At 36.5% G+C, this 144,179-nt stretch overlaps 6 protein-coding genes and 2 long non-coding RNA genes across 19 annotated transcripts in view; 4 read left to right on the top strand and 4 right to left on the bottom strand.

Annotated features, from left to right (window-relative positions):
- Nucleotides 1-9,579, bottom strand: part of glra2 (glycine receptor, alpha 2) — an 18,494-nt gene extending 8,915 nt beyond the window's left edge. The window contains exons 1-4 of the mRNA XM_051906128.1: nucleotides 9,001-9,579; nucleotides 7,819-7,952; nucleotides 4,494-4,561; nucleotides 1,544-1,767 (exon numbers count right to left, since the gene is read on the bottom strand). Of these exons, the coding sequence (XP_051762088.1) occupies nucleotides 1,544-1,767; nucleotides 4,494-4,561; nucleotides 7,819-7,952; nucleotides 9,001-9,068 (494 nt within the window). The 5' untranslated portion in view covers nucleotides 9,069-9,579. The remainder of the gene's footprint in view (nucleotides 1-1,543; nucleotides 1,768-4,493; nucleotides 4,562-7,818; nucleotides 7,953-9,000) is intronic.
- Nucleotides 9,580-28,477: 18,898 nt separating this feature from the next.
- On the top strand, nucleotides 28,478-29,075 carry LOC127518907 (uncharacterized). Its single transcript, XR_007931682.1, has 2 exons — nucleotides 28,478-28,624; nucleotides 28,996-29,075. It is a non-coding gene; the product is annotated as an uncharacterized LOC127518907 (long non-coding RNA).
- Nucleotides 29,076-39,988: 10,913 nt separating this feature from the next.
- On the top strand, nucleotides 39,989-79,475 carry gpm6bb (glycoprotein M6Bb). Of its 3 annotated transcripts, none has more exons than XM_051906131.1 (7): nucleotides 39,989-40,156; nucleotides 65,799-65,985; nucleotides 66,470-66,626; nucleotides 68,809-68,977; nucleotides 69,275-69,348; nucleotides 69,435-69,500; nucleotides 77,120-79,475. In XM_051906131.1, the coding sequence occupies exons 1-7, from the start codon at nucleotides 40,153-40,155 to the stop codon at nucleotides 77,267-77,269; spliced, it is 807 nt and encodes a 268-aa protein (XP_051762091.1). In that variant the 5' UTR covers nucleotides 39,989-40,152; the 3' UTR covers nucleotides 77,270-79,475. The 3 variants fall into 3 exon arrangements, with proteins under 3 accessions (XP_051762091.1, XP_051762090.1, XP_051762092.1); XM_051906130.1 differs by lacking the exon at nucleotides 39,989-40,156 and adding an exon at nucleotides 58,291-58,456; XM_051906132.1 differs by lacking the exons at nucleotides 39,989-40,156; nucleotides 77,120-79,475 and adding exons at nucleotides 58,294-58,456; nucleotides 71,627-74,115.
- Nucleotides 79,476-80,487: 1,012 nt separating this feature from the next.
- On the bottom strand, nucleotides 80,488-96,171 carry ofd1 (OFD1 centriole and centriolar satellite protein). 4 transcript variants are annotated; one of them, XM_051906119.1, is made up of 22 exons: nucleotides 95,930-96,171; nucleotides 94,771-94,971; nucleotides 93,250-93,318; nucleotides 93,143-93,170; nucleotides 92,853-92,960; nucleotides 92,644-92,780; nucleotides 92,381-92,554; nucleotides 92,182-92,288; nucleotides 89,027-89,146; nucleotides 88,370-88,443; nucleotides 88,200-88,291; nucleotides 87,798-87,987; nucleotides 86,297-86,427; nucleotides 85,888-85,999; nucleotides 83,952-84,533; nucleotides 82,367-82,523; nucleotides 81,968-82,065; nucleotides 81,723-81,797; nucleotides 81,473-81,642; nucleotides 81,026-81,187; nucleotides 80,745-80,815; nucleotides 80,488-80,662 (listed from the first exon to the last, which is right to left on the bottom strand). In XM_051906119.1, the coding sequence occupies exons 1-22, from the start codon at nucleotides 96,023-96,025 to the stop codon at nucleotides 80,617-80,619; spliced, it is 3,000 nt and encodes a 999-aa protein (XP_051762079.1). In that variant the 5' UTR covers nucleotides 96,026-96,171; the 3' UTR covers nucleotides 80,488-80,616. The 4 variants fall into 4 exon arrangements, with proteins under 4 accessions (XP_051762079.1, XP_051762081.1, XP_051762082.1 ...); XM_051906121.1 differs by having other exon boundaries at nucleotides 83,952-84,431; XM_051906122.1 differs by having other exon boundaries at nucleotides 83,952-84,374.
- Nucleotides 96,172-96,226: 55 nt separating this feature from the next.
- On the top strand, nucleotides 96,227-99,938 carry trappc2 (trafficking protein particle complex subunit 2). The gene is made up of 5 exons (XM_051906138.1): nucleotides 96,227-96,395; nucleotides 96,478-96,592; nucleotides 99,134-99,282; nucleotides 99,386-99,467; nucleotides 99,552-99,938. Exons 2-5 carry the CDS (start codon nucleotides 96,500-96,502, stop codon nucleotides 99,648-99,650), a joined length of 423 nt encoding a protein of 140 aa, XP_051762098.1. The 5' UTR covers nucleotides 96,227-96,395; nucleotides 96,478-96,499; the 3' UTR covers nucleotides 99,651-99,938.
- On the bottom strand, nucleotides 99,937-104,811 carry rab9a (RAB9A, member RAS oncogene family). 5 transcript variants are annotated; one of them, XM_051906137.1, is made up of 5 exons: nucleotides 104,646-104,793; nucleotides 103,605-103,690; nucleotides 102,843-102,891; nucleotides 102,423-102,455; nucleotides 99,937-101,660 (listed from the first exon to the last, which is right to left on the bottom strand). In XM_051906137.1, exon 5 carries the CDS (start codon nucleotides 101,642-101,644, stop codon nucleotides 101,039-101,041), a length of 606 nt encoding a protein of 201 aa, XP_051762097.1. In that variant the 5' UTR covers nucleotides 101,645-101,660; nucleotides 102,423-102,455; nucleotides 102,843-102,891; nucleotides 103,605-103,690; nucleotides 104,646-104,793; the 3' UTR covers nucleotides 99,937-101,038. The 5 variants fall into 5 exon arrangements, with proteins under 5 accessions (XP_051762097.1, XP_051762095.1, XP_051762093.1 ...); XM_051906135.1 differs by having other exon boundaries at nucleotides 99,937-101,667; nucleotides 104,646-104,790; XM_051906133.1 differs by lacking the exon at nucleotides 103,605-103,690 and having other exon boundaries at nucleotides 99,937-101,709; nucleotides 104,646-104,811.
- A 322-nt stretch (nucleotides 104,812-105,133) lies between these two features.
- Nucleotides 105,134-122,664, bottom strand: egfl6 (EGF-like-domain, multiple 6). Of its 3 annotated transcripts, none has more exons than XM_051906124.1 (13): nucleotides 122,322-122,664; nucleotides 118,559-118,665; nucleotides 118,188-118,280; nucleotides 116,696-116,815; nucleotides 115,600-115,719; nucleotides 115,166-115,300; nucleotides 113,736-113,858; nucleotides 113,479-113,541; nucleotides 111,920-112,138; nucleotides 108,313-108,387; nucleotides 108,126-108,221; nucleotides 107,492-107,757; nucleotides 105,134-105,471 (listed from the first exon to the last, which is right to left on the bottom strand). In XM_051906124.1, exons 1-13 carry the CDS (start codon nucleotides 122,390-122,392, stop codon nucleotides 105,364-105,366), a joined length of 1,596 nt encoding a protein of 531 aa, XP_051762084.1. In that variant the 5' UTR covers nucleotides 122,393-122,664; the 3' UTR covers nucleotides 105,134-105,363. The 3 variants fall into 3 exon arrangements, with proteins under 3 accessions (XP_051762084.1, XP_051762083.1, XP_051762085.1); XM_051906123.1 differs by having other exon boundaries at nucleotides 111,887-112,138; nucleotides 122,322-122,663; XM_051906125.1 differs by lacking the exon at nucleotides 113,479-113,541 and having other exon boundaries at nucleotides 111,887-112,138; nucleotides 122,322-122,662.
- A 7,664-nt stretch (nucleotides 122,665-130,328) lies between these two features.
- On the top strand, nucleotides 130,329-133,864 carry LOC127518910 (uncharacterized). The gene is made up of 2 exons (XR_007931685.1): nucleotides 130,329-131,336; nucleotides 133,334-133,864. It is a non-coding gene; the product is annotated as an uncharacterized LOC127518910 (long non-coding RNA).
- Nucleotides 133,865-144,179: the final 10,315 nt, after the last annotated feature.

The following is a 144,179-nucleotide window of genomic DNA, read 5'->3' as shown; positions in this document are numbered from 1 at the left end:
CGTGACATAAATGCTGCATCGGTTTATTATTTACATATGGGTCTTGCGGGGCTTCACGTACAAAAACTCACTCAAGTTTAGTCAAAGCCCAAAACAATTATACTAGTTGTATTCTACTCTGTGAGACCTTTCAAATGACATACAACACATGATTATCTGAGCTGTATGATGCTTTTGACACATTGGAGTACATAGCACAAAAAAAAATTCAGAAATTATGAATTTTTTTTATTATTTTTCAGCAAATAACTCAGCAGTACTTAGGAGTTAATTAAAGTGGCTACATTCATTGTAAAGTTCAGACTCTAAGATTTCAAATGACACTATTTTGTGATGATGAGGCAGGAGTTTTGAAAAATATGATTATTAATTTCTTTGCAGCTAGGTGGCGCCCGCAGGCGGTACACTCCATTTTAGGGTGATGACTCAGCACTCGTTAAGAGTTGAACAAAATGGTTGGATGAATTAAAAAGCTGAGTTTCTAAGCTTTAAAATAATACCTATTTTGTGTTATTCCTGTCAGTGGTTGCTTAGTAATTTGATTATGAATTTTTTCGTGGGGGGCTTAAGGGGTTAAAATATATATATATATATCAGTTTTAGTTTTAGTAATTATAGTATTTAACTTCAACTTAAAAAAATGTAAAAATCTTTGCCCCCCAGTGGTGAACCATTGAAATTTCGAAACACTTATGACGTAGCGAAGCCTCGTTTACTGAAATCACGTGACTTTGGCAGTTTGATACACGCTCCGAACCACTGATTCGAAGCAAAAGATTTGTAAAGCTTTGAAGCTTCATGAAGCAGTGTTTTAAAATCGCTCATCACTAGATATTGTTGAATAAAGTCGTTATTTGTTTTTTTGGTGCACAAAAAGTATTCTCGTCTCTTAATAACATTAAGGTTGAACCACTGTAGTCACATGAACTGTTTTAAATATGTTTTTAGTAGCTTTCTGGGCATTGAAAGTGTTAATTATCTTGCTGTCAATGGAGGCCTCACTGAGCCATCAGATTTCATCAAAAATATCTTAATTTGTGTTTTGAAGAAGAACGAAGGTCTTACGGGTGTGGAACGGCATGAGGGTGAGTAATTAATGACAGAAATTTCATTTTTGGGTGAACTAACCCTTTAAAATGAATCCTGCGCCTCACACATCAGCATCACCTGAGATCACTGTGAACTGTGAAGATTTCATCAGGTGCTTCTTCTAACACTGTCATTTGCTTCAGGCGAGGCGTTGAAGTCAGCTTTAATTGATAATGACTTCACTCTTTTCTTTTGCTGCTGGCGAAACAGGGGAATCGCTGAACTTCGTTAGAACTGCTAGACGTCTTTAACAACGTGACAAGATCCACTGGAGAAATGAATAATGTCTTTATGTCTGATCGGTGGAAGAATAAGCAGTATCATCACTATATTTGACGAATTCTGATGTTATTTGGTTTCTGTTACTATAAAACATCCACCTTGTTTAATCAAATGACAAACTTTTGCCTTTCAAATATGCTCCAGTAGGTTTAAAGGGTGAAGATCCTCGTACCTGATACTGTACAGAACGGTTCCGTCCTTAAAGATCCTCAGGAGCTTGTTGTCCGTGGTGACGTCGTGGAAGTTGGCCCCTTTTTCATTGGCGAAGAACAGGTCGGGTTTCCAGATGGAGTCCAGCATGGACGGGTCCAGATCCAGCGAGGAGTCCGGATACTCGCTGTACGCCAGTCGAGGGTCGTTCCACTTCTGCCTCAGGAAGATGTTGACCCGGTAGTCCTGCCAGACATGAACGTTTGCTCTCAACTTCAAACACTCTTGAAAATAAAACTTCTTTATTGGCAGCGATGGTACGTTGGAGTTCTAACTGCGAAAACCCTTTATTTTAAGAGCGTGTGAAGCAAAACGAAGGTGCTTATAGTAGAGAATGATATTCAGCCTTCAGTCCAACTAGAATGAAAGTAAATCAGCTCGTTTTTAATTTAATGTTGACTTTTTGATACAGAAAACACCCAAGAGAGAAGATCAGTGGACCTTCTGGTAAAATGAAAGCGTTTGACGGCATTTGTGGAAGAACAACTTCTTTACTTGTGCTCTCATGCACTGGATTTTTAGCGGCTTCATAAAAGAAAGACATCAATAACAAAACATACAATTTTCCTTTTCTCTGTAAGAACGCCGTGACTTTAACGTGCATCGCAAAGCCATTCAGTGACATTTCTGTGTGTTTTTGTTAAAAGTTTAGCTTATAAAGTGACTATAGAAATCCCATGTCATTCAAGGTTTTCATGAGATGAAGCTCTTTGAAAACTGTTGAATTAATGAATTAGCAAGACTTTTTGTTCCACAAGCAAATTGTGACATTAAAAAAAAGATTCACCCTATAGAAACCAAGTTAATTAGCTGCGTACATAATGACCAAGATAAATAACATTCTCACCAAAACATTAAACGTGTGTGTGTGTGTGTTAAATTAGTAGAAAAACAATTTTCGCTCAGAAATTGCTAGTAGAAAATGGCAACACATCGAATTAAACATGAAATTTTGAAGTAAACAGATAATCTAGGGTCCAATTCTCACTATTAACTATGACTTTTGCCTCAATAATCTCCTAATTACTGCTTATTAGTTAAAGGGGACCTATAATGTCCTTTTCACAGGATGTAATATAAGTCTCTGGTGTCTCCAGAATGTGTCTGTGAAGTTTCAGCTCAAAATACCCCACAGATCATTTATTATAGCTTGTCAAATTTGGGTGTGAGTAAAAACATGCCGTTTTTGTGTGTCCCTTTAAATGCAAATGAGCTGCTGCTCCCGGCCCCCTTTCCAGAAGAGGGCGGAGCTTTAACAGCTCAACAACAACAAAGCTGGAGAATCTCACGCAGCCAAAATGAGGATTGTCAGTAACGGTGTTCATCCTTACATTGTTCAAACCGGAGTCGACACTGATGGAGAGACTCAGGAAGAAGTTACAACTTTTAGACGTTTCTGAATGGTTAGTGGATAAATTTATGTAGTTGCTGTGGAGTTGATTCAACTCATCCACTAGCATGTGCCGTCATGTTAATCTTTTGTGTTGAATTGACCCTCGTTTGTGAAGCAGTCCGGTGTAAAATGACGGCATGACAACAACACTCTACTACAACAACTCTTCCTCTTCTCTAAAGCAGCCCAACATGGCCCCGCCCCCTTTGTTGTGTGTTCTCGGGGGCGGGGTTTATGTAAATTTTAGGGTTAGTGATGTCACCAACCCAGGAAGAAGCTCGTTGTAGTTCCTACCAGCCGTTTGTTGTAGTCCTTGCATTGAACTTCGAGCGTCGTAACTCTGCAGATGTTGTTTATGATCAAACAGCAACAGCATAAATGCTAAAACACTTTTTCAAAGATGTCGTTTTGTCCGAATTCATTTTAATTCCTCTGTACTGTTCATTAATGATTGGTTGCTCAAAAACATGTAAACAGAATTAGCATTTGATCAAAGCAGCTTCTGTCTCGTTTGTGCTTTTAATATCCACTTGAGATGCGTTCGGATTTTGGCAGTAATATTCCCTGGAAAAGAAGAATGAGACTTGACTCCAGATTTGGGAATTGTTTACCCCTGAAGCGTCTGAATATCTCCAAACATTAGACTAATCAATCTGAATCGTGGGCCTGCTGGCGAATCCAGAGGATCGTTTGCTCGTCGTCGCCGTTTGATTTATTAAAACAAAACTAATTGAACGGGAAACGTCAAGGGAATGTTGAGGAACAAAGTAGAGTCTCGTCTTCAGAGCAAACGATTAACTGTTTCCATAATTTCCAAATGTAGGTGGGACTTTATTGGATTAAAAACTACATTCTGATTAAAGATTATAAAGACAAACACTGTTCCCATCCACCTGTTTTTATGTGCATTTTGGGATATCGCATAAAAAACACTGGATGAAAATGCCAAGATGTGCATAAACTATGATAGAAACACATTTACCGAATAAATCCCTCAATAAACTCACATGACTTTTCCTCAGCAGAGGCTGTGATTGGATAACTGGACTAACCAGCGGACCAATCACATCGCAGCATCTCAAATGTTGGTTTGGTGGTTCTGAAACGCCTGAGACAAAGACTGACATCAGAATGATTTGGTTTATTTCCTCCAGAAGCGTCTCACATGATTGTGTCCCTAAACACCAGCATCCGAACGCAAGATCACATGACAGCGTTTATTGTGTTTCTGAGAGGCAACTCATCTATGATGGAGGGAAAAAGAGCCACAGTCTCCATTTTTATTACAGATTTTTTGCACCAATTTCTACGGAAGTGCCGACTTTGTTCTCTTGAACACATGGGATGGAAACGCTGCTTTAATCGCAAATGTTTTATGCCATATTTTAATTTTGCACAAAATAAAATCACACGTTTGGATGGAAACACAGCTAATGCCATGTGACTTCAAGGCTGAGGCAATAATTCTTGTCAAATTATCTTTTAATCAAAGCAAAGGCGTAAATGACAGATCACTTACCATAGTCGTCTCTGTCACTGAGCCAAAGCTGTTGATGAATATATTGCATGTGACGTTCACAGGTGGACCTGCAGAAACACGATGAGAAACACATGATGGAATGACTTGAACATATTAAGCCAAAATTCACTATTCAAGCCTATAGCTGACATATACAACCATTCGAAATTAGTCTCTTCTGCTCACCAAAGCTGCATTTATTTGATCAAAAATACAGTAAAACAGTGAAATATTATTCCAATGTAAATCAGCTGTTTTCTATGTGAATATATAGTAAAGTGTAATTTATTCCTGTGATCAAAGCTGAATTTTCAGCATCATTACTCCAGTCTTCAGTGTCACATGATCCTTCAGAAATCATTCTAATATGATGATTTGATGCTCAAGAAACATTTCTACTAGCAATTTTTGAGTGATTATTGTTTCTACACCAAACTTTTTTTCAGTGAACATCTCTCTCGGTGAATATTTGCGAGTAGTTTGTAGCCTGTCATGCTTGTTGGAAATCATGAAAGGAATTTATTAAAGTACTCTAGGTGCAGGTTTCTAAAAATAATCCATTAGATGCGCCTCTGAGGTATTATGAACCTCATGGATGTTTTCTAACAAGATTGCATTTTAATCACTCCTGGGCTCAAACATCCTTCCATGCCAAACAACACTGGAATAGATCAGCTGAAGAAAAGCTGGCGCTTGTCTAATATAGAGGGGAGGAGGTGTGGACGTGTGACAGACGTATTCAGCTTCAACTTTAATAGCCGTCCTTTACCTGCTGCTCAAGAAAATAATCAAGCCAGATTGCATGTACAGTATCTCACAGAAGTGAGTACACCCCTCACATTTTTGTAAATATTTTATTATATCTTTTCATGTGACAACACTGAAGAAATGACACTTTGCTACAATGTAAAGTAGTGAGTGTACAGCTTGTATAACAGTGTAAATTTGCTGTCCACTCAAAATAACTCAACACACAGCCATTAATGTCTAATCCACTGGCCACAAAAGTGAGTACACCCCTAAATGAAAATGTCCAAATTGGGCCCAATTAGCCATTTTCTCTCCCCGGTGTCATGTGACTCGTTAGTGTTACAAGATCTCAGGTGTGAATGGGGAGCAGGTGTGTTAAATTTGGTGTTATCGCTCTCACACTCTCATACTGGTCACTGGAAGTTCAACATGGCACCTCATGGCAAAGAACTCTCTGAGGATCTGAAAAAAAGAATTGTTGCTTTACATAAAGATGGCGTAGGCTATAAGAAGATTGCCAAGACCCTGAAACTGAGCTGCAGCACGGTGGCCAAGACCATACAGCGGTTTAACAGGACAAGTTCCACTCAGAACAGGCCTCGCCATGGTCGACCAAAGAAGTTGAGTGCACGTGCTCAGCGTCATATCCAGAGGTTGTGTTTGGAAATAGACTTATGAGTGCTGCCAGCATTGCTGCAGAGGTTGAAGGGGTGGGGGGTCAGCCTGTCAGTGCTCAGACCATACGCCAAACACTGCATCAAACTGGTCTGCATGGCTGTCGTCCCAGAAGGAAGCCTCTTCTAAAGATGATGCACAAGAAAGCCCACAAACAGTTTGCTGAAGACAAGCAGACTAAGGAACCATGTCCTGTGGTCTGATGAGACCAAGATACACTTATTTGGTTCAGATGATGTCAAGCGTGTGTGGCGGCAACCAGGTGAGGAGTACAAAGACAAGTGTGTCTTGTCTACAGTCAAGCATGGTGGTGGGAGTGTCATGGTCTGGGGCTGCATGAGTGCTGCCGGCACTGGGGAGCTACAGTTCATTGAGGGAACCATGAATGAGCAGAGCATGAACCCCTCCCTTCAGAGACTGGGCCGCAGGGCAGTATTCCAACATGATAACGACCCCAAACACACCTCCAAGACGACCACTGCCTTGCTAAAGAATGTCTCCAGACCTAAACCCTATTGGGCATCTGTGGGGCATCCTCAAACAGAAGGTAGAGGAGCGCAAGGTCTCTAACATCCACCAGCTCCGTGATGTCCTCATGGAGGAGTGGAAGAGGACTCCAGTGGAAACCTGTGAAGCTCTGGTGAACTCCATGCCCAAGAGGGTTAAGGCAGTGCTGGAAAACAATGGTGGCCACACAAAATATTGACACTTTGGGCCCAATTTGGACATTTTCACTTAGGGGTGTACTCACTTTTGTGGCCAGCGGTTTAGACATTAATGGCTGTGTGTTGAGTTATTTTGAGGGGACAGCAAATTTACACTGTTATACAAGCTGTACACTCACTACTTTACATTGTAGCAAAGTGTCATTTCTTCAGTGTTGTCACATGAAAAGATATAATAAAATATTTACAAAAATGTGAGGGGTGTACTCACTTCTGTGAGATACTGTATGTAAGGAAGAGTTATGCTTTTTCACATGTTCATCTTTCTTTAGTGTGTAATGTTGCCGTTTGAGCATGAAAAATCATATTATTCTCTATATCAGTGTCAGTGTTTCTGAAACGCCTCCATCTTGAGTTTTCTTCACAATATTCCTCATGTAAATAATTCATACACAGAATAAAGGGGCGGGGCCTGGTTGAGTTAGTTAGTAGTGTGTTGAAACTGGCGATTATGGTAAGGGGCGGGACATTTCCCAAACACCAATCACAACACACTGATCCAGCTGACCAATCAGAGCACATTGTGCTTTTCAGAAGGAGGGGCTTCATAGAGACAGGAACTAAACAGAGCGTTACTGACAGCCTGGGAAAGAGAGGAGCTGAACAATGGAGGATATGAGGAAAATAATCAACATTCAAGCAGGAAAACCTGTTCTAGTAGGTTATTCATCTTTTCTTTTGCCATAAATGTTGTTCTTTTGAACTTTCTATTCATCAAAAAATCCTGAAAAATAAAATGTATGAAGGTTTCCACAAAAATATGAACTGTTTTCAACATTGATAATAATCATAAATGTTTCTTGAGCATCAAATCATCATATTAGAATGATTTCTGAAGGATCATGTGACACTGAAGACTGGAGTAATGATGCTGAAAATTCAGCTTTGATCACAGGAATAAATTACACTTTACTATATATTCACATAGAAAACAGCTGATTTACATTGGAATAATATTTCACTGTTTTACTGTATTTTTGATCAAATAAATGCAGCTTTGGTGAGCAGAAGAGACTTTTTTAGAAACATTAAAAAAAAATCACAAGGCATTACATATTGAGAATATTGTTGGCTCTTTGAATGCTAAATGTATACGTGTAGAAATCGATTCTAAATCAGTCTGAGTGTGTGTAGGAACATCAGTGTAACGAACTGAACATGCAGCAGTTTCATGCCTTTGAAGTTGGGTCGTATCCGCGCATCATATCCTGACGTTCGGCCCATCAGTTTGTCCAGGAAATCGGAGGGCGACATCGCAGATGAAGGTTCACGTCCGGACAGTCTCTCGTACTCTTGTCCTGCCGTTATCCTGAGACACGGAGCAGCGAGTGAGTCAATAATCATTCACTGTTGTTCTGCTGCAAACACTGAAAGAACCTTTTCTCAACCAGGACTGTTAGCTGATGTTACAAAAACAAGTCCATTTGTTCATCAGCATGTATGCTTAGCAAATGAACATCACTAGAATAGATTAAAGTAGAATTTGTTTATTTATCTTCAAGAAAATATTGATCTTTTTTTTCAATGTCATATCAAGGCACACAAGCTGCACAGTAGAATTAAATAAGGCTATACAGCGGGGCAAGTTGTCACACTTTTACTCCACTGAATATTTTTCAGGATGGGTTTATTTCTGAAAGTCAGTTTCTGTTTAGACACAAATACAAAAAATGTCAAACATTGTTGTCCAGGAAATAAGAAACAGTCATTTAACACACACTGACCCTCGCAGTGGGGCATGTTGTCACACTATTTATAAAAAAAAAGGAACATAATTGATAAAAAATGTGACAAACTTGACATTTATGAGAAATACCTTCATTATAATGTATGTCAGTGTGGTTTTATTTGACTTATTAACCAACATATAGTACAAAAATATGATACAGAATTCACAAAAATTATTGAAATTAAAATTTGTTTTGAAGTAGATGTTTGAAACAAAAGCAGTGCTAGAAAAAACAAGCATTGGTTTGATTGGACTTTTGATATTATCTAATTTTCCACCTTATGCTTTTTAAAATAAAGGTTCTTTACTGGCATGGATGGATCCGTGTGCTGCTAGAGAAAATTAGGACCCTGTGACAACTAGCCCCTGTCTCCTTTAACATTACAAAAATAGAATGGAATTATTATTCATCTGCGCGGATCCTGATTGTAACTATAAACTTCCGCTTCTTGTTTGATGTTTTCTTTGACATTCTGATTTTTATTCGAGCATTCTCTAATTGCCATGGCAACGCACATCAGGATCTGCGTACAAGAGAACGAGCCGCATTTATATCTTAGTACAAACGTACTTATATATTACGAATACTGAGCTGCAGTTGCTTTACCAGTCGAGCTGAAGTACATACCTGAAGTTGAGCATTTCTATCAGACACGCGAGTAAAGTTGTGAGGAGTTTCACAGAAGGGCGAGTCATTCCTCTGGCTTCGCTCGTTTTCCCTCATGGGCTCATGAACGCGCCCCAAACACCCGTCGCGTCTTCTTCCGAGCTAAAGCGCAGGCAGCCGGAGGTTTTCGCAGGTGAACCAAGAACCACTTCAGCCCAGATTCTCATGGTTCCTCCGTGTTAAAGAAACGACACCGAGACGCCGCGCATCCGCTGTTGCGCGTCCAGAAAAAGCCCCACAAAGCTCCTAAAATCATTCTGCGCGTGAATAAAACACAGCGGGGGAAGAAAACACAATTAGAGATGACAGGTGAAATCCTGGTTGTGATGAAATGATGTCTGTTCAGAGTGTGGCGGCGTGTCTGTCAGTCAGTGGTGGAGCATCTCTTCAAATGACTTGAGCGCCGGGTTCAGCGCTTGGGCAGCTCCGCGCCTCTCTGTGCGCATGCGCAACAATTCTAAAGCGGTGGATCGTGAGTGGATTTTGATTAGGGAGACATCGGAATTATTAAGCTACGAATTTCGGTGAGTTTCAACACGATCTCCTAGTACTGCATATATATAGCACAAGTTTATGTTTGTATTTGGCGTTCTATTTATACGCTGAAATTATGCATGCAAAAAGTGCGTATTATATGTGCGTGAAAAGTGCTTTTTATATGCACGCGAAAAGTGTGAATTATATGCATGCGAAAAGTGCGAATTATATGTGTGTGAAAAGTGTGAATTATATGCACACGAAAGTGCGTATTATATGTGCGTGAAAAGTGCGAATTATATGCATGCGAAAAGTGTGAATTATATGCACGTGAAAAGTGCGAATTATATGCATGCGAAAAGTGTGAATTATATGCACGTGAAAAGTGCGAATTATATGCACGCGAAAAGTGTGAATTATATGCACGCGAAAAGTGTGATTTATATGCACGTGAAAAGTGCGAATTATATGCATGCGAAAAGTGCGAATTATATGCACGCGAAAAGTGTGAATTATATGCATGCGAAAAGTGTGAATTATATGCACGTGAAAAGTGTGAATTATATGCATGCGAAAAGTGTGAATTATATGCACGCGAAAAGTGTGATTTATATGCACGTGAAAAGTGCGAATTATATGCATGCGAAAAGTGCGAATTATATGCACGCGAAAAGTGTGAATTATATGCATGCGAAAAGTGTGAATTATATGCACGTGAAAAGTGTGAATTATATGCACGTGAAAAGTGTGAATTATATGCAAGTGAAAAGTGTGAATTATATGCACGTGAAAAGTGTGAATTATATGCACGCGAAAAGTGTGAATTATATGCACGCGAAAAGTGTGAATTATATGCAAGTGAAAAGTGCGAATTATATGCAAGTGAAAAGTGTGAATCATATGCAAGTGAAAAGTGCGAATTATATGCAAGTGAAAAGTGCGAATTATATGCCTGTGAAAAGTGCGTATTATATGCGCGTGAAAAGTGTGAATCATATGCATGTGAAAAGTGCGAATCATGCATGTGAAAAGTGCAAATTATATGCATGTGAAAAGTGTGAATTATATGCGCGTGAAAAGTGTGAATTATATGCAAGTGAAAAGTGTGAATTATATGCATGTGAAAAGTGTGAATTATATGCATGCGAAAAGTGTGAATTATATGCAAGTGAAAAGTGCGAATTATATGCATGTGAAAAGTGTGAATTATATGCAAGTGAAAAGTGTGAATTATATGCAAGTGAAAAGTGTGAATCATATGCAAGTGAAAAGTGCGAATTATATGCAAGTGAAAAGTGCGAATTATATGCAAGTGAAAAGTGCGAATCATGCATGTGAAAAGTGCGAATTATATGCGCGTGAAAAGTGTGAATTATATGCAAGTGAAAAGTGTGAATTATATGCAAGTGAAAAGTGTGAATTATATGTGCGTGAAAAGTGTGAATCATATGCAAGTGAAAAGTGTGAATCATATGCATGTGAAAAGTGTGAATTATATGCATGTGAAAAGTGCGAATTATATGTGCGTGAAAAGTGTGAATCATATGCGCGTGAAAAGTGTGAATCATATGCATGTGAAAAGTGTGAATTATATGCAAGTGAAAAGTGTGAATCATATGCAAGTGAAAAGTGTGAATCATATGCATGCGAAAAGTGCGAATTATATGCATGCGAAAAGTGTGAATTATATGCAAGTGAAAAGTGTGAATTATATGCAAGTGAAAAAGTGTGAATTATATGCATGCGAAAAGTGCGAATTATATGCATGTGAAAAGTGTGAATTATATGCATGTGAAAAGTGTGAATTATATGCAAGTGAAAAAGTGTGAATTATATGCATGCGAAAAGTGCGAATTATATGCATGCGAAAAGTGCGAATTATATGCATGTGAAAAGTGTGAATTATATGCAAGTGAAAAGTGTGAATCATATGCATGTGAAAAGTGTGAATTATATGCAAGTGAAAAGTGTGAATTATATTTGCAATTGAAAAGTGCGAATTATATGCATGTGAAAAGTGTGAATTTTATGCAAGTGAAAAAGTGTGAATTATATGCATGTGAAAAGTGCGAATTATATGCATGTGAAAAGTGTGAATTATATGCAAGTGAAAAAGTGTGAATTATATGCATGTGAAAAGTGTGAATTATATGCAAGTGAAAAAGTGTGAATTATATGCATGTGAAAAGTGCGTATTATATGCGTGTGAAAAGTGTGAATTATATGCATGTGAAAAGTGTGAATTATATGCATGCGAAAAGTGCTAATTATATGCATGCGAAAAATGTGAATTATATGGATGTGGAAAGTGCGAATTATATACACATATACATATACACGTATTATTTACACGTCAAACACGTGCGTATTGTATGCACACCAATGGTAATTTCTGTGTATAAATCGCTCTTCAAATAGAAAATCGTGCTATTGATATGTACTTTCATGAGATCGGGCTCATATATCCAAATGAAACGGCTTCGCAAACAAGAACAAATGTGGTTTGCTATTGGTGGATCTCATGTGAGTGACAGGTTGCCCCGCCCTCGTCATCAGAGAAGAGAAGAGATGCTGCAAGAGGGAGGAGAAGATATTCTGATTCAAGATTACCGGGAACATGAATTTAAAACAATAATGATGATGTGCACCGATAAATCATTGAGAATAAAGTCTATGCCTTTAAAAGTTATTCAGTAATTCGCACACTGATTGGAATAACAGAAACATACTCGTGTTTTTGTACATAAAATAAATAAACACATTATATATTCTCTGTATGTTTGATGTGCAGGTAAAATCATTAGTCATCTTTTATCTTTTACCTGCTTTTACAAATTTTTCCTATTTTTTAATAACCATCAAATTAAAAAGGAAATAAACAATAGGCTCACCAGCACACACCTCTGGGGAATTTAGCGGGAACCCAGGTTGCCTTGGAAACAGATTCACTTAGCACATGATTGCAAATGCTAAAAGGTTGAGCTTGTTGCTTAGCGCAGGGGTGAGTGACAGACAGGGTCACGCCTGTGTGACTGACAGCAGGAATCACATTATCTAGACGAGGCTCAGACGGCTTAGGAAAGTGTTTTCTTGTGTTTTGTCTCAATTCTTTTTAGGGGTGTGCAGACACCTATTCTATCTGTTAGTCTATCTGGGAGTCTATGGCAGCATGAAAAACCATGTGGGGAAAAGTTGTGAAATCTGACTCACGACTAGAGATGGATTTGCTGCATTTTTATTTCATTTTATTTGTACGAATTCTGATTGGATGAGTTGCGTAACCTTAAACAATCTACTGTAGCGCATGAAAGCAGTGATCTCGTCATTGCAACTCAATTTCTGCACACTAACGAATGCTTTCATCATAACTAACAGTGCAAACGCGACGTAACTAAGAGATTCGTTGAATAAAACGGGAGTTTTGGTGCGAGTCCAGAACTCAGTCACTGATAAACTCGCTCTGTTTGATTGACAGCTCCAGCGATTGTAAAGGGAGCGTTCTTTGATCGCTTTCTATATATAATTTAATCACCGTTTAAATAACAGATTACATTGTTTCTCTTAGTAGAATGAAAATAAAGTCGGAAGCTCCTCATCTCACTAACACACCAGTGGGCGGGGCTAACGTTGCAATGATGAAGTAGGCGTTGATTTCTTCTGCGGAGGCGGAGTTTCATCTATCTATAGACACATTCCAGGATCAGTCGTTCTCTGGGTCTGGTGTCAATAAAAGCTTTTATTGGACTAACAAAGAAGTTTTCAGTTCTGAAATTCACAGGATATTCTTATAGTATGATGACCTCCTATATATCAAAAGCTCAAGGAAAAGTTGATTTCTCAAAGTTCCATGAACGATGTATAAGTAATGTTTTTGTGCTAACATTCTGAGAGCATTATTAAATAACAAACATTCTAATAACGTTACTGGAAGAATGTTTGTTCATAACATTGAGAGAACCTTGCCAGAACATTCTGAGGATACTGATGTGTTATTAAATGGCTGGTGTCTATGAGATCATTTTATTGAGCAGCAATATACGGGTAATCAAACATAAAAACTGTGACTTTCTGACTCAAATTAACACCAGATTGTGCTAATTTGATACAAATTAACAATGTGATAAAATACAAGACACTGAAATCTGAGACCATGAAGCGTTTAGTGTAAGGTGATTTTATTCTGTTATTCTATAGCCTCAAGTGGTCCACCTAATGTTGTTCGATATGATTTTTTTTCTCGCTTCAGGCAATGAATAATATCTGTTTGCTCCAGACAGTCGCTGTCACTGACGTCCAAACTCATTTCCTTCAACACCTTCAAATCAAACACCGTCTGACCTGCAAAACAGACTGACAATGAGAGGCAACAAAATAGAGCACATTATTTGTATTATCTTGTACCCTGTAATTTGTGTCTGTCAGTGTCAAAACAGTGAACAGATCATGTGCTCTGCGTGAAAGGATTTGTCCATGCGAAAACTGAAATTCATCATTTCAAATCCGTATGCTGTTATTTGATCAGTGGAACATGAAAGGAGGAGTTTTTCTGAATCTTCACACAGGTCTTTGTCATACAGTAGAAGATCATTTGTGGGTGAACTCTAACAAAAATATGTTTTGCTAATGTCCCATTAAACGTTATTTCTGAATACTCTCTGAACTGTTCATCTTGTCAGAATCTACTGTCCATTCAACATATTTTACTGTAATACTTCTAGCCCTTTGAGGAATTTGTTTTATTCGGATGATACATTTGAAAAGGTTTTTAACATGTAAATCAAATTTTGGTCTTAGAAAAAATTAATCTTAAACCTTTTATTTCGTTTTTGAATAATGGCTCTCACCATAAATATTGCCATTGAATTTTGCATAACCTGAAAGAAAGAAAGAAAGAAAGAAAGAAAGAAAGAAAGAAAATATTCTTTGAACATTCAAAACGTAATGTAACATTCCATTCTACAATGTTTTAAGGGAACATTCTATTGTATCATTTTGCAAACATTACGGGAACGTTACTTTCGAATGTTCTCTGAACGTTCTGGAACATGTAGTAACATTTTCAAAAGCATTAGACCAACTAAAACTCTTCATGAAAAAAGTTACATGAACGACGTATAAATAACATTTTTGTGGTGTTTTGAGAACATTATTAAAGACCAGATAACGTTCTATTAACATTACTGGAAGAATGTTTTTTTAAGAGAACCTTGCCAGAACCTTCCCTGTTAGCTGTGGTCACATTGGCGAAATTTCAGCGAAATTTTGTGAGAAAAAAGGTCCGTTGTGTATCATCAACAGTGTTGGGGGTAATGCATTACAAGTAACTTGAGTTAAGTAATCAGATTACTTTTTCAAGTAACTAGTAAAGTAATGCATTACTTTTTCAATTAACAACAATATATTAAAGTTACATTTTCAAATAAGTAACACAAGTTACTTTTTCACATATTATTGACTGACACCTCTCTCCTGTCTCTTATTTAACTTTCTTTCCCTGTATCCTATTCTTCTTTAATCCAGAATGGCAGCACATCTGAAAAGTTTGTTTGAGTTGCGCCCTCTACTGTACAGGCGTAAATATGCATTTCCTTTAGCCTGAGGCTTATTCATTTCACTTTTGGTGTGAAAGGGCCTTAACATTTGGCAAAAATAAAACTTGTTCTTATTAAAAAACAAAGCAAGCCCAGCCCAGGTGAGAAAAAGTAACTCAAAAGTAATGTAATGCATTACTTTTCATAAAAAGTAACTAAGTAATGCAATTAGTTACTTTTTAAAGGAGTAACACAATATTGTAATGCATTACTTTTCATAAAAAGTAATTAAGTAACTCAATTAGTTACTTTTTAGGGTGTAACGCAATATTGTAATGCATTACTTTTCAAAAAAAGTAACTGAGTAATGCAATTAGTTACTTTTTTAAGGAGTAACGCAATATTGTAGTGCATTACTTTTCATAAAAAGTAACTAAGTAATGCAATGAATTACTTTTGAAAGGACTAACACAATATTGTAATGCATTACTTTTCATAAAACGTAACTAACTCAATTAGTTACTTTTTTAAGGATTAATGCAATATTGTAATGCATTGCTTTTCAAAAAAAGTAACTAAGTAACGCAATTAGTTACTTTTTTAAAGAGTAACGCAATATTGTAGTGCATTACTTTTCATAAAAAGTAACTAAGTAATGCAATGAATTACTTTTGAAAGGACTAACACAATATTGTAATGCATTACTTTTCATAAAACGTAACTAACTCAATTAGTTACTTTTTTAAGGATTAATGCAATATTGTAATGCATTGCTTTTCAAAAAAAGTAACTAAGTAACGCAATTAGTTACTTTTTTAAAGAGTAACGCAATATTGTAATGCATTACTTTTCATAAAACGTAACTAACTCAATTAGTTACTTTTTTAAGGATTAATGCAATATTGTAATGCATTGCTTTTCAAAAAAAGTAACTAAGTAACGCAATTAGTTACTTTTTTAAAGAGTAACACAATATTGTAATGCATTGCTTTTCAAAAAAGTAACTAAGTAACTCAATTAGTTACTTTTAGGGTGTAACGCAATATTGTAATGCATAACTTTTCATAAAAAGTAACTAACTCAATTAGTTACTTTTTTAAGGAGTAACGCAATATTGTAATGCATTACTTTTCATAAAACGTAACTCAATTAGTTACTTTTTTAGGGCATAACACAATATTGTAATGCATTACTTTTCATAAAACGTAACTCAATTATTTACTTTTTTAGGGCATAACACAATATTGTAATGCATTACTTTTTATAAAAAGTAACTAAGTAACGCAATTAATTACTTTTTAAAGGACTAACACAATATTGTAATGCATTACTTTTCATAAAACGTAACTCAATTAGTTACTTTTTTAAGGATTAACGCAATATTGTAATGCATTACTTTTCAAAAAAGTAATGCAATTAGTTTTTTAAGGAGTAACAATATTGTAGTGTATTACTTTTCATAAAAAGTAACTAAGTAACGCAATTAGTTACTTTTTAAAGGAGTAACAATATTGTAATGCATTACTTTTCATAAAAAGTAACTAACTCAATTAGTTAATTTTTTAAGGAGTAACGCAATATTGTAATGTATTACTTTTCATAAAACGTAACTCAATTAGTTACTTTTTTAAGGATTAACACAATATTGTAATGCATTACTTTTCAAAAAAGTAACTGAGTAATGCAATTAGTTTTTTAAGGAGTAACAATATTGTAGTGTATTACTTTTCATAAAAAGTAACTAAGTAACGCAATTAGTTACTTTTTAAAGGCAAAATTTCAGCGAAATTTTGTGAGAAAAAAGGTCCGTTGTGTATCATCAACAGTGTTGGGGGTAACGCATTAAGCTTTAAGTAACTTGAGTTAAGTAATCAGATTACTTTTTCAAGTAACTAGTAAAGTAATGCATTACTTTTTCAATTAACAACAAAATATCTAAGTTACGTTTTCAAATAAGTAACGCAAGTTACTTTTTCACATATTATTGACTGACACCTCTCTCCTGTCTCTTATTTAACTTTCTTTCCCTGTATCCTATTCTTCTTTAAACCAGAATGACAGCACATCTGAAAGGTTTGTTTGAGTTGCGCCCTCTACTGTACAGGCGTAAATATGCATTTCCTTTAGCCTGAGGCTTATTCATTTCACTTTTGGTGTGAAAGGGCCTTAACATTTGGCAAAAATAAAACTTGTTCTTATTAAAAAACAAAGCAAGCCCAGCCCAGGTAAGAAAAAGTAACTCAAAAGTAATGTAACGCATTACTTTTAATAAAAAGTAACTGAGTAATGCAATTAGTTACTTTTTTAAGGAGTAATGCAATATTGTAGTGCATTACTTTTCATAAAAAGTAACTAAGTAATGCAATTAGTTACTTTTTAAAGGAGTAACACAATATTGTAATGCGTTACTTTTCATAAAAAGTAATTAAGTAACTCAATTAGTTACTTTTTAGGGCGTAACGCAATATTGTAATGCATTACTTTTCAAAAAAAGTAACTGAGTAATGCAATTAGTTACTTTTTTAAGGAGTAACGCAATATTGTAGTGCATTACTTTTCATAAAAAGTAACTAAGTAACACAATTAATTACTTTTGAAAGGACTAACACAATATTGTAATGCATTACTTTTCATAAAACGTAACTAACTCAATTAGTTACTTTTTTAAGGATTAATGCAATATTGTAATGCATTGCTTTTCAAAAAAAGTAACTAAGTAACGCAATTAGTTACTTTTTTAAAGAGTAACACAATATTGTAGTGCATTACTTTTCATAAAAAGTAACTAAGTTACTCAATTAGTTACTTTTAGGGCGTAACGCAATATTGTAATGCATAACTTTTCATAAAAAGTAACTCAATTAGTTACTTTTTTAAGGAGTAACGCAATATTGTAATGCATTACTTTTCAAAAAAAGTAACTGAGTAATGCAATTAGTTACTTTTTTAAGGAGTAACGCAATATTGTAGTTCATTACTTTTCATAAAAAGTAACTAAGTAACGCAATTAGTTACTTTTTAAAGGACTAACACAATATTGTAATGCATTACTTTTCATAAAACGTAACTAACTCAATTAGTTACTTTTTTAAGGATTAACGCAATATTGTAATGCATTGCTTTTCAAAAAAAGTAACTAAGTAACGCAATTAGTTACTTTTTTAAGGATTAACGCAATACTGTAATGCATAACTTTTCAAAAAAAGTAACTAAGTAACTCAATTAGTTACTTTTTTAGGGTGTAACAATATTGTAATGCATTACTTTTTATAAAAAGTAACTAAGTAACGCAATTAATTACTTTTTAAAGGACTAACACAATATTGTAATGCATTACTTTTCATAAAACGTAACTCAATTAGTTACTTTTTTAAGGATTAACGCAATATTGTAATGCATTACTTTTCAAAAAAGTAACTGAGTAATGCAATTAGTTACTTTTTTAAGGAGTAACAATATTGTAGTGCATTACTTTTCATAAAAAGTAACTAAGTAATGGAATTAGTTACTTTTTAAAGGAGTAACACAATATTGTGATGCGTTACTTTTAAAAGTAACGTCAATAGCATAGCAATATATATGTAGCGCAGTCACTTTCAAACCAAGCAGCATTGCGGCGAATTTATGTGACAGGCTTGACCAAGAGCAAAATCTGTGTGGCGAACTCTTACACCTCATGCGAAATCCCCAATCACATGGATTCCGGTTGAAATACCTGGATTTCGCTGAATGACAGCACATTTAGACATTATTGCTGTGGTTTGACTAAAACTCAGAGTGACGAAAGCCCTCAAAGGTAACTATTGCTGTAGTTCAAGTTTATGAAATATAAAAAACCAGTGCATGAGAGGGCGACGGGTCTCGTCATGAGACAGGCGGAATTGGCCCGGACGAAGATGCATCATCAAGCCTGCTTCTGACTGGTCATTAAATCCTGCGAGCGATGACCTTTGGTCTGGTGAGAAGGGTAATTATATAGGAGACGCCTGATATAATAAAGCTGTGGTCTGAGATCGGCCTTTTTATATATTCTTATATAATATGGTCATTAAATCTGAACTGGATGCTGTCATAATATCAGAGTTTGAAGCTGTAACGAGTGAAAAATCACTGAAGGTCTCTGTATGTGTCAGGTTCACATTTCTTATGTGACACATTATCCCTCCATCAGACGGCTGCGGTTATGCTAAAAAACCCTTTAAGAAAAAACATTTGTGATTTAAAATTGGTGTGAAAAAGAAGTTGCGCTCGTCTTTTCTCTCCTATTGTGATGTATATCCGCTTCGCAAACAAGAACAAATGTAGGGCGGGGCTTGATTTAGTCCGTGGGGAATTTATTGGATGGTTGTGGTTTGCTATTGGTGGATCTCATGTGAGTGACAGGTTGCCCCGCCCCTTGCAATTTACAATTGTTTGTTTTTTTGCTGTGGTTTGTATTGATTGTCAGTTCATTAGCAGTGTGTATGCTGGGTTTTTTTTCGTAGTGTGCTTTAGTATCATGGTTAAAACTCCAAACATTAAATATGGGATTAAATTTTGCATTTTGTGTATATTATTTATTATTAGGATATATATGTGATCGTCCTCTTTTAATTTTGTTTCAGGCTGATCAAGCGGCAGCTCTGACATGCAGCAGAAACGCTGTTGTGTGAAAACACATATCTGATAATGTGCGAAACAGGCCTTAAGCTACAGCAGTCAGAACACGTTATTTTACAATATAGGTGTCAAAAAACAGGTTTTAGCATTTGCACAGCTGACAGACACAGACGCATGCTGAAATGTAAAATATGCATATAGATTAGACACTTGTGCATATGCTAATGACTTTTCATTGGGAACATTCATGATTATGATGGCCCAGATTGACCACCATTATCATACTACTAATAGATATCACAATATTTTCCCCAGTTGATTAATCACAGTACATTTGTTTCTGAAATGTTATAATAAAGCCAGGTTCATTTAAAGGGGTGGTTATGATTATTTCACTTTCTTAACTTTAGTTAGTGTGTAATGTTGCTGTTTGATCATAAGCAACATCTGCAAAGTTACGACGTTCAAAGTTCAATGCAAAGGGAGATATTTTCTTTTAAAGAATTCTCTGTTTAAGGACTACAACAAATGGCTGGTAGGGACTACAACGAGCTTCTTCCTGGGTTGGTGACATCACAAACCCTAAAATTTACATAAACCCCGCCCCCGAGAACACACAACAAAGGGGGCGGGGCCATGTTGGGCTGCTTTAGAGAAGAGGAAGAGTTGTTGTAGTAGAGTGTTGTTGACATGCCGTCATTTTACACCGGACTGCTTCACAAACGAGGGTCAATTCAACACAAAAGATTAACATGACGGCACATGCTAGTGGATGAGTTGAATCAACTCCACAGCAACTACATAAATTTATCCACTAACCATTCAGAAACGTCTAAAAGTTGTAACTTCTTCCTGAGTCTCTCCATCAGTGTCGACTCCGGTTTGAACAATGTAAGGCTGAACACCGTTACTGACAATCCTCATTTTGGCTGCGTGAGATTCTCCAGCTTTGTTGTTGTTGAGCTGTTAAAGCTCCGCCCTCTTCTGGAAAGGGGGCTGGGAGCAGCAGCTCATTTGCATTTAAAGGGACACACACAAAAACGGCGTGTTTTTGCTCACACCCAAATAGAGGCAAATTTGACAAGCTATAATAAATGATCTGTGGGGTATTTTGAGCTGAAACTTCACAGACACATTCTGGGGACAATATTACATCTTGTAAAAGGGGCATTATAGGTCCCCTTTAAAGCCTTTAGAATAAACAGAGCATTATCGTGTGCTGCTGATGTGGACGCTAATAGTTGTTGTTATAGTTATCGTTCTTGGTGTGAACGGGCTTTAACACTTTGTCAGGTCGGTGTAGGCAGCTATATCGATTACCACCTACGATAAGCGTCCGAGCGCGAGAGGTGGTCGTGAGCTCAGCTCACCTGGAAATGTTGTGATTCCCTGAGCGGAACAAGCCGGGGCTGTTAAGCGGAGCGGAGAAGATCAAGCGTGGCGCTGCATCCGTGACACCATCGATCTGCCCTCCTAATGGCTCACAGTCCTGTGCTATTATTGCTGCTATGGTTAAAGACAGTCAGGGGTGATTTAAGGATTTCTGCTTCTATTAGAGCACTGTTTCTCAGTCATATTTGTTCTGGTTTGAGAATCATAGACTCATAACTGCACACAGTTTGATATTATTTTGACTGAGACATTTGTTGGGACTAAAATAGAACAGTTATTGTTGGGAAAAGTGAATGAGATGAGCACTGCTACAGAGTCTATCTATCTATCTATCTATATCTATCTGTCTATCATAATTTAACATATATTATAGCTACTGAATGTCTTAAGCCTAAAATGTGCATGTAAACGACAGATGTTCAATTTCATTGTTCTTTTGGGAGTTTGAAGGCTGAATTTGACCAATTACAGAGCCTGAGTGCACTTAAAGTCAACATGAAATTATATTTACCCATTTTACTGCAGTATTTCCAATGAAACAGAACGTTCAGCTCCTAGAAGAAGAAGAAGAAGTGACGGTCACAGAAGCTCTGGTGTTCAGCATGAGAAGGTGTTCAACTCCATCACATTCAAAACTAAATCAACAATCATTGCAATGTTTATGCCAGCTTTTGTTATTTCATGTGACAAATCTTCATCTTGACTGGGGCACGGCAATAAAAACGGTGAAGCTATTAGAATGATGGCCCATCTAAAGACGGCACCTGTATCAAGCTGACAGCGACTCGACTCCTGTAACCGAACTGATGGAGACGCGAGTGACAGCTCAAGGAAGGCGACCGCTGGCCGAAGGCTGAAGGACTGCAAAATATCTCGCAGAAACAGTTTACTGTGGACACGACGTGAAGTAAAGCATCAGTGAAGTTAATCTGTGCAGACAAAGTACCAGCACAGAAGATCTATCTGCACCCGGACGCTTCTTTGGCTTGTCATTCGGGGTTAGAGATGGTTTATCTACAGTATTTTATGTGATTCATACAGTGATCTGAATGCACAATGCAACAAAACTATCAAATCAAATAACAGCTAAATCCACAGTCAAACCACAACAACAGATTGAACAGTAAAGAAATGTTTATATATATATATATATATATATATATAATTTGATGTTATAAATTACAAAGATGTAAAACTAAGATGAAGTCTTCCACTGTTAGGTGTTGCTGTTGTTTAGTGGCTCAAACCTGTAAATAAAATATTTTAAAAGAAAAGTCTTTAAAATAAAATGTATTATGTCTGACAAAAGATTCAATTAATTAAAAACAGCTAAACTTGAATACTTAGGTTTAATAAATTCAAAATAATGTTTTAATGAGTTTTGTCAATTGTGTGTGGATGATACTTGTAGTCGAATAAATACCTAAATAAATTATTATTGATTAATTTTAGCTAGTTTCCATATGAAACCAACATTTCTGCCAACATTTTTCATTTTCACTTAAAGTTGAAGTACCTAAAAGTAAATAAACAAACAAAAAAAAAATAAAATAAATAAAAATGACAAAAACAATAAAATTACTAAAACTTTAACTAAAATTATTTGATCAAAAGTAAAAAGTTCACAGTAAAAATAGTGAAATATTATTCCAATGTAAATCAGCTGTTTTCTATGTGAATATATAGTAAAGTGTAATTTATTCCTGTGATCAAAGCTGAATTTTCAGCATCATTACTCCAGTCTTCAGTGTCACATGATCCTTCAGAAATCATTCTGATATGATGATTTGATGATCAAGAAACATTTATGATTATTATCAATGTTGAAAACAGTTGTGCTGCTCGATTAGTAACTGCTTAAGGGATGCAAATGAATAATTAAATCAGAATATTCACAGAAATGAATCACTAAATCCTAAAGTGAGTCTTTAGGAAAGTTTAAGGTCAGATATGTCATGCCATCACTGAGACGGAGCTGAACGGCTTGATGAAGGTCCAGCGGCGGCAGTGTACGGCAAACACAGTGTCCTGAATTCATTCTCTCAGATGTTGTAAGAGCTGAAATACTGTCATCATGTGCGCTGGAGTTTTGATGGCATAGAGTGCCGTTTTATCTCCCTATAAATAAAGGATGTGACTTCACTTATAGCGCTTCCTGTAGCGACCGAAGCTCGAGCAGCATATATTTGTGAAAGTGCAACCGTTCGGACTGAAACCATGTGTTCAATTATTAAGCGAAGCACATCACTATAAACTTTCAATAACTCAAACCCATCCACCGAAGCTCGGAGATGTTGCTTTCACATTCAAATGTGTGGAATGAAGATTAAGATTTCAGAGTTTATTAGTGAACAATGAAATAGGTTAATATTTATACTTAAAAAAGGTAAAAAATCTGCCAATGCAGTAAAACAAAATACACTCGTATTCAAGTCTTCATATGTAATGCTTCTCAAGTAAATCTTGTTTCAAGAATTTTTAGATTTTTAACTGGCAAATAAGACTTAAACTCATTAAGAACCGGGTTTTTTCGCTGTGTAGTTTGTTGTTTTTGTCATAAATCAAATGCTTTTACTGTCACCATGTTTACTTTTGCTTCATTTTCTGCTTATGCAACAGTCATAATATTACAGAATGAAATTAATATTGCAATTAAGCGACTGAAGCCTGTAATTAGAAGCATGATAAAGTACTGTCAGGGCTTGCTGTGTTGTATTTTTTGCTATGGATAAATGATCTATTATCTTCATTGCTCCTCATTGCTGAGAGTGAAATCTGGGTAATGAGTGGAAGGATCCCTGGAGTGAATGTAATGAGAAAAATGACACAGAACAGACAAGGAAAAAAAGCTAAATGGAAGTGATCGAGAACATCAGTGGAAAACAATGCTGCAATTACATTTAGTGGCCACTTTATCAGGTGCGTCTGTCTAATAACGGTTAGTAGTTGTGGGTGGTGTGATAAAAATCACAGTATGAGTAGTCACATTAAAATTACAATATATATGTAATAATTTACAATAAGGTTCCATTAGTTAACATAAGTTCTTAAAATATTATATTTTGTGTCCACAGAACAAAGAAAGTCATAGATTTGGAATGACATGTTCCTTGAGGTTCACTTATAATTTTAACATTTTCTTAAGGCACGCTATTGCATCAGTAAGTGTTTTGAAAACATCCATATAAAACTGTCAACCACAGAAAAACATTATGAAATCATTTACTTGTGGCTTGATGCAGCTGCTGTCAGATCCAATACAGTCGACTGCTTCATCTGTCAACTAAAGTTTCTTTGCGAACTCTCCATTACACTGTGCCTCAGTCAAATGCTCCGAACAAACATAACGTGATCCGGGACGCCATTCAAATAAACCATCCGCTTGTTTTCGACACTGGGATCCTTCTGAAGTCTGTACAGTCTTTTTCTTTTTACTTCATACATGAATTAATGTTTACGGATTAACTTAAATTCTCTAAACTTTTTTTAATTACTCCACACAACCACTGGTTTACATTATAATTCCTTTATTTTATAGTATAGCAAATTTAATATTGTTTTAATACATATTCCCTACATTTAAGCTCTTTAACAAATATCAGAAGTAAAAATTAAACATTTAGAAGTAATTCAAGTGTAATCGATCAGTCTCTGTTGTGCTGTTTCCACCGTAACAGCGTTCGTACCGGAGATGGCTCTCGTTTGGCGGGGGAACAGCTAACTTCAGACCGCCGCCTGCGTTTCACTCGTAGCTGAAATATGCTGTGACTGACTCCATAACCTGTCCATAAATAATCAGTGTACAATTCTGAGAACATATTTTAACATCCTAAGTACTTATATTCTGTATCTTTTTGAATAAGATCATAAAATTTTATGCAAGGCATCAGGCGTTTCCATCATGTGATAAGACAGACGCAACACTCGTTTAGGTGACTCACATCACACCCATGTGTGTTGCTTTGCATAAAGTTAAACGATATACAGAACAATAACGAAATTTTAGATAAAATAAAACGTAAACAAACCTGTATTTTACCGAAGACATGCACCAATTTGACGGAGCTGCACTGCTCTCTCCTGAAGAGAGCACAAAAAGCCTGTGATAAATAACTCAACCCCTGGGTTGTTACATCTCACCCAGGATCTGGGTAACACAAAAACTACCCAAACACTGGGTTGTTACATCTGATCCAGGATCTGGGTAACACAAAAACTACCCAAACAATGGGATGTTACATCTGACCCAGGATCTGCGTAACACAAAAACTACCCAAATAATGGGATGTTACATCTGACCCAGGATCTGGGTAACACAAAAACTACCCAAACACTGGGTTGTTACGTCTGACCAGGAGCTGGGTAACACAAAAACTACCCAAACACTGGGTTGTTACGTCTGACCCAGGATCTGGGTAACACAAAAACTACCCAAATACTGGGTTGTTACGTCTGACCCAGGATCTGGGTAACACAGAAACTACCCAAACACTGGGTTGTTACGTCTGACCCAGGATCTGGGTAACACAAAAACTACCCAAACGCTGGGTTGTTACGTCTGACCCAGGATCTGGGTAACACAAAAACTACCCAAATACTGGGTTGTTACGTCTGACCCAGGATCTGGGTAACACAGAAACTACCCAAACACTGGGTTGTTACGTCTGACCCAGGATCTGGGTAACACAAAAACTACCCAAACGCTGGGTTGTTATGTCTGACCCAGGATCTGGGTAACACAAAAACTACCCAAACGCTGGGTTGTTACGTCTGACCCAGGATCTGGGTAACACAAAAACTACCCAAACACTGGGTTGTTACATCTGATCCAGGATCTGGGTAACACAAAAACTACCCAAACAATGGGATGTTACATCTGACCCAGGATCTGGGTAACACAAAAACTACCCAAACACTGGGTTGTTACATCTGACCAGGAGCTGGGTAACACAAAAACTACCCAAACACTGGGTTGTTACGTCTGACCCAGGATCTGGGTAACACAAAAACTACCCAAATACTGGGTTGTTACGTCTGACCCAGGATCTGGGTAACACAGAAACTACCCAAACACTGGGTTGTTACGTCTGACCCAGGATCTGGGTAACACAAAAACTACCCAAACGCTGGGTTGTTATGTCTGACCCAGGATCTGGGTAACACAAAAACTACCCAAACGCTGGGTTGTTACGTCTGACCCAGGATCTGGGTAACACAAAAACTACCCAAACACTGGGTTGTTATGTCTGACCCAGGATCTGGGTAACACAGAAACTACCCAAACACTGGGTTGTTACATCTGACCAGGAGCTGGGTAACACAAAAACTACCCAAACACTGGGTTGTTATGTCTGACCCAGGATCTGGGTAACACAAAAACTACCCAAACGCTGGGTTGTTACGTCTGACCCAGGATCAGGGTAACAAAAAAACTACCCAAACGCTGGGTTGTTACGTCTGACCTAGGAGCTGGGTAACGCAAAAACTACCCAAACGCTGGGTTGTTACGTCTGACCCAGGATCTGGGTAACACAAATCTACCCAAACACTGGGTTGTTACGTCTGACCCAGGATCTGGGTAACACAAAAACTACCCAAACACTGGGTTGTTACGTCTGACCCAGGATCTGGGTAACACAAATCTACCCAAACACTGGGTTGTTACGTCTGACCCAGGATCTGGGTAACACAAAAACTACCCAAACACTGGGTTGTTACGTCTGACCCAGGATCTGGGTAACACAAAAACTACCCAAACGCTGGGTTGTTACGTTTGACCAGGAGCTGGGTAACACAAAAACTACCCAAACACTGGGTTGTTACGTCTGACCCAGGATCTGGGTAACACAAAAACTACCCAAACACTGGGTTGTTACGTCTGACCCAGGATCAGGGTAACACAAAAACTACCCAAACACTGGGTTGTTACATCTGACCCAGGATCTGGGTAACACAAAAACTACCCAAACGCTGGGTTGTTACATCTGACCCAGGATCTGGGTAACACAAAAACTACCCAAACGCTGGGTTGTTACGTCTGACCCAGGAGCTGGGTAACACAAAAACTACCCAAACGCTGGGTTCTTACGTTTGACCCAGGATCTGTGTAACACAAAATCTACCCAAACGCTGGGTTGTTACGTCTGACCCAGGAGCTGGGTAACACAAAAACTACCCAAACACTGGGTTGTTATGTCTGACCCAGGATCAGGGTAAAACAAAAACTACCCAAATGCTGGGTTGTTACGTTTGACCAGGAGCTGGGTAACACAAAAACTACCCAAATGCTGGGTTGTTACGTCTGACCCAGGATCAGGGTAACACAAAAACTACCCAAACGCTGGGTTGTTACGTCTGACCCAGGATCTGGGTAACACAAAAACTACCCAAACACTGGGTTGTTACGTCTGACCAGGAGCTGGGTAACACAAAAACTACCCAAACACTGGGTTGTTACGTTTGACCAGGATCTGGGTAACACAAAAACTACCCAAACACTGGGTTGTTACGTCTGACCCAGGATCAGGGTAACACAAAAACTACCCAAACACTGGGTTGTTACGCCTGACCCAGGATCTGGGTAACACAAAAACTACCCAAACAATGGGTTGTTACGTCTGACCCAGGAGCTGGGTAACACAAAAACTACCCAAACACTGGGTTGTTACGTCTGACCCAGGATCTGGGTAACACAAAAACTACCCAAACACTGGGTTGTTATGTCTGACCCAGGATCAGGGTAAAACAAAAACTACCCAAATGCTGGGTTGTTACGTTTGACCAGGAGCTGGGTAACACAAAAACTACCCAAACACTGGGTTGTTACGTCTGACCCAGGATCAGGGTAAAACAAAAACTACCCAAACGCTGGGTTGTTACGTCTGACCCAGGATCAGGGTAACACAAAAACTACCCAAACGCTGGGTTGTTACGCCTGACCCAGGATCTGGGTAACACAAAAACTACCCAAACGCTGGGTTGTTACGTCTGACCCAGGAGCTGGGTAACACAAAAACTACCCAAACGCTGGGTTGTTACATCTGACCCAGGATCTGGGTAACACAAAAACTACCCAAACGCTGGGTTGTTACATCTGACCCAGGAGCTGGGTAACACAAAAACTACCCAAACGCTGGGTTGTTACATCTGACCCAGGATCTAGGTAACACAAAAACTACCCAAACACTGGGTTATTACGTCTGACCCAAGATCTGGGTAACACAAAAACTACCCAAACACTGGGTTGTTACGTCTGACCCAGGATCTGGGTAACACAAAAACTACCCAAACACTGGGTTATTACGTCTGACCCAGGATCTAGGTAACACAAAAACTACCCAAACATTGGGTTGTTACGTCTGACCCAGGATCTGGGTAACACAAAAACTACCCAAACACTGGGTTATTACGTCTGACCCAGGATCTAGGTAACACAAAAACTACCCAAACATTGGGTTGTTACGTCTGACCCAGGATCAGGGTAACACAAAAACTACCCAAACACTGGGTTGTTACGTCTGACCCAGGAGCTGGGTAACACAAAAACTACCCAAACGCTGGGTTGTTACGTCTGACCCAGGAGCTGGGTAACACAAAAACTACCCAAACGCTGGGTTGTTACATCTGACCCAGGATCTGGGTAACACAAAAACTACCCAAACGCTGGGTTATTACGTCTGACCCAGGATCTGGGTAACACAAAAACTACCCAAACGCTGGGTTGTTACATCTAACCCAGGATCTGGGTAACACAAAAACTACCCAAACACTGGGTTGTTACGTCTGACCCAGGATCTAGGTAACACAAAAACTACCCAAACGCTGGGATGTTACGTCTGACCCAGGATCTGGGTAACACAAAAACTACCCAAACACTGGGTTGTTACGTCTGACCCAGGATCTGGGTAACACAAAAACTACCCAAACACTGGGTTATTACGTCTGACCCAGGATCTAGGTAACACAAAAACTACCCAAACACTGGGTTGTTACGTCTGACCCAGGATCTAGGTAACACAAAAACTACCCAAACACTGGGTTGTTACGTCTGACCCAGGAGCTGGGTAACACAAAAACTACCCAAACGCTGGGTTGTTACGTCTGATCAGGAGCTGGGTAACACAAATCTACCCAAACACTGGGTTATTACGTCTGACCCAGGATCTAGGTAACACAAATCTACCCAAACACTGGGTTATTACGTCTGACCCAGGATCTAGGTAACACAAATCTACCCAAATACTAGGTCGTTACGCCTGACCCAGGAGCTGGGTAACACAAAAACTACCCAAACACTGGGATGTTACATCTGACCACTACTATTTGTTTACTGTTTATATTCCTCGAGTGGGACGCTCCTCATAATCCTTGGTTCCTGTTTAATTTCCTCTTCCCGCTGGTTGCCTTGGCAACATACGGAGCTTATAAAAGCTTGAAGTGTTGATGGCATTAGACAAGCGGCCCTGTGTGCATCTTTCATACGCTCGCATTGAGTGTAAGCAAACAGATCCACCGTATCACAGTCACTTTTCTCTAACAACCGCATTCTGTCGTTCATTCACACAGCGATTAGATCGGAGCTTCCTCAGCTCGGGACTGAATATTCACTGAGGTTGTTTGAGCTCTTCAGCAATTAATATAACAAAGGCTCCTTTACGCTGCCGGTTCGAGAGCTCAGCGCCGGCGATTTGAATGGAAATAGAAAACAGGAGAAAATAAGGGAAGTGGAGGACTATTGAAGTCCTTGTCTTTCCTGCAGTTGGACAAACATAATGCTTTAAGACTTTAACCCTCTGCTGCTCTTCGGTCATTTTTGACCGAAAAATTTAACATTTTTTAGAATTTTTTACTTCATCGGAATGGTATGAAACTTGGTAAAAGTTTTGGCACTTGCTATGTGAACACAAAAAATCATGGACATGATTCGAAAAGGTTAAATGGTCCTGAATAAAATGGTCCCCCTCGCCGTCAAAAATGAGTGCACTGGAAGCGAATTTCATCTAGTGGAAGCGTTTGGTACTGCACCCAAACAAAATCTGACTGAAAGCTCATTTTTTGAGATATCAACCTCAAATTTGGAACACAACTTGCTTTGAATTTCTTGCAGTTTTAGAGTAAAGCATGTTTTTGAAAATATATGTTTCATATAGAAATTTAAAATAGTATTTTTATGCATTTTTTTCATAATAATAAACTTAAACTTCTATGACTTTTTTTTGTTTCATTTTTTTCACTTCAGCAATAATGTTCTTTAAAAGAGACCAAACTTCAGTCTGTGATCCAAAGCATTCAAGATTTATGACAGTTTAAATTGGAAATTTTTCATTTTCAGGTCTATGCTCAAAGAGTGGAACCCCTTGACCTCTTACATATCAAAAGCTCAAGGAAAAGTTGATTTCTCAATTCATGACCCCGTAATAAATGGACCAGCTATTCCATATATATAATTTAGTACCATGAAATCCCCTAAAAATACAAAATATTAAATAAAAAACATTATCGAACCAAAATATATTACATTCATTTCATTGTTTAATTTTGGTCATCTTTGACAGCCACGTGAGGAGCACCAGAGGGTGCTTTCATTGTATAAATCAGGTGTTTATAAAAAGATAGATGGCTTTTAAATTTTATGATGGGGTCCAATGTTGATTATGAAGAGGACATGACATTTCTTCATCTTTCACATTACCCTACATCGGTCTGCCTCTGCCATCATCGCTGGGCCATTTTTAGAACACCAGCAGGCTGTAAACAGTGTTACCATGGCAACGTCACCGAGACACACACTGATAAGCGAACTGTACGATCTGATGACAAATAGATCTTTAAAGCCGCAGCACGGTGAGAATCTGAGCAAACTCCTCGAGTCTTATTGCTTTTCACACCTGAGCTTTTCATGCAGATCTGAGTCCATCTGAGTGTGTTTGATCAGTGTGAAAGTGGCTGTCTGAACTCAGATACGCTGAACTGTGTGTGTCCGGCCTGAGTATTTTAAATACAATACCAAAAAAAAAAAAAAAAAATCTAAGGGAAAATGGTTATTTTTTTGACCACATTGGCAGATATCTTTGTTTTAAGCAGAAACTCTCTTAATTTTGAAGTATCTTCAGTCATTTCTCTTCTCCAGTAAATGTATCTTGATTTAAGAATGTTTATATTTGTACTGGAAAACAAGACGAAAACAATATTCCTAATCATTTCAGTCTGATCTGAATAATTTTAACTTTTCAGATTGTTTTATGAGCGTCACGTGATGCAGCTTTCCAAGTTATTGAGGAATGAAGCAGATCAAAACCTGATTACCTGATAAAAATCTGATGAAGGCTCATAGAATATTATTTTTTTTAAATATATTTATTATAGCCTATTTATTTGTATGTAAGCCTATATATAATCTGCGCATGGAAATCTTTTGCATTCACGCAAAATTCACGATCGCGTTGATATTGAAATGACTGGATTTTGCCCGCGAAAATTCGCCGAACAAATAAATGTATAACCACACCTTAAAATGATTTAAAAAAACCACACATATCACAAAAAAATAAACTTTACATTATAAGTGGACCTCAGGGAAGAAAATTTAAATAAATGTATGATGTGTCCCCGTAAATAATCTGTACTAAAATCAGCGGCTATTTCGTATGAAGTATATTTATTTATTTTAGAAAAAGCCGTCACTGTTATGTGAGCATTATAAGAAAACAAATGAATATAATACGATAGGCCAAATAGCTACGAACTTCCATGAGATTGTGTTGTATGTGATGTTTGACTAAACCTGTCAATCGATTTTATGTGCATCCAGAAATGTAGATAGACGGAGATGTCTGTCAGTAATGTTGTTCTTGCCTCACACTAATGGTGTTTTACTGCTCTCAAACAGCGCTGCACAGATCCCCTCCGAGGCATTAATATTTCAGATCCAGACAGAGGTAAGTCACGTTATGTTTTAGAGCAGGGGCTTTCAATCTTTTTGATGCCACGGATCATCTTATGAGAGAATCCCGAATCCGTTGTGAAGTTTGCGCGGGGAAATCTTCCGCCCTCACGCGAAATTCCCGATCACATTGAAATGAAATTACCGAACGGTAGAAAATGTGACCACACCTTTAAAGTGAAATCAGAACAAAACATTTCTCTTGAAAAAAACACTGTCTTGTGACAGTTCGTAACTATTTTTCTACGAATCATAAAATCGCTATTTCGTAATCGCTATTTCGATGAGTTAACCTACATTTTCGCGTGAGATAGGGACTAGGGACGAGTTGTTAAGTTGCCTATAAAAAGTCATAAAAAGTTTGCTTTTTACAGTTACATTTAGAGCCTTAAGATGACATAAAATTATTTAATGGAAATATGAAATCAAATCGCACCCAGGTAACGTTCGCGCAACCACAACTAAGGCAACTAGCCTAATGTTTTGTAAAGGACGGTTATATAAATGTTAAAATAAAACATTATTTAAATAATATTTATAATGTTCTTTTAACATTATTAGGCAATGATATGCAGTCTCATGATGTTCATGAGAATGCATATCATTGCCTTTTTAGGGCACATTTACACGCATACTACTTAAAAACGGAAAAGTTTTTCCTTTGTGTTTTTCGAGAAGTTTCCCGTTCACGCGGCTAAATGACTAAAACGCTGTATTTACTGTATGTACAGTAGATGGCGATGTCACTTCGTAAAGAAACACTACTGAACATGCCATAGTCATAGACTGAACATGTAATAATGCGCATGACGTCACAGTTGTCAAAAAAATCGCGTTTTTGTAGTTTTTACACAGAGACGATAACGGTATCGTTTTCAAAAACTTGCACTTTGAAACCGATTTTCAAAAGTTTGCATTTTCAGGCCCCCAAAACGCCGTTGTTGTGTAATTGAACGGACAAAAAAAAAAAAAAAATTTTTTTAATGTTTTGCGTTTTTAGTTGAAAACAGTCTTGTGTAAAGTGACTCTTAGAACAACTTTTTTGGAACGTCTTCATGATGTTTTAATTCTTCTGAGAACAAGATTTTAGGAAGTTTGGTATTGATATTTGCCGAATGTTAACATGAACCGTTTTCAAATATTACAAATAAATGTTAGAATGTTAGCCTATATTGTGAGTAAAAATAAGGTTACGAGAACGTTGTACTAACACTATTGGAACCTTTTAAATAACATTCTAATCACAATAAGAAAACTGGACATTTTAATGCTTTTTAAAACATTGCAAATCACTGTTCCCTGTTAGAACATAATTTTGTTAGCTGGGTATGCAGATTAAAATGCATTTATTTTTAGAGCGGTATAAAACAAACCATGCTGTAAAATAACTTGGATTTTTTTATTTATTTTTTTTTAAATAAGGTCAAATTCTAGTGTAGTTGGAACAGTTACTCTGTGTAAATGAAAACATGGTGCATCTTTTATGACTGTGTTCATAAATAATTGTTTTCAGAATAACCTGATGACATCTATGGCTAATGCTATCATTTCTGTTTACACATCCACACTAAAAATGACAACTGTTTTTTTATGAATTTCACTTATAAAGCTACACATTTTTGAACAGGCTAAATTTTCAGATACATTGAAATATTTGTATATATGGCTATACATATAGAAACGTTATTTAGGTATTTTCATCCGAGGCTACAAACACATGCAAACAACAAATGATTTTTCAATCTTTAATCTATTTCAGGATTCAGGATGGATTCGTCTCTTGGGACGTCGCTTGGATCGAGTCAGTCTAAACACAGGAGACACAAGCGACGTCCCAAGAGACGTTCCATCGGATGATGCCTTCATGATCTCTAAATAATCACATACTGCCAGCTGCCAATAGACAGGTATGAAGAACCACATATTCTGACAGCGTCCTGAAAGTTTTAAATAGTTTAAAAGCTTGTAAGTGGAAAGGTTATAGTTTGAAGGTTAGAAGAAGATTTGTAGGCAGTTACTTGGATTTTATAGCTGGTAAAATGGCTGAAAGAATAAAGATTTTCATTGATTATTCGCCTGCACTTTAATTACTCTGGAAACACAATCCTAATGAAGGACCTGAATCATGCATTTATTTTTATGCTCTGAAAATACAGACAGATAGATAGACAGACTATATGCTGATAGTCAAATGTCTGGATACATGAGATGATAACTGAGGTGACAGAGACATCTAGTGGTGTGATGTGGAAATTAGACGAATGTCCAACTAAAATGTTTCAGAAAAAAACGTTTAATGAATGATGTATAAATAATATTGTTGTGCTAATATTTTAAACATTATTAAAGACCAGATAACTTTGAACAAACATTCTATTAATGTTACCTGTTCAGAACATTGAGAGAACCTTGTTCTGAGAACGTTCCCTGTTATCTGGAGCTTCTAAACTAGTTTTGCCAGCAAGCCTCCCTTGGTTAAGTAGTTTCATCACGCAGGTTTACCAGCACAGAAACCTTCTAATGTCCTGTAACTTCTGAACAAGCAGGGTTTGATGTAAGTTCAGCTCGTTCCTTCAGATCCACTGAACGCCGTGTCATTGTTTTTCAGTGTATCAGCGGCTCTGAGGAGATTCACACAGATATTCCTTGCATTTCCACTCCCAGACCCCCGCTGTGAGGCCGGCCGGAGCGCTTTCTCTCTCCCCGCGGATCTCTGTGTGTGTGTTTGATAGATTATAAGGTCTTCAGTGTTACACACTCCCATGGTGCCTCTCTGCCCCTCTGTGTCTGTTTCTGTCGTTATTGGAAAGTTGGTTGCGCTGCGTTCCAAAAAAAAGGCCGCACGCTTTTCCACTCGATCCGCTCTGTAGAATTCATTAAAAATGCTCTGTCTGAAAAATGTGAGGAATTTTGTTTTGTTCCTCTCACATCCTGATCTCTCAGCTCATTGTGAACGCCGACATGTTCAACTCAACGAGAATCAGTGTGAATATATTGATGTGGATTTTACAGTGTCTCTCGTTTCTTCTCTTCATGTCAAGCATAATATGCACTCTCAAAAAAGAAAAAGAAAAAAATGTATTTAGCTTTAATGATTAAATGATTGACAGAATTTTCATTTTTGGGTGAATGTGAGGCCTGGTTATTGTGTATTAAAGCACATTCAGTTACACATTAGTATATTACAGAAATCTGACCTGCTTCATTTATGCATGACTGACAAATATGAAACACATTGAGTTTATTAGTTTGTTTATTTTAAAACTGTGTAATCCAAATATGAAATACATATATTTTAGATTAAGGTCTATTTCAGAGACTATATTTCATCAAATTTAAAATGCCAAAGGAAGGACACACAGCTGTTGAATCGCTTATACTGTATGTCACTGTCTGTCAACACTGAACCGGTGCATCTCTTCTGCACACAGAATTTCTGCTGCAAAAACAGCTATTTTAAATTCTAATAATATTTTACAGTTTTTTACTGTATTTTTGATAAAAAAAATGCAGCCTTGGTGAGCAGAAGAGACTCTTATATCGTCGTTTGCTTTTATAAGCCAATATGATTTTTTTTTATCATTTTGTCGAAATATTTTGAACATTTCAGGTGGATAGATATGTTCACATTAAACATCTTTCCAACCAAATTTATATAACGTAAGTACTTAAGTACAAGCCCTGATAGTCACAATGTCTCGGTGCCTGAGAGTTATGTTCATGTCATAAAGCATTATAAGTGAAACCCTTATGGCCTTATTCTGACTATTTTTTCTCTTTGCTATTGAATGATTTAGATGAAAAAGTTCATCAAGACAAACTTTGATGTTGGCTTGAGAAAGCCTGACCAGAAAGTTTGAAGAAGTTTTAAAAGCTTGAAGTTTGAAGGTTTTTGGTTAGAAGTAGCTTTAAAGCTTAAAGTTTTTTGAAGGCCATACAGTCTATCAGAAAAACAGAATGATATTCTGGATGGTTGCTAGGGTGTTGCTAAGGTATTCTGGGAGGTTGCTGGGATGTTGCTGTGCAGTTGCTAGGGTACTCTGGGTATTGCTATGTGAAGGCCATACAGTCTATCAGAAAAACAGATATTCTTGGGTGGTTGCTAGGAGGTTGCTAGGGTATTCCGAGTGGTTGCTAGGAGGGTGTTGCTATGTGGTTGCTAGGGCATTCTAGGTGGTTGCTATGCAGTTGCTGGGGTGTTGCTAGGGTATTTGGGAGGTTGCTAGGATGTTGCTGTGCAGTTGCTAGGGTACTCTGGGTGGTTGCCAGGGTATTGCTATGTGAAGGCCATACAGTCTATCTGAAAAACAGATTTATATTGTGGGTGGTTGCTAGGAGGTTGCTAGGGAATTGGTAGGGTATTCTGAGTGGTTGCTAGAAGGGTGCTAGGGCATTCTGGGTGGTTGCTATGCAGTTGCTAAGGTGTTCTTGGTGGTTGGTAGGGTGTTGCTAGGGTATTCTGCGAGGTTGCTAAAATGTTGCTGTGCAGTTGCTAGGGTACTCAGAAAAACAGATATTCTGAATGGTTGCTAGGGTGATGCTATGTGGTTGCTAGGGTATTCTGGGTGGTTGCTATGGTGTTGCTATGCAGTTACTAGTCTGTTCTTGGTGGTTGCTAGGGTATTCTGGGTTGTTGCCACGGTATTGTATGTGAAGGCCATAGAGTCTATCAGATTGGAGGTTGCTAGGGTGTTGCTATGCGCTTGCTAGGGTGTTCTGGGTGGTTGCTATGCAGTTGCTAAGGTGTTCTTGGTGGTTGGTAGGGTGTTGCTAGGGTATTCTGCGAGGTTGCTAAAATGTTGCTGTGCAGTTGCTAAGGTTCTCAGAAAAACAGATATTCTGAATGGTTGCTAGGGTGATGCTATGTGGTTGCTAGGGTATTCTGGGTGGTTGCTATGGTGTTGCTATGCAGTTACTAGTCTGTTCTTGGTGGTTGCTAGGGTATTCTGGGTTGTTGCCACGGTATTGGTATGTGAAGGCCATAGAGTCTATCAGATTGGAGGTTGCTAGGGTGTTGCTATGCGCTTGCTAGGGTGTTCTGGGTGGTTGCTATGCAGTTGCTAGGGTATTCTGGGAGGTTGCTTTTCAATTGCTAGGGTACTCTGAGTGGTTGCCAGGGTATTGCTATGTGGTTGTTCTGGATTGTTGCTATGCACTTCAGAAGACCTGTTTGTGCCTAACTTCTGGATGTTTATCTTGCTCTTCTTCATGGCAGAAAAAGATAAAGATGTCTGACTGAATGCAAGGCTTATTTAAACTTCAGATTATAACATTTGAACTTTTAAAAGCGTATCACATCAAGTCAGCATTCAAAGTTTGACTAATTCTCTTTTCTACAGGCTGCTGTTTGTCAGATTCTACAGCAATAAATGAGAAAATCCTTGTCAAAGAGGGACGCAAGACAAACTTTCCAGGTCTCCATGGCGATGTTTTAAACTCATGATGTAATCATTCCAGTCACGTAGTTCAGACTCTCCCGAGGGTTTTCTCTCATCTGTTGCCTCACAATTCCTTTGGATTAGAAGTTTGCAGCCATCAATGGAGCGTCTTTACCTATTTCCACCGAACATGTATTTGTAAAGCTTCTGTTGTGGCACTAAAGGAAGGACTTCAGCTCAATGAGGTTCAGCGAGTCCTTTGAAAACAGAGAGTATTTTCTTCAGCGGAGGTGCTTCAGATGAGGACGGAAGCTTTAGGCCTCTTGAGGGAAATAATTAAAGGGATACCATGCTATTTTAGTATCATTAATACAGTTTTATGATATTTAAAAAAAAAAAAAAAAAAATCCATTTTAATTTTAGTTTTGTCTGCTCTTTGTCCATTTTATTAGTTTTTTTAACACTTTACTTAAAGCCTTTATATATAATGCATTAAAAGTATTTTTAATGCATTAATTATGCACCTTATAATGCATTGTATGATCTCATTAGAAAGTATAATGCATTGAAACTAGTGCTGTCAAATCGATTAATCGTGATTAATCGCATCTAACGTAAAAGTTTGTAAATATAACAGTGCTGTCAAATCGATTAATCAAAATTAATCGCATCTAACTTGAACGTTTGTAAATATAACTGCTGTCAAATCGATTAATCTCAATTAATTGCATCTAACAAAAATTTGTAAATACGTGTGTGTATATTCACATACACAAATCAATTACTCGCGATTAATCGCATCTAACAAAAATTTGTAAGTGTGTGTGTGTTCAATTACACAAATCAGTTAATCGCATCTAACATAAAAATTTGTAAATACGTGTGTGTGTGTTCACTTACACAAATCGATTAATTGCAATTAATCGCATCTAACATAAAAGTTTGTAAATATGTGTGTGTATATTTTTTACTTACACAAATCGATTAATTGCGATTAATCGCATCTCACATAAAAGTTTATTTGTATTTATTTAAAATTTATATGTGTGCATATATACACACACATATATATTTACAAACTTTTATGTGAGATGCGATTAATCGCGATTAATCGATTTGTGTAAGTAAAAAAATATATACACACATATATTTACAAACTTTTATGTTAGATCCGATAAAAGTTTGTAAATATATATGTGTAAGTGTGTATACATACTATATATATATACACAAACTTTTATGTTTAGATGCGATTAATCGCGATTAATCAATTTGACAGCACTAATTAAAACACATGACAAACAACCAATTTCAGATGTAACAAGGAATCTGCAAAAATGATAATGCATTTTAACTTATTCATGAAAATATTTAATGTGTTATAATGTAAATTATTAATACCTTTATAATGCGTTATTCATAAAGGCTTTAAGTGTTACCTTTTTTAATATGTCAATTTAGCTTGTATTATTTTTGTGTTGTTGTTTAATTATTTTTTAGTTTTAGTAATTTTACTTCAACTTAAGCTAAATTCTACATGTTGCCCTGGCAGCTAACTGAAATATTTAATGAAATTTTATTTCAGTTAAAGTAATTTTTTATTAGTTTTATTTACTAATAATAACACTGATACATTTGATTTAGTACAAATGAATACTGCAGTTTTTGCTTTCAGAGACTGTAGATTGAGGGGGTGTGGAAGGGTTTAAAAGGTCTCGATCACATCAGCACAACCTAGTCAAGCCAATGATTACATCTTTATCATCATAATGACCTTTGGCACAATTAAAGCTTCTCAGTCATGGCCAAAATAACAAAACAAGTTCACTTACGTTCAGTTATTTTAAGCCTCGATCCAAAACAAACGTCTGTTTTTGCATGCTTGAAGTCTCAGAGGACATCAGATGCTTTTGTAATAGCGAATAACCAATAAAAGACTGAAATACACAAGCAGCGTTAGGACCAAAGCTCTTGACAGAGTTTCTGATGTCTTTGTCACGTGCCTACACCACTGGGAACAATCTGAAAAACTCTCATAGGTATAAAAATCGAGACCCTGAAAAAACTGTTCCTGAGAATCCTGCCCTCGATTCTTTCTCCGATTTTCCATTCACTAAAGCCATTTGGCCTCTTCTGAAAGGGCTTGTGATTCGGGTGCTTCAGGCTCCTTGGATACGAAATGCTGGATCATTCAGCTCTTGAAGGCCTTGAAGCTCAATCTGCCAGTGATGCTCCATGAATACTGATTAGATTAGAGCAAAACTTCACTCGCATTTAGTTTGAACTGCTGCGATTCTCATGATCTATCTGACTATATTTATAATAATAATAATTATTATTATTGTTGGTATTAACATTAATAATAATGCAATAACAATAATTGAACTTTGAATATTACTTGAACTTATATTATTTGCATAATAATAAAATGTATTATTGCTACTATTATTATTATTACTCAGCTTGTAAATTAGTCAACTAATGGTTGATATCTTTTACACGAAATGAACTGGTCATGTTATGGTTTGCATGTATTAGAAACAATATATCTGATAAAATATATATAAAATATCTGATATTCTTCTTCTTCAGCAGGAGGTCGTGCCTCTGGGTAGTGGGAGGGGGAGGGTAATCCCTGCTGCTGACGTCACGCGCCCGTGCACCTACTGCACTCAGAGTTGGCGCGTGAGTGTGTCAGTCAGTCTGCGCTCGCTCGCGGAGTCAGTGTTCCCGTTACCCGTGAAACACTCAACAGTTGATGCGACTGCTGCAGAAGTGCTGGGACGCTTGAAAAATGGGTATGTAAACTTGAAAAGTAGTTTATTAAACGCGCTCACGCGGTAGTTTGAAAGTTTGAGCGTTTTTCCCTCAGACGGTGACAGTTTACCTCAGAACGGACGCGCGCGACTGCTTTGGAAATATACGTCTTTCGCTCTTTGTTTCTCTGCAAAGTCTTTGTATTTCTTTGTATCTGACACAGTTCGAGTGGTCAGCATTAGTCTAGGTAACTGAGCAGCTCTGAGAAGTGAGATTATGGATTACACTAAAGAGATTTCCAACCGCAACCACATCTCATGTCAGCTGTAAACGAGAGTAGACTGAAGTAAACGGTTTAACAGCCTGTAGTTTGACAGCAGTTTGCTATTATTGTTTTTCTGTACCCAACTAACACAAATATGTTATTTAGAGCGTTTTGCTAACGTTCACATTAAGTAATCGTTCAGTTTTTAAAAAAAAATGTTTTAAAACGTTTTTTCTTGGTTATTCGAACGTTAAGGAAACATTCGAATTTATAATTTTGCGATATAATGAAAACGTTATTTTTGAACGTTCCCTGAACGTTCAAAAAGTCGATTTTTAAAAACGCTTTTTTTTTGTGGTATTTGAACATTAAGGAAATTATTTTATAATTTTGCAATATTATGGAAACGTTACTTTTCAATGTTCTCTGAACATTGTGAAACAAGTAGTAACATTTAAGACGAACATCTAAAACGTTTCAATAAAAAAAAATACAGTAAATGAACGATGTATAAATAATGTTTTGTGCTAACGTTTTGAGAACATTAAAGACCAGATAACTTTGAACAAACGTTCTATTAACGTTACTGGAAGAACGTTTGTTCATAACTTTGAGAGAACCTTGCCAGAACGTTCCCTGTTAGCTGGTGGTTCACTTGCGATTAAAAAAATTGAATTTTCCATTCATTTGAGTGTAATCCACCTCGTTAGGATTGTTTGTTTTAAATAAGCAAATCGCTTTCTGATAACGCAAACCCAGTTTGGCAAAGAAAATACTAGACCTGCATGTCCTGTTTCTGTACATATATAACTCAGATCAGCGGTTCTTTTAAAACTGGTTTTGCTATAGTTCACAGGTTTTACATTGAACTTCCAGCAACTGCATTGTTAACCATACAAAAAGTATTAAAAATGTACTTTAATTTATAAAATGCGATTTTGTGGATGGTTTTTGAGGTTGAGGGCCTCATACAACCTGTCCATGTTAACACCTGTCTATCTCACGACCAATTTGTACATATTTTACGAGGTGGCTAATTCGTACAAATTCGAAATTCATACGATTTGTCTAAACCCCAGTGACGGGGTAGGTTTAGGGGTGGGGTTAGGGGTAGGTCATTCGTATGAATTCATACGAATTTGGCAACTCGTAAAATACTTATGATTTAGCAAAAAAACGTATGAAATCATACGAGTCAGGTCGTACGAATTAGCCACCTCGTAAAATACGTACAAATTGCCATGAGTTGGTCTAATCTGACAAGCTTCTATCAAGTGACAGATGAATTTGCAGCAAAATACCGAAGAGTTTAGTAGGATGCAAAAACTTTGGCATCAACAGAAAAAGAAATATGAGGTGTTTTATCTTCCCTTTCAAATGTTGACAAATCTGATTATATGATTAGTTGCATTTAGTTTGCATTGTTTTTGCCAGCTGTCTCTGACCCATCAGTTGTGCTTTAGTCTCGATATAAAGTCTTGTATAATATGTCCTGCACATGTTTGAATAGATGTGGAGGATTTGAGCGAGTAGAATAGTCTGTATTGTGTCGGCTCTCTGGGTTTCCACTTTCAAACAGGCAGATGAGGAGAGAGAGGCGCCACTTCCACGGATGTTTACCACTATTTAAAAGCTCCCGACTGAATTATGAGCTTTGGGACACTAAGAAGGGCTGTAGGCCAGATGGGCTGTAGCACTGAGACTCTGTCTGTCTCGTTCAGGCCTCAGGAATCTGTCTCAGCACTTGGTTATCCGATTAACCTGTTTTTAGTTTCAGCACAATAACTACAGCATTTACTAGTAGTCATTATGATATATTTTGCAGTGTTTATTATAATAACTTCCCCTCCCTCTTGCAGCGACATCTCTTCTCTGATGATGAGGGCGGGGCAACCTGTCACTCACATGAGATCCACCAATAGCAAACCACAACCATCCAATCAATTCCCCGCGGACTAAATCAAGACCAGTCCTACATTTGTTCTTGTTTGCGAAGCAGTTTCACTTGGATATATGGCACAATATGGAAGAAAAGAGGAGCACAACTTCCATTTCATGCTGAATTTAAATGATAAGTTCAGTTCTGAATGAAAATTTCCTGATAATTTACTCACCCCCATGTCATCCAAGATGTTCATGTCTTTCTTTCTTCAGTCGAAAAGAAATGAAGGTTTCTGAGGAAAACATTCCAGGATTTTTCTCCATATAGTGGACTTCACTGGGGTTCAACGGGTTGAAGGTCCAAATGTCAGTTTCAGTGCAGCTTCAAAGAGCTCTACATGATCCCAGACGAGGAATAAGAGTCTTATCTAGAGAAACCATCGGACATTTTCTAAAATAAATAAAAATGATATACTTTTTAACCACAAATACTCATCTTGCACTGCTCTGCGATCCGCCACACATTACGGCGGAAGTACCGATCCAGTGTCTACAAAGCGAACATGCAAAGACTAAGTCAAACGCCATAGAGTTTTTCACCCTACCGTGGTACTTCCACTTACATCACGCGTGACCTTTCCAACATGATTACGTAATGCGTGGCGCATTGCAGAGCAGTGCAAGACGAGCATTTGTGGTTAAAAAGTATATAATTTTTATTATTTTCAGAAAATGGCCGATGGTTTCCCTAGATAAGACTCTTATTCCTCGTCTGGGATCATGTAGAGCTCTTTGAAGCTGCACTGAAACTGACATTTGGACCTTCAACCCGTTGAACCCCAGTGAAGTCCACTATATGGAGAAAAATCCTGGAATGTTTTCCTCAAAAACCTTCATTTCTTTTCCACTGAAGAAAGAAAGACATGAACATCTTGGATGACATGGGGGTGAGTAAATTATCAGGAAATTTTCATTGAGAAGTCAACTAATCCTTTAAAGCGATAGTTTAGCCAAAAACAAAACTTCTATCATTATTTACTCACCTCAGAGTTGTTTCCAAACCTGTATGCTGTTATTTTTTTCTTTGGAAAACAAAGGTAGATGTTTTGAAGAAGCTCTTGAAGATTCTTCAATAACATCTTTTTTATGTTCTATTGAGAAAATAACTTACAGGTTTGGAATGAGTAAATTTGCTGAATTATTGCTTTGAATGCTCGTTGGTGATAACTTACAAGCCAACATCTTGTTTTTATTTACTCTTTGAAGTACAAAAGCATTTCCTCGTTAAGTCGACGTCGTTTCATCCTTTGTTTTTTATGGCATGAACTGAGTTTCGAGTTCTCCAGAAATGTGGCAGGAACGGAAAAGCAGACGAACAGAACCGGCTTGATTCGGCCCGCTGCAGCTGACAGTGTGAGAATGCGTGAGAGAGAGCATTGGTTTGTTCTCGCTCACAGCACTGGCTTTGTGCATCTAGTTCATTGGCCGCATCTTTGTTTAACTCCAGAGACTGTTAACATGAAGTAGGTCCAGTGCGTTAGGACGTCCTGAAGAGAATAAAGCCAGTGAGTGAGGAGCCTTCTTCAATGAAGTGAGTCCTGCGCTGCAGCTGCGTGCAATCTATAGTTAGACAAACTCACAGGCCTTACTGTTACCCTAATGATAGACGTTTGATTCTGTGGATATTTTACAGATTTATGAATGGCTGTTTTTGTGTTATACAGAATGTGAGTGTTTCTCGCAAAATAATGAGTCTTCTTAACCCGATTATGCTTAATAAGACGACAACGCGTGTGGTAACACTATTCAAACTATTCAAACACCCATGCAATCTCATTCCCAAATGACAACACTTCTTCTATGTCTATTAAACCTTTACACAATCACACCGGAACATTGAAATGTGCGTTGGCGACGCCACTGATCCAGAGAGAGCTGTTGTCATGTTTAGGTATGAAACAGCTTTATAAACAGTGTTTTCAACCACACAGTATCGTTATATCTGTGTTGGAAATATTCAAATTATCACAGAAGTACTGGATAAAAGTTTATAGTTCAGATATGTCTACAGAAGCGATCAAAATAGAGTAAATCACCTTTGAAAGTAACTTGATGCTTCAAATAAAGATTGTATCAATTACATCGTTACACCAGTAGGTGGAGACAAATGGCTTAAAAATGTATGTCATTGAATCATTTATTCAAGAAATTTGTTCAAAAATGCTGATTCATCCGGTAATGAAACAGGTGAAGTCTTTATGGGTGAATCAGTGAATCATTCATTCAAGAGATTTGTTCAAAATCGTTGATTCATCCAGTAATGAAACAAGTGAAGTATTTATGAGTGAGTCATTGAATCATTCATTCAAGAGATTTGTTCAAAAATGCTGATTCATCCACTAATGAAATAGGTGAAGTCTTTATGAGTGAGTCATTGAATCATTCATTTAAGAGATTTGTTCAAAAATGCTGATTCATCCAGTAATGAAACAGGTGAAGTCTTTATGGGTGAATCAGTGAATCATTCATTCAAGAGATTTGTTCAAAATCGTTGATTCATCCAGTAATGAAACAAATGAAGTATTTATGAGTGAGTCATTGAATCATTCATTCAAGAGATTTGTTCAAAATCGTTGATTCATCCAGTAATAAAACAAGTGAAGTATTTATGAGTGAGTCATTGAATCATTCATTCAAGAGATTTGTTCAAAAACGCTGATTCATCCAGTAATTTTTGCAAAATTCCAAAGATTTTTGCCCATTACCCTGATTTCGCTGGGCATGTAAACACGTTAACCTGCGTTCCGTCATTCGCATGTAAACCGGTAAATCGGGTTATTTCAATAAACTGATTTTTGGTAGTTATCAGCGTATTGGTGTGCATGTAAATATACTCAATGTTTGTGCAGTGGGGGATTTCAGGGTCAATTCACTAATTCATTTTAATTCAAATGACAACTTGAACGTTCTTGAGTCTTTTTTGACTAGCTCATTAAAAGAACTGGTTCATATGAATCATTTGTAATTGAATCGGAACACAGATCTGTTTATTTGTCTTTGTGGTACACGAAAACCGAGCAATGTTTAGCTTTTACACACAATTTAGGGGTACAAAGGTGTATGTTTTAAAATATATTTAATTAGAAAACAGTTATTTTAAATTGTAATAATATTTCACAATATTAGGTTACTGTTTTTACTCTATTTTTGATCAAATAAATGGAGCCTTGGTGAGCGTAAAAAAATTCTTTCAAAAACATAAAATCTTGCCAACCCCAATTTAATTATTATATTTCTTTGGACTGCATTGTGAACATTTCTTTGAACCTTTTTATGATTTATTTTTATGTAAAGCACTTTACTTTGAAATGTGCTTTATAAATAAACTTATAATTGCTTAACAGTGAGTTAGAACAGATCGCAACAAGCCAGAATCTGAACTCTAGCCTCAGTTCTTTCTGTAGCTGTTTTTGTTCTCTTGTGGAAAGTAATTTTTTAAGCACGACATAATGGACTCCTGGAAAGATTTAGTCACTTTTAAGCATTTACATTTTGCCAGTGCTGCCTCAGTGTTTACAACATCCAGACCAGCATGAGCATCACATTGGCTTGTAATAGAAATGTTTTGATTTGATTCACAGGAGAGTTTATATAATTAAAATCTCTGGGTGTGGTTGTATTTATGTTGTTTGATTTGGTGGTTGTTTCATAGTGTGTCATGTTTTTGAGGAAACATGTCATCTATTTGTCAGAAGTAATTTCTGTCTTGTGTCGGTTGATGCCTCTCTCTTGCGATGTGTCAGTGTGGTTTTCCTAAAGTCAACATTAAATCACAATTTACCCTATTCTCTTCCATAACCCATGTTTCTTGTCTTATTGTGCATGATGGTTCATCTGTGCACTTTCTTCCACAGAAAAATGCTGTAATCTTTTATTAAAATGCTCCACATCTGAAATTCTCCTGACCTTCCAAATATGTAACACCCATTTATATTTTATTAAATTCCTGATGGGTGAAATCAAGATCCATCTTCTTTTTCAGTTGAATATTCTGTTTCGATCGAAAATGTATCACATTATAGAAGTTAAATGGGTTGCAAATGACGTTTCATGTTGACTTTAAAGGGTTAGTTCACCCAAAAATTAAAATCTTCATCATTTACTCATCATCATGTTGTTCCAAACCTGGGAGACTTTTATCTTCAAAACACAAATGAAGATATTTTAATGGAATGTGAGAAGGTTTAACAAGGACCTAATGAGGTTCATTCTCGTGTTACGCAACACGTTTGAGCTTCTGCAAGAACCAATGAGGTTCATTCTCGTGTTACGCAGCACGTTTGAGCTTCCTCAAGAACCAATGAGGTTCATTCTCGTTACGCAGCACGTTTGAGCTTCAGCGAGAACCAATGAGGTTCATTCCCATGCAAGAGCCAATGAGGTTCATTCTCGTGTTACGCAGCACGTTTGATAATTATAACATACAATTAAAATTAAACATTTACTAAAAATATTTAAATATTTTATTATGCTACCTCAAATCAAATTTTGGGGATCCCAGCACTGAACAATAACACAAGGTTATTGAGTTGTTCAAGGTTTTGTGATGGAAAGTTCAAAGCAAAGGTGTTTGACCTTGCAGCATAACTTTAAAGAAACAAACATGGCATGATGTGTCCTGCTTGGTTGTTGCTCCTATAATCTTCATCTCCTATCTTCTCCCAAAAGTAGTTCACTGGTCCTGTCCATCATGTTTATTTGTTTCTTTTCATAATCTCAGTGCACACAAAGAGGAGCATTGTGAATTGTGATATGAAATGATATGGAAGCGGCAGTGCCGAGTGGGAGTGCTTGCTCAAGCATGGCCAATTTCCCTCACATTTGAGCATCAAAGGACCATTGAGAAGACAAGAGGGGCAAGAGCGAGTCGAATTTGCGGCGCTGCCCTGAATCATTTCAGAGCCACATGACGGAGCTAGCAAGAGCTCAAAAGTGTTCGTCACAACTTTATTAATTAGTTGCCTATATTAGACTTCAGTGGTTTGGCCTTTCCAATCCAAGCTGAAATTACTCATTTGATGAAAGCCTTGCTGAAATGATTCACATTACATTACAGCACATATTCAGTGTAAAAATTTTCCATGACATCATTTAGCATTGCTGTACTCTCTTGATACGGACTGTATCGATGGGAAACAGTGGAAATAAATCAATATGTTTTTCCCGGTTGACCTATTTACATTGCTGTACGCCAAGAAGAGTAACCAGGACTATGTAAACAAAAATCAGTCATTTTTAGGTTTCTGGGTCAGCGTTAGAGAGAATCAAGCCTTCGATTAGACATTTCAACAGGTGGTAGAAGACCTGTCAATCATATGAATGAAAGGATGTGATTGGGTCCTGCATTGAGGGTTGGACTATAGAGTTCAGACTCAAAATTCTGATTAGATGAATATCATTCAAAGTTGTAAAGTAACTGATATACAAATTAACACCAAAGTAACACTGATGCAGTGTTAGAGTTAATTAGATACTTAATTGATTGAGTGATGATTGTTCAATTATTGAAGACACCTGATGTACAATCTCTGAAGGAAAGAGAAACAGAAGAACTCACTTCCAGCCACAGCCTTAAATTAAATCAACTGAAAAGACATTAAATATCTCTTATTACAAACCAGACTGACTTTATTTATGTCATTTGACTACAGTTCTCTTTGAGAATGAACATAGATTTAAATGTTGATGTTTTATTGAAAATATTTGGTCTCCATTATGGTGATCAGTGTTTCACTTAGTTGGTCATGATGATGAATGTGAAATCACCTGACTGTCTTTATTTTTGGCTTCTTTTGCAATAAATTACGTGTTTTGGTACAAAAACAACAAACTGACATAAAAATCAAGAGTCAAACTGCCCTACTGAAGGAAACACTGATCACAATTATGGTGACCACACATTTTCAATAAAACATCATCTAAACCTCTGTTAATTCTCAAAAAGAACTGTAGACAAATTATAGAAATAAAGTCAGTCTGGTTGTAATAAGAGAGATTTAATATCTTTTCAGTTGATTTCGTCGAAGGCTGTGGCTGGAAGTGAGTTGTTGTTCTTGTGTTTCTCTTTCCTTAAGTGTTGAAGACATAATCAGGGGTCTTCAATAATCATCACTCGGTTAATCACTTAAGTGTCTAATTAACTCTAACACTGCTTCAGTGTTACTTTTAACAACCTGCTGGTGGTTCCTATATGAACACAGAGCGGTGTTAATTTAACACCAGGAAATTTACTGTGCACGTACATCCTCATATAATATCCTCATCTTGACGTGTTTATTTCACATCCCACCATGTTTTCATGTTTTTCAATGTTTATTCCTCCTCCTGATACAAACATTTATTTTTGTAAATAAAATATTTATATAAGTACAGTATATTTTACAAGAAAATACTTCAAAATTTCACGTTTAATTAATGCGTTACTTGCCGTTTCTTTTTCTTTAGAATTTTTGAGTGAAAATAGTTTCTGCACCAGTTTTTTTCACTGTATAAAAAACTGTTGACACCTTTATTACTCAGTCATCAAGAAATAATGGTTTTTAAACGTCATTTGAGGGGAATGTAGTGTCGTTTTTTGAGTATATGAACTATTTCCTGTTATCTGCCGTGCTATTTTTCTTCAGTGTCTTTATTGGTCGTTCTTACTGGCCAGATCTCAAATCCCTGCATGAAATGATATCTGTCCTCCTTTGCTCGTATTTCTTGGCTTTGGCCTTTTCACAACATGCTACGTTGTTTGAAGTAAAAGACGCTCAAGTAGTCGCGATCTTTACGCTTGTGCAAAACCTTTGAACCCCAAATGTAATCATTTGCCACAGAAATGAAGAAGGTAGCTTTTTACCCTCCCATACACACACATTTCCGTGGTTTTGGTTTGAACTGTCTGAGTGAATGTTATTGGGAATGTGGCTTTAAAGGGAGTCGAAAGGCCTGAAGTTTTTGGCAGCGGGCCTGTGGAGCTCATTCAAGACTTCACAGATAGCTCTTTGTGCAACGCTCATTTACTGTCGCTGCTGCTAGACAAAAGCCTCTGAATCTCTTCATTTGACCACCGAGGAGACTTTAACATGTGAATGGCCTGATGGAATCGCCACTGACTCAATTCACAGCCGCAATAAGAAACCGAAGCTAAAAACTAGATTTTTTTTTTGGAGAAAATGAGAATGCATGTCTACGCAAAGTCAAAAAGAGACCATGCTCAAGTTTCTGTGATATGGCTCGGGTCCATCAGTTTATTGACTTCTTTGAAAATATATCATCTGGAGTTGTTTGAGCACAGATTTGGGAATGTCGTTGACAGCAATAATAACATTTAAGTTCTCTGTTGTTTTCATTGCAGGATTAGATGGGCTCATTACTTTCCTCACCCCAAATTCCCGTGTGATTCCCAGACACCCTTGAATCCCTCAAGCATGTTATGTAACGCAACCATGATTCATCTCCTGGTAGATATTTGTGATTCAGTTACATGTGATTCTGAGTTTATGCTTCACATCAGCTGATTTCAGCTGGTGTTGCATGTTAATTCTCCAGCCCAAATGTTCAGGACGTTCCTCATCCGCGGCATTGAATTAGGCGCTGTAAAGAACATGTGGGCCAAACAGATGACCGTATCCCCAAATTCCTGAGCTTCCCTTCACACGATACGACAGCTGCATGAAATTCAATAGCGTGTGAGTTAACAGCGTATTGGAAGTTTTGGGAATTGGAAATGGTTTCATGGCTCACTTGGAATACTTCTGGAAGTTGACACATCCTGTGGTGCATCATTTCATAATTATAATCACCTCTCATGAGACAACGCCACAGAATCATTACAAATGAACTGGTAAATTGAAGTAGATGATAACAATGGCGAAAGTCTTCAATTAAAATTATGACTTAAAATATAGCTACATTTATAAATTTTAACCTTAAAATCTTAATGCTGATTTGAAAAACCATAAATAAAATGTAGAATTGGTCATTTGACCCAAGATCTGTTATTTTAGTTTTTATTTTAGTTTATTGTAGTTTTATTAATATTTTGAATGAGCTTTTTTTTTATACTAGCTTTCATGTTAATTTTAGTTTCATTTTTGTGTTTTTCATAAATTTATTAGTTTTTTTATTGCTTTTAGGTTGAATTTATTTTTTGTTTCAGTTTTAGTTTAATAACCTTGCCCAAGCGACTCGTATTATGCGTCATACGTGTTTTGTAATGTAATATGTGTGCTAGAAGTTGAAGAGGGAAATGGTGGGAAAATTCTTCTGGTGCTTTTTATTTTTTGACATGCAGATGATTCATGAATCGTGCCTAGTCCTGGTTAAATCCAGCTGTCATGTGCATCATCTATAAGTTACAACAACCACAGGCATTTGCAGTTTGATGGCAACCGTTCGTTTAATTTAATTTATATGCCAGATTTGTGTGAGCAGTTCATGAACGCATTGCTGAGGCAAAATCAGTACGTTTTTGCCTTTGTAACCTTTACAACACCATTATGTTCTAGACTTTGCACAATGATGAAAGAAAAGATTCAAAAGTACTTTTGCATTTCAGGTTAATTGACAGCATTAACAATGGCATAATGTTTATAACTTTGACTTGATAATAATTTTGACTCATTCCTTATACATAGTATCCAGTTCTAATGAGTACTTGAACCTTATTTATAAGATCATGAAGGTCTAATAAATAAAACTGTACTGGTCTAAGTCATCTTTTTAAAATAGGCCTACTTTTTTAGGTGGATGAACCTCTTGTTACTGATGTCATTCATGAGTCTTTTTCTGCTATTCATTCATGTGGTACACTGTAAAAAATGATTTTTTCAAGTTGTAAATAAAAAAGTAAACTATATCAGTCAACTATTTTGCTATAAAATTCAGTTTGTTGCTTGATGTTTCTTTGTAATTATTTGTAAAATTTACTAGAAATTAGAGCTGCACGATTCTGGATAAATTGAGAATCGCAATTCTTTTGTTTAAAATAGAGATTGTGATTCTCCCATGATTCTGAATAGACAACTAACATGTCATATACGAGAGGTTCTGACAAAATATTAATTGCTGCAGTCGATTCAAAACAAAACAAAAAAAATAAATAATTTGAAGTAATTTTTAATATTATTTTAAATCAGGTTGAATGAATAATTCAATGACTCACTCATAAAGACTTCACTTGTTTCATTACCAAATGAATCAGTGTTTTTAATGAATCTCTTGAATGAATGATTCAATGACGAATACATGTCACTTGTCGCTACCTACTGGTGTAACGATGTAACTGATATAATATTTATTTGAAGCGGCAAATTAATTTCAAAAGGTGATTTACTCCATTTTGATCACTACCATAGACATCAGTGTTTATATCCGAACTATAAACTTTTATCCCAGTACTTCTGTGATAATCTGAATGATTGTAAGACAGAAATAATGATACTGTGTGTTTGTGTGTTCGCTGCGATCGTACTTGTCAAAGCTTTAATAGTCAGAGACGAATTGTTGTAATTTAGGAATAAGATCGCGTGGGTGTTTGAATCAAGATCACAATCTTTTAACGATTAATCGTGCAGCTTTACTAGCAATTTCAGAGTGAACAGTCAATCCAACACCACATTTTTTCCTGTGTAATGGACGTTATATTCCAAATTATGTTGATAGAGTTGAACTTTAAGATTGGTGACTGACTCCACCAATGATCTAGTAAACTAGGCTGTGTTTAGTTCAACAGCAGCTTTAACACAAATCGAGTTCTCACGATGGAGTGAATTCGGCACCGCTCACTTGTCAAACCACTCTCACAAGATAAAGGAGTCAGCCATTCAATCCAGCGCTCTTTAAAACACATTCAATAGGGCAGCTGTTTATGGTCATGAATATTCAATGAGCTTCGACACAGTCAGCTGCTCAGATTGATTCGGTGTTCAACAAGTCGCCTATTCTCGGATCGATTCAGATGTGAGAATTAATAGACAACATTTGAGATTTGTACAAATATAAAGTGTGCATTTTACATATCAGAAAAGAAGATTGTCTTTATTTTTTGCTAGATACAAAGAGCCTTTACACAAACCATCAACATTCATGTGCCCTTTAAAGTTTTTTGGCCTTAAGAAATGAAGTCCTTTTTTTCCCAATGTCACATGAAAGAAGTAGTTCATCCAAAAAATGGTAATCATGTGATGAACATCACTCATTAAAGCAGTAAGTGACTGTAGGATGTGTGATTTTTACCACAGCTATGAGGTATTTTGGTCATTCCAAAAACCATTACTGTTTATTGCTGTTATAAAACCGTTGTTTAGCAACTACTGTAGGTGCATTAGAGTATCGGTGTGTTTATCAAACAACTTCTATTAAATCAGAATTTAGAGTCATAACTATCAGTTTTATAGTTTTTAATTGTGGGTGATTTTTGCAAGGATGACTACAGATAGATCAGTTCTGTGCTTTCTGGTGGGTTTCTACAAGGAACATCTGGGTTCATGTTTTTCTAAGCCTCATTTTTCTCTTTACTGAGGTGCCAAGCAGCGGGTGTAAAGTCACATGAGAGGGCAAATTTTGGTTTTAAACAACCTCAGAAGAGCTCAGTTTCCTTCAGGCCCTAAAAACCAACAACACAAACATGCAATTAGAGATTTGCTGATTCAGAGATCCTGGGGAACATTTGGTTAAAGGCTACCAATTAGGTTTTGAGGAAATTCCCCCCAACAAAATCAGCTAAAGCCAAAGTAAGATGTTAAAGGAATGGTTCACCTAAAAATTTAAATTTTTGTTGACATTTTACTCACCCTTATGTCGTTACAAATTGATATGACTTTTTGTCTTCTGTGGAAAAACAAAAGGCAGAATGTTTTATACTGTCAAGATTTAAAAAGCACCATAAAAGTATCATGCACTCTTAAAAATAAATGTTCCAAAAGGTTTTTTTTTGCAGTTTTGCTATAGAAGAACCATTTTTTGTTCCCCAAACAACCATTTTTTCTCTCAGCATGAAGAACATTTAAATAATCTGAAGAACCGTTTCCACTATAAAGAACCTTTTGTGGTTCCATGGAACCAAAGGTTCTTCAAATAACCTTTTAAGAGTTATTTGAGAATAACTTGAAATTACTCCTTTTAAGAGTCATTTTTAAGAGTGTAAATAACTTTCAAATCTAATTTGCAGTTGCGTATTCCCAAAAATTTGGTGTTTTTTTTTTTTTTTTTTTTTTTTTTTTTTAAATCTGTCATTTGGATTAGTTTTATGATATATCTGTAGTCCTCTTTTGGAGGTTGTTTGGCAGCACAGATAATACTCTACTTTTGTTGTATGAAAAAAAAGCTGCTGGGAAGTTTTATGGGTGTAAAGAATTTAAAATGTAGTCAAAACAAAGGTGGGCTGAGTGAGTATTTTGTAAAATGTGTAATTAATAAATTTAGCTTCTTGCATTTATATATTTCTATGTGAAATGACAGCCATGCATGTACGGTAGAAAGCGGTGAAGTCGTATTGTGTGATAAACACGCACTGATGTTTTAAGGTGCTGATACTGGACAGGGAGTTAATGGTGTGATTATATTGTCTCTTGATGGCTTTTCTGTCATTGACTGGTTCCATGAAACAGGTCAACACACTGATTGATTGACATAAATGTATCTGGGTTGTGGCTCTGAATCAGTGACCTGATGCTGAATGTTTGTTGTTAAACAGAAAATGGGTCAGTGTTGCAACATGCAAAAAAAAAAAAAAAAAAAGTTTATTAAGACATTGAAACAATTAACAATGAGAAACTGTGCTTTAAGTAACATAAGTTATGTTGATTTGGTCGAATGCATGCCATACACCGGCAATCGCCATTTTTAAAAAGCTGTGTAAAACGAAAATGTTGGACATTATGCAAATGTGAAAGTAATGCGTAACTAGTGCCCACTATGTTCCCAAATGCATGCTAAACTCACAGCACAAAAACACTGGATCACAAGCTGATCGTGTGAGCAAAGTGCACACTTCGCTTTGAAAAAAGCAGCGCAAACAGACTATATACTTAGTTAATTAAATTGCAGTCTTTTATGATTTGGTAAGGGCACAAAGTCATATTGCACATTCAATTTTAGTTAGTTTGTCAGATACTTTGCATAAGCAATGGTGCAAAGCAACGTTAGAGACCTTTTAGTTTAAAATATTTTCAGTTCATTTTGAAACCATGGCGGCACAGATTAGATGGTGGCTGGCCACCACAGTCTAGGTAATTAATAGGAAACAAAATGTATATGTGTGTATATATAATATATATATATATATATATATATAGGAATCACTAAGAGGGTAATTGACATGTAATACTTTTGGGTAGTTGATGTTCCTGCGCTCTAACTAAAACAATTTTTTTTTTAAACATAATTTTGCCATTTATTTTAGAATTATTATGCATGCAAATTTTTTAAAAGCTCATTATTCAAGTGAATGCTTTGAATATTTATCATTGAAATTATTCATTAGTCACACCGCAGGTCCATTTCAAATAAACTAGTGAGAAATTAACAGTTAGATAAACTGCGTTGTCTTGCGTGTCCTTTTATGTTACTTCGCATAGATCTGCGGACACAACTAATTTTTCTGTATTATGCGGACCAGACAGTAATTTGGCAAATATCACTTTTTAAAAAAAGACCAAGCTTCTGCGCACACACACACTCAAACAGGCAAACCTATAGACTAAACACGTAAATGAACGGCAAGAATGCATTGAAGGTATTCTGTTTTCAGTAGGAAAGGTGTCATTTAAGCGGCCCCTAAAGTAATAATTATTAATTTTTACAACGGAAGTGATTCAATCAAAAACCAACTTTAGCTTGATAAGAATTTTCCTGTTGTCACTGTGAAACTGCTTTGAAACAATATGTATTGTGAAAAGAGCTAAATAAATGAAGATGACTTGACTTGAATTGACTTACTCCCTTCCCTAAGGAGCACTTTAAAAGTGGGGTTTGTAACATAAATGGGGGCTCGTCCGGGATTTGAACCCGGGACCTCTCACAAGAAAAAAGTGTTTTTTGGTACATGTGGTCGTGGTTTTGCCTTTAATATTAGTTCATGTAAAGGTCATTGGATTAAAAGAGTCTCTTGATTTTCTTTCAGTAAATTGATTGTCGCTTATTAAACCTAGTATGAGATGCTGAGACACATGATCTGTGATTAAACATCCCCTGTCTTCCTTTCGGATCCACATTCCTCCAGTTATCCCAGACAGCTTGTGGGAATCTGGGCTCTCCGTTGGCCCTTGGGAAGCTGAACGAGGTGCCTCTATGTGAGTGTGTGTGTGTGTGTGTGTGTGTGTGTGTCTATTGTGAGAGACATACGGGGCTCCAGGCTCTGGTGGTCATGAGAACCTTCTGTTTTATGTGTCAGACAGAGCTGATGCTCACGGGTGAGTGAACACTGGACGACTATTCAACCTCAGTTTGCCCCATGTTGACTAGCACAATGCTGTCCTCCTGCATTCACCAGCACTTTGACACCATCAGCTGTACCGAGCCTGTCACAACTCACAACCAAAGCCAAATATAGTTTACAGAGCTATTTAAGAGTTTATTATATTGCCTCTGATTTTGGCCTAATTTATTACGCAGAATAATTTTGAACATGCTGCCTTCAAGGTGCATCAGAATCTAACTTTTCCACTGGTTGCACTGGTGCTACCAACTTTCTCAGTTAGTCGCACCAGCACATGATTTGGTTGCACCTTTTATTACATGGGATTAATCAGTGCATGTTGATGAACAATTGTCTTAATTTGCATACCCTAGTTTTGCACTGATGTAAAAAGAAAGAGAGTGACAGTGACACGAGAACTCATGTTGGCAAAAAATATGTATGTTTTTTAATGTTTGATTAAAATCAAATCAAATCAGTCTGCTCATTGGCTCATCCTTTCCACCAGCATCCTCGCCCTACACACTTTGTTTTTTAAAGTAATCAGCTATTGACCTCTTCATTTTTAGACGACTTAAATTCCTAAATTCCTGAGCTGTGCGTTTCATCATCAGTGCACCATGCGTGTGTTCGTGACTGATAGCCTTGCTGCGATAGTTGGTGTTAGCGGTTTTCAGCTGCAACACTGGTTACGGCACTTGCCCACCGCGGCACCGACCCCAACGTCATTTTGATTTTTTTGATTTTTTTTATAGTAATAAAAATCATTTAGTTCAGTTAAAGAAAAGACACTACAATTAAAACTGAAAGTGTCTGCTCAGTGCAGTGTGAGCCGAACGAGAGTCGCAGCACAGATCAGCAGCAGGAGTCAGATTTCATTTATCACGAGAGTGAGGAGTTGACTGACAAGACGATGGCGGAAGATTTGGTTTCAAAACTAAATGTAAAAGTGCTTATTTAAGCGAGTTTGTCATTGTACTGTTTTGTTGTAGTGTTTTTCATTAAGAATAATAAGAAACCCACCATTCAAGGAATTGCCACCCCCGAATTGGCGCTAATTTGAAAGCGAAAGGAAAATGCACACGGCCGCGCGGGCATTCATAATGGTGTGGAGCAGAGCGAGCGTTTTCAATTAATTCCTGTTGAAGTTCCATAGGAATGAACTGAAAACGCTCGCTCTGTGCCAGTGGAAACTCACCGTTATGAATTGTAAATGCACGCCCTGCTCTGCACTGTTATGAATGCCCATGCAGCTGTGCGCATTTTACTTTCGCTTTCGAATGAGCAATTTAAAAGCGAGGTGCAAAAGAGGGAAAAACTCCAACAAGACTAACTGAGGGAAAATAGCTGATTTGCTGTAGTCGATAATATGTGACAAATTAGATAAGTCCCTAATGCAACTAAGTGCAGGTAGGCAGACACCGATTTCAGTGCGTGACCATGCACTCCATTTTGGTTTCAGTCTGGAGCCCTGAGAATGATTGCGTTTGCAAGGTGAGCAACACCACAAATAAAAAAATGGTGTAGATCATTTGTTTACTTGAAATATGAAGTCCCCTGAGATTCTAAGTTAATATTTCAGTAATTTAACAACACATTTGCATGTCCATGGTTCCCTGAAGTTGATGATCATGCATGTAAACAAATTAAATATTTAGGGCCAGATTTACTAACAGCTTTTGGCATTTAAAAATTACTGTCGGGATTTACTAAAGACACGCAGTGAGAAATTAGTGAAGAAAAGATGTGGACAAGAAGCTGACCTTATTGCATATGCATTTGTAGGAGTTTCCCTTTCAGATGCAAAAATTATGGGAGGAGAGTATTTAAATGAATACTCCCCAAAAAAGCATGTTTTAACCCATATTGCGCCTGTGTTGTTAGTAGATTAGACACACCTGATTATCATTGGCTCTGCTTGTTTGCAACCCTACTAGAATTTGCCCTGCTCTTGATAGACTGTGTTTGTCATTATGGAAATGATCAAGCTGCGTTGGTCTTCTTTAATGTGCGCATTGTCATTAGATCACCTGCAGAACTTTCCATTCCTTGCTTGCTGTCTTTCTCAGCAAGTAAAAAGACTGTCCAACATTTCCAAAATGACTTGAACGCTCATCATGTATGATTCCCAAACATTTACGCAAGTACGAACTTTCCATGAGGATCAGTCCAGCCACAAAATCTGCTTTAAAGTTGCATGTTGTAGTTCTTGTTAATTTGTTTGTTCTTTCTCTTATTTCTACCTCTCACTCGTTCCATCTGCTCCTGCTTTCCGTTCCTCTCTGCATTCTCCATTTGTTCTGTCTTTCATTGTCCAGGGAGAATCTTCCCCTTTTCTTTGCATGTCTTTGGTTCTCATGGGTCAGGCAGCAGATGGAAGGCTAGTTTGTGGCCAGTGTTTTTTTTTAATATGTTAATATATGCATGGGAGTGTGTGTTGGACTTCAGTGTTGAGAGGATCTCCTCCTCCTCCACTGGCATTGTGTTGTTCTGGGAATTGGTGCAGACGTGACTGGGAAACATCTTTAGTTGGGTGCACAATGTCTATTTGGGTTCAGGGTAAGACAGCGATGTGAAGAAGAGATATTCGAGAAAGGCAGAGGAAGAGAGCGAGAGAAACAGACAGAAAACCAAGGAATAGAACCAGCAAAGTTTGAGGAAGGATTGTTTTGTGGATTTCAGCCATGGAAACTCCGTATGACGACGCTGAAGATGAACGGCAGGAGAAAAGAGGTACCAGTGATAGTTTCTCCTGAAACCCTGATTCACATGAGAGTGAGCGACACGCTTCATTATTCTGAAAGTCAATACTGCGTTTGTTTCATTGCATCACATGGGTGTCAGATATAGCTGGTTATTAACTGGGTTTTTAAATGGTGTTTTATGTGTTAAACTCTGGTTTAGATTGAGGCTAAATAACTTTTGATGAAAGTCCAAAAACTTCTATTATTTAATGCATTGGCCTGTCATTGGTCCAAGTCTTCAGAGATCTTTGTGAACAAGTTATTGAACTGTTTATTCTGCTTGACACTAGGGTATGTTTACATGCATTCATTTTCGTCAGTCGGAATGAATCAGATCCAATTTCAGATTCTGAAAGTTCTGTTATGTGAACCCTGAACTTTACGATCAGATTCACATTTTCGTTTACATGTGCATTACATGTATTTCAAACAAAACTTCAGCGCATATGCAGTCGCCACGTTTTGAAATTTAAAAAATTAATTCCAATGTTGAGTGGATTCGTAAACACCTCTGATTGGCCATTGTATTCACGTGCTCAACAGATATGTCTGAGATGGCTACAGTGATCAACGCACTGGAGCATTTGAAAGCTTCTCCTTTCGTTCCTCTTCTTTTTCTCCTCTTCTCCTCCTTTTCTCCTCCTCCTCTTCCCTTCCTCTTCTTCTCCTCCTCTTCCTCCTTCATTTCTCCTCCTCTGCTTTTTCTCCTCCTCTTCCTGTCCTCCTCTTTTCCCTCCTTCTCTTCTTCTCTTCTTCCTCCTTTCTTGCCCTCTTCTTCTCCTCCTCTTCCTCCTCCACCTCTCCTCTTTCCCTCATCTTCTTCTCCTCCTCTTCCTCCTTTTTTCCTTTTCTTTTTCTCCTCCTCTTCCTCCTCTTCCTCCTTCTTTTTCTCCTCTTCACTTCCTGTTCTTCTCCTCTTCCTCCTCTATTTCTCCTTCTCTGCTTTTTCTTCTCCTCTATTTCTCCTTCTCCTTCTCCTTCATGTTGAGAGATCGAGGGTCTGGCAGAAGTTTAGAGACTTGAGGAAGCCGTAGCTGCTATTTTCTCTGTTCATGTTCATTAACTTACTATGGCTTTTTTCCATGGCTTGAACACATTTCTGTAGAACTTGCACAAATGGATGACACAATCTGTGAGAATGCATCTGTTGAACCTCATAATATTCAGTCCACACCCCAGCAGGACATTGGCAGAGAGTGACCTGATCTCTGATGGTCTCCAAAGCAGAGGCACATTATGTGTCTGGAAGACGTGCTGTTAGTGGCTGCCGTCCCGCTATAGAACTGTCCGGAAGTGCCGAGTCCTGACCTTGTACTCAAGCTCAATAGTCATCTCCATAAAGAGGTTCTGGTCCGGCACACTGGGCTCTTTGTGTGCTGGACCTTCTCTGACTGTGGATTTCTGCTCTTATTCTGGAGCCAGAAGTTCTGGACTTTGACATGCAGTGATGAGGCAACTGTAGTTTGGCACTGAGTCACTGCAGCTGCTCACTCATAGCCTCTAATACTACTCCTCCATATTCTTCCTCTTCTCCTCCTCCTCCTCCTCCTCGTATTTCTACTCATTCTCCCTGTCCTTCACCTCTCCTCTTTGTAATTTTCTTCTTTTTCCTTGTTTCTTGCTGTTCTTCTTTTTAGCTTCTCCTTTCGTTCTTCTTCCTCTCTGTTCTGTTCTTTCTTTATCCTGTACTTCCTCCTATTCTCATCATCTTTCTCATTTTCTCCTCCTCCTTCTTCCTCCTCATCTTCTTCTTCCTTTTCTCCTCTTCTTCTCCTCTTCTCCTCTTCTTTCTTCTCCACTTCTCCTCTTCTTTCTTCTCCACTTCTCCTCCTCTTTCCCTTATCTCTTTCTCTTCCTCTTCCTCCTTTTCTCCTCTTCTTTTTCTCCTACTCTTCCCCTCTTCTTCTTCTTCTCCTCTTCCTCATTTTTCCTTCCCCTTATTCTCCTCATCCTCCACTATTTCTCCTCCTCTTTTTCTCCTCCTCTTTTCTTTCCCCTCTTTCTCTTCCTCTCCTCTTCTTCTCCTCTTCCTCCTCCTTCTCCTCCTCTTTCTCCTCTTCTTCTTCTCCTCCTCTTCTTCCTTTTCTCCTCTTCCTCATTTTTCCTCTTCTATTTCTCTCTCTTTCTGTTCTCCTCGTCTCCTCCTCTTCCTCCTTTTCTTTTTTCCTTCCCCTTATTCTCCTCATCCTCCACTATTTCTCCTCCTCTTTTTCTCCTCCTCTTTTCTTTCCCCTCTTTCTCTTCCTCTCCTCTTCTTCTCCTCTTCCTCCTCCTTCTCCTCCTCTTCCTCCTCTATTTCTCCTCCTCTTTTCTTTCCCCTTTCTCTTCCTCTCCTCTTCTTCTCCTCTTCCTCCTCCTTCTCCTCCTTTTTCTCCTCCTCTTTCTCCTCTTCTTCTTCTCCTCCTCTTCTTCCTTTTCTCTTCTCTTCCTCCTCTTCTGCTCCTCTTCCTCTCCTTCTCTTCCACCTCCATTCCTCCTCCTGTTCGCTTCCTCCTCTTCCTCCTCCATTTCTCTTCTTCTTTTCTCCTCATCTTCTTCTTCCCTTCCTCTTCTTCTCCTCCGCTTCTTCCTCCATTTCTCCTCTTTCTCATCCTCTTCTTCTCCTCCTCTTCCTCCTCCTTTTCTTCTCCTCTTCTCCTACTCTTCCTCCTCCATTTCTCCTCTTCTTTTCTCCTCCTCTTCTTCCCTTCCTCTTCTCCTCCTCTCCTCCTCTTCCTCCTCCATTTCTCCTCCTCTTCCCTTCCTCCTCTTCTCCTCCTCTTCCTCTCCTCCTCTTCCTCCTTCATTTCTCTTCTTCTTTTTCTCCTCCTCCTCTTGTTTCCTTCCTCTTCTTCCTCCATTTCTCCTCTTTCTCATCCTCTTTTTCTCCTCTTCAGGATGACCTACTACTTCTGGCAAAATTATGGAGTGCGCATCCACTGGACACTTTACGATCCCATGAGGCCACAGTAGAGGATTTGTCCTATAAAACATGTGAACGTAATTCAGTGGAGGTTTTGAAGATAACGTGACTCTCGTTTTAAAGTTTGTGTCTATGGCCTGTGCATGAATGCTGCGGTCACACTCGATGAAAGTCTGACTAACATGAGGCTGTGAATCTGCTAACAGGCAGTGATCTTACAGTCCAATCAGAACTCTTTGTTTTTCCACTGCCGTCAACACAAAATCTGTGCCATTTTAAAGACAGGATCCAGTTCAAAAACAGACCACATTTCAGTGAATATATGGGAGAAATAAAGTCTGAAAGCAGCAGTGAAATATGACTGTGGTCAGGAATCAGGCGTAATCACAGCTGTAAATTGGCATGGAAAGCTGGAAAGAGTGAAATGCGGCTCATGATTTGGGAATGTGGCGTGTTTGTGTGTGTTTTTGGGAGATTCATTTTAGTAGTGATGTGTAATGACAACATTTAAGTGTTTGAGGAATGAAGCTCAATATACTAAATACAGCATCAGCTTCTCTGAAAACAAACATTATTAGAGGCAAAACAAGAAGGTTAGTGAAGAAATAAGACTACGACTTTCTGTAGTATTTGATTCTAAAGGAAATGAATAATAAAAAGCATCTGGAAATATTACAGCAATGAGAATATTAGGAATATAATCTTGCAATGGCAAAAGTAAATAAGTAATGCAGTTAATTATTCTTGGCCATGAATTAACAGTTCGTTCCCAAGTCTTACTAATACATCAGCATGTTTTACTAATTCATTCCCTTGTTTTATGTAAATCGTGCGCACAATATAATAATTTGTTCCCTCATTTTTCTAAATCATGGCCACGTTGTAGTTAATTCATTCCCTTGTTTTAGTTAAATCAAAGTGGGAACAAATTACTTCAACGTGGATTTACTTAAACAAGGGGACGAATTTATAAGTTGTGGGAACGGATTCTTAATTCATGGCTACGATTAAACTAAAACAAGGAACGGAACAAATTTTTAAGTCGTGGGAACGTATTCTTAATGCATGGCTGTGATTTAACTAAAACCAGGAATGGAACGGATTTATAAGTCGTGGGAACAGATTCTTAATTCCTGACTATGATTTAACTAAAACAAGGATTGGAATGAATTTATAAGTCGTGGGAACGGATTCTTAATTCATGGCTACGATTAAACTTAAACAAGGAAACGGAACGAATTTCTAAGTCGTGGAAACTAATTCTTAATTCATGGCCACGATTAAAATAAAACAAAGGAACGGAATGAATTTATAAGTCGTGGGAACGAATTGTTAATTTGTGGCCACAATATACATATTTTTTGTGCGCATGTCCTGTAGATATTTTATTTATTTATTTATTGTTTGTTTGTGATGTTTGAAAACCACTGTGACTGTCACGCTACTGTTAAATGTAATTAAAATAGTACTTTCCGTAATTATTACAAATGAAGAACCTTAATTTAGACTCTGATTCCAAGTCTGTTTTTAATATTATTTTGGCTGTTTTGTCATAATATGAAGCTGTTTTTACACTAATGTCTGACTGATTCATTCATTGGTTATGAATCATCTGAATTATTTTGGTCATACTGACCACTCTTAGTTGACTAAAACTTTATAATGGTTCTCTGTAGCTCTTGGGACAGTAAACAAGATTCCCCAAGTGTTTCTGGAAAGGGTGGGAATAGATCCCTTTGAGATGGGAGCATTTAAGTGGCTTCATAAGAGTGTGTTGTGTGTTGTGGGTCGTGAGAGACTGTGCCGTGGGCAATACTCACTGGGTTGTGGTTAACTCGTTGCCATGGAAACGGCTATTCACTAGTTAGGACAGAATGCTTTCACCCCGGTGTGCCTCATAAAGGCTGGGCACAAACTGTCGGACACAGACGGGCTCTGAAAGGCCTCTCTCTGCTGCTTAATATATCTGCTTTAATTTGTCTTTGTGTGCTGGGAAAAAGGCCTCCATGTAGAGGAACTTTCAGGATTGGGACTGTGCACAATGAGGCCTTGAATTAAATCACTGCTGGGCTTTCTCGTCCCCGGATGAGGGTGATAAATGTACATATGTAGAATCAGATGTCATAATTTGAGGCTTGTTACACATGTTTCTAAATGAACCCTATTTTTAGTGCCTTTTTTTATTTTATTTTATTGATTTTATTGATGATTTATTTTATTTTATTTTATTTTATTCTCATGACAAATAAGCACATTTCTTCCTCCAGGATCATTGCAAAAAAAAAAAATGCAAGAAATAAAATGTTTGTCTAATTTTAGTGTTATAAATAAGGCTATGAAACATTTGTTCACATTCCCATATTATTCCCATATTATTATCCCTATTTTATTTTATTTTATTTTATTTTAATTTATTCTCACATTCTCATATTTTCCTATAGTATTATCCCATTTTATTTTATTTTATTTTATTTTATTTTATTTTTTGTTTTATTTTATTTTATTTTGTTTTGTTTATTCTCACATTCTCATATTTTCCTATAGTATTATCCCATTTTATTTTGATTTTATTTTATTTTATTTTATTCTCATATTTTCCTATAGTATTATCCCTTTATTTTATTTTATTTTATTTTATTTTATTTACATTCTCATATTTTCCTATTATTTTATATTATTTTATTTTATTTTATTTTATTTTATTCTCACATTCCCATATTATTCCCATATTATTATCCCTATTTTATTTTATTTTAATTTAATTTATTCTCACATTCTCATATTTTCCTATAGTATTATCCCATTTTATTTTATTTTATTTTATTTTGTTTTGTTTATTCTCACATTCTCATATTTTCCTATTATATTATATTATATTATTTTATTTTATTATTTTATTTTGTTTATTCTCACATTCTCATTTTTTCCTATTATTTTATATTATTTTATTTTATTTATTTATTTTATTCTCACATTCCCATATTATTCCCATATTATTATCCCATTTTATTATTATTATTATTATTATTATTATTATTATTTATTTATTTATTTATTTATTTTTATTTTTTGCAATGCAAGTTTTCATGACAATTAAGCACATTTCTTTGTCCAGGATCATTACTTTTATTTAAAATAAATCTCATGTTATTTACTGTAATGTGAAAAAAGAACATTTTTAAAACATTTAAATATTTGAAATTATTTAAAACATTATTTGTCAATTATTTTTACAGTAATGAAAATCCTACTGAAAATGTTGAGAATAATGAAAATTATAAACAAAAATCATAATAAAAACACTACAATAATGACAATATCAGAAAAGATTGTCACAATGCCAAAAAGTCTTTTTAATTTAAATATTTATTTATTTATTTATTCGGTTATTGAAATAATTATTTATCAGTTAAAATGGCAGCATATATGACAGTGTTACAAGTTGTAACACTGTCATATATGCACCCAATCCTCCAGCTGTTTAACTGTGTAAATACACTGCTGATTCGTTTCACAGCACAGGATCTTCTTTCATGTCTTGTTTAAATGAGGCTTTGGTTCATGTCTTTTACACATGCATAAATCATGACATGTATACCATTATTGCACAGCAGCTCATGTGGGTCACTTCATCACACCTTCATGAATCATCTTTGATGACCATTTCACTGACCGCACTCTGAGTGTGTTATAATTGAGGTGATGAGCGACTCAGAAGGCAAACGTATGCTCACATCCCCGTATAAGGCTCCATTAATTATTTATGCCTGTTTTAGAGTTGTTTTTTCCAGCAGTTTTGTAACACTGATAAAACCATGTTTTATTATTGGTTTGTTTGTTTTTGTTTGTGAAGATCTGGAGCAAAAACTGCAAGAATTTAAGAGCTTCAAAATGCCCAGACTGAGGAAAGAACACACACACACACACACACACACACACATATGCAGTTCATTATTTTAGTCTTTCTCACATTCTGTGCTTTACTCTGTTTTTAATTAGGCAGTTCACAGTTTGATGGCACAGAAATAGTTCACCCAAAACCAGAAAAATCTCTTTTTCGACTCTCATGTTTTTATGCTGTTATGTTTGCCATGTTTTTTTTTTTTTTTTTGTGAAACATTAAAAAAAAGAGTTTTTGAAGTTTTTCATGCAGCTCTTTTCCATTCAAAAACAGTTCATAGTGACACAAGCTCCTAAAATAACATAAAGCACTATCGAAGTACCATATCAGTAGTCCAGATGACTCGTGCACTATATTCCACGTCTTTGTGTGACGTTTAATCTAAACACGGACACGAATGACATTTAATTTGCTTCCTCACACAAAGCATGAAAAACAAAATAAAAGCATGCAGGTTTGGATCAGTAAATGAAGTAAAACTCTTAAAACGGTAATGAATTTGAACAAAGTGTGTGTGTGTGTCTGCAGGTTGTTTTGAATGCTGTATTAAATGTCTGGGAGGCGTGCCGTACGCGTCTCTGGTGGCCACCATCCTGTGCTTCTCTGGTGTGGCGCTCTTCTGCGGCTGCGGACACGTGGCTCTGACAGGAACCCTCACCATCCTGGAAAACCACTTCTCCAAGATCACCACGGACCATGCCATGCTGACGGACATGTGAGTGCGGGAGAACCTGTCAATGTGTGTGTGTGTGTGTGTGTGTGTATATTAGGGCTGTCAACGTTATTCAAAATCCTTAACTTTTTCCAGGAACTTATGCAACGAATTAAATGCATTTTCTTGAAGTTTACCTGATCATTCAACATTAATGAAACTCGATGGTTCATGGTTTACTTTAACTGTTTGAGCTACAAATTCACCTGTCATTGTTTGTTTTGCGTTCGATTAAATCTGCTCACATCTGTTGACGATTTATCAGCGCTTTACATTTGCTCTGTTCTCCATCCTGAGGCTTTAATTAAAGTCATGTGCAGTGATGAGGTTTTCTCAAACAGCGCTGAGCCTCCAGGGCAGAGGTTAACGGGAGAATCACCTCGCACTAATACGTGCTCGTGATTTCACTAAGGAGACGCTCCAGATGGTCTGGACGGAAACTAAATGTGCTCAAGCAATAACAGCTGTGAACTCTTCTCTTCTCCAGAATCCAGCTCATGCAGTACGTCATATACGGCATCGCCTCCTTCTTCTTCCTGTACGGCATCATTCTGCTCGCCGAGGGATTCTATACCACCAGTGCCGTCAAGGAGCTTCACAATGAGTTCAAGACCACCGTCTGCGGACGCTGCATCAGTGGAATGGTACAGTCCTATTCTGCTTTTTCCATCTTTCTTTAATGTTGCTGTTTGAGCATGAAAAATCATATTATTATTCTCTATATCAGTGTTTCCAAACTCCCTGAAACGCCTCCATCTTGAGTTTTCTTCACAATATTCCTCATTTAAATAATTCATACGCAGAATAAAGGGGCGGGGCCTGGTTGAATTAGTAGTGTGTTGAAACTGGCGGTTATGGTAAGGGGCGGGACATTTCCCAAACACCAATCACAACACACTGCTCCAGCCGACCAATCAAAGCACATTGTGCTTTCCAGAAGGAGGGGTTTCATAGAGACAGGAAGTAAACAGAGCTTTACTGACAGACTGGGAAGAGAGGAGCTGAACAACGGAGAATATGAGGAAAATAATCAACTGTTCTAGTAAAGCACAAAAACAACATCAGCACATAATATGTCCTCTTTAAGACCAGTGTATTTCTGAAATAATTTGTTTTTAATTCCATACAGTCACTGTGGAGTCATTAGTTATTGCATTTTTACACTTTCACACTTGAACTTTAAGGCTTCAAACAATATAATTCAGTCATCAAGGTATCGTAATCCAGAGAATCATTTTCAATTTCAATTATCCTGCCTACTCGTTCATATAAAACAATATATTAATTTAAATTTTGTAAGACATTTTTTGTCAAGAAAGACAGTATGCATTGAGGCGTGAATCTTCATGAATAATGCTGTGATTCACACCTGAGAAGACAAAGACCCACATAATGACCTGCATAATGACCCGCATTTCAGTCAGGTAGGCTATGTGAGAGGACACTAAAAATATCAAAGTACAAAGTAGTTTTTTTTGGTAGTTTATTCGGAATATAGTTAACAATATAAATGAGACACATTTTGAATAAATGAGGGCACATTCTGAGTATACAGTTTTACCTGGAAATAAATCGTTTGGGTTTGGGAATAGCTATGACAATTTACTAAGTTGTGTAGTAAACAAAACTCTGCGTCGATCTGCCCTATTAATTCACACTGAGACACACAAAACTTGCAGGATTCATATTAAAACAGTTTTTTTGTGGTTTAATATTCACAGACACTAGGCTATATCGCGATTAGAATAAAGAATTTGAGAATAAAAAACAACTTACCTTTCACAATCATCGGCTTGAGTTGATCCTCGAAATGAAAGTGAAACCAGCTCTTCCACTGAGGTAAATCCTTTTAGAATTATTCCTCACCGCATCTCAAAACGATGAAAAAAATACGTGAAACTGACTAAACTTGATGCCTTTTTCCGAGCTGACGAGGGCGTTCACTCTGCTGCATTGATCGCCTCAGAATTTGTGTCTGAATAGCGCGAGCGGTTCGTGGGTGTGGCCGCATTAGCGGATAGTGAGCTGAGCCGCAAACTACTGACATTGCTTTCTTTTCATACAGATTACATAAACAGAGAATATTTGTTTTCAATTTGACTTACAAGATTTAAAACCTGACATTTCAGCGTTTCTTTAGACATAAGTCTCATTTTTGTGTCATTAGTATTCACTACGTTCCAGTTCATTTTCTGAGAACGATCAGATTGGACTTCGGTCAGAGACGAGAGATCACGCATCATGTTAGTTTTCTTTATTTTACAAAAAGCACAACATTTTGTTTTTATTCTGAGTGTACACAAATAAAAGACGACATTTCACAGATTAGAATGGTATATAACTCTTAACTGATATGTCCAAAATTGACAGAGTATTTTTAGTCTCTTTCACACTGGTAAGAAAAAAATCGAGGTGGTATCGCCGATGATACCGCCAACTCCAGGGTGTTAAATTGGATTTCTTTAAACTTTAAATATAATTCAGCTGAAAAATTTGGAATAATTATGATTTTTTTAATGTTTAAAGAAGTCTCTTCTGCTCACCAAAGCTGCATTTATTTGATCAAAAATACAGTAAAAATTGTGAAATATTATTACAATGTAAATCAGCTGTTTTCTATGTGAATATATAGTAAAGTGTAATTTATTCCTCTGAATTTTCAGCATCATTACTCCAGTCTTCAGTGTCACATGATCCTTCAGAAATCATTCTAATATGATGATTTGATGCTCAAGAAACATTTATGATTATTATTAATGTTGAAAACAGTTCATATTTTTGTGATAGAGTACCAGTGCTAAACTGTGTTGAACGTCTCTTTCTCAGTTTGTGTTCCTGACGTACATCCTGGGAATTGCCTGGCTTGGGGTTTTCGGTTTCTCGGCGGTGCCCGTGTTTCTTTTCTACAACATGTGGTCGACCTGCGCTGCCATGCGCTCACCGGTGGCCAACCTCACCTCCATCGAGAGCATCTGCGTGGACGTGCGTCAGTACGGTACGGGACCAGAAACTGAATATGATGAAATGAAGTCAAGTCAGCTTTATTTCTATAGCACTTTATCCAATACAGAATGTTTCAAAGCAGCTTCACAGGAATAAACAGGAAAATAACAGAATCAATGATGCAAACTTCATCAAATATGAGCGAAGTTATGCTGCTCTACAGAACACAATAGTGTCATTATTCTGCTCAATTCAGTTAAAGTTTTGTTCTCATCTGATACTCTGTGAGATATCACATTTATGTTTATGCATTTGCGATTAACTTTGTTAACTTTGTATGCTGAAACAGGTATTATTCCATGGAACGCAACACCGGGCAAAGCTTGCGGCTCAACGCTAGGTGATATTTGTAACACCAGTGAGGTATGAAAGCACATTTGTCACACTTTAATGTATTTACTTTGTTGTCCAGCAGTAGATATACATGATTCTCTGTTTGTCTGTTGCAGTTCTACCTGTCTTACCATCTGTATATTGTCGCCTGCGCTGGAGCAGGAGCGACAGTCATTGCTCTGGTAAGCATGTTTCTCATATGGTCACATATATGGGGTGTTTGTTGCTCTACCTCCTCTTTTTTTTTTTTTTTGCCCCTTCATTCCCGGCGCCATCTACTGCAAACCATGTGCTTTAAGCCCCTGATCTAATTGGTTAGTTTGAGGTGATGTGGGATGTCAGCTTTAGCAGAAGCGTTTCTTGATAATCATGCACAATTTAGAGCATAAGATATCTGACTTTATTTTCGAGTATTTAGTCATGCTTTACTGACACCCGAAGGGAAATTCAGAGTGTTATTGTATCTTCAAAAAACAAGACATTGCGACTTAAGACAACAGATTCAACACCACAAAACTAGATCAGTCCCATTATAATCAGTAAAGCTGTCTATGCTGGAAGCGTCTGATGTGTCGTCTTACACTTTCAGGTGATGGACGACCTGTTTATATTATTGACACATTACACAACTACTGCAGCTGCTCTTATAGAAAATTTTTAGGGGTTCAAGCGCTGAAACTCTGTTGTAATTGTAAAGATTTCCAAGGATCATCATTCTCTCCTAAAAGTGATCAGGCAGACTAAACTGTAAGTCGTAGAGACTTGAAACTTTGAGGGCTGGTAGTACTCACACCGTCTACAACGTCAGCAAGACTCGCCCTGATCAGCCTGACGGGGGCGCTACAGCGGTCAAAAGTACGAATTTTTTGAAAAACCTACTTTTGCGAACTAGTCTTAGTTTTTTGGCCCGATCGTAACCAAACCAGTGCAGCGAGATTCTCCAGAGTCTGATTGTCAATAATTATCAAAAAATGTTGAAATTTCGATTCACAGTCCCTAAGGGCCGCCAAAACGTTCGAGGTGGGTGGAGCCACTTTTACTAATATGGCTATAACTGGTGAACGGAATGAGATATTTTCACCAAATTTGGTACACCCATGTAAGAGCTCATTGTGTGGTCGCGTGAAAAAGGATGCTGCGATTGGCCACTTGGTGGCGCTATAACAGGAAAAAAAACATAAAAAACAGCTATAACTACTTCACTGTTAGTCCGATTGACTTGAAAATTGGCATGCAGTGTCTTTATGTCCTGATGTCACCTGATGGAGTTTGGGTTACTTGCCGCTGTCGCCTCTGGCTTGCTTAGTTGGGGACACTTGACTTGACATTTGATATTCAACAGTGCTTTGATCTGCCTGCATTGACACTATTCTTAAGAGCTGCTGTGCAGCCAAACAATGTACCAGTTATCAATGTAAAGCTGCTTTGACACAATCTACATGGTAAAAAGCGCTATATAAATAAAGGTGACTTGACTTGACTTGACTTTATCCGAGGCGCCATGATTGTCTATGAGGACATTGGCGTATCTCAAAAAACATCCGCCATCGGCCAGTGAAGTTTGAGCAGCTATCAGACAAGGAGGCCAATTGGAACGAAACTCGCTGGGCCTGTTTGACTCACGACCCTAGAGCCCAGTGAGAAATTTGAAAGAAATCGGCCACCGAGGGGCGCCTTCGTGTTTTTCACGTGCGCAAAGCATCGCGTATCACAAGATTTTTCGTGCACGCCCATGAAATTCATACCACATGGTAGAACCCCTCATTCTGAGCAACTTTGCCTTTTGAATTGCCTTTTGAATTGTTTGTTAAATATTGGAGATTATTTCAGAAACCAACCTCGATAACTCTTAAAAAGCTTTAAAAACCATATATTTACTATGGTAAATTGCCTGTATTTGCTGTAAATGGTCTTTTCCATCTGTGATCTAAGTGGTTACAGGCTTGCTAATGAAAACATATCTTTTTACGCATGTGCTTAAAGGCCTTAAAGCACTTGAACCCCGATAATTTATTTATTTATGTAATTTTATTACATTTTCTTTTCACTATGAATTTTATTTATAATGTAATTTTATTCGCTGTTTTAAATTACTTCAAAGCAACTCGTGATGGTCTACTAATTCACTACTAATATATATATTCTAAAATAACCAATGCAAAGTCAGACGCTTCCAGTGTCGACAGTGTTAGCGGTTGAATCTCAGGACCAACAGATTTGTTTAATCTGCAGATAAACTGTCACTACATGCGTTTCTTTATTCCGTCATTTATTTGGCATCTCATATTTGTGCTTTCTCTTCCACCAGCTCATCTACATGATGGCTACCACGTATAACTTTGCTGTTTTGAAGTTTAAGAGTCGAGAGGACTGCTGCACTAAATTTTAATGCAGTTGCATCAAAGTGCCTAGAATGAGCAGCCACTGACAATATGGACTAAAATAATAGAGATGAAAACAAACGAGAGAAACATTTCATTGCTTTTGACATGTAATGTGTAAATATAGGATTGTATACAGATGTAGCATTTTCGACGCAGGTGCTGTAAACCTGGACGTGTTGTTATCGAAAATTTGCCTTTGTTTCTGCAACCACTAGAAAAGCTTAATTTGAAGCCTAACATGAAATCTCTTTAAATTCCTCCTACAATCTCTTTGGCTAAAGTATTATTATCAGTCAGGACAGACGCAGACAGTCAGCGCACACTTGTTCAGAGAAAAGTATTTTTCCCATTCATTTTCTCAATAGAGATTCTGGAAAATTCTTTATATTAACTCTCTCTATATATTACCAATCAAAAGATTGTTTTTTGAAAGAAATTAATACTTTTATTCATCAAGGACGCATTAAATTGATCAAAAGTGACAGTAAAGACATTTATAATGTTACAAAAGATTCTATTTCAAATAAATACTGAACTTTCTGTTCATCAAAGAATCCTGAAAAATAAAATGTATGATGGTTTCCACAAAAATATGACTGTTTTCAACATTGATAATAATCATAAATGTTTCTTGATCATCAAATCATCATATTAGAATGATTTCTGAAGGATCATGTGACACTGAAGACTGGAGTAATGATGCTGAAAATTCAGCTTTGATCACAGGAATAAATTACACTTTACTATATATTCACATAGAAAACAGCTGATTTACATTGGAATAATATTTCACAATTTTTACTGTATTTTTGATTAGATCAGATCTTTTTATGAATTTAAATTAAATTTACTTAAAGAAGCAAATCCCTAACAAAGCTTTAAAAACACATTAGGTTTTATTTAATTCCTCTATAGAGAAAATGAATGTGACTTTTACTTCCAGAACCTGCTGTGCTGTATTGGGAGAAATATATAGTTTCTAAAGGTCTAATTTCTCTGAATTTTGCCAATTGTGCCGGTGCCAGTGAGCCCTCCAGTGTTTTAATGGTGTTTTCTTCCTTCGAACATGTTTACAGTTGTCAGTGTTGTTTTTATCATTTCTATTCATTTGTTTTAAGCAGTATTATGAAGATTGTTGGTATTTTTAATCTTTATGGAGTTATTTTAAACACAAACCTGTCAAAATACAAATAAATAACAATTTTAAATTCTGGAAAACATTAATATTTAGTTGCATTATCTTTAAGATCAGATTTCGTTCAAAACTGCATCTTTATTATTAGAACACACTACGGCAGATCTTGTCATGTATTATTATATGATTTGCTCATCATAACACTTTCTGCTTTAATATTAATAAACAAAAACATGCTGTCATTAGGAACAACCTATGTGTCCTTTGATTTAAGGTCATTACTAAAAACTTTATATGAGAAAATTACGATGATAATTGTAGCTCATGATCAGAAGAAGCACATGGGATTGTGCCAAATGATTGATTATGTGAATTTAACTTTTGAAAGGTAGCAGATACATTAATGTACAGCTAAACCAGCTAGAAACCGTCCTAAAAGTCTTTTAAAACTCAAGGGGTCATGACATGGATTTTTAAAAATTATTTTAATATGTTCCTTGAGGTTCACTTATAATGTTAACACAAAAACAAACAAACAAACAAATATATATGCGGAAAAATTGTTTTCTATCCTCATTCTGACCCTCTGTCTGAAATGATCTGTTTTTAAGACGTGGCTCCTTTAAGGCTTGTCAGTATGCTGATAGTGGGCGGGGTCTATGGTGTCAGTGGGCGGGGCCTATGGTGTGATGACATAACTATTTGTTGATGTCTTGCTCTGGAGGCGGGCATATGCAAATGTGTTTGCCCATGTGACATCACAGATTCCACAATACAAACACAAGCTGTTTTTGGAGGTTGATTAAATAAATGCTGATAATATAAGGATGATTTTTTTAAGCTCTGAAACTTGCAGGATGTTTTAATGGTACAAAGACCTCTTTTATGTCAAAAGATCAAGGCAAATTTGATCTCTCATGTCATGACCCTTTTAAACCTCTATTAAAAACTAGCTAATTTCTAGTAGCAAAGCAATGCAGTAGCAGGAATTTACCTGCATTTCAAATATGGCTCATCCAATCAGGATTTACCTGTTTAACATGTGGGTTAGTGTTAGTTGTTATTTCTTTGTAATATGCATTATGTCACAAAGTCAAGTGACGTGACGCTGCTTGTATCGCAGGTTCACATGCGTATGTTATTTTCAAACCGAGATCCAGCATTGAATTAACAGTCAGATTGCATGCTTCCTTCTACATGATTTATTAAATATTCCTCTGAGATTCTGGTGGCTGTAGTTTTTCCTTTATAAAAAATAAACCTGCTTTGTGTACAAAATCTCCTCAGTGGTCATTATTGAGCAGCTCGTGAGCCGTTTGAGTTTGTCAGTCTGCGTATTTTCATACTAACCCTCATTTCAAGCTTCGCTCTGCTTCGCTTCAGTTGACATCGTCCTGTTCCCTCACACCCCAACGTCCTGTGCATATCAATGTGTGTTAAATATGTAATAATATTCAATAGTTTGTATAGTAAAGGAATAGTTTGGCTAGAAATAAACACCCTCATGTCGTGTCAAAGCCATATGCTGTTGTGTTTTTCTTATTACTCACATATAGTGCTGACACTAGATCCAAAGCAACTTACAAACAAGGAACAAAATGTAAAAGAGCCAACAATATTTATATTATTGCCCAGCTCTTTATATAAAATTGGATGTACAAGTATGTCCAACTTTATCCGCATATGTATACTCATGTAAAGCGATATAGCATATCTGAACTGCTTGATCACTTGTATCGCCACAGAATGTATATTATATTATCATCTGGCTCTAATCTGATGAATGTGACTATAAGGCATGAAGATATTAACGTATTATAAACATCAACATCATGATTTTCTGCTTTGAAACGATGTTGTGAAAAGTGCTATAGAAATAAGTGTATGTAAAAATGACTGCATGCATTTAAAACAGCATACAGGTTTGAATTGACATGAGTGTATTTTAATTTATGGATGAATTATTCCTTTAAAATATATCTGTGTGTGTGATAGTGTGTGTGTGTGTGTGTGTGTGTGTGAGAGAGAGAGAGAGTGTGTGTGTGATAGTGTGTGTGTGTGTGTGTGTGAGAGAGAGAGAGAGAGAGAGAGAGTGTGTGTGTGTGTGTGTGTGTGTGTGTGTGAGAGGGATTGAGTGATTGACTGAGTCAGTGAGTGAGTCAGTGAGTGAATGAGTCACTGAGTGATTAAGTGAGTCAGTGACTGAGTGAGTCAGTGAGTGACTGAGTGAATGAGTCACTGAGTGAGTGAGTCAGTGATTGAGTGAGTGAATGAATGAGCGAGTGAATGAGTCACTGAGTGAGTCAGTGAGTGCCTGTGAGTGAATGAGTCAGTGAGTGATTAGTGAGTCAGTGACTGAGTGAGTGAGTGAGTGACTGAGTGAGTCAGTGTGTGACTGAGCGAGTCAGTGAGTGAGTGAGTCAGTGAGTGACTGAGTGAATGAGTCACTGAGTAAGTGAGTGAGTGAGTGAGTGAGTGAGTCAGTGAGTGACTGAGTGAATGAGTCACTGAGTAAGTGAGTGAGTGACTGAGTGAGTGAGTCAGTGAGTGACTGAGTGAATGAGTCACTGAGTGAGTGAGTGACTGAGTCAGTGAATGAGTCAGAGTGAGTGACTGAGTGAGTCAGTGAGTGACTGAGTGAATGAGTCACTGAGTAAGTGAGTGAGTGAGTGAGTGAGTCAGTGAGTGACTGAGTGAATGAGTCACTGAGTAAGTGAGTGAGTGAGTGAGTGAGTCAGTGAGTGACTGAGTGAATGAGTCACTGAGTAAGTGAGTGAGTGACTGAGTGAGTGAGTCAGTGAGTGACTGAGTAAATGAGTCACTGAGTCAGTGAGTGACTGTGTGAGTGAATGAGTCACTAAGTAAGTCAGTGACTGAGTGAGTGAATGAGTCAGTGAGTGAGTGAGTGAAAGTCACTGAGTGAGTGAGTGAGTGAGTGAGTGACTGTGAGTCAAAGTCACTGAGTGAGTGAATGAGTGACTGTGTGAGTGAGTGAATGAGTCACTGAGTGAGTGAGTCAGTGATTGAGTGAGTGAATGAATGAGTGAATGAGTCAGTGAGTGCCTGTGAGTGAATGAGTCACTGAGTGATTAAGTGAGTCAGTGACTGAGTGAGTGAGTGACTGAGTGAGTCAGTGTGTGACTGAGCGAGTCAGTGATTGAGTCACTGAGTCAGTGAGTGACTGTGAGTGAGTGAATGAGTCACTGAGTCAGTGAGTGACTGTGAGTGAGTGAATGAGTCAGTGAGTGAGTGACTGAGTGAGTCAGTGAGTGACTGAGTGAATGAGTCACTGAGTGAGTAAGTGAGTGAGTGAGTGACTGAGTCAGTGAGTGACTGAGTCAGTGAACGAGTCACTGAGTGAGTGACTGAGTAAATGAGTCACTGAGTCAGTGAGTGATTGTGTGAGTGAGTGACTGTGAGTGAGTGAATGAGTCAGTGAGTGAGTGACTGAGTGAGTCAGTGAGTGACTGAGTGAATGAGTCACTGAGTGAGTGAGTGAGTGAGTGAGTGAGTGACTGAGTCAGTGAGTGACTGAGTCAGTGAACGAGTCACTGAGTGAGTGACTGAGTAAATGAGTCACTGAGTCAGTGAGTGATTGTGTGAGTGAATGAGTCACTGAGTGAGTAAGTGAGTCAGTGACTGAGTGAGTGAGTCAGTGAATGAGTCACTGAGTGCGTGAGTGACTGAGCGAGTCTGTGAGTGAATGACTGTGAGTAAATGAGTCACTGAGTCAGTGAGTGATTGTGTGAGTGAGTGAATGAGTCACTGAATGAGTCAGTGTGTGACTGACTGAGTGAATGAGTCAGTGAGTGAGTGACTGTGAGTGAGTGAAAGTCACTGAGTGAGTGAGTGAGTGACTGAGCGAGTCAGTGAGTGACTGTGAGTGAATGAGTCACTGAGTCAGTGAGTGATTGTGTGAGTGAGTGAATGAGTCAGTGAGTGAGTGACTGAGTGAGTGAATGAGTCACTGAGTGAGTGAGTGACTGAGCAAGTTAGTGAGTGACTGTGAGTGAATGAGTCACTGAGTCAGTGAGTGAGTGACTGAGTGAGTGAATGAGTGAGTGAGTGAGTGACAGTGAGTGAGTGAATGAGTCAGTGAGTGAGTGAGTCAATGAGTGAGTGAATGAGTCACTGATTAAGTGTGTCTGAGTGTGTGTATGCATGTGTTTGTGACTGAGCGAGCGTGTGTGTGTGTGTGTACATGTGTAGCTTCATATACTGGTTTAGCGTTAGCTTTGCGTTGTTAACTGCTCACTGGCCATCACCTCGACCTCTCTTACAGATCCATTACCTAATGATCCTTTCTGCAAACTGGGCCTACCTAAAGGACGCCAGTCACTTGCATGCGTACCAAGACATCAAAATGAAGGAAGAGCGGGAGCTGCAGGACATCCAGTCGCGCTCCAAAGAATGCCTGAATTCCTACTCGTAAGGACGAGCGTTTGCGAGGGTTAAAGCTGCCAACGACACTCACTAACACACTAATGCATCTGCTGCTTTCCTGTCCACTAACGCCGTTTGTGCGCACCTCCTTTTCTGTTTTATCTTCTGTACTGTTTCTGTTCGGTCACATTTTTACACTTCCCTTTTGTAGCCCTTTGTGAACCAGCGATGGCTGGTTGAAGTTTAAAACGTTGCACTATTCGAAACACGGCGGAAATGCACATCAGATTCTGTTCGTACCAAGATGTGATGGTAAACATGAATATAACTGAAGTGCAAGCATTTATTTCTCATGATAAATGTGTGCGCTTGCATTATATACATGTTGCATAATTTTTCTTTTTGGCTTTATAATATTATTTTGAAGATGCATTCCTATTATTCTGCTGACCTGAACTAAATTGAGATGTTTGGCTGGTTGTCTTTGAACGATACCGTCCACTGTGCAATATGTGCTGTTTTACTGCCTACTATTGTCTGAAGACAGTATGTGAAGCAGAACACATTATGCAATGACATTCTGCATGAGGCATCCAGTTATTCTTTTTGGAAACTATTGCATTTTTAAATCCAAATGTCTTGACCTTTGTACACGAGTGCATTGCATTGTGGGATAGTGTACCCAGTGCAGTTTTTTTCTGTGATATACTCTTGTGAATGCCGCAGGTGTTCTATGCGTACAGTATTCAGTCAGCACTGCGTTTTATGAAGTTGACCACTGAAACAGGCACATGGTTTCACACTACCTCACATCTACCACTTTTTTTTATTTAGCTCAAAACCTAGTCCATAGTTGTGTGTGAAATTACTGTGCAAAATGACAGAATTGAACCTCCTATATTATGAACAAAAGTACAATGTGTTTACTGTCCCCAAAAGAAATGCATGAATGAATAAATAAATAATGTCGAAAAACATAAGAAATTATATTTGGTATGAAGCCTAGAAAAACATTAATGCTTATGAAAGTTTTTTGGTAATATTTTACTTAAAGCATTTATGTATAATGCGTTATAAATGTGTTCATAAAGTGTGTTTTATGTCTTTTCATAAATAATGGTAACCAAAGTTAAAATGCATTATAATATTTTCAGATTGCATCTGAAATGGGTTGTTTGTCGTGTTTTAATGCGTTATACTTTCTAAAGGTGTTCAATGCATAGATAAGTATTATAACTGTGGTTCTTCTAATTATTCATGAGATCTTACAATGCATTATAAGGTGCATAAATAATGCATTAAAACACTTTTATAATGCGTTATATATAAAGGCTTTTTTTTGGTAATTCTTATTTTCAGTGATGATTCTAATTATTGTAATACAATAATGTTTTTAACAGAAAATCTTGCCATGATTGTCTAAATACTTTTTTGTATTAAAGCGACGAGATGGTGGTTTGATTTCAGTTGATACCCAATTTTATTTGTACCAAATTCTGTAGTGTAAGTTGTACCGCAGCTTTTCTCATTTCCCATGTTTGTTTTTAATGCTATATTTGAATTGCGTCATGAATGTGAACTCTGACCAGCAAGTTTTTTTTTTTTTGGAGGGTAAAACGAAGGTAACAAAATATGCAATTGTAAATACCGACAAAAAAATTGTAGGAATAGTTTTATTCACACAGCATTTGATACATACAGCAAACTGGTGGTCATTTGTATTGACATGTTGTTGTAGGCAGCATTTGCCAGATTTTAACGTTATAATGTGCTTTCTATATATATATATATTTTTTTTAGTTTTAGTCCATGTAATGTTTATTGTTAATTTGATTCACATATATGAATTCTGTATAATACTGCTTTTTTTAACCTATAGTCTGCCATTATTTTTAGGGGATTCCCTTAGTTTGTACTTAAACTGCTATTTTGAAATTAAAAAAAAAAAAAAAAGCAAAAAAAATAATTCTGCGCAAACCGCTATATAATTCATTACCCTCTTTTATAAGCCTCAAGACTTAAGATTTATTTTAATTACTTGCCCAGAAGGTTTTCATGTATTCTGTATATCTGTTTTTAATGCTTTAATCGCTGGTAATATTCACCAGTGACAGTAATTCACCCAGTTAAGGTGGATTGTGAATATTAACAACTGCCCAAAACTGATGATTTGATGTCAGCGACGCTGAACGATGTTCAGTCCTTCAAACAGGCTATTGTATTTTATACAAAAATAAATGAAATATAATAAAAGACTTCCTCTCTCACCGAGCCTTCTTTTAAATCAATGAGTGTCATTATTTTCAGCATTTATTTTATTACAACTACCTTTATTTCTATAGAGCTTTATACAAAACAGATCGTTTCAAAGCAGCTTCACAATAAATATAGCTGCAAGCAGCGATGACGGGTCCAAGCCTCGGCAATACTCTCACCCCGGTGGCTTAAGGACACCTGTGCATGGCGGTCAACATACAATCTTAATTTACTTTAAATCAAACAATGATTTTACACGATATGAGACACTTCCTGTTTTCCTTTTTTTGTCATTACTTTAATCCCTCACCATGGCAACACTCTTTGAGACATATAATTGTTTGCAATTGAGCATCTTCAGTGTCTGTTTCACGTTGAACGAGTTGCATGAATCTCCTACAAGGAGTACTTAAAAACTCAGAGCCCGATTATTCAACCCTAACCATAACATTCAAACCAAAATATCCGACTTCCTGTTGGTCGGAACTAATGACTGTAAATTAGAAAGTTGTCTGGCTTGATGAGAACAATATATGTACCAAGTTTGGTGACTGTAGGTAGTTTACCCCCCAACATTTTGTCAAAAGGTGGTGCTATAGAGCCCCTTCTCCATGGCCTTTTCCCATGTCTACTGGCTGACAACTTTGACGCATGTGTCAAAAGCCACCCAAAAATATTATAAAAGTTTGGCGTGTTGCCATGGCAACAGTATTTAAGATATCAAGAATCCTTTCACAGGTCTACATCTGCCATGTCTTGACATTATTCGAAGACAGAAGCAAATTGGGTAAAAATAAGAGGGCGATTTCAAAGCAATTTCAAAATGATGCCCTTTCAGGGCTTGGGCTTAAACAGGAAAACAGAATCAGTGATGCAAACTTCACATACGAGACGAAAGCTGTAAAGCAGCTCTAAAAAGACAATAGTGTCATCATTCAGATCAATTCGGCTGAAGTTTTGTGCTCATCTAACACAGCTCTTATGGACCCTCAGAATTAAAGTACAACAGCAGAACATTAACATTTCAGATTTATTCAGTCAGTCTCACTCATAAAAACAACATTCCCAAACAATCATGTCTATATAAATACATAAAAATACACTGGACATGAAAACAGCCAGCAGTGAAATGGACGTTTGTCACCAAAAGTCATCGTCTGGTTCTTCATGTGACGTCACGCCAACACTGCGGAACAAAACGAAGGTTTGTAATAAAAATTTCTCACATATAGCATATTGTTAAACAGTAACTGACGCAAACGTGTAACCTGTGGTCATTGTTGCCGGACAGGAGAATCTCCTCTTGACTCTGGTTCTCTGATGCCTCTTTATTTGGGCTCTGAAAGGTCAAACACGACTATAATAATTGTACGACCAAATTTAATGAACAAATGAAAATAGCCATCAAGAACCCTTTTTAAAGTCCATGTAAAGACATTTTTTGCCATTACAGTAAATCAAATTTGCGGGGAAAAATGTTATCCTCCTGAAATAGGGGTAAATGGTATTTTTCCGGATGTTTTTGTGAGCTGGACGTGTCTTCCTGTACCTGCTCCTTCGGTTTGTCCTGCATGAGCATCATCATGTACTTCTGAAGCGGATTGGCCACATCGGCTCCTCCCGAACCTTCCTCATCTGTTCCTCCTCCAATCGCTGAGGTCGTTAATGTCACATGACCTTCTGTACTGTCCCTCTTATCTTTTTGTTCCTCCTGAAAGGAGATGGAACAGAAGTCGATGTAAAAACAGTCACAATGATTTTAATGCACTCGTTGTTGGCCTGTAAGATTTAACCTGTGTGATGTGATTCATCAACAAATGACTCTTATGAAGCGGCTCTTTTAAATGAATCAATCAAACTGAGCCCACGTGTTATGGGTTTGAATCAGGGTTATTAACTAAAACTAAAACCATAAAACATGACATTACTTGAAATAAAATAAACATTAACTTAATTAAAATAACAAAAACAAAATCTAAATGAAAGAAAGTCTGACCATCTCCCTCTGGAGTCTCTCCAGCTCTCTCTCCTCCCTCTCCTGCGCCTCCTCTCTCTCCCTCTGTCTCCTCTCCTCTCTCCTCTTCCTCTCCTCCTCCCAGCTCTTCTCCTCATCCTCACGCGTGTCTTTCTTTACGGCTGCATCTGATGATGATGATGCCTGTTCATCTGAAAAACACCACACTATTTAATATGCAGTGATTTCAAAAAACAACGAAGAAAGACAGACAGAGGAAGATCCGTCTCACCCTGCTGCTCCTGACGGCGCTCCGGCTCTGAGTCCTGGAGTCTCTCTAAGATACATTCCTGATCTGTGGACACAACTGAACACACACACACGTCTTTACTGTCACTTTTGCTCTATTTAATGCGTCCTTGTTGAATAAAAGTTCTTTAAAAAAGACCCAAGCTTTTGAACAGTAGTGTTTCTTCACTATAGAAAGGCCTGGAAACTAAACTCCCTGATACTTCCAGAATCCGGATGAATTCTTACGTTGTATGGGGTCGGTGAGATCGTGAAGCGTGATCTTCTCCGGCTGAGGAGACGACTCTTGGGATGAACTGGATATGACTTCCTGCAGTTTGGGTGGACTGAAAACAAAACAAACACAATTAAGATATAAAGCTACACACACTGAGATTAAGTTTAAATTCACTTTTTATTTGTTCATCAGTTTTCATAAAGATTACGTCATTAGACTAGAGTCATGATTCCTCCTCGTGTTCAGTCAGAGAAGATTCATTTCTGTGAATCAGTTCAAACTGACCATTTAAATGAATCATTTTAGTCACACTAGTCTTTTCTTCTCTATTGTGCCGTATATCTGAGTGATGAACGGCTTCTGGAACAAGAACAAACGTAGGCGTGTGTGTGGCGTGTTGGCGTGTGCACCTGCGGCTGTGGCGTGTGGTGCTCTTCATCCTGGGGCTGCTGGGAGGACTGATGTGTGTGAAGTCTCTGGATGAGATCATTTCTCCGGCAGGGATCGGGGAGATCTGCCTCTCTGCAAACATCAGCGCCGCTCTATCGCTGCCGGAGCTCGGCCGCTCTGGGACAAAATGCACAATTAAAAAGTCAGCTTCATTTCTAATTCTCTTCATACAGTACAGACTGTTTCAAAGCAGCTTCACAGTAATAACAGTAATATCTGAGGGGTTCAACAGATATTTGACCTGTACTGATAAATAAACCTCTTCACAAAACAAATGCAGTATATCAAAATAAAGAACAGATCCTCTGCTTTTAAACTAAAAACCTGTTTTATTCTTTTTTTTTTAAATCAACACTTAAATATGAGTAAATTTCATAAAAAAGTGATTTTTTTGTTCAAAATGTTGTTTTTTTCCCAAAGACTAAAGAAGATTGCTTGTTTCTGCTTCTTTGTCTGTGTTTTGATCCGGAGATTCTGTACTCTTTCAGAAGACGCACCGTATAACAGGAAAAAATTACAACAATGGTGGGGAAAGAGTTGAAGGATTAGTTCAGTTCAGAATTAAAATTCCCTGATAATTTACTCACCTCCATGTCATCCAAGATGTTCATGTCTTTCTTTCTTCAGTGGAAAAGAAATGAAGGTTTTTGAGGAAAACATTCCAGGATTTTTCTCCATATAGTGGACTTCACTGGGGTTCAACGGGTTGAAGGTCCAAATGTCAGTTTCAGTGCAGCTTCAAAGAGCTCTACATGATCCCAGACGAGGAATAAGAGTCTTATCTAGAGAAACCATCGGACATTTACTAAAAAAATAAACATTATATACTTTTTAACCACAAATGCTGGTCTTGCACTGCTCTGTGATGCTCCACGCATTACGTAATCATGTTGGAAAGGTCACGTGACGTAGGTGGAGGTACCGATCCAGTGTTTACAAAGTGAACGTCAAAGACTAAGACAAACGCCTTTACAAAAAAAGGTAAAACAACGATGTCGGACGATTTTGAAGTTGGAGGAGAAAACGAGATGGAGTTTTTCGTAATGCGTGGAGCATCACAGAGCAGTGCAAGACGAGCATTTGTGGTTAAAAAGTATATAATGTTTATTTATTTTAGAAAATGTCCGATGGTTTCTTAGATAAGACTCTTATTCCTCGTCTGGGATCATGTAGAGCTCTTTGAAGCTGCACTGAAACTGACATTTGGACCTTCAACCCGTTGAACCCCAGTGAAGTCCACTATATGGAGAAAAATCCTGGAATGTTTTCCTCAAAAACCTTCAACCTTCTGAAGAAAGAAAGACATGAACATCTTGGATGACATGGAGGTGAGTAAATTATCAGGGAATTTTAATTCTGAAGTGAACTAATCCTTTAAAGACCAAATAACTCTCACCAAACGTATTAAATGTTACTGGAAGAACGTTTGCTCATAATGTACCATCGGAGAAGCGCTAATTAAACGTCACCGCCCGTCAAACCTTTTTTAAACAAAACCGAAAATGCATTTTTGCCAAATATTTCCGGTTGCCAAACTTTTGGTACCTTGAGTGAAAGAGTGCAGGTCCTGATCGGCATCAGCTGCGCGTCTGCTCTTAGAGACGGACAGCGGTGTGGAGGACAGACGTCTGGCTGGAGGAGAGATGAGTCTCAGCGGGTTCCTCTCTCTTGGAGAAGGTGTTCTGCTGAGTCCTTCCAGTGGCTCCTTCTCGACAGGACGTCCCACTGAAGCGAAGGTCACTCTATAGCCGGAGGTGGTTCTGGGAAGCGGCAGAACTTCAGCAGACACGGCATGGGCGGCCGCCGCGTGAACGGCTCTCTGCTGATGGCTCCTATAGGCTTCCTCCAGCCGCTCGGCTTCCTGCTCCAGCTCTCGAATCCTGGCCAAAGCGCCGCTCACCAGACCGGAGTCGTGCTCGGGGGCCTCGGTGCGGGACCATGGGTGCAGCGGGCCCCTGAGAGCTGGTCCTGCTTCAGATAAATCACCGTCACAAGCGGCTCTGGGCTTTCTGAGCAGAGCGGCGTCTACGTAAACGTCAGGAGGAAGCAGCCTGTCAGGGTGTAAACTCAGAACAGATCGGTCTACCAGGGAAGGCTTGGGATTTCGAAGGATCTCGTTCTCCAGAGCTGTTCCAATCACGGAACAACACAGGAAATCAAAGAGAGAGAGAGAGAGAGAGAGAGTGACCAAAAACCCCAAACCACCAAACACACTACTGATGACAGATCAGGGTTCCCACACCATGTGACCAGTCCTTCCTGACTGTGTTTGTGATTAATAAAAATCATTCAGAATGATCTGTGAGGTGATCTGAACGATTCATTAATACCACTGAAAAGAATCATTCTAAATTGTGGTTTGAACGATTCACTGAAAAGAACTTAACTCATTCTGAATGATTCATTTGTGAATAGTGATGCAAAGGGGTGGAAAATTTCCAGAGTTTCTAGAAACTTTCCAGGATTTTTGGAAACTTTTGGACAATTTTGAAAAGTTTCTGGAAATTTACCAGAAAATTTCCGCAACTTTGAATAAAAAAAAGATTTGTTCACAAATAGGGATGTAGTTTGTTATTAATGAATCGTTCAGGTGAATTCACAACTCATTCTGAATGATTCATTTGTGTGAAGTGACTTGAACAATTCATTAATAACAAATAAATTAAATATATTATGAATTGTATATCATTTGTAATATATTGATAATATATAATTGATAATATATTATCAAGTCATTTATAACAAATGAATCATTCAGAATTATTTGTAAAGTGGTTTGAACTATTCATTGAAAAGAACTTAACTCATTCTGAATGATTCATTTGTGAATAGGGATGCAAAGGGGCAGAAAATTCCCAGAATTTCTGGAAACTTTCCAGGATTTTTAGAAACTTTCAGAAAATTTTGGAAAGTTTCTGGAAATTTACCGGAAAATTTCCACCCCTTTGCATCCCTATTTGTGAATCACTCCTATCATTCAGTTTGCATTAATGAATTGTGACTTCATAACTCATTCTGAATGATTCATTTGTTATTAAGTGAATCATTCTTGAAAGTTCTTTTCAATGAATCATTCAAACCACTTGAACAGAAAATTCAACCATTCATTAACAACTGAATCATTCAGAGTGATTCGTAAAATGATTTGAACGATTCACTGAAAAGAACTTACTAAACAAAATGATTTGTTCACAAATACCATCACTATGATTAAGTTTTAGTCAAGTTCTACTGATCATCTACTATAAATTCGTATTAATATACACTATTACAATTTCCTCATATATTTCCACAGTCGTGGGAACCCTGAATGAAATAAATACACACTTTTGCAAGTTTTTAGCTTGCAAATGTGTCTGAAAGCATTCACTGAAAAGATGCTAAGTGTCTGATTCACTGAAACCTCCATCAAAGGTGCAGTTTGAGGAAATCAGACCTACAGGAAGGACACAGAGGGTACGGTACGGTTCGTTCAGAGCACCTTGTTGTGTGTGCTGGAGCTGGAGCTTGAGCTCCTCAGTGTGAGCGTTCATCCATGTGGTGCGTTCCTCACACTCCAGCAGCTGAGCCTTCAGCAGAGCACACTGCTGCACCTGCAGACACAACACACACACACATCACTGACACACATCCAACACACACACACATCACTGACACACATCCAACACACACACACACACATCACTGACACCTGCAGAGCCAACAGAACCACATCACTGACACACACACACCTGCATTTGAGCAAATCTCATCAAAAAAACATATATATATATATTTTTTGCACAATTCAGCATCTTTCTTTCATTTGGTTTTAAGTTCATGTTCTTGATGTGTTTTGTGAGATTCTCCCATAAAATAATAAAGGGAAGGAAGATCCGGTCGGGACTGACCTCGTGTTGGAGCTGTGTCTGCAGGACGGTTTTCTGCGTCTCAAACTCCTGCTGGTCCAGTTTGCGTGTCGTCTCCAGTCTCCGGAGCTCGGCCTGCAGCGTCAGCAGCTCTTCAGACGGGCCGCTGAGCTCTAGACCAGCGACACAAACCCGTCACACCTCAGTACACACTCATACTGCTTCAGACGGACGTTTTGGCTTTGTTCAGACAGACAGCAAAACTCTGAAGGTCATAATACACAATTCAAAGCAGAAAAGAGGGAGTATTCTTCTGTATTAAAGAGAAAAGAGGCCCAAACTATGAAGCGTTTCTCTGTCCTTCACCCCCCGTGTTCCTCTTTTTCCCAGCAAACACACAATTCCAGCCAAGAAGGCCAAATTAACAAGCAGAGCACATCCAAACTGGCCTCTTTGTTTGTTTGGAGCCGTTATCCCCGTTTGACCCCGTAAGATTTTGGACTGAACTGCTCTAGTGAAAGCACCATTCCCAGAAATTATACTGCGCTTGTTTTTTGCATATTTAGTCTGCAAATGTTTGTTGTTTGTTTTTTCTCCTCAGAAAAGACGGACAAACAAATTGGCTTGAAAGAGAGTTTTTCCATCCCGATCCTGCTGAAACATTATTGATAAATGGAATCATTATGAAGGTTGGAATAACGATGGGTTATCAATTCATAAAATAGAAAAGCTCATTCAATCTGTAAACAAACTTTGATTTCAATTGATAATGTGTGAAGAAGCTTTTTGTAAAGTCTAATGGATGCTTAAAAAAACGTTCTCTTCTGCTCACCAAGACTGCATTTATGTGATAGACAAATACAGTAAAAATTGTAGATATTATTACAAAAATTACAGAAAAATACAGTAAAAATGTTAAATATTTTTAGAATGTAAATCAGCTGTTTTCTATGTGAGTATACTGTAAATGTAATTTATTCCTGTGATCAAAGCTGAATATTTTGATGAAAAAAATCCTACTGACCACAAATGTTTGTCCACAAATGGCAGTGTATATATTTAAGAAATTAAAACAATGTTTTCTGTAACAAAATACTTCCAATAAATGCTGTTCTTATGAACTTTCTATTCATCAAAGAATCCTGAAAAATAAAACATATGACAGTTTCCACAAAAATGTGACTGTTTTCAACATTGATAATAATCATAAATGTTTCTTGATCATCAAATCATCATATTAGAATGATTTCTGAAGGATCATGTGACACTGAAGACTGAAAATTCAGCTTTGATCACAGGAATAAATTACACTTTACTATATATTCACATAGAAAACAGCTGATTCACATTGGAATAATATTTCACTGTTTTACTGTATTTTTAATCAAATAAATGCAGCTTTGGAGACTTCTTTCAAAAACATTTAAAAAAGGTTGTTTCAGGTGTGTTGTTCCTGTAGTAAGTGCACTGTAATTCACTTTAGACATCAACAGAACTAGTAAAATAAACACAGATGGGAAGGCACAGAGGAAGCACGAAGCACCTCGTCTGAGTCGCTGGTTCTCCTGGTGTTTCTCCTCCAGCTGGTGTTTCAGCAGTCTGATGTGTGTCTGCAGCTCTTGTGTGTCTTTCTTCAGCGCTGAATAATCGCTCACGTTCTCCAGTCTCTGTCGGAGCAGCTCGTTCTGTTGGGCCAGAAGAGACGTCTGCGATCTGACCGACTCCAGCTCCATCTGCAGCACAGCGGGACAGCGGCAGGTTAAAACTATGCAAAAATAATGACTGGCTTCACAAACATGTGGGAAAGAACTTTTATCTCTGAGTTTGTAAACTGAATGGAGGCCTAAAAGCAAATAACAACACATTAATATCATGCTTAGAAGGATCCATGCATCGTTTTCTTTGGTACAGATGGATTATGGGATCAGAAACGGAACAGCTTTACCTGCAGACGTTTGATTTCTGATAAAAGTCTCTCGTGCTCTTCTGCTTTTGCATCAATAACCGCAGATTCCTTCTGCAGACGAACCGTTTCTGCTGCAAATAGGAAAATGAAACAGATCAATAAAATGGTAAATGATACGCCAGTTATATTTGACTTTCCAAAACACACACCTTTAATCCTTTTCTCGTTTTCTGCCAGTGTCTCCGTTCTCTTCGTGTAATCCTCCTTCAGCTCCAGCTGATATCTGAAACACGTTCAGTTTACAGTGACATCTATGAATGAGATTAAACTGCTTCAGTCGTACTGAACAATCACTGGTAAGATTTCTTAAGGTTTTTATTTGATTAAAAATGCAGTAAAATTGTGAAATATTATTTCAATGTAAATCAGCTGTTTTCTATGTGAATATATAGTAAAGTGTAATTTATTCCTGTGATCAAAGCTGAATTTTCAGTCTTCAGTGTCGCATGATCCTTCAGAAATCATTCTAATGTGATGATTTGCTGCTCAAGAAACATTAATGATTATTATCAATGTTGAAAACTTCATATTTTTGTGGAAACACAAATTCTTTGACGAATAAAAAGTTCAGCATTTATTTGAAATGAAGTCTTTTGTAATGTTTTTACTGTCACTGTTTTGATCAGATTAATGCATCCTTGATGAATAAAAGTGTTAAAAATAACAACAACCACATTAAAAGTGACAAATGAGGTTTTCAGTTGTGTCACAAGAGCGACATCTGCAGGATTAAAGAATAAGAGTCATGAAAAATATTTGAAAGGGTTGGAATGAATGAACTGCATGTGTTCAACACGTCTGCTTACTTCAGTAACTCGCTCTTCAGTTTCTGCTCGAACGAGTCCTCCATGCTCTTCACAGACAGTTCTCTCCTCCTCAGAAGATCCTCCAGAGTCTTCAGCTTCTCCTCGTGCAGCTTACAGGTTCTGAGGCGTTATGGAAAAATTCAGGAGATTCCAGGATATTATAAAGATGAAATTCACAGTCAAAGAGCTCATATCACGAGGAATTCACACTGTAACCGTCAGAGCTTCCTGCACATCAGGGTCGACAGTAGTGTTTTAGTATTTATTAATGTTCTTTGTCTATAAAAGGTATTCATAATATATGTGCATTATATCTTTTCATAAATAATTGCAACCAAAGTTAGAATTCATAATAATATTTGCAGATTGCATCTGAGATGGATTGTTTGTCATGTGTTTTAATGCATTTTACTTTCTAAAGGTGTTCAATGCATTGATTACAATTATTCATGACATCATATAAGGTGCATAATTAATGCATCAAAATACTCTCATAATGCGTTATATATAAAGGCTTTAAGTCAAGTGTTACCATTTTTTTATTTGTATATTTTCAGTTTTCATTTTAGTTTAGAGCATGTGTGTTATTATTTTTTTTTATAATTTGTTTTAGTTTAGTAATATTCAGGGTTCCCGCTCTAAGCCAAATGTCAAATTCCCTGACTTTTTTCCTGACTAAAAAGATGAATTTCCATGACCTATAATGAACGGAAAAACAGGCCGCTGTTGTTCTGAACACTGAGCAGACAAAAATCAGCCTCAGACAGTATCTTAAATCCATCCATTTGCAAGCTTTATTTACTTGTTCACAGACGTTTTTAGTACAAACTAAAAGTTAAACTCTCATACACACTACCTTTTTTTTTTGTTTTGTTTTTTTTTGCATTTTTACCCATTAAATGCACTTTGATATTTTTCTGTACTATTTCTACAGAAATTAATTTATAGTTGATACATTACTTTTAACATTGATAATTTATCCAATTCTGTGCGACTGCCACTAGGGGGCCAAATGCGACAGTCGTATCCTAATGTCGTGTGCAGTGAAAAGGCGGCTTACTGTGTCTTTTCTTTTTTTTTTTTAGCTTACCGTGTCCTAACCAGACATGACAAAGCTACAAGATGACAAAATCAATCATAAATCACAGCCAATCATAACAGCCTGTGGGCGGGCTCTGTTCGCAGCTAAACACGAAAATCAAACAAAATTAAAGTAAACAAAATTAAACCATAAAACATTATTGAAAATACATACAGTTACAAGAAAAAGTATGTGAACCACTTGCAGAATTTGTGAAAATGTGAAAAATTTTAACAAAATAAGGGAGATAATACAAAATGCATGTTATTTTTTATTTCGTACTGTCCTGAGTGAGATATTTTATTTAAAAGATGTTTACATATAATCCATAAGACAAAAAAAATAGCTGAATTTATTAAAATAACCCCATTCATAAGTATGTGAACCATTGATTCTTAATACTGTGTGTGGTTACCTGGATGATCCACGACTGTTTGTTTGTTGTGTGATGGTTGTTCATGAGTCACTCATTTGCTCTGAGCAGTTAAACTGAGCTCTGTTCTTCAGAAAAATCCTCCAGGTCCTGCAGATTCTTCAGATTTCAAGGATTTTTTGCATATTTGAACCCTTTCCAGCAGTGACTGAATGATTTTGAGATCCATCTTTTCACACTGAGGACAACTGAGGGACTCAAACACAACTATTAAACAAGGTTCAAACATTCACTGATGCTCCAGAAGGAAACGCGACGCATTAAGAGACGGGGGTGAAAACATTCAGAATTTGAAGATCAAGGAAAATTGTACTTAATTTGTCTTCTGGGAAACATGAAGATGATGAACATGATGAAGATGTACAAATTTTTCTTATTTCGTTTAAATATCAATTTTCTTCATTTAGTACTGCCCTTCGGAAGTAACAGAAGATACCTACATGTTTCCCGGAAGACAAATTAAATACAATTTACCTTGATCTTCAAATTCCAAATGTTTTCACTCCCCGACTCTTAATGCGTCGTGTTTCCTTCTGGAGCATCAGTGAATGTTTGAACCTTGTTTAATAGTTTTGTTTGAGTCCCTCAGTTGTCCTCCGTGTGAAAAGATGGATCTCAAAATCATTCAGTCACTGCTGGAAAGGGTTCAAATATGCAGAAGATGCTGGAAAACTGAAGAATCTGCAGGACCTAGAGGATTTTTCTGAAGAACAGAGCTCAGTTTAACTGCTCAGAACAAACAAGAGACTCATGAACAACCATCACAAAACAAACAAACAGTCGTAGATCATCCAGGTAACCACACACAGTGTTAAGAATCAATGGTTCACATACTTATGAATGGGGTTATTTTAATAAATTCAGCTATTTTTTTGTCTTGTGGATTATATGTAAACATCTTTTATGTAAAATATCTTACTCAGAACAGTACTAAATAAAAAATAACATGCATTTTGTATTATCTTCCTTATTTTGTTAAAATTATTCACATTTTCACAGATTCTGCAAGTGGTTCACATACTTTTTCTTGCAACTGTACTCAGTGACTGACAATCTTTGTCATGAAATACACTTGTTTGAGCTTGAATATCATTTTGCATGTAGCATGTAGACTTTAATAGCCACTATGAGAGCAACAACGGATCATTTAAATTAAAGGAAACAAATGTTCAAACTGTAAGCAATAAATACTTTTCATTGTTCCCTCTCTATGACCTCAACTATTAGCTGCAAAATACCAGAAATATAGAAACCATTTCAAAAATAGAATCGTTTGTCGTGTCGCGGCTGGTTAGGACAGTTTTTGAAGTGGTCATTTTGTAGCCAAAGCTCTTGAAATGTACATTTTCCTGGCATGTTTGCCTTAGTTAACAGGTACAGGTGACTGTGTTTGACTTAAGTTGACGAGCGGGAAGGGAACAAAACGCCGATGAAAAATAGCCTAACTATAACAATATGCAAAATGCGTGACAACACGATAAAAAAAATGGTATAAAACTTAAGTTAGCTCAATTTTTTTTAGTTTTTCCTCTAATATTTTAGATTTTAATAACTTTATAGCAGCTTTATTTCAAATACCAACTTTTTTTAATAGCTTTAGTTTTGTTATTTTTGTTGGTTAAAATAACTCGTTTTACTCACTTGTCGAAGGCCTCGGTCCTCTGTTTCAGCTCCGTCTCTCTGCTCCGCACACACTCGATCTCTTTCAGCACAGCTTGTCTTTGAGCATAAATCTCTTTTTCCTCAATCTGAATTTAGTCCAAACGGAGAGCACTGAAGGTTTAACAGCTGCTTTGTATTTTGTATGTCTTGATGACATTAGTCTGATGACAGACTGTACCTCCTGATGTTTCTGTAATCGCTCGATGGCGTTTTTCTCTCGGCTCGTCAGAGCCTCTGACTTCAGCTCATAAGTTCTCTCCAGGTCTCGTCTCAGCTCCAGAATCTCTCTCCGCGAGGCCTCTTTCTCCTCCCTCTTCACCTTCGTGATCTCCACATCCATGAAGTGCTGCAGCTGCACGAAGACAGTAAAAAGTTGTTTAACCTCCTGCAACTACTAACTACAGCAAAAGCGGTGGAGGTAAAGACTCGCGGGCGTCAGACCTTTGCTTCCAGCTCGACCTGCGCCTGCTCCTGGATCTCCTTCCTGTACTCCGCAAGCTTCGCCTCCACTGACGCCCAGCGGTCTCCTCTGTGCCGAAGCACTTCATACTCCTCGTCAATCAGCTGCATCTTCTCAACTTAAAAAGATGAAAGTGCTCATTTATAACACGGAAGAGCCAATAGACAGACAGATGAAAGCGGAGACTTACCAAGAGATTCTTTCTGCGCTGATATAGAGGTGGTTTGTGTAGACGTGTCACAGCGGTCTCTGTGAACGTGATGGTCTGTGAGCTCCATGAAGAGGCTCATCAGGAAACCTGAAGGGTAAAATAACATTCATCATGCTGTCGCAGCAACAAACGCCTCAGTCAAACGCTATCCACAACCGATTTACTCCAGTTCTCATGATTTACAGAAGGGAGACCGGATATTCAACAAGAAAAACATTTAGGATGGGATTTTCATACCAAAAAGGAATCAGTAATAGTGTATATCTTACCTGTCTGTCCTTTCTGTATATCTGATACCTGCCCGAACGTGAAAGAAGAAGAAATTAATTACGCCAAAACAACTAATCGAATGGTATTTAAGCATAAACTGTATTACCAGAGCTTTGTATAAGGGCATGTGAGGACTGATCTTCATGAGCTGCAGAAGGTCTCTGGTTGATAACACCTTGAAATCAAACAAAAACAAGATATTATCATACTATAACACCTGGTGTTGGTTTAAAGGGGTCAAATCATACTTTTTAGGGGTTCAAGCGCTGAAACTCTCTTGTAATTGTTAAATTTCCAAGGATCATCATTCTCTCCTAAAAGTGATCAGGCAAACCAAACCGTAAGAAACTGGAAACTTTGAGGGCTGTTAGTACCCACACCGTCTACAACGTCACCAAGGCTCGCCCCGATCGGCCTGACGGGGGCGCTACAGCGGTCAAAAGATTGAAATCGCTTATAACCCTTCGCTCGTCGTTCTGTGAAATTTTCAGGTATTTTGGATTTTTTGAAAAACCTACTTTTGCGAACTAGTCTTAGTTTTTTGGCCTGATCGTAACCAAACCAGTGCAGCGAGATTCTCCGGAGTCTGATTGTCAATAATAATAATAAAAAAGTTGAAATTTCGATTCACGGTCTCTAAGGGCCGCCAAAACGGAGCCACTTTTACTAAAATGGCTATAACTGGTGAACGGAATGAGATAGTTTCACCAAATTTGGCACACCTGTGTAAGAGCTCATTGTGTGGTCGTGTGAAAAAGGACGTGGTGGCTGGCCACTTGGTGGCGCTATAACAGGAAAAAAATATGAAAACGGCTATAACTGCTTCACCGTTAGTCTGATCGACTTGAAAATTGGCATGCAGTGTCTTTGTCCGAGGTGTCATGACTGTGTATGAGGACATTGACGTATCTCAAAAAACATGTCTGCCATCGGCCAGTGAAGTTTGAGCAGCTATCAGACAAGGTAAACGGAGGCCGATCGAAACGAAACTCTCTGGGCCTGTTTGACTCACGGCCCTAGAGGCCTGTTAGAAATTCGAAAGAAATCGGCCAACAGGGGGCACCTTCATGTTTTTCACGAGTGTAAAAGAGGGCCAAAGACGGAGCCCTGAGGAACACCAGTACTGATGTACGAAGGCTCACACACGCCCACGACATTCATACCACATGGTAGAACTCCTCATTCTGAGCAACTTTGCCTCTAGGACCACCGCTGTCCATCGAATCGTTCGTTAAATATTGGAGATTATTTCAAAAACCAACTTTGGCGAACTAGTCCTAGATTTTTGGCTCAACCTCGATAACTGTTAAAAAGCTTTAAAAACCATATATTTCCTATGGTAAATTGCCTGTATTGGCTGTAAATGGTCTTTTCCATCTTTGATTGAGATTAAAGGTTTGCTAATTAAAATACCTTTTTATGAATGTGCTTAAAGGTCCCAGCTATACAGCTATATTTATATTTTGGATTTCACTGAGGTCCACTCATGTCTACTAAAAAACTAGTTCTTCATGAAGATTTTCCTTCAATAACAGCCTCTTTTGTAAAGCTGCATCACATTGTGACAAATGCATGAAACAGAACTGCAAAACCATGCAATAATGAGTGTGAAGTCACGTAACATCACCTTGTCTTTGCTCATCCCACATTCGGGGTAGAAGACAGACAGCGTGTACTCGTATCCGACGCTCCGCAGGTGATCTATGATCACACTGTTGCACGCGGTCACTAACACAGAGTGAGCGTGAGCCGCGGCGCGTCTGGGAACGGCTTCTCCTCTCCGCACCGGCTGCTGCAGCTCCTGGATCAGCTGATTACGGAGCTGCGTCTGGAAGATGTAAACAGCTTTATGAATCTTTTGATTCGAATCAGTGTATCAAACTGCCAAAGTCACGCCCCCCAGTGGCAAACCATTGAAATTTCGAAACATTTTGAAACACTCATGACGTAACGAAGCCTTGTTTACTGAAATCACGTGACTTTGACAGTTTGATACACGCTCCGAACCACTGATTTGAAACAAAAGCTTCATGAAGCAGTGTTTTGAAATCGCCCATCACTAGATATTGTTGAATAAAGTCACACAAAAAGTATTCTCGTCACTTCATAACATTAAGGTTGAACCACTGTAGTCACATGAACTGTTTTAAATACATCTTTCTGGGCATTGAAAGTGTTAATTATCTTGCTGTCAATAGAGACCTCGGATTTCATCAAAAATATCTTAATTTGTGTTTTGAAGATGAACAAAGGTCTTACGGGTGTGGAACGACATGAGGGTTAATAATAATTGACAGAAATTTCATTTTTGGTTGAACTAACCCTTTAACTTTGAAATCAGTATGATGAACTTTATGACTTTTACAAAGAAAGATTGGATTTAAAATACAACAAATCTCATAAATTACACTTGAAATATTGTTAAAATTGTAATTGTTATTGATTTATTTTTTTAAATAGCAAAAAATATATTTACAAGGTAGATCTTAATAGGTCAATATAACTTATTATTGTGTTTCGGTAGTGACAAATTTGGGGTGACAAATGAAAAATATTCCAAAACTTTCTGAAAATACAATATGAGAATTAACTGTACAATTACTAGAAATGTGTATCTTGGATATTATACAATTTGCAGATAATAGATAGATAGATAGATAGATATAGATAGATAGATAGGGCTTGAAAACTGTAAGTTACATAAGTTTAAAGACAAGTCTGCACAAAAACACTATGCTAATTTATCAAGATAATATTAACAGCTGACTGTGAGGAAACACACACACCTTCAGAGTGTCCAGAACCCCGCGACTCTTGAAGGTCTGATAGAGTTTCTGTCGCATCTCATCCGGGGACAAACTCTCCTCTTTACTCACAGACATGATCACTGAACTCTACATACACGATCATTCATGCTAATCGATAAACATTCGCAGAATCGATCAATCATCGATGATACACCACAGTCGGTCCCTTAGCGACGGGTGAAGCAGCTCCTTTAAAATCTCTAACTGACAACAAACTGTTGTATATCCGGTTTCGTCGTTGTGACGTACGACGCTTTCAGTCCTCTCATTGGCTGTTTGTGTCAGCTGGGCGGAAACGGGAACTCTGTCCACAATACGCGTATGATCCTCATCGGCTGTCGTTATTCTTCATGTGATTTATATAATTAGTTATTTATTTAAAGGAGGTGTGTTGATAGAATGTGTCATTTGTAAAGAAAGCCAAACTAACGTTATCATTCCTGTGGTAAGATGTGTTTTTGTGCACATTCATCAGTGTTTACATGTCCAGTAATGTCAATAACTGACTGTCGATTTCATGTTTACAGCTCTAAACACTGACGATTCACAATGTCGGGGAGTTTTTATTTCGTTATGGTGGGTCATCATGATAACCCAGTGTTTGAGATGGAGTTCCTCCCTCCTGGAAAGGCGGAATCAAAGGTGGGCATGATGATGTCAGTGATTCCTGACAACATGGTAAAATAGTCATCATGATGTAATGATGTCAATGATACCTGACAGCAGGATCTGGTTTCTGTCCATATCATAGTGTTGAGACTGCATTAGCTAAGATTTCGTATGACTTATTGTCGGCTGCTGATTCGGGACTTCTATCTGTACTAATTTTGCTTCATTTGATACTTGCACAGCATTCTGTTAGACAGATTAGAGTCTCTTGGTTTAGATCTTATTTTATGGGTCATACTTAATTTGTACAGCTGAAGCAGTTTAGATCAAATCCTTCATACAGTACATCAGTACTGGTGTTCCTCAGGGCTCCGTCTTGGGCCCTCTCTTGTTTTTTGCATTTTTGTTATCATAGTGTTGAAACTGCATTATCTAAGATTTCTAATGACTTATTGTCAGCTGCTGATTCGGGACTTTGATCTATAATAATTTTGCTCGATTTGCATTTGATACTATCTTACACAGAATTCTGTTAGACAGATTGGAGTCCCTTGACTTTGTTTAGATCTTATTTTACTGGTTGTACTCAATTTGTACAGCTGATGCAGTTTCGATTAAAGCCTTCGTACGCCAATACTGGTGTTCCTCAGGGCTCCGTCTTTGGCCCTCTCTTATTTATCCCGTTTTATACACTTTTGTTTTTTGCATTTTTTGTTATCATAGTGTTGAAACTGCATTATCTAAGATTTCTAATGACTTATTGTCAGCTGCTGATTCGGGACTTCGATTATTAACCTTTATTTATTAACCTTTATTTAACCAGGTGAGTCAATTGAGAACCAGTTCTCATTTACAATGACGACCTGGCCAAGAGGCAGCATAAAAAGCCAGTACAATACAAAAAAAAAAAAAAAAAAAAACATAATAAAGATACAAATAACACAACTATAAACAGTGACATGTAAAACAAACAAATAACTAAAAACAAGTACAATGATCCTGAATTATTGACTGAACTGATAATAATTTTGCCCAATTTGAGTGCAGCATTTGATATTATCTTGCACAGCATTCTGTTAGACATATTGGAGTCCCTTGACTTGGTTTAGATCTTATTTTATGGATCGTACTCAATTTGTACAGCTGAAGCAGTTTAGATCAAAGACTTCGCACATTACTACTGGTGTTCCTCAGGGCTCCGTCTTGGGCCCTCTCTTATTTATTATTTATCTTTTACCTCTTTTTATATACACATACTCTTTTGTTTTTTGCATTTTTGTTATCATAGTGTTGAAACTGCATTATCTAAGATTTCTAATGACTTATTGTCAGCTGCTGATTCGGGACTTTGATCTATAATAATTTTGCTCGATTTGCATTTGATACTATCTTACACAGAATTCTGTTAGACAGATTGGAGTCCCTTGACTTTGTTTAGATCTTATTTTATTGGTTGTACTCAATTTGTACAGCTGAAGCAGTTTCAATTAAAGCCTTCGTAAGTCAATACTGGTGTTCCTCAGGGCTCCGTCTTTGGCCCTCTCTTATTTATCCCGTTTTATACACTTTTGTTTTTTGCATTTTTTGTTATCATAGTGTTGAAACTGCATTATCTAAGATTTCTAATGACTTATTGTCAGCTGCTGATTCGGGACTTCGATTATTAACCTTTATTTATTAACCTTTATTTAACCAGGTGAGTCAATTGAGAACCAGTTCTCATTTACAATGACGACCTGGCCAAGAGGCAGCATAAAAAGCCAGTACAATACAAAAAAAAAAAAAAAAAAAAAAAACATAATAAAGATACAAATAACACAACTATAAACAGTGACATGTAAAACAAACAAATAACTAAAAACAAGTACAATGATCCTGAATTATTGACTGAACTGATAATAATTTTGCCCAATTTGAGTGCAGCATTTGATATTATCTTGCACAGCATTCTGTTAGACATATTGGAGTCCCTTGACTTGGTTTAGATCTTATTTTATGGATCGTACTCAATTTGTACAGCTGAAGCAGTTTAGATCAAAGACTTCGCACATTACTACTGGTGTTCCTCAGGGCTCCGTCTTGGGCCCTCTCTTATTTATTATTTATCTTTTACCTCTTTTTATATACACATACTCTTTTGTTTTTTGCATTTTTGTTATCATAGTGTTGAAACTGCATTATCTAAGATTTCTAATGACTTATTGTCAGGTGCTGAATTGGGACTTCGATCTATAATAATTTTGCCCGATTTGAGTGCAGCATTTGATATTATCTTGCACAGCATTCTGTTAGACAGATTGGAGTCCCTTGACTTGGTTTATTTTATGGGTCATAATCAATTTGTACAACTGAAGCAGTTTAGATCAAAGCCTTCATACATTACTACTGGTGTTCCTCAGGGCTCCGTCTTGGGCCCTCTCTTATTATTTAGCTTTCACCCAGCTTTACCTATCCTCCAGACCTACCTCTACTTTTCCTCCATCTATCCTCTGATTGTTTAGCTGAGATTAAAGAGTGGTTTACATCAAATCTTCTTAAACTTAACAGCAGTAAAACTGAAATTCTTCTTGACAGGATGATCACAGACATCTGAACCAGTTCATCGCTCATGCCGCTCTTGATCTGGTTGATGAGAACATGTGGCAGTCCAGCAACATGTACCTGAAGACTGTGGACAAATTCAATGAATGGTTTGTCTCTGCCTTCGTCACTGCTGGTCATATCCTTCTCATCCAAATCTTTCTGACATGCATGACTGAATCAAACTCACTCACATTTAACTGACCCATTGAAATGATTATTCCTTAACGTTACTTGCATACATATGAGATTTATTATGCTCCATGATGTTCGGCAAGAGGATGGAATCAAGAACTTCTTTAATGATGTTTATGATCTGTACATCAAGGTAAATCATATATTATTTCTGTAGTGACATTTCAGCACCATATGAATTTGTTTTAAAACATTTTATATGTGCTTTTTTACCCAGTTTGCAATGAATCCCTTCTATGAAGCCAACGCACCGATACGCTCCACAGCTTTCGACAGGAAAGTGCAGTTTCTCGGGAAGAAGCATCTCCTCAGTTGATTTGTTTTATACACATACTCTTTTGTTTTTTGCATAAACATACAGGCGTTCTGTTTATACTATCTCAACATTCAGATACATATTTCATGTTTGAGTTGTTGATACTCAGTGTCTTCACCTGCTACTGTACACCAAATGGTGTTTGAATGAAGATCATTTTTAAAGAAGTCTGTAAGACGCAGCACTAACAGGAATGTAAATGCACATTAATACAAAAACGGTCAACCGCACGATGAAGATTTCAAACACTTGTATATTACTAAATCAAATAAACAATTTCAACAAGTATTGTTCAGTACTTTTTAATTTCAATTTAATCTACAATATTAAGATTTTAGTGCTTCTTTTTAAAGTAAGTGCTTAAACTTTCCACCTTATTCATACTTTTAGTACAAGTATTTTATATATATTTGGCACACGCTACACAATTTTATAATGTTAATATATTAGAAATCAGCCACAGTGTGTGAACGCCCATCCTGCGCAAGTTAATCATAGTTATAGGAAAAGAACATCTATTTTTCCCCTCAGTACTTTTGTCTTGTTTTCCAGTAAAAATATCTGAAAATCCATTTACTAGACAAGCATAACGGAGTATGATATTAAGAGTTGTTTTTGGTAAATTAGAAAAACTACTTATCAATGAGGTAAACTGAAAACAGCTGTGCTTCCACTGCAAAAAAATGATGTTCTTCCTCAGTATTTCTGTCTTGTTTTCCAGCAAAAATATCTAAACATTCTTAAATCAAGATACATTTACTGGAGAAGAGAAATGACTGAAGATATTACATCTTGTTTACGGAAAATAATCTTGTTTTTCCTTCGAGTTAAGATTATTTTTCTGACCCCATTGGCAGATATTTGTTCATGTTTTAAGCACAAACTCACTTCATTTCGATACATTTTTCATAAAGCAACACTTAATATCTTCAGTCATTTTGTTTCTCCAGTAAATGTATCTTGATTTAAGAATTTGTGCTGGAAAACAAGACAGTGTCTCCAGTAAATCCATTTTGTTTTAATGACATTCAGATATTTTTAAAGTGGAAAACAAAAGTCCTGATTAAGAAAACGCCGTGCAATACTGCAGTGCATTTATTACATTTGCTCTTCACTATCAGACTATCATGCTGAACACAAAATGACATCCGTCTACACAGTATCCCACTCAAATCCCATAGGAGAGATCGAGATATATATATATATAAAACATCTGAATGCACAGAATTGCTTAAATTCAGGCAGTTCAGATTCAAGAGCGTCACCCAATGATACCAAGCCAGTGTTTACGAGTAAGTGCATATTATCCAAGTTCAAATATAACGCAGACTCATCCAGTTCATTCAAGGATCATTAAATAGCTAACGTAATTAGATGATTCCTGTCCATTAACAGCACGGCGAGGCGCCGCGAGGCTTCCGATGCAGGCTGACGGTGTCTGTGGGAATCAAATGCTCGTGTCGCTCCTCCAGAGCCAGAACTCTTCTGACGGCTTCCTCGAACGCAACCGCCACATTCGTCGAATCTTTCGCGCTGGTCTCGAAATACGGGTATCCGCCGCTCTCCCTGCACCACTCCTGAGCTTCCTCGCTCGTCACCTGCCTCTCCGTCACGTCCACCTTGTTGCCCAGAACCACGAACGGGAAGCTGTCGGGCTCCTTGACGTCGGCGTAGTAGATGAACTCTTTCCTCCAGTTGACCAGGTTGTGGAAGCTCTGGCTGTCGTCCACGCTGAAGGTCAGCAGGCAGCAGTCGGAGCCGCGGTAGAAGGGCGTTCGCAGGCTGCGGAATCTTTCCTGGCCGGCCGTATCCCAGATCTGCAGGGTGACCGTGCGGTTGTCCACCTCCAGGTCCTTGTTGAGGAACTCCACGCCAATGGTGTGAAAGAGGTGCGCGTCGAACTTGTTGGTGACGTAGCGGTTCATGAGCGAGCTCTTGCCCACGCCGCCGTCGCCCAGAAGAATGACTTTAAGAAGAGATGATTTGGATGACATGTTTGTTGTCCTCGTCCTGTGAACTGAAAGAGCATTTAAGACTTTCATTTATTGAAAATATGATCCTGCAAGACAATTTATGTGTTTAGAATAATTAAGGTTTTTCTGCTCACTAAAGTTGCATTTATTTGATCAAAAAATACAGTACAAATTCTGAAATATTATTCCATTGTAAATCAGCTGTTTTCTATGTGAATATATAGTAAAGTGTAATTTATATCCTAAATTTTCAGCATCATTACTCCAGTCTTCAGTGTCACATGATTCTTCAGAAATCAGATATGATGATTTAAAAATAATAATAACACTTTTATTCATCAAGGACGCATTACATTGATCAAAAGTGACAGTAAATACGTTTATAATGTTATAAACGATTCTATTTCAAATAAATGCTGAACTTTCTATTCATCAAAGAATCCTGAAAAATAAAATGTATGACAGTTTCCACAAAAATATGACTGTTTTCAACATTGATAATAATCATAAATGTTTCTTGATCATCAAATCATCATATCAGAATGATTTCTGAAGGATCATGTGACACTGAAGACTGGAGTAATGATGCTGAAAATTCAGCTTTGATCACAGGAATAAATTACACTTTACTATATATTCACATAGAAAACAGCTGTTTAAAATTATAATAATATTTCACTGTTTTTACTGTATTTTTGATCAAATAAATGCAGCTTTGGTGGGAATATCTTGTCATCTTGGAGCTTTAGCGTTATGAATGTGAGTTACGGTAACATTTGGGAAACAAGGTTTCACCTACCTTCACTGCCTCAAATAATTCATCGTTCAAAATCTACAACAGAGAGTTGATCAATTAGAAATATGATCCCAAACTACTGGACTAGTAAAATTAAGATCTATGCAGTAGAATATTAATGTTAGTGTTTACACTTTACAATAATTCATGCTGAGATGCTTTACAGAAATACTTCACATTATTATTATTATTCATCATGCATATTGTTGCAGTACAATGTTGTTTTTATTTCTTAAAATGCAAAACCATAAAACCATTAAGAAGTTAATGGATGCCTAAACATAAAAATAATCAACACTTGTTGTAAAAACCCACATTAGTCAATCTTTACTACACTAGATAGATGCCAAGGTAACAGTATCCTCTGATATGGACAGTAATGTTGGACATAATGAAACATTCTGTGACTGAGCAGGGACTCACGGTGGTTTCCTCTCAGCCGCTGGCCGTCGGTCATGTGCTCTTCTCTGTCCTGCATCACATGCAACAGTGTCCATTAGAATTCAGGCAACATGCAACACAGCCAAAGTTTAACCAGCTGGAATGGAGGCACGTACACAATGACGCACACACACACACACACACACAAATGTGTGTGTGACTTCATTAAAATTACACAAGACTGCTGGGAGACGAGGGCAGAAAACACTCACTGAACTTAACCTGTCCAGCTGTATGAATGTGATCGATACAGAGAGCCAATCACTGTTTTGATACGGCCGATATTATAAATACTTATAATACAGCACTGGAATACTTGATTCTGATTGGTCAATCAGGGCATTCTGTACTTAAGTATGTCTGAATAATGACCATATTTGTCACATATATATGTGTATGTGTGTGTGTGTGTGTGTGTGTGTATACTGCAAATAGTGCATAATTGTTACATATTTTATTACATTTTATTATTATTTTTTTACAATAATTATATTTCATATATATACATACACACACAGTATATTGGATCTGTGCCGCTCTTAAAGTGACAGCAGCCTAATATTCCTGCTGCTGTTTTAATGTTTATAAAACAACAAAAGAAAAGAAAAAGAAAAAAAAAAAGAAAAAAAAAAATCGCTTATTACTCTTGACTTAATACCTTTTGTACCTTTAATAAGGATTAACGTATATTTAATTTATACAATGAAGATTATATTTTACATTTTGATTATTTTGTTTCTGTACCTGGAAACCACTGCTAGACGTTCCTGGAAAGCAGTTTATTTCATACGCATCTTTGTTTTGTTGTATTTCTGTATTTATGTTCCATACTACAGTAGGAGAAGAGAAGCAAATAAATTCTATATAGATTCTGAATATTTTCAATCTGTGAAACAAATAAATTCTGTATAGATTTGGAATATTTCCAAACTGAGAAGCAAATATATTTAGATTATTTTGTTTCTGTACCTGGAAACCACTGCTAGACGTTCCTGAAAAGCACTGTTCAATCCACGATCAATAGAAATTATTTGATGATGCAGCAATAAACTAGTTAGTATACTTTAATGCATGTGTTTTTGAACTTTACTAATTTAAAACATGATCAAAACAATAATCTATTTTAATGGAAAATGTTTAAATAAAAGAGCCAATAATTGTTTGTTAAAATCGGTATCGGTCAAAAAATACTATCGGTGCATCCCTAATATTATATATATATATATATATATATATAAAATGTGTGAATATAGCATAGTGTTTAAAAGTAATATACAAACAAATACTATCATGTATAAATATTATAATTATCATACCATGATATACTAATATTAATATATTCTAATTTTTCTATTTCTCACACACACACACACACACATACATACATAATACATACATACATATATATATATATATATATATATATATATATATATATATATATATATAATAACACATTTATTTTGGGATGAAATATGAGCCGTTTCATGACATTTACCCTATTAACTTATTAACAAAACTGCACGCAAAGCATGAGAAGCTGCGACACGTTTAACAAACCAAACGACGACGTCATTTATAGTGATGAAAGCCACCTAACACATGAACGACTGCTGAGTTGTTTAACTGATCATTAAACCGAAACGAAGTGAATGTGAAGCAGTCAGAAGGAGATAAACAGATCTGTGAAGTGTTGTGTGTGTGTGTGTGTGTGTGTGTGTGTGTGTTATGCTGCTGAACAGAGCTTTAAAACGCGTATTTGTGCTGAAAGAGACTCAGACTCACCTGTAGCTGCTTCTGAACACATCAGGCTTCAATAACCGGAAATCTTGATTCGGCAGAAAGAAACAAAACAAGCAATAAAGCGAAACATGACGAGTTTGAGATCTCTTCCTCTGACCGCTGATGGTGCCACACTCGTGCGATGCTATTGGCTGGTGTGTGTCACGTGACCGCGCTAGCTCGTAGTTGATCACGTGATGTGTTGCTACATAAACAGAAGTGTTCAGGCCCTGAGGCTGTTTGACGTTTACACTGGTACTGTGTTGTGCACATATTCTGTCGTCACATTTTAGTGTCAAATAGTAATATAATATTATATGGTACAACCTCAGAGCTCATGGAACAGTAAATATAATCTCTAAATATCAATTTCTTTATAGAGAAAATTAACAAGACTGTAATCATGACAATGAATATATTTCTCCTTGGCAGAATTATTGATTTGAAATTAACTATTTAAAAAAAATTCTATGAACAGAAGTGTAAAAATGGTAAATCTCTTACAACATTTTAATGTAAAGCAAAATGTACAGCCATTATAATGTTACAATGTTTATATAATCATACAAATAGTGAATGATATCTACCTACAAACAAACAATATCAATAACACTTGAACTTAAGTGTCACTCTCCTTATTTTGTTCCTCATGAACAGCTAAATCACCAGAGTCTTTTGCTGCTGTTGAGATGGTTTAAAGAGTCACACAAACACTGTGATGTTAAAAGACGAGGGCTTCATCCTCTGAACAGGGTCCTGAGAACAGAACCACGTGATCCACACCGATCTCTCCGCTCGTGGACTTCCCACGCTCGGCCTCAAAGATGATCTGGAGAAACAAGAAACATTTACATTCATGATTATACAGAAATAGAACATAACGAATGACAATACAAGATCTGGTCCAGGCAATTAGACTCTTTCCATCATCCAATCAGTTCAGTTTAATTTATTCCTCTGATTGTTCTGATTGGTGCTGCTGCTGGCTCAAATATTACACACTATTTAAAGAACTTTTAGAATGTTAAGTGAATTTATTTGCTTTACAATTTGGAAATTTGTATGAGAATATTTACAAACTGTGAAGCAACTAAATTCTATATAGATTTGGAATATTGTTCAAATTGTGAAGCAAATCAATTCTATATAAATTTGGAATATTTCCAAACTGTGAAACAAATAAATTCTGTATAAATTTGGAATATTTCCAAACCGTGAAACAAATAAATTCTATATAGATTTTGAATATTTCCAAACTGCGAAACAAATAAATTCTATATAAATTTTGAATATTTCCAAACTGCGAAATAAATAAATTCTATATAGATTTGGAATATTTCCAAATTGTGAAGCAAATCAATTCTATATAAATTTGGAATATTTCCAAACCGTGAAACAAATAAATTCTATATAGATTTGGAATATTTCCAAACTGTGAAACAAATAAATTCTATATAGATTTGGAATATTTCCAAATTGTGAAGCAAATCAATTCTATATAGTTTTGAAATATTTCCAAATTGTGAAGCAAATCAATTCTATATAAATTTGGAATATTTTCAAACTGCGAAACAAATAAATTCTATATAGATTTGGAATATTTCCAAATTATGAAGCAAATCAATTCTATATAGATCTGGAATATTTCCAAACTGTGAAGCAAATCAATTCTATATAGTTTTGAAATATTTCCAAATTGTGAAGCAAATCAATTCTATATAAATTTGGAATATTTTCAAACTGCGAAACAAATAAATTCTGTATAAATTTGGAATATTTCCAAACCGTGAAACAAATAAATTCTATATAGATTTGGAATATTTCCAAACTGTGAAACAAATAAATTCTATATAGATTTGGAATATTTCCAAATTGTGAAGCAAATCAATTCTATATAGTTTTGAAATATTTCCAAATTGTGAAGCAAATCAATTCTATATAAATTTGGAATATTTTCAAACTGCGAAACAAATAAATTCTATATAGATTTGGAATATTTCCAAATTATGAAGCAAATCAATTCTATATAGATCTGGAATATTTCCAAACCGTGAAACAAATAAATTCTATATAAATTTGGAATATTTTCAAACTGTGAAGCAAATCAATTCTATATAGTTTTGAAATATTTCCAAATTGTGAAGCAAATCAATTCTATATAAATTTGGAATATTTTCAAACTGTGAAACAAATAAATTCTATATAGATTTGGAATATTTCCAAACCATGAAACAAATAAATTCTATATAAATTTGGAACATTTCCATACTGTGAAACAAATAAATTCTATATAGATTTGAAATATTTTCAATCTGTGAAGCAAATAAATTCTATATAAATTTGGAATATTTCCAAATTGTGAAACAAATAAATTCTATATAGATTTGGAATATTTCCAAATTGTGAAGCAAATCAATTCTATATAGATTTGGAATATTTCCAAACCATGAAACAAATAAATTCTATATAAATTTGGAATATTTCCAAACTGCAAAACAAATAAATTCTATATAGATTTGAAATATTTCCAAATTGTGAAGCAAATAAATTCTATATAAATTAGGAATATTTCCAAATTGTGAAACAAATAAATTCTATATAGATTTGGAATATTTCCAAATTGTGATGCAGACAAATTCTATTGAAATTCTTTTGATAGTGTATTTGAATCACTACTGAAGCTTGTTTCCACCACATAATAAAAAAATAAAAAAGATAATTGCAACTTTTTATCTCACAATTCTGATGTTATTTCTTACAATTCCAAGTTTATATCTCAGAATTGTGAGATTATGTTTTATTCCGTGGCAGAAACACGCTTCCGTACAGATCTCACATGCGCTCCTCACCGCCTCTGGAGCGCTCTCTGTCCAGGTAACGGTGATCTTCTCTGACTGCCAGCTGGGGTTGTGAGTTTGTCGTCTCTCCCAGATGGGAAGAGCACTGTTGTCCAGCATCACTCGTAAGACACCAATGTTCTGCCCCACAATACGGGAATCAAACGTGAGGCAGAAGGTGCTCTGCCGCATGTAATCGTCCAGAAGAAGCTTTATCCTCGCCTGCTCCTTCCTGTTGCTCACCTGTTGCCCGTCCAGCGCTAAGTAATATTCTCTTCCTAAAGAGACAACGAGTGAATAAAAGTAAAGTGAATAATAAAGTGAATAAAATAACAATATGATTAAAAATGAATATATATAATATAAACAGTAACAAAGTAATATTACACAATTCATATCTTATTCATTTTGATTATACTGTTATTTTAGACTCTTAAATATTTAATTTTTAATATTAAAGTGCCTAAATACAAATGTAGTTACTTTAATATTTATTTGTTTTGCAGTAATAATATTTTATTTTATTGGAATTAAATATGGAAAAGGTTTATATATTCAGCTGTCACATGAATCTCACAGCTGTTGGTAGAAGAGGAAACTACAACTTCTGTTCTTCAGCCCAGTGAACACAATCATGAAGTCGTACCGTTTACATGATACTTGATAGTCCAGTCCAGATCATCCTCATGCTCCTGCACCCACTCACACGCTCCACGATCAAAGTTACAGTCCGTCAGGAATCCTGCTCAAATAACACACACAAAGCACTTAGTAAATTCATCTGAATGTTGAAAAGACAAACGTCTCTGTATACAATCTGAAAGTTTGCTTACTTTCCTTCAGCGGCGCTGCTTGGATCTCCTTCGGCTCTGATTCTGGACCATAAACAGGCACAAATTCATCTGGAACTATGAACGGAAAAAGAGACAGGTCATGAAAAGTATTTCCAAACAGAAAAAGATCCAAACGCTGTTCCAAAAACAGTCAACAGGGGGCATTAAAACAGAAAACTGACATAAATCAGATGTGCATTACCTGAAGGAAATAGTGCTCATTTAAATAATAATTTATGCGCAGAATAAAGGGGCGTGGCCTGCTTGCGTTTGTTAGTAGTGTGCTGAAACTGGCGGTTATGGTAAGGGGCGGGACATTTCCCAAACACCAATCACAACACACTGCTCCAGCCGACCAATCAGAGCACATTGTGCTTTTCAGAAGGAGGGGCTTCATAGAGACAGGAACTAAACAGAGCGTTACTGACAGACTGGGAAGAGAGGAGCTGAACAATGGAGGATATGAGGAAACAAGACGGATCTTGCTCGCTTTCAAACGTTCTTATTCAGTCCGGCTAATTGCTAGAGAGACGATGAAAGACAGTCAAACAGCTGTTCTGCAGCGCTAATCAAAGGCTTTATGTCTTTCCGGCAGTTCTTCCCTCTGGGAAGATGTGGATTTTTCTCCCTTTAGCTCATGTGTGTCTTGGGCCTGTCTCCTCCTGCCTTATCTCTAACATTATCACAGACGGAGGGGATTCTGTACAGGTTTATGTCTTGTTGAGAGATTTAGAGATTAGAGACTACATCAGACACGTCCTTTCATACAAGAAACACTGCGTTTTTGTTAAAGTGCCCCTTTCACAAGATGTAATATAAGTCTCTGGTGTCCCCAGAATGTGTGTGTGAAGTTTCAGCTCAAAATCCCCCACAGATCATTTATTATAGCTTGTCAAATTTGCCCCTATTTGGGTGTGAGCAAAAACACGCCGTTTTTGTGTGTGTCCCTTTAAATGCAAATGAGCTGCTGCTCCCCGCCCCCCTTTCCAGAAGAGGGCGGAGCTTTAATGGCTCACACTTCGGTCGCTCAACAACAACAAAGCTGGAGAATCTCACGCAGCCAAAATGACGACAGTGTTCAGCCTTACATTGTTCAAACCGGAGTCGACACTGATGGAGAGACTCAGGAAGAAGTTACAACTTTTAGACGTTTCTGAATGGTTAGTGGATAAATTTATGTAGTTGCTGTGGAGTTGATTCAACTCATCCACTAGCATGTGCCGTCATGTTAATCTTTTGTGCAAAACCCGTATGGACACATGGTGTTAGAACTGGTACACCGTCGTCACTTGCAGAAACTAAATGGCGGAGCCGTGGGTGGAAACATGCAGATTAAGGAGCGGTAATATTATAATAAGATCCCCTTCCTACGTCACAAGGGGAGCGAAATCTGAGCGGCTCGTTTTTTCACATGCTAGCAGAGAAAGGCTTACCAAAACAAAGTTGTCCCCTTTAAAAGGCGTTTCTCCAGAGTTATTGCTCATGTGTGACAGCGTGATGATCACTCCACACTCACGCCTTTCGTGAGCCGGACACTATAGAGTCATTAATCAGCGGTCTGTGTTTGAGTGTAAACAGAGTTTAGAGGCATGTTTTGGGTCGGTCACACTACACTTGTGTTGCATGGGAACCACCAATTTCTCTTGAAGTGACTTAAACTGCAATTCATCAACTGGCCGCTAGGGACAGGCTCCAAAAGAGAGCAGAATCTCATTGAGTCCCATGTTAAAATGCCCAACTTTACAGCAGAAAAAAACATGTTTACAGCTGGTACAAATTGTGGTTTTGGTCTATACTGCTAATTTTGCCCTTCATGACAACTCTGAGGAGGGTGAATTTTTTTATAACTCATCCGTTTAAATTATATTAAGCCTTAAAGTTCTGCATAATTAAGGGCGTGGCCACTTGAGTGACAGGTTTGCCGCTGCTGTCAGTGAGCCGTCATGTCACCTCAGCTAATTCCAGCTGCTGAACTCGGCATCTCTGCCGTGTTTGTGCTTTTTTCGGGATTATTTTATACAATTATCAAATAACATGGCTTGCTGTGTGGTTATATGTGCAAGACACATGTCTGTGTACGTGTGCACACATGCGGAAGATAAACAGAACACACGTTGTTGGATCGTCTTGGCATTGGCTAAAAGTTTTGTTCGTGAGATTTACTATGACAATGGCTGGAGAATACGCCTCTCGAGACACAGCAGCACTGCTTGGATATTATAACTAAAACTGCTGCATTTTGAAAAATTATACTTTGGACGTGGGCTCATTTGTTTGCTAGATATACACGATACAGTTTTACAACATAAACTCTGCTCAGGTTGCATAATTTCTTGAAGAACGATGATGGAGAGCAGATCGTTCAGAAGAAATATGATGCGAACAATGGACAATATATCAATATTTCATGGATTTAATGTTTTTGTGAACAAAAAGTGCTGTTGTTTGTTTTTCAGTGGACGCTCATGGACATTTTACCCAAGTGTCGACGGATTGGATTCATCTCGTGATCGCTATTTCATTACAAAGATATGGAGTACTGTTTTGATTTTGCGTGTTGTCATTTGCACACCCGACACAAATTACAATATTTCTGTTGCTGGACACCGTAGATTGACAGTAAACCTTAGAACTTTCAAATGATATAACTTGTTATCTTTATTAATATTTTAGATAGTGTCTAAGATAGATAGATAGCTCCTGCTAACATGATCACGTCGAGCTAGGCGGGCGTGTTTTCAGTAACCAGGCACCTCAGTTTCAACCACGTCCCGCCTCTTTGCTCATTTTCAGTTATCCGGGAGTGACGCGCTGCTAAGATGGCAGCGGCCTCATTTTCGCTTCAAAGATGCTCTTCAGAAATCTACGGGTGACGTCACGGACACTACGTCCAACGGAGGAGTGAACTCTGACCCGTCGATCTGTACAGAGTAACATCTAAACAGCACAGACTGATCCATTCGGATCAATACGAATGCCAGGAAAGTGGAGTTATGTATATATTGTAAGATTTTTTTAATTTATTGTTATTTAAAATTTATTATAAAGAGAAACCCTATATTTTTCATATTCAAAACAGTTATTATCATTAAATAAAACTATATGAAAATTGTTTTCATTATTATTTCTCATTTTGTATGGGAAGTTTACTCGTAGTCTCCGTGTCTGTACATGTTACACAGACCGTATTTGAGATGAACGTGGCTCTCGCCTCAATCCCAGCATGCCCTGAAGCTGCTCTGAAAAAATGCTGCTTTGTAAAAATACTAGAGCTGAATGAGGATCATGTGACACTGAAGACTGGAGTAATGATGCTGAAAATTCAGCTTTGATCACAGGAATAAATTACACTTTACTATATATTCACATAGAAAACCCTTATTTTAGATTCTAATAATATTTAGCAATTTTTACTGTATATTTGATATAATAAAAGCAGCAGTGGTGAGCAGAAGAGACTCTTTCACAAACATAAATAATCTCCCTGACTCCGGCGGTGTGTAATATTAGTGCACTCAGCAGCATGTGGACAGTAATGGAGGAGTATTTTTAGTGAGAGCCGAGGATCACTCACAGAAAACATCTCCTCTGGCGTTCAGCTCCTCACCCTCCAGCTGGTTTCCCGTGTCGTCCTCCTCTTCCTCCTCCTCTTCCTCCTCCTCTTCTGGAATGGCCGGTGTTTCCACCGGAGGGCCGATGTAGACCTCGCCGTCATAGTCGAAGGGCTGCAGGTGGAGTCGAGGAGAGTCGGTCACCGCAGGCTCTGGGATGGTGTTGTCAAACCTGCCGCCCAGAATACGAGTCTTGGACGGGGCGTCGGGAATAACTGCAGGATCAGACAGAAGATGTGATGAAATGCGTGAGGAAACTGGAATGAAATCCTGTATGCTGATGTCCAATGATGTTCTAAAGTCAAAAATGCGTGGAGCCTGATTCATGCAATCGCAGCATTACTGCATTAATCACACAGCGTGCTTTATATGCGCCATGACTGCAGGTTCAGAGATGCAGGAGACTTTTCCATGCCAAGTGGATTTCCAAGCGTCTGCTGTGCATGAAGCCATTCACAAAGATCCAAAATGGAGTTGCATGGAAACACTTTACATTAAAATTTCATTTGTTAACATTAGATAACTAAATGAGTGAACATTAGAGCTGGATGATACAACTAAAAATGTATATCTAAATAAAAAATAAAAATAATTAATAAAATAAACATATATATTGCATTTGCTCTTGAAAAATTTAATTAAAAAAAAAAAATAATACAGACAGTGAACACTTATAATATAAAAATATGCTAATACTAAAATAATAAATAAATCAATTTAACTTAATAAAATTTAAATGTATATATATATATATATATATATATATAGTAAAAATATAAAATAAAGAATAAAAATAAAATTTAATAAAATACAATTAAATTAAAAATAAAATAAAAATAAATAAAATAAACATATTGCATTTGCTCTTGGAAAATTTGTGAAAAAAGTGATAAATCGTGGTTGTTGCAACAATATATATATATATATATATATATATATATATATATTATACATACATAATTTAATAAATGAGCTGTATATATATTTATATATATAGTAAAAAATATAAAAGAAAATAATTTATAAAAATAAATAAATTCAATAAAATAAAATGTATTTTAAAAAATATATATTAAATAAATTGAATAAACAGCTGTATATATATATATATATATATTTAAAATTAAATGTTTATACTGTATATAAATATAGTATATACATGTATAATAAATAAAAATAAATTAATAAAAATATAAAAATAAAAATAATTAAATATTTAGCGAAGGATTTATAACATAAATCAGAACGAAAGAATCATTGCATCATTTTATCTTGATTATTTTGTTTTCATAATCATTGGAAGCCAAAATCGTAATTCAAAACAAAATTCAGTGAATCCCCTACAGCCCTAGTTTATGCATAACTAATGTTAACAAATGAGACCTTATTGTAAAGTGTTTCCAGTTGCATTTATAAAGTTTCAGGTGAAGCGTTATAGCAGAAGTTCCTCTAACCGCTGATGTTCTGCATGTGGTTTTGATCAGAAAGATCAGAAGTTAGTGGAAACTTCTTTATGCATGTACAACATTTCCTCTGCATCTCTGGACGCTCTCACCATTGAGAAACGCATCCGCATTTCCTTTGCCACCTTCCCAGGATCTGTGATAAAAAGGCTTGACTACAAAAACACAGAGGATTCAAATGATGTTGCTCAGAGGTCAAAGGTCAGGAGACTTATGTCTTGTTTATCCTAAAAATTCATCTATGTATCTCGATTTAAGAATGTTTAGATATTCGTGCTGGAAAACAAGACAGAAATACTGAGGAAGAACATCATTTTCTTTTCAGTGTGGGAATGTTTTCATCTCTTACCTGAACAATCAAATCCACTGCCTCGGAAACCCTGCTTGCATTTACACTTGTAGGATCCGTGAGTGTTGATGCACTCAGCGTGACGACTGCACTTATGAGTGTCGGACACACATTCATTTATATCTGGAAAATTAGTGCATTTCAAAGCATGAATCAATCAATCAAAATATTTTTTTCAGGTGAGCAACTTTCTGTTATGCATATGAAACTTACTCAACAGAACATGAACTCTCTTGATTCTGGAAGCATTTTATTCATTTTCTCCTATAATGCTCCTTTTCCAAGATGTAATATAAGTCTCTGGTGTCCCCAGAATGTGTCTGTGAAGTTTCAGCTCAAAATACCCCACAGATCATTTATTATAGCTTGTCAAATTTGCCCCTATTTGGGTGTGAGTAAAAACACGCAGTTTTTGTGTGTGTCCCTTTAAATGCAAATGAGCTGCTGCTCCCGTCCCCTTTCCAGAAGAGGGCGGAGCTTTAACAGCTCAACAACAACAAAGCTGGAGAATCTCACGCAGCCAAAATGAGTATATATATATATATATATATATATATATATACTGTATATATAGTAAAAATAAATAAAATAAAAATAATAAATAAAAATAAATAAATTTAATTTAATAAAATAAAATTTAATTTAAAAATTTAATAAAATAAATTAAATAAATTGGCTGTATATATATAGTAAAAATGTATAAAATAAAAAAAATAATTAAAATAAATCAATTTAATAATTTAATAAAGTACAATTGAATTAAAAGAACATTAAACATTTAATCAAATAAATTTAATAAAATAAAAAAATCAATAAAATAAATAATTGTAATAAAATAAAATGCAATTTAAAAAAATAATAAAATAAATTGAATAAAGAGCTATATATATATATATATATATATAAATTTAAATGTTTATATTGTATATAAATATAGTATATACATGTAAAATACATACAAATAAATAAATTAAATTAAATTAAATTAAAATCATAATGAGGGAAGGGTTTATGACACAAAATATAATGAAAGTATCATTGTGAAGCCGAATGTGGCACAATAATCATTTTATCTTGATTACTTTGCTTTCATAAACAATATGTTTAATATGTTTAATAAATTAACATTTATTAATAAGTTTAATAAATAATAATTAAATAATAAACATTTATTAAATTGCTTATTAATAAATGTTCACCTTTTGATTATTTTTGTTGTCTCTAGTAATTATGTGTCTGATTTTTAATTTCCAACATATTTTAGGTTCATTTTAAGCCAGACATATAGTCATTTTTAAACAATAGTTGAGTTCAATAAAACTACCCAGCACATTGAGCAAACATTTAACCCAATCGCTGGGTTTGCCCATTTTCAACCTAACTTGGATTGTTTTAAACTCAACATTTTTCAGACAGTGTTCATTTCTTACCAACACAGTCGTATTTCCCATTGACGTATTTGAGATCGTAACCCTCCTGGCACTTGCAGTAGTAGCTTCCGAATGTGTTGATGCACTGCCGGTTGAACGGACATTGGTTTTTCCCAGTTGCACATTCATCAATGTCTGAAGAACAAAAAGAGTGAAACAACAAGAGTTCATGTAACATCTGAACTCACCGCTTTCCTTGTTTCAGAGTCTCACACCTCCATGATTTCTCCTTGTTGATTCAGCAATGCCATAGAAGAACCATTTTTGGTTCCCCAAAGAACCTTTCAACGATCAGTTCTTAAAATAGCCATTTTTTCTTAACATTTTAATAATCTAAAGAACTGTTTTCCACTATAAAGAACCTTTAGTGGTTCTTCATGGAACCATCGATGCCAATAAAGGAATGAATGCTGATGTCACTGAGTGTTTCTCACCCACACAGGTCTTTCCATCAGATCCCAGCTGAAGGCCGGGAGACGGGCAGAGACAGCGGACCTCTCCCTGGACCTCCTCACAGCCGTACTGACAGTGAGCCAGAGAACACGTCCTGGAGTCTGAAACACCACACCAAACACACTTACATTTCATCTGTTTGACCTATCTAATGTAAAAAGAGTGATCATAAAAGATTAAATCAAGTCAACTTTTTGGGACATTTAGTATTAGCAACTTAAAATATTAAACAGCATAAACTTCCAGGAATGAACATGTCACAATATTCCTCATTTAAATAATTCATACGCAGAATAAAGGGGCGGGGCCTGGTTGAGTTAGTTAGTAGTGTGTTGAAACTGGCAGTTATGGTAAGAGGCGGGGCATTTCCCAAGCACCAATCACAACACACTGCTCCAGCTGACCAATCAGAGCACATTGTGCTTTTCAGAAGGAGGAGCTTCATAGAGACAGGAACTAAACTTGTTTTAAACTTAAATTGTGTTTCAAGTCACCGTTGGGGTGATCAGTGTTCCCTTTGGTCAAGTATGTTTCCTTGATTTTATGGAGTAAATTGTATGTATTTGTTTTGATGTATAAAGTTAATATGATCTTGTGAGTTTGTGCAATAAACTGATACACAAGTTACTGTAAGCAAACTTACATTTTTCATGGAAAAGTCTGCCAAGATGAGAAAGTGTTACATTCATCATTTTTAACTTAATTTTAACTTCAAAACTATAAACTATGATTGCTTTTGGGTTAATGGAACTTATTTTATTATGTTTTCTGAAAGGACAGAGCAACTTAATTGTTAAGTTGATAAAACAATTTTTTTATAAATAGAGTAACAAAAAAAAATTCCTAAAGCTGATTGCTCTAAAGTTTACGTTTTTCTCAACTTCTGATTTTTTACAGTGTTGTTTAAAACATGAGTTAATAAAGACATAACTTAAGTTTTTTTGGGATGAACTTCATTTAAACATTTGAATACATTGTTTTTTGGTCCTTTTAGGAACATAAAAACGAGAAAATGATGAATATTTTGAGAGAACTATTGATTTGAGCGTTTGAATATACTAAAGTACGGTCACTCACTTGCACAGGACCCATCAGGCATCAACATGTATCCATTTAAGCAGTAGCACATATAGCTGCCGAAAGTGTTCATGCATCGATGTTCACAGGGTCGAGGCTTCAGACCGCACTCATTCAGATCTGAACCAGGAGAAAGAAACAGATCATTAATGTAATCATTAACTACAATATACTCCTCATTCAGTCTCACAATGCAATGACTTACCATTGTCAATGAGATGAATGAATCAACAGTAGTATTAGCCATGATTTTATTTACATTTTTCGAACTATTGTTTTTAAACATTTGTTTGAAAAAGTTTTGTTTTTTTGATTTTCAAGACAATACCTGCAGCACACTTAAGTTGTATACTGTTCAGTATTCAGTAATAGTAAGATTTTATCCCATTTTGAACAAATTAAATGCAATATTTCATGTTACACACAGCCGGGCTGATTATTTGCTTAAATTAGTCTCAAATAAGACTTAAATTATGGTATAAGTTGAAATAATGACACAAAAGTTGAAATAATGACATAAGTCAAAATTATAACATACAAAGTTGCAATTACAAAAAGTCAGATATGACACACTAAGTCGAAATAATGACACAAAAAGTCAAAATTTGAATTAAAAACTCAAAATTATGACATACTAAGTTGAAATAATGACAAAAAGTCAATTAGTCAAAATAATGACATAAAAAGTCAAAATAATGACTTAAAAAGTTGAACTTCTGGCTTAAAAAGTCAATTATGGCATCAAAATAATGACATAAATATCATAATTATGACACTAAGTCGAAATAATGACAAAAAGTCAATTAGTCAAAATAATGACACAAAAAGTCAAAATTTGAATTAAAAAGTTGAACTTCTGACTTAAAAAGTCAATTATGACATCAAAATAATGACACTGTAAAAATCATAATTATGACATACTAAGTCGAAATAATGACAAAATTCATAATTATGACATACTAAGTCAAAATAATGACAAAAAGTGGAAATTCTGACTTAAAAAGTCAAAATTATGACATACTAAGAAATATTGAAAAAATCGTAATTAGAAATAATGACAGTCGAAATAATGACAGTCAGTTATGACATGAATCGAAATTATGACATTAAAAAGTCAAAATTGTCTTTAAAAGTCGAAATTCTGACTTAATTTCGACAAAAAAATTAAATTATGACAGTCATAATTTTGAGATAAAAAGTCGAAATTATGACAAAGTCATAATTTTGGCTCGTAATTATTATAATTTTGATCATTTTATACATTTTTAATTACATTTTAATTACATTAGATGAGTTAAACAGCTCGTAAACATACTTTATCACTAGAAAAAAATTGAAATATCTTGTGAAACATGAAAGTATGATGCAATCATTTAAGGCAGTTCTCTTCATATAGAACCTTTTTGGCATAAAGTTTCTTTAAAACTGAGTCGAGAACCCTAGAGTTCTATACTGAATCTTTTTTTCTAAGAGAAAGTGTTCTTGAACAAACCTTGACTGCACGTCTTTCCAGTGTATCCGGGGAAGCACTTGCATTTGTTGGGACCGACACACTCGCCGTGTTTGCATCCCAGGTCACACTGAGCTGGTAAAACATTCAGCAGCAGAGATGTATTACTAAAGGAAACAGCTGAGGTCAAATCCGTTCACCAAACCACACACGTCTGGAAACCAAAGCCAAGACTTCCCCTCATTCTTCAGTGTGGTTTAACAGCACCAAACCACAGAAAGAATGACTTTACGGATGGAATATTTTCCCAGTGTTTCCATGTTTTACATTCAACTGAAAAATTCTCCATCACAGCACAGACACTTGCATTCTTGTGACTAAATTAAAAGAGATGTTAATTTGGACTTGTTCACCTTCACAGTGTCCTTTACTGTTCTTCTTCCATCCATAACAACACTCGAGTGTGCTGCCGTACCGACACACACCTGCCAGACTCCTCGCCGGGATCTGCCGTCTTTCTCTTTTAGGAAAACAGCAGGAACAGATCAATGAGATTTAATAATGGTTACTGGAAAACAAGACAGAAACACTGAGGAAGAACATCAGAAGATCACAGGTAGTTTGAGGTGAAAATGAGCCTTGATTTGAAGGTAAAGGTGTGGCCTGTGAGGTCTGACCCTCCTGGGCTAATTGTAGCTGTAAAAGACAGACATGACGAGGGTTTTTGATCCGGGGGGATTTGAACAGACAGGATGCAGGAACCTCTTGCATCTCCTCAGCGTTTATGGCTCTTTAAGCGTTTAACAGATGCCTCTAACAGGAACAGCTAAAATCTCCTTCACCGCATTTCCGCTATAATTAAACCCTGAACTATTCATGGCAATCACACATCAGCAGATGGACCAGAGGAGTGTGTTGAGCGTAAACAGGTTTACAATAAGGTTTTGGCTTTGAGATTTTGCAGTTGAACAGGTTTTAAAAGAGTCAACATTGAACTGAATTGAGCTGAATAGCGATACTACTATCTGCTTTACAAATGATGAATTGAATTTGTTTCATAATTAACACTGTTATTTTCCTGTTCTCTTAATGTGAATCTGTATTGTATAAAGCACAAAATAAATAAATGTGATTTGACTCACAGAACCCATGAATTCACATCTGTTATCTTTGAGATCATTTGTATGCAAATGTACTACTAAAATAAAAATAAGGTAACACTTTATTTTACAGTGACATTGTTACACATTACATGTAGATACTGTAATAATAAGTATATAAAATATAGCTGCAAGCAGCAATTAAGGGGTCAAGCACAACAGAAGCAAACAAGGAAGCTCGCAGCAGACCAACAATGTCATAATGGACTATGATAACAACTGAGACAAAGACACTGCATGTTCATTTTGAAGTCAATCAGACCAACGGTACTGTAGTTAGAGCCAATTTCATTTTTTTGTTCAATTATAGCACCACCAAGTGGTGCAGTCCTACCTCTTTTTTTGTGTGTCCTTTATACATAAGCGTGCCAAATTAGGTGAAAATATCTTATTTCGTTTAGGAGTTATAGACATTTATATGTATGAACACATAAAAAATTACCCACACCTGACTTTAATTGCATTTTTTGACACTTACTATCAAATTTTTCCTACAGTGGTTTTGTCTCAATCGGACTAACGGTTTTGAAGATATTTGCGAATGTTGTTTAAACGTTAAATCACAATGTTCCACTAACCATAAGGCGAAACCTAGCTTGTTTGGTATTGTTGGACTCGGCAAGGATTCAGGAATCCAAGAATATGACTCCAGTGAAAATAAGTCAGCCACATCCAAAGTTATAAGCAAGTAAATCATTTTTTTCACCACTAGGTGGCGCTGGTCCGAAACTTCTCAGACTTCTTCAGGGCATTGTGCCGATGACCCATACAGAGTTTCATAATGATATGCTAATGCGTTCATAAAATACAGCATTTTACTACAAAATTCAAAATGGCTGACGCCCAAAATGAGATGGTCTGCACTGCAGAACACAAGATCCAGGGGGCGAGGTTGGATCCAGATCCAACTCCTCCCACTTTACATATCCCTAAACCTACCCGTCTCCACCCCCTGGATCTAAACCCTCCCGTCTCCACCCCCTGGATCTCTTGTTCTGCAGTGAGGAGCTACTGCCTAAAATGGCTGATATGGGAAAATTTGACTCGGCATGCCGCCCCAAATCAAACAAGACCAATTTTGTGATTTTTGGGCAAACCACTCAGAAGTTATAAGCAAAAATAGCCATTTTTCGTATCTCCGGACCAGTAGGTGGCACTGTGCCGAAACACAGCATGTAGCCTCAGGTCATGCCTACCCTATGAAGTTTGGTCTGAATATGATAAAGCGCTGCGGAGATACAGCCCAGTCTATTTTAGCAAGCACTGCGTAAAATTTTTTCGCACATTTTCAAAAATGGTGTGACAAATCGACTTGAATTCCATAACTTTTTGTCGGCATTGTCTGAAGATGATCTAGTTCAATTTTCATGAAAATCATGAAATTTCCTGCAAGCGGTTCTATGGGTGCCATAGACTTCCAGAGTGGAAGATTGGCCCCTAATTATGTATAATTACGTGCGACAAACCCTAAACCACACCCTAATCCTAACCCTATAGTAAATTATTATTACTCAGTACTTAAATGTATAATTACACTGTAACACTAAAATAAAGTATAACCAATAATAATAATTGGCAAATATAGGGGCAAATTTTACATTTATTCTCTTCCTGGACCAAAAACAATACTGATGACTCATCCTGCACTATACAAATTTCTGTCCAATCAAATGCTCTCTAGAATAACCAGGCTCCTCCCCCTAATAATGCATCTGAAAGCAACAGAAAGGCAACTAAAGCCTGTAAAAAAACAAGTGAAATTGACCGCAAACAACCAGCAGCTGTGATTACTAGAACCTCTCCATATAAACATGGTAGCAACATTTTAAGTTTTACAGATTTAACAGTAAAAAATGTATAAAGTAGCTTTTCCACAAGCTGAGGTAAATACCAATATATACACACAAATACAAAACAATACTAAAATAGAGTAATAAACATTCATTTAATAACATAATACGTAACATAACCTAACGCACATTAGCCAGATTCACATGCTTCTCATGTTGGTCTCTAAATTTGGTGTGGCTCCAGAGGGACGGAGTGAATGTGTGAACGGACTGAAATAATCCGGTCGTGTGAACAGGTGGCCGACGCTTCGTTACAGCCAAAATTAGCAGATCAGCAGAGACAGCTTCACAAACCAACACGACTGTTTACTCACAGATTTACTCTCAGCCTCAGCGGCAGAAATCAACACAGTTAGTGAAGATATATTCATGCTTTTGTATTTAATAGTGATTTGATTTGATAATTAACAGCCATTTGCTGTAGTGTCCAAAAGTCATGTTTAGCCTGGGAAAATTGACATCTTCACCCTTTATTATTATAGATTTTATAATCATATTGTGTAGTTGTGCTTGGAGTCGATTGTTTTATTTGTGATAATAACGCAATGAAACATGCCATCATTTTTGTCCAGACTGTCATACAAAGAAATTATGAACAAAAACAATAGAGAACCAACCAAATATTAATAACTGATTATGTTGTAGTCACTGTTTGCTTTTTCCTCTGGTTATTTAAATGCATTTTTTTCATAATAAAATAAAACCTGTTGCTGTATAAATAATTTTGTCAGATAAATACATTAACCAAGTTTAGCGTTTTGTTCTTCCCTCATATTTAACATATTTAAAAATTATTTTCCTCATATTTTGGCCACTACTGTAGGTGGAAAATATATTCGAGTATGAAAATGAATGCACATCATGCTCTTAATATGGTTCAAAATGCAATATTGACCCTTAATCAAAAAAGCTGCATTGGTCACAGATCTTTATGCACATTAATTACTGTCGCCTCTTTAATCTCATGAAAAGAAACTGCAGGTATCCCAAAGGAGATCTCATTTGTTTCTCAGATGTTTCCACCAGTAATGACACACGTTTGCAGAAGAATCTCTCAAACTAAAGTCTGCAGATCTCGATATGAACGAGCTGAAACTCGAATGAAACTAAGAGCAACTTCTCTGAGCAATAGCATTTTTCTCCACAACTTTAACCAGGTCACTTACCTGTAATCTGCAGTTCCCGAGGAAAAATAAAGTAGGAATGACAGAGCGCTGATCCATGTCAAATGATTCATGTTTAAAATCAACCCTCTTTATTTCTGCACTGGTCTTTTCTCTTCTGTTTGCTTTTCCTTGTAGTTTGATTCCAGCAAGAGTCCAAGATAAAGTCTGGAGCTTCTCTCTCTCTCTCTCTCTCTCTCTTTCCTCTCGTCTTGTTGAAATTCCAGATGTCATGTAGTTGAGTGACGGAAGGGCTGGAAGTGTTTTGTGGGGGTGTTCCAGACGTCTTCTCCCTGAAACTCAATCCGTGACGTCTAGATTGATGGTGTCCCGTCGAACAACTCACTTCACGGTCCAGGAGAAAGAAAACCTGCTTTGAGGGAAATCCAGAATGAAAGAATAGACTCTTTTCATTCATCAGTGTGAATTTAAACTGAGCAGGAAGTTAAATTTACTTGATTGCAATTTAAAGGAATTAAACACAGTCACAATCCAGGGTCATTTCACTAGTAAATTCATAAGACATACCAATGAAAAAATATATAGACATATTTGTACATACAAATACAACTAAACAAAATATAATAATAATAATACATATATATATATATATATATATATATATATATATGCGTGTTTATATTTTCTTTATAAAATTATATATATATATATATTTTTCTACCATAGTTCATAAAATGACAGTTAAATATCTACTAAAATGTATTTAAAAATACACATTTTAATAGGCGCAAACACTGATTATTAATATAATTAATTGATATATCAAAAAGATATTTAACTCTCTAGGTAATGCTGTCCAGAAGTATTGATGTAATGATATATAAATATATTTTCTTTAAACGGAGCAGATTATTGAACTTTTAGACAAGATTTAGAAAAAATCTGAAAAGAGTTTGTTGAGTATTATGATCCATCAGGCTTTTATGGCTCATATAGTCTGATATAGTGAGAATATGGAGGAAAAACAGCTCAATTTTATTCAAAAATATGTTAATTTGTTGCAGATTCTGATATTTATATGAAATTCTGAAGCTTGTAATGAGATCTTTATAACAGTATAGAGCAGATACTTACATAAAATGCATATAAATATCAATATCTGGCAATAATATGTCTTAGTAAGATGATATTTAAATGCTTAGTTTTATGATCAAATCTCTGTAGTTTTAAAACATATAATATTGCAGTACAATGATGAACAAATAAACCTTCCTCAGAAGATGATGATCATATTTGATACTCGTGATTTTTATAATAAATGATGTCTGGATAATCAAGTAAACCTGCTTCAGTCCAGATGAAATATTACTAACAATATCAAAGTTATTCTCACGTGATAAAAATCAAGATTTCACAGCAGAAAGACACAAGCTGAAGGATGTTTGTATAATTATACTAAAAGACTTTTACTTGATAAAACAGTCTAAACTTTCAATCAGAGACAGAAGGACTGGAGGAGATTGTGTTTAGATCATTTAGAGGCCTTTCACGTATGAAATATGATCCAGCAGGATTTATAGGGTTAATGAATCCTGGTGAATATGATCATATGTTGAAGCTGAAGGAGTTGTCAGAGCTTCACCTGGTTGTAGTCGAGGAACTGTGTTTGGGCTTGTCGTGAGCAGCTGGAACGCTCTTTGAAGTGCTTCACATAATTATTAAGTCTTAAGTCTGCCAAGTGGTTCAAGAAAAGAGAATATCCATCATTACATCCATTTTATGGTTTCTGCATCTCCATGTGAAAGATAACATCTGGTCAGGCCTGACAATGAGTCTCACTAATGCAAGAAACACTTAACATACTTACATGAGTTCAGAAAATATCCTCAGTCCTCAAGGGGGCGATAGAGTTTCATTCAAATGTCTGTCATTAAACCCTATAAACATGGTGATGGTTTAAATTTCTTCCAAGATTTGTGACATTTTTCAGTGATCACTGGTTTCTGTATGCATATTTTCTTATGCTGAATGTAAAACACCCTCCATACACTACTGTAAAACTGATGACAGTAAAGACATTTATAATGTTACAAAAGATTCTATTTCAAATAAATACTGAAGTTTCTATTCAGCAAAGAATCCTGAAAATCACAAAAATATGAACTGTTTTCAACATTGATAATAATCATTAATGTTTCTTGATCATCAAATCATCATATCAGAATGATTTCTGAAGGATCATGTGACACTGAAGACTGGAGTAATGATGCTGAAAATTCAGCTTTGATCACAGGAATAAATTACACTTTACTATATATTCACATAGAAAACAGATGATTTACATTGGAATAATATTTCACTGTTTTTACTGTATTTATGATCATAAATGCATTTGTATTTGCAGTTTGTATTTGTATTTTCTGATCAAATGAGGCTGAAATGATTTGATTACAGAATTTAAATTGTCAGGTGAAATATTTCTTTAACATCAATTGTCATATTTCTTGTTTATATTTGATGAACACTGACACTTACTGAACTGAATCAACATTGGACTGAATTGAGCTGAATAATGACGTTATTGTCAGTAGAGCTGGGTTATAGTTAACTAAAACTAAAATTAAACCATAAAAAAAACATCATGTGAAATAAAATAAACTTTAACTGAAATAAAATTAAATTAAAAAATAAAATAAAGTAAAAAAAAAAACCTTTTGAAATAAGAATTACTACAATATCAAAATCATAATAATAATAAAAATGACAAAAACATAACAAAATGACTAAAACTTTTACTAAATATTAAAAATATAAACATAAAACCCTTTAAAACCCTAAAAAATATTTAACCCTTTGGAGTTCCTTACGTTGCAGTCAAAAATCACCATTTTTTATTTGATTTAATATTTTGTATTTTTAGGGGATTTTATGGTACTAAATTATATTTATTCAGTAGTTATAATCCATTTATTTATTTTTTAAGCATAGAACTGAATATATTTCCAATTTAAACTGTGGTAAATCGTGAATGCTTTGGATCACAGACTGACATCTCTTTTTAAAGAAGACACTTGGCAGATTATTGCTGAAGTGAAAAAAGTGAAACTAAAAACGTTATAAAAGTTAGTTTATTGTTAAAAATGAATAAAAATACTATTTTCAAATTTTATATGAAATATATATTTTCCGAAACATGTTTTACTCTAAAACTGTGAGAAAATCAAAGCCATAAATCTGAACAAGTTCAAATATCAAATTTGAGGTTGAGATCTCAAAAAATGAGCTTTCAGTCAGATTTTGTTTGGGCGCAGTACCAAACGCTTCCACTAGATGAAAGTCGCAATGCGCTCATTTTTGACCGCGAGGAGCACAAGTGTGACTATTTTATTCAGGACCATTAAACCTTTTCTAATCATGTCCATTACGTTATTTGTGTGTGTGTGTGTGTGTGTGTGTGTGCTCACATAGCAAGTGCCAAACCTTTGCCAAGTTTCATACCATTCAGATGAAGTAAAAAAATTCAGTCAAAAAACACAGAAGAGCACCAGAGGGTTAAAAAGCACTTGTGGTGAAAGAGTTAAACAGCATCTAATGAGGTGAGTCCTGAAGACTCAAATGTCCTTAAACGTCCTGCAGTTTCTAAAGTTTCTGTGTCGTACGGATGTTTCTCGGCTCCTCGGGGCAAAAGCAGTTTGTCTGACAGGAGATTATTTCACATCAGGACGAAACAAGCTTGAATTCGCCCCAAAGCCTGTTATTAGAGAGCAGAAATGTGCTGCTACCCGAGACGTAACACGAGTTTAAGAGCCTCAGAGGGACAAACATTCCTGTATAATTCAGTATAAGCAGGTTATTTTCTCTTATGGCAGACAGATATCACAGAACATGGATGTTTCACACATCACACGTTCATGCACTTGTTGAGCTGACTTTAGATTCTGATTTTACTGGTATCATAGTCACTTTTTAATATGATACTGCAACAAAATAAATAATTAATCCTATTAACTATAACTAATCCTAAAATAATCACACACACACACACACACACACACACACACAAAAGGATTATGAATATTGTTAGCTCTTAAATGCATCTGCTAAATGCATAAATGTAATATATATATATATATATATATATATATATATATATAACTGTAAACTTATTTTATTTCAACATTTCTCATTTTTATTCAGTTTAACTTGATGTACTAAATAACTAAAACAAAACATAAAAAATAAAATATTCAAAAAAAAAAGTAATAAAAATGGCCAAACCACATAATTTAGTATTATTTACTATTTAGTAGGCGGCTAAAATGCCAAGTGACAGTGAAATCACTTCTCTTCAGTAAAGTCAGTCAGGTTAAGTGAAGTGCGGTTGTGAAGGGGCAGAACGATGTTGACCTCACCAGTTCAAAGGTCACCCTCATATGAGAACAAACGCTTGACCTTTGACTTGTAGTGGGAGGAATCACCCTGTGCAAAGAAAACCAGTGAGGATTGTACAATGAAGCAGATTGAATATTTACACTTTGATATTTCAGGTTAAAGGTTTAACATAGTAAATAAACACAACGTGATTTTACTGAGAGGAAGATTATACACTGCAAAAAATGAGGATTTCTGTCTTGTTTTCCAGCACAAATATCTAAACATTCTTTAATCAAGATACATTTACTGGAGAAGAGAAATGACTGAAGATATTAAGACTTCAATCTAAACAATGCTGGGTTAACAACAACCTAAGCTGGGTTGAAAATGGGCAAACCCAGTGATACGGTTGTTTTAACCCAGCAAATGGGTCATTTTATCCCAGAAATTGGGTCGTTTTAACCCTGTGAATGGGTCGTTTTATCCCAGAGATTGGGTCGTTTTAACCCAGCGAATGGGTCATTTTAACCCAGCGATTGGGTCGTTTTAACCCAGCGAATGGGTCGTTTTAACCCAGCGATTGGGTCGTTTTAACCCAGCGAATGGGTCGTTTTAACCCAGAGATTGGGTCGTTTTAACCCAGCGAATGGGTCGTTTTAACCCAGCGATTGGGTCGTTTTAACCCAGTGATTGGGTCGTTTTAACCCAGGGAATGGGTCGTTTTAACCCAGCGATTGGGTCGTTTTAACCCAGCGAATGGGTCGTTTTAACCGAGAGATTGGGTCGTTTTAACCAAGCGAATGGGTCGTTTTAACCCAGCGATTGGGTCGTTTTAACCCAGCGATTGGGTCGTTTTAACCCAGCGAATGGGTCGTTTTAACCCAGCGATTGGGTCGTTTTAACCCAGCGAATGGGTCGTTTTAACCCAGCGAATGGGTCGTTTTAATCCAGCGAATGGGTCGTTTTAACCCAGCGATTGGGTCGTTTTAACCCAGCGAATGGGTCGTTTTAACCCAGCGATTGGGTCGTTTTAACCCAGCGAATGGGTCGTTTTAACCCAGCGATTGGGTCGTTTTAACCCAGCGAATGGGTCGTTTTAACCCAGCGATTGGGTCGTTTTAACCCAGCGAATGGGTCATTTTATCCCAGAGATGAGTTCCACCTGATGCTCATCAGCTGAGTGCACGTTGCAGATCCCAAACACTTCAACAGAGTGGAGAAACTATGCTGCGGACAGAATACTCCCTTTCCCTGATCTAGAATTGTTGTGTATCATCTCTTGTGTGAGTTCAGGTGTACAACCAAGTGTGGTCTGGCTTTGCTCTCAACTTGTGAATGAGTTGTGTAACCACTAGCTGTGAGAGAGCTTGCGAACGCTGATTTTGTTCTTTTTTGTGTGTGTGTTATCATTATTTTGTTTTCACTCTTAATTTGTGTAAATACTTTATTTTGAATTCGGAAGCCGTAGGGAGACGGTGCCATTTTCTTTAAAGTGTAGGTATCACACACAGTTTCTGCCAATCTCATGTTAATCTTGAGTACCTATAGAGTAGTATAGCATCCTTCATATCTCCAAAAAGTCTTTAGTTTTATCATATTTATAAAAGATACATACGCTGTACCGAGTATTTCTGAGAACAGCCGAGCGCCCGGAGGCGTGCCGTGTGAGCGGAGCTAAAGAGTCACGAGCGCGTGCAGCTTTTGCGTAGCGATCGTCTGCAAGCTATCAAAGGTCAGCTAAACAACTGTATTTAAACACACAATACACCATCACATTATCCCTGGATAACTTTTGAATCACTATAATGAATATAGCGTATAGTGAAAGATGAATAATGAGTTTATTAATTCACTACGTTCATATTGTTTACATTATATGCACTTAGACGCCGACTGCCAACAAAACAGACATTTGAAGCAGTTTTACTCTCCACCTGCGGTTCCGACTCATGACCAGGATCATTACCGCTGTGACCGCTCCATCTTTCAGTTTCAAACGATCTGTAAATCCAGTAGAACTGGGCCTTGTTTATGAAACCATAAGCGCTGATCCTGAGGGCTGGAGCAGCAACGAGATATTCTCCATTCATTTTAACCAATAAAAAAGTGATTGCAACTATCAGTTTCTATGGTTATTTTAATAACAAATAAGGAGAGCGCATCAATGTAATGCGGGAGCACAAATCTCTCAGCTCCACTGAACGCTGGGTTCTTTGGGAAGCAAGGTTATCTTTCCCTCACAACCAAAAACACACTTCTTTGGTGACACTGTTTATTTTGTGAAGTCCTGTGACCTGTGCAGCGCTGCCGACGACTTCCGTAAAGCCAAACGCGTGTTGATGGACGTGCTCTTGCTCTCTCGCTCTGGTCCACGTGTGTGTGTGCGCCCTTCCCGGAGAAGTGTCCGTACAAGGAATTCCACCCCCGTTTACATCACTCAGGCCCATTCTCAAAAAAAAGACCCCGAATCCTGTAAGGATTTGGAAGATAATTTTTGGCACAGAAATACTCCGTCATACGTCCAACTCGTGTTTTGAAACTTTGGCCATGTTTATCATGAGAATCAAACTCTTTAACAGTGTAAATAAGTCAGAATACATGAAATAGCATTATGCTGATGTTTATGTTGGACAGGGAGCAAGGTAAGACTGTGCTGTTTATTTGTTTTCTTTTGTTTATGTTCTTTAATGCTTCTCTTGTCAGTTAGAAAGTTTTGTGTGTTATGTTGGCCTGGCCCTCTCCTGAAGACTTGCTTCCTTTATTTCTTTCTTTTTGTTGAGGTTATTTTTGAATTGTTATTAAATAAACTAAGTTATTTTTGCTTAATTTAGTGTTTGTGGCTTTTCTGGATCAGTGGATTTAAGTGACCGTCAGTCATTTACGTTTTATTTGTTATTTTTATTTTCTTTACAATAATTGTTATATCCTCCTACCCCTAGACAAACTGAGAGGTTCGTAACAACAGCGATTGGGTTAAATGTTTGACCCAACCTGCTGGGTAGTTTTATTTAACTCAACTATTGTTTAAAAATTCATGTATTTCTTACTTAAAATGAACCCAAAATATGTTGGAAATGAACATTTATTAATTAATATTAATAAGTGAATAATTAAACAATAAACATTTATTAATTTGCTCATTAATAAATGTTCACCTTTTGATTATTATTGCTGTCTCTAGTAATTATGTGTCTGATTTTTAATTTCCAACATATTTTAATCCAGTCATATAGTAATTTTTAATCAATAGTTGAGTTCAATAAAACTACCCACCACATCGGGCAAACTCGATTTGTCAATTTTCAACCCAACTTGGGTTGTTTTTAACCCAGCATTTTACAAAATGTTGTTTACTGACAAAATGTATCAAAATGAAGTGAGTTTGTGTTTAAAACGAGAACAATAGAGTCAGAAAAATTTTTTCTGACTCCATTGTCAGATATTTGTTCTTGTTTTAAGCACAAACTCACTTCATTTTTCACTAAACAAGTCTTAATATCTTCAGTTATTTCTCTTCTCCAGTAAATGTATCTTAATTTAAGAATGTTTTGATATTTGTGCTGGAAAACAAGACAGAAACACTGAAGAAGAACATGATTTAAGCATATGGTCGCATTTTAGTATGGCTAAAATCTCTCCACAAGGGGTCAGGAGCATCTATCTGAATGTTTATCTGGTTTAACGTTTAACCTCTGAGCTTCAGCTCTTTATATTCCTCATCTCTGCAACTACTTCCTCTCAAATCCCCCAGATAAACTACAGACAAAACTAGTCTCAGATTAACATGACCGCAGAAAAGCTTCCAACACTCATATATTACTGTCACTGCGAGTGGAATTTTACCAGACTAAACTAGTGGATGTTTTCTTCACGCCAGTAGAGGGCTCTGTCCGTTCAACATGAGCACATCTGCTATGAGGAAGTAGCTGTGAGGAGGAGGAGAAGATCAGTGTGGAGCCTTCATCAGGGTTGCCAAGTCCACTTATTATAAGCAACTTTGGGCTTGTTTTTTTTAAGAACTTTTTTTGATTCTGCATTTTTGCCTTTGATGCAACTGTAAGAAAGTTCTTAAATGCTAATATTCATAACCACCAATGCACACATATTATATTGGTAAATAATATCTTATTCGGATATCAAGTAGCTGGAGTGTACGTGTGTCTCATGATAAAATCACCATTTTAATTCAGTGCATTTATGATCATTTGGGTCTGAATAACATGGGAAGTAGGAGGACTTTTCTGAAACAATTAAAGCGATCAATGCTTTTGGCAGAACACAATAGGAAACTGGAACAACATCCCTTTCGCATGCTTATTTTGGGTCTGTTTTTTCAGTCCAGTTTGCTTATTTCTGTAGCGATACTTGGCAACACCGGTTTAAAGTCAAACTAGGAAGGAATGTGGAGAAATGAAAATGTTCATTCATTAACCATTGTGTGTTTTCAGGAAGCAGCAGTATCAGGAAGTCTAATGTGTTTTTCTGTCATATATAGATGATATTTAAGACACTAATGAGCCTCTGGAGAATGATTAAACATGAAAAAGACTGTCCTCAGAGGAGAGAACACACAGGAGATCTCCTCTGACTTGTGAGGGATTCAAAGTACATCTGCTGATTATTTGCATGAGCTGTCTGCATTGTTTTTAGCACCCAATTCACTAAAGAAATTATGCAAATCAGGTAACAGTTTGCCATTCTGAGTGTCTGGATGTTGATTTACTGGCACTGGACATACACTACCAGTCAAAAGATTGGAATAATTAGGACTTTTTTACTATTTTTTTCCAGTAAAAATTGCGAAATATTATTGCAATGTAAATCAGCTGTTTTCTATTTGAATATATTGTGAAATGTAATTTATTCCTGTGATCAAAGCTGCATTTTCAGCATCATTACTCCAGTATAACTATTTAAATTAAGTTTATTGCATTGCAGTGCCATGTGAAGCGGCTGCAATGAGTCAATTCTTTTTTCTCCCAAGGATTCTGAGACAAAGTTGGTACATAAATGAGACGTAGCTATAAGACATCGGCTCTTTTAAACTCAATGATCTGCCATTAATGAGCTGGTGAGCCGTGCTGAATGACTGACTGCAGGATAAACGTTGGTTGGTGACAGCGATAAAAACACAATGCTTGTCGTTGTCTTTGACTATAAAAGGAGAGGAGGCCGTAAGGGTAGAGAGTTATTTCGAAAGCTCGACACGACCACATCCTGCTCTGAGTGGGAGTTTTGACAGCCGCTCACTGCCATGCTGACCTGACAGCAGACGAGCAACCTCACTGGATTGACTAATTTCACAGTAAAACTGCTTTAAAGATGTTTAGAATGAAAGAAATGCAAAAGTGCATGTGATACTTTAGTAGTAGTATTTTCAGCAAATGTGCATTAAATTAATTACCCCAGTAGTAAAGTGTGTTTTTTTGGGTCAAGTTTTAAGCATAAACCTCACTAACAATATTCATAACACTTTCTTTTTTATTTTAATGCAATTCTACTTCATGTAAATTTATTTTGCTATTAGAATGTTTAGATATTTTTACTGGAAATACATACAAAAGTACGGATTAAAAAATAAACATTTGTTGCACTTTAATGATGTAATCAGATAGATAGATAGATAGACACATGGATGGAAGGATGGATGGATAGATAGAATTATTATATTGTTAAATATTCATAATTATATGGGTCAAAGACGTGACGGGTCATTTTTTTTGTCCAAAAGCCTTAATAATAATAATAATAATAAACAAAGATATGACACTGAAAGTATGTAAGGTAGTACAACTAGATCTCTTTTATTGAATCCTAAAGGTTTTAATTATATTTTTCTACATATAAAGGTATTTTAAAGATTTTGAAGTGTCAAAAGGTCATTCGGTTTAACCGTCCAAAGGTCAATACAGGCATTTAATTTGTGATTAAAATATCTTAAAATGTAATAAATGTATATATTTTTATTCTGGCATGATTTTATAACATCATATATCAACATAGTGCAAAATGATATTAAAATTATGTGTAGAAGTCGTTGCTTTGTTATGAGAAAGAATGTCCGGAAAAATGAATTTCATTGATGTCATTTGGAGTAACCAATATAAAGGGACCATTTTGGATCAAGTCATGTGGTCAGTATCATGTGACATCATTCAGACATCTGCAAAGGACCACATGGTCGTGAATCAAAGTAACTAACTCTCTCTTAACTATTTGAAAAATTCATGTTTTCACTTGTTCATACGCATGTCCCGAAACATCAGGTCATTCGGTACAACCGCTATAAAACATGGAAAATGTTGTAATGTTTTAAAAACTTGTACTAAATATAAAATGTTTGATTGTCCTTTTGCTAGCTAGCTAGATATCAGCCTGTTAGCATTGTTTGAAAATATCGTCATTTGGTAAAACCAAAATTTTGGTTAAACTGAATGACTTTTTTTGTGAAAAATTTTGTCCATCTTGTAAAAAAAATGACAAAATCAGTGTTAATTGATTATAAAAATGACATAATCTCATTGTTAACACTTAATAAAACTTCAAAATTAATTATATCTCCATTATGTTTTTTTTACACTTTTAAAAACCTTATTCGTCAATAACTTTTTAACAGGAAAAAGATGTCCAAATTTTTCTTATTTTGTTGAAATATCTTTTTTCTTATTTTTTTCATTTAGTACTCCCCTTTGGAAGCAACAGAAGATACTTGCATGTTTCCCAGAAGACAAATTAAGTACAATATTCCTTGATCTTCAAATTCCAAAAGTTTTCACCCCCCGTCTCTTAACGCATCGTGTTTCCTTCTGGAGCATCAGTGAATGTTTGAACCTTTTTTAATAGTTGTGTTTGAGTCCCTCAGTTGTCCTCAGTGTGAAAAGATGGATCTCAAAATCATTCAGTCACAGCTGGAAAGGGTTCAAATACGCATAAGATGATTGAAAACCGAAGAATCTGCAGGAGCTGGAGGATTTTTCTGAAGAACAGAGCTCAGTTTAACTGCTCAGAATAAACAAGAGACTCATGAACAACATCACAAAACTAAAAAACAGTCGTAGATCATCAGGTAACCACACACAGTATTAAGAATCAAGGGTTCACATACTTAAGAATGGGGTTATTTTAATAAATTCAGCTATTTTTTTGTCTTGTGAACTTTAATGTAAAATATCTTATTCAGGACAGTACTAAATTAAAAAAAAAAACATGCATTTTGTATGATCTCTCTTATTTTGTTAAAATTATTCACATTTTCAGATTCTGCAAGTGGTTCACATACTTTTTCATGCAACTGTATATATATATATATATATATAGCTACACAAATTTACACAGCATTCTGAAATGGACGACACCAAAGTTAATAGTGCCATGCAAGTGCATGTAACATCTTCACCAATGCTTGCATTGTACACTAATTAGTGCCATTTTTCACTAATTAGCTCAAATTAGCATCATTTTTCTCTGTCAGCTCAACTACTGACACAGCAGAAAACAGTCTGAAGAGAGTCTCATGTTCACATCTACAGCAGCTCTGTTGAAGGAACTCATCATCATAAACTCAGAGGTGCGGCTGGGCCTCGTCTTTAATGTGTGCTCAGATTCTCCAGCACACCTGAGAACAAAGGCCTGTTTCTGTTGAGTGTGACGGCAGTACGGCGGTTCACATGAGGGTTATACGCAGCCAGAGTATCTGTCCGGAGAGAGTGTGTTTGTGGTTTCATCTGCGCAGATGTTCATACAGACAGAAGAAGAGTGAATCTCCTGCCGCCCTTCCCCCCGTCTGTGTTACGTAACACACTTTCACTTTTAAAGGCCTTTCAGTGAGTAAAGCATTGTGAACTGGACACATGAGCCACACTGAGGAGATTTAGACTTGAGCTAATCAGAACACGATACTAAACAGAGACGAATGACGAATTAAGAGTTTGATCATATGCAAAACCAGGGGGAAAAGACTGGACTGAACTTCCCTAAATATGCACAGAAGACACATCTCAGCATAAAATCAAAAGAAATAAATAAATTATATTTTGCATAAATTTTTCCTATTTTTAATGATATATTTATCCCAAATTTTGCAACTCTAAAGTATTTATACATCATTGTGTACTGATTTTACGTAATTTATGTTCATCTGATTTTTTAATGTATTACAGTATTTTATTAGTTAAAATTATATATATTATTAAATATATTATTTATTATATATATATTATTAATATATTTTATACATTTAAATGACTATACAGTAAAAAGAAGCATGACACAAAAGTAAAACCGGGTGCATTACAGTTAAAATAAAATAAATAAATAGAAAAATTAATAAAATAAAAATGACATTAAAATATATAATAATAAAAAATAATAATAAATAAATATTATATATATAAATAAATAATAAAAATAAATAAATAAAACAAATAAAATAAAACAAAACAAAACAATACAAAATAAAATAAAACATTTTTGTATTAAGGTTTGGGGTGAAATGTGACCCGGACATTTCTTTTGTGAGTTTTTGTGAGATATGCAAGTAGATTTTATATTGTCAGTCAACAGCATAGCATCACAACTCCATACTATGGTATATTGTGTAATAGCCTGTTGTGTAATGTGCTGTTGAACTCTGCTAAAATGACTAAACATTGCTGTAATTGTTATTTAAATAAAGTCACATGTTTTCTACATCAGTAAACCTCAGTAAAGCGCCTCTCCTTTGGGAGTATGACGGTTAAACTCATGCCTGTGCAGATGATGGCTGGTGTTATTGCTGCAATATGAGAGAAACAGCTCTTGCATCAGGCCGTTTGAATGTGATTTAAGTGGATTGAAGTGTCTGTTCCAAACCCTAATGAGCTTCTTATGTACAACCCGAATTCCGGAAATTTTGGGACGTTTTTTAAATTTGAATAAAATGAAAACTAAAAGACTTTCAAATCACATGAGCCAATATTTTATTCACAATAGAACTGTTTAATGTTTAAACTGAGAAATTTTACACTTTTATCCACTAAATGAGCTCATTTCAAATTTGATGCCTGCTACAGGTCTCAAAATAGTTGGCATAGGGGCAACAAATGGCTGAAAAAGCAAGAAATTTTGAAAAGATTCAGCTGGGAGAACATCTAGCAACTAATTAAGTTAATTGATATCAGGTCTGTAACATGATTAGCTATAAAAGGGATGTCTTAGAGAGGCAGAGTCTCTCAGAAGTAAAGATGTGCAGATCTGTGAAAGAGTGCGTAAAAAGATTGTGGAAAACAATGTTCCTCAATGTCAAATTGCAAATCTCATCATCTACAGTGCATAACATCATCAAAAGATTCAGAGAAACTGGAGAAATCTCTGTGAGTAAGGGACAAGGCCGAAGACCTTTATTGGATGCCCATGGTCTTCGGGCCCTCAGACGACACTGCATCACTCATCGGCATGATTGTGTCAATGACATTACTAAATGAGCCCAGGAATACTTCCAGAAACCACTGTTGGTAAACACAATCCGCCGTGCATCTGCAGATGCCAACTAAACCACTGTCGGTAAACACAATCCGCCGTGCCATCTGCAGATGCCAACTAAACCACTGTCGGTAAACACAATCCGCCGTGCCATCTGCAGATGCCAACTAAACCACTGTCGGTAAACACAATCCGCCGTGCCATCTGCAGATGCCAACTAAACCACTGTCGGTAAACACAATCCACCGTGCCATCTGCAGATGCCAACTAAAGCTCTATCATGCAAAAAGGAAGCCATATGTGAACATGGTCCAGAAGCGCCATCGTGTCCTGTGGGCCAAGGCTCATTTAAAATGGACTGTTTCAAAGTGGGTCAGACGAGTCCAAATTTGACATTCTTGTTGGAAATCACGGACGCCGTGTCCTCCGGGCTAAAGAGGAGGGAGACCTTCCAGCGTGTTATCAGCGTTCAGTTCAAAATCCAGCATCTCTGATGGTATGGGGGTGCATAAATGCATATTGGGCAGCTTGCATGTTTTGGAAGGCACTATGAATGCTGAAAGGTATATAAAGGTTTTAGAGCAACATATGCTCCCCTCCAGACGACGTCTATTTCAGGGAAGGCCTTGTGTATTTCAGCAGGACAATGCAAAACCACATACTGCAGCTATTACAACAGCATGACTTCGTCGTAGAAGAGTCCGGGTGCTGAATTGGCCTGCCTGCAGTCCAGATCTTTCACCTATAGAGAAAAATACGTCAAAGACGACCAAGAACTCTTCAGCAGCTGGAAACCTATATCAGACAAGAATGGGACCAAATTCCAACACCAAAACTCCAGAAACTCATAACGTTGATGCCCAGACGTCTTCAAACTGTTTTGAAAAGAAGAGGAGATGCTACACCATGGTAAACATGTCCCCATCCCAACTATTTTGAGACCTGTAGCAGGCATCAAATTTGAAATGAGCTTATTTTGTGCATAAAACTGTAAAATTTCTCAGTTTAAACATTTGTTATCTATGTTCTATTATTAATAAAATATTGGCTCATGTGATTTGAAAGTCTTGTAGTTTTCATTTGATTCAAATTTAAAAAACGTCCCAACATTTCCGGAATTCGGGTTGTCGGCAGCACAAACACTGCTCTAAAGCTAGGCAGTATTATTATGTTTTAAGATAAAGCAGCATTTCATTTATATTCTATTAACGACAAATGGAGGCCTCTAATCTATAAAAGTCTGAGAGGAAATGACTCATTTCACAGAACTGACATCACTATTGACAAGATCCATTTCTCACTTCAGCATAACCTTTTAAGCCTGATTTACTGACCAAAAAGTTTGGCTTGCAACTATCTTGGTTTCAGAATCTGATGTAGTTCTTTCAGAACACTTCTGCAACTGAAGTTGATCTTTTGCAACTGTCCTGAATGATCAAACTGTCGTGTGGTTTATTGCTGAAGCACTTCAGTATGTTTTTGTTTTGTAAAGCTTTCTCTCCACTGATGTGTTTTCCTCCCTCCAGGTCACTGGAATGTTTTCATTTTCCACCCCTTCACTTCCAGTCGAGTCACTCTTCATCTCAATCCTCCTCTTCGGGTGTTTCTCTTTCTCTTTCAACAGGGATGTTAAAATAGAGCTGTGTTTGGCTGAGGTTTCTGTAAAAGCAGAAGTAGTTCATTTTCAAAGTTCAACACACATAAGAGTTGATTTGTTTGCATGCCCTTGACTTCTTCTCACCTGCCACAATAAAAACCATTAATCATTAACCTCTTACTTCTCAACACGAGTGAGGCCACCAACAAAACAAACATAATAAGAGTTCAGAAATGAACAGACACTGCATGTAAAAAAATTAAATTATTATGTATATATATATATATATATATAAAATTATATGTAAATTGTATGCATGTATATATATGTATATAAAATAAATTTTATATATGCGTGTGCTTTCAAATAATTATTTATTTTTATTATTATTAAATATTTATTATTTATTTATTAGATGTTATGTATTTTTATTATAATATTTAATACATAAGATATATATATATATATTAGTTATTAAATGTTATGTATTTTTAAACGCTAAAATATATAAATATCTCTATATATTACAATATTTTATGATATATATATATATATATTTAAAATTATATAATAATTTATAATATTTATTATTATTACGTTGTTAAATAATTTAATTTATTATATGCTAGGTATTTTAATTATAATATTTAATAATATAGTATTTCTATATATATTTATTATATTTTATATAATAAGAATTATTATTAGTAGTAGTATTAGTTATTAAACAATGTATTTTTAAATTATATAATATATAAATAATATTTATATATCTAAATATGTATTTATTAAATGTTATGTATTTTTATTATAATATTTAATACATAAGATTTATATATTTATATATATATATATATATATATATATATATATATAATATGATCGTAACAATAATATTATTATTAATTATTAACTGTCATGTATTTTTAAACACTATTATATATATATATATATATATTCACTATATATACATATGTTATATATATATATGTGTTACATATTATGTTTTTAAATAATAATTATTGTTTAATAACTATTTATTATTTATTAAATACTAAGTATTTTAATTAAAATATTTAATTATATATAACATTTCTATATATAAATATTTAGAATATTTTATCTAATAAGTATTATTATTAGTAGTTATTAACTATAATGTATTTTTAAACGATATAATACACAAATAATATTTATAAATCTTAATATGTATTATTATATAATAATATTTTTAATATTTAATAATATTAATATTTATTTATTAAATGTTATGTATTTTTTAAAGAAAGCAGACATTTCCTGTTTTCTTTAATGCATTAATTGTAGCATTCTCATATCTTGGAAACTCGACTCAAATGTCAGATAGATCAGTTTTTACCGTGTGACAGTCAGAGGTGTTTGTGTGGATCACTGCTGCCATTATCACGCCTCTTTCACTTCCTAATTAACTGCTCTAGTTCTGCAAACTGAAACAAAGGTGCATCTGAGCTGCTGCTGACCATCAGGAATCGATGCAGCATTGACTGACATTCACAGGTCAGTTTCTCTGGACCCGCCTGCTGCTGGAGCTGTCGGCTGAAGTTACAAGGATTGTGCAGTCTCTCATTTTTAAACTTGTGTTTGCAAATACAGGAAATAAGAACATGTAGGAGGAACAGAAAAACACAAACACACACACAAAGAGCGGAAGGAGGAAGTTACTGTGCAAAATAGCTTTAAAAAAGTGTCGCAGGAACTTCATGTTCTCAGCTGCTGGGGCCAAACTCATCTCAGAACCGACCGTATGAATTTCTGTGAAGATGCGTGAACTGATTTGACTCAAAGTTTTGAGTCTAAGTGTAATTACACAAGTGCATGTTTTCTTTTGCAGTATTTTGTATCTAGTTCAAACTCACAGTGAGTTTATGTTTAAAATATATTTTTTGATACATTTTTCCATATATAAGACTTGTTATATTATGTCATTTCTCTTCTCCAGTAAATGTATCTTGATTTAAGAATGTTTAGATATTTGAGCTGGAAAACAAGACAGAAATACTGAGGAAGAACATCATTTTTTTTGCAGTGAACATGTTTGAAGTATTTGATCTAAAGAGGTTATTTCCTCAGCAGAGAGCCACAGGAAATGATGTCATCTAGACTAAAAGCCGTGGGGTTGTTAAAATCTCACAGTGCCACATTTCCTGCACTGAAACACGACATGAGATTTAGAGCAGCTGCAAACGCAGGTTTAGCAGCTCCTATTTATCCAGCTGGAGTCAGGAATGAAATCCACCGATCTCCTGATCATGATAATAATTGCAATCATTTTTAACATCCACTGTGCACTTAAATAACAATCCCATGTCGCCCTCATGGCTGCCATGATAACACACGAACATGGGTGGTGTAAATAGTATTTTGGTGTCAGAAATGAACATATCAGCTTTCCGCATGTTTCCTGTGACAGCCTGTGTGTCACATGCAGCCCAAAGCCACAGAGTCTGAAGACTTCATCACAGCTGCTGAAACAAACATGAGTACTGCTTCTCAGAACGAGACAGTTGCTCAGGAAGTTTAACTTTGTCGTGTCACCTTGTGACTATTGGTGACGATCAAACACAAACATCAAACATGCAGCGGTTTCCCACAATGCAGACAATGATTTTGTCTTGTTTTCCAGCACAAATATCTACACATTCTTAAATCAAGATGCGCAAAATGACTGAAGATATTAAGTCTTCACTGACAAAATTACTGAAGCAAATTTCACTCAGAAATTGCTAGTAAATTTCACAAATATTTACAAAGAAATGACAATATGGGCCATCCTACAGAACTGGTGTAAACTGCTGTCCCACAACCAAAAACACGTTTAAAAAGCATTTAAGTATTCAAATTTTAGATGTTTACTAAGATCCTTCTATTATCTATTGAATCCCACAATATTTAAAAGCTTAATATATATAAAATCATCATTTATTGGGTACTTTCAATTGGGAGGTGTCTGTCCTGAACCCTAACCCCTAAATATCAACTTGTGAAAATGATATTGAAATAATTTTTGCAATTTTTTCCATTGTTGTTTTTAAAAATACATTTTTGACTTTTTTTTTAAAGAAGTACGGAGCCCCACTCATGACATGCAAGAAAAAAAATTAAATCGTGCGCATGATGTATAAATCGAGGGAACGAAATAGTAAATCGTGTGCACGTTTTAGCCTACTATTTTTTCATGTCCGGGGCTCTGTAAAAAAGTGACGTTAAATAAATTATTTTATATTTCATTTTTAAATCATGAAACTTCACTGTAAAAATGTGTCCCACATGTTCATGTCACTACCGAAACAGTGTGTGTTTTTCCATTGTCTGAGACTGATTTTGACACACTTCTACATTTCTGATCAGGAAATATTCCTGTGTCCCTCCCTCTCATAGCCTCTCTTTCACAGTAGATAGATCCATCATTCTGAGTTAAATGTGTTCAAAAGTCTGAAAATCTGTGTGGAACTTTAAGGAACGTCACTAACAAACACCTTTTTCTGCAATTAAGCAAACTTTTTTGGGTGTTATTCCATAAAATTTTGTTTTTGTGTGTGTATAACTGTTCAGAACTGTGCTAGCTAACCGTGTGCTGATTAGCATCTTTGAGCGGCTCAAAAGGATCTAAAATTGTCACTACCGAAACAGTCACGACCAAAACATGGTGAAGTTTCGGTAGTGACATCATTGTTTTTTTGAGTGTTATTCGATAAAATGTAGTTTTTATGTGTGTACAACTGTTCAGAACTGTGCTAGCTAACCATGTGCGGATTAGCATCTTTGAGCGGCTCAAAAGTACCTAAAACTGTCACGACCGAAACACGTCATCATTGATTTGGTAGTGACAAAAGGAACACAATCATTTATTTGGGGAAATAAACACAATTTTAGTGCAAATCATTAGTGTTTTAATATGTTTTAGTAAGTGAGTTAAATCCTGTCATGTGATGTGGTCACTACCGACACATTACTGTCACGACCGAAACTGTGCAGTCACGACCGAAACATGGGATGTTTTGTCAAAAATAAAGTATATTGAATGATCAACTAAGATGTTTTTATAGTGTTTGATTCAATGTTTATTCAAACTAATGAATCCTTCACTTTGAAATCAGTTTGATAAACTTTATGACTTTTACAAAGAAAGACTGGATTCAAAATACAACAAATCTCATAAATTACACTTGAAATATTGTTAAAATTGTAATTGTTATTGATTTACCTGTGAAACCTTTTTAATAAATTAGAAAAAAATATATTTACAAGGTAGATGTAAACTAAATCTTAATAGGTCGATGTAACCCTTCTTATTAAATTATTTTTTATTGTGTTTCGGTAGTGACAAATTTGGGAGAGGAAAAATATTCCAAAACTATCTGAAAAATACAATATGAGAATTAACTGCACAATTACTAGAAATGTGTAGCTTGGATATTATACAATTTGCATACAAACAACATTTGTGGAATTTGTTTTCAAGACGATGCCAGCTCTGACTTTGCACCAGTTCTGTAGAATGGCAATATATATGTAAGAATTTTCATGTATTAATCGCTTTTTTTATTATTGCCAATGTTTGAACAGCTTGTAGCTTTAAATAGGAAACCTTCCCTGATTCCCTAGGTTGTCTATGCAAGCCTGTAGACTGATTTGTAGCCTATGTGAAGCACTCGGGTCGTTTTTGCCGGGAAAATCAAACGGTTAGGCGCACTCCCGAGAACCTCCCATGAATGTATATACAATATTCAGGATCATGTCGAAAGATCCATTCTGTACTGTAATGTCAATGTGTCAAGCAAAGAAAAGGAATTGCTTATAGTCTCACATAGCCAGATCTTTATAGTCTTATCATCTCAAATATACTTTATAATCACAGTGTAATTTTAATTACCTCATCTGTCGACATGATGCCGGTGAATCTTAGAGCTGGTTCAAACATATCCACATGCTATGATCAGATGCTTTCTTGAACTGCAGTTCATTTAACAGCCACCGGTGTCGCTTATAACAAGGGTTTCTGAATTCTACATTTAACGCCTTTAAACAGGAAGTAGAAAGACTGAAACAGCGGAGCAAATAGTTTTACAGTGTTGTTTTCTGAAAGAAAAAAAAAGTATCTAAATTAATTGAAAGGAAAAAAATATAGGCCTATAAGATTATTTTTCTAACCCCACTGGCAGATATTTGTTCTCATTTTAAGCACAAACTCACTTAATTTTGATACATTTTGTCAGAAAACAAGACTTAATATCTTCAGTCATTTCTCTTCTCCAGTAAATGTATCTTGATTTAAGAATGTTTAGATATTTGTACTGGAAAACAAGACAGAAACACTGAGGAAGAACATCATTTTTTTGCAGTTGTAATGCGCTAAAATTGTTGACATGATGACGATCTGATGTGTCCATGAAAGATCCGGGGCATTTAACTCGCAATCTCACACATTTATACACACTGATCTTGATTTCTTCACATCTAAAACTATTGCACATGACACAAATGTTTTTGAACATGGGAAAATATGTGTTTTGTGCCTGTGATTGTGAACACTGGTTTCATGGTGCCAAACCACACAACTTCCTGTGCACGTTCATTTACTTCTGTTGAAACAGTCGGCTCGCATTATTTCAACTTAGTTTTAAAATAATCGTGTTTAACAGCAGAATTCATGGTGGGGAAAAAACTACATTACCCATGATGCTTTGCAAAAATCCCACCAATCAGAGAGTCAAAGCACCAAAAGATATCTTTAGCTCCGCCCACTCCCATGAAGCACCACAAATTACGTAATAGAGTCCTCGCTCTCAAAATACTTAAATATTTGAATATACAAGCATATTTTGCGATATGTCTTTACATATATAATAAACATTTGTAAATGAGCAGTTTTAATTTGATTATGATGTTCGCAATGCTTCATGGGATTGTAGTTCTTTCCAGTTCACAGATTTTCAGAATACTTTTTTGCTTCAGATTAAAGTATTACAGTGTTGTGATTCTCCTCATAGCTGGCTGGTTTGGTTCATGGCTTAGAATGCTTTAACCAAGACCTATTTTGAAATCCCTAGGGGAGAAATTAATGGAAAAAATACTTCCGGAACCAACAGCGCTGAAAAAGTAGTCGGCACTAATGCACTCTAATAATGTTACTGGAATGGGTGAGGCCTACACAACCTTTAAACTCGAACAACATCAAAGTCTTGAGTAACTTGTTTGGCTAAAGCAGAAGCAGTCTCTGTGCTTAAATTAAAGTTCCTCTTTGTCTTCTGCCTGTTGTTGTTTCTTCTTCTCACATTATATACACTAAATCTAAGTGATCTTCACACATTTTAATTCTGCCTCTGTGTCCTTCCACATGAGAATAATCAATTCTCCAGAACCCTTGAAACAAGAGATCATTGTAGAGCAGCATTCCTCCGCTGGAAAAAAACCTTAACGTTAGCCGACTT

Source organism: Ctenopharyngodon idella, chromosome 9, assembly GCF_019924925.1.
Source record: "Ctenopharyngodon idella isolate HZGC_01 chromosome 9, HZGC01, whole genome shotgun sequence".
In the NCBI taxonomy this organism is placed as follows: domain Eukaryota; kingdom Metazoa; phylum Chordata; class Actinopteri; order Cypriniformes; family Xenocyprididae; genus Ctenopharyngodon; species Ctenopharyngodon idella.
This window is presented reverse-complemented; position numbering and strand designations above follow the sequence as displayed.

Bases quoted from the DNA above. Each gene is read 5' to 3' on its own strand.
- gpm6bb (XM_051906130.1), top strand. From the start codon at position 58,408: ATGGAAACTCCGTATGACGACGCTGAAGATGAACGGCAGGAGAAAAGA. The intron at 66,627-68,808 runs GTACAGTCCTAT...TCTCTTTCTCAG, and splicing joins GACGCTGCATCAGTGGAATG to TTTGTGTTCCTGACGTACAT. The intron at 68,978-69,274 runs GTACGGGACCAG...ATGCTGAAACAG, and splicing joins CGTGGACGTGCGTCAGTACG to GTATTATTCCATGGAACGCA.
- rab9a (XM_051906133.1), bottom strand. From the start codon at position 101,692: ATGAAAGTCTTAAATGCTCTTTCAGTTCACAGGACGAGGACAACAAAC.
- egfl6 (XM_051906123.1), bottom strand. From the start codon at position 122,392: ATGAATCATTTGACATGGATCAGCGCTCTGTCATTCCTACTTTATTTT. The intron at 113,859-115,165 runs GTAAGAAATGAA...CTAATTTTCCAG, and splicing joins TGGGAAATACGACTGTGTTG to ATATAAATGAATGTGTGTCC. The intron at 112,139-113,478 runs GTGAGAGCGTCC...CTGATCCTGCAG, and splicing joins TGCGGATGCGTTTCTCAATG to TTATTCCCGACGCCCCGTCC.
- trappc2 (XM_051906138.1), top strand. From the start codon at position 96,500: ATGTCGGGGAGTTTTTATTTCGTTATGGTGGGTCATCATGATAACCCA. The intron at 96,593-99,133 runs GTGGGCATGATG...TCTTCTTGACAG, and splicing joins CTGGAAAGGCGGAATCAAAG to GATGATCACAGACATCTGAA. The intron at 99,468-99,551 runs GTAAATCATATA...TTTTTTACCCAG, and splicing joins TTTATGATCTGTACATCAAG to TTTGCAATGAATCCCTTCTA.
- ofd1 (XM_051906119.1), bottom strand. From the start codon at position 96,025: ATGTCTGTGAGTAAAGAGGAGAGTTTGTCCCCGGATGAGATGCGACAG. The intron at 92,961-93,142 runs GTAAGATATACA...TTTACCCTTCAG, and splicing joins TATACAGAAAGGACAGACAG to GTTTCCTGATGAGCCTCTTC. The intron at 81,798-81,967 runs GTAAGAATTCAT...GTGTGTGTTCAG, and splicing joins TCTCACCGACCCCATACAAC to TTGTGTCCACAGATCAGGAA.